Raw genomic sequence first — 144,179 nt, forward strand, 5'->3', positions numbered from 1 at the left:
TAATCTAGTGTTTGAATTTCTCACTGAAATTATTTACATACCCGCTTGTATAATCAAGACACAAATGATTGTAAAAGCTTTTCTGGGATCCCCTTTGTTCAGAATAGCAGACTATGGCTTTGCCATTGCTTTTTGGTAAATAGGAATGCCGCTAATGCAGCTGCGAACCACACATCTATTTTTACCGGCAGTGAAGGGGTTAGTCAGGTAGCTTGTATGGTTAATTTTAGCTGCAGTGTAGAGAGTTACCCTCCCACCTGACACCACCGACCTCCTGAACCCTCTCATATAGCTCCCTCACTGGGTCACCAACATCTTAGGTACTGGGCAGAACAGTCTGCAAGTATGCGTGTTTTTTGTTAAATTAATTAGTCAATGGTGGTTCGCACTCTCAGACACATAAAGCAGGTATATTTCTGCCAGGGGTGGCACTTAAAGGTACAATACAAACAATCCAAAATGAAAGGCACTCACCGGGTCTTTAAATGAAGGAAAAATTCTTTAATAAGGTGGCGTTTCGGGGTTTCCCCCATCCTCAAACCACATATACATAACAAACATGGCTTACCTAACTTAAATAGACCAATATCCCCCACCGCGTGCACCACCAGGGTTGTACTGAAAATCCCGGCAACCACAGTGGTAAACTCCACGTCATTGGTTGCCATGGTAACCGGGACGCAACTGGGCAATCCGCTGTGCAGAAAAATATTCAGTAACAAACATTAAAAAACAATGGTTTAGGCAGTAAATCCTGGTATGACCAATACTGGAAAGCAGGATCGCAAAGATGCAGGGCAGATGATATCAATATACATGTCTATATGCAAACAAATGAGAACAAGGGGCACGGTCTAATACAGCCAATCATAGCTTGTAGGAATATAAACATATCAGATATTATTGTTAAACAATCGCCTCCTAAGGTATATCATAATTGTTGCAAAAGGACAGATAAAGATACAAACTAGTACCTAATCCATCCGTCTATATAGCAACAAATACCTACATCACAGAATCCTGAGCAATGGCCAGCAGATCCATGAATACTATCCAAGGCATATACGGTACATTTTCATGATATGATCATTTTCGTGATACGAGTAAACATAAAGGAGCTTACAAGGCAACATAGAGATATATATATTTATCTAACTGAGTTTTAACTTTAACAGGAGAGGATTCTATCCTAAACATTAAATAATATAGGGCACAACCTATATGAGCAGATATGCAAAGCACAGATCATGGTCTCTCATCAAGAGAATCAAGGTCCTCTCATGAAAAACTCTCATAAAAACAGTGCCAGTCGAGGTGGAAATTTAGTCCCTTGTGGTGCCATGGTGCCCAATTCATATATCCATCTTGCCTCAAGCTGAAGTAACATCTTGGCACAATCACCTCCCCTGGATGGTGGCAGTATGTGGTCAATGATCATATATTTTAAGTCAGCGACCTTATGTTTTGCTTGTGCAAAATCCCTGGCCACAGGCTGATCGGAAAGTCCCCCTTTTCCAAGGAGGTTCTAATGGTGGAACTATTGTTCGCCATTCTGGTCCGTAGATCGTCCACAGTTTTCCCAAAATAAAACAGCCCACATACACAATGCAGAAGATAAACTATATAATTGGGTAGTGCATGTCACTCTGTGTTTAATGTGAACCTTCTGTTGGAGTAGGGATGTCTAAAGGTATTCCCAGTCAAAAGACCTCCACAGGTTGTGCAGTTTAAGCAACGAAAACACCCCGTTTAGCTCTTAGCCAAGTATCCTTGGTGTAGTATTTTCTGGGATCTGTTTGTATAATTGGTGCCTTAGAGACCTAGCCCTCCGATATCCAATTCTTGGAGGAAATGTTCCATGTAAAGGAAAGTCTTTGTCAGTAGGTTATCAGAGACCAGTTATGTTTCAAGCTGTCTACTATGATATGTTTGCCAATATCAAAGGTAGTGGTGAAGGTCAATCTGCTGTCATGTCCTTTCTCATTTTTCGATAGTAATAGGCTCTGTTGATTAGATTAAGTATAATCATCTTTATTTCTTTCAAGTGCCTATGGTTGTATCCCCTTGACAGAATTTCTGTTCCATCACATCAAGTTGTTGTTCATTTAAGAAATTGGTCAGAGTTGTTTATCTAACAGTGTGTTTAAATTGCGAAATTGGTAGAGCTCTTTTTAGTGCTGGAGGATGACAACTTTGTGCATCAAGGAGGGGAATTTTTGTCTGTCTCCTTGGTGAACAGGGTTGTCTGTAGGCATCCATTCTTCTTAAAGATCCTCAATTGAGGAAATCAACTGTATGTGCTGCATTAAGACTCTCAAGCCAGAGTTTTAGATATTCCTCAGTTCCCTGAGCAGAGCAGGAACAGGTCGCAATATACCTCTTGAATAGTGTTATTCGTTCATTGCAAATAGAAGATGCCCACTGTCTCAAATTCAGCCATGAATAGAGTGGCATAGGTGGGTGCCACGTTTGAGCCCATGGCCCGTTCCGGCTATTTGCAGAAAATATCTCTTTCGAATTGAAAGTAATTAATTTCCGGGCAGACTGAAAGTATTTCTTTTATAACCTCCATAGGTGGTCCGATGTACGGATATTGTGCAAGTTATCTGCTGATGAACTCTATTCCTTCAGCATGGGGTATAACCATGTAGAGGGCTGGTTACATCCAATTGTAACCAGCATGGCATCATCTTTAATACCAGATGTCTGGTTCAAGATGTTAATCATGAGATCCTTAAGCCAACAGGTAATGTATCCATATTCCCTCACCAGAAGTTGTAATAGCGAGGTCTAGGGAAGGTAGCAATAGGCTAGAGGATAGACCCAACAGCGGACACTATGGGTCTTCCCAGGGACGCTTGAAGGGTCTTGTGAATTTTTGACAGTATATATATTGACCGGTTTCCTTTGGAAATTCCCACAGTCATATATCTTTTAGTATCTTTATCAAGGCATTCCATTTCATACATATGTTGCAACATGGTGTCTACTTTCTTCTTAAAGGAACATGTGGGAGCACCCTGAGTCTTCTGTATGTGTCCTGGTCATTTAACTGTCGCAACACATTTCCGTGCGGTACTCTGTGTAATCCTGGACAACTAATTGCTCCTCCTTTATCTGCCTCCCTTAGTATAATCAAAGTGTTTCTTTCCTGGGAGGTTTTTTAAGGCAGTCCGTTCCCTTTGTTCATATTGTGGTCTAAATTGACCTCTTTATTCGTGAAGTTTGGGTCGAGTCTTGTAAGGACCAGCCGTGAGAATGTTGTTGATGGTGTGGGTTTATAGCTGATGGGGTTCAAAGGTGCTTTTTTTCTTTAGTATCCTTTTAGGTCTTTCTTCATAATTTTGGAAGTATTACCTTTAATCTCAGTGTTCCTGGTGAATTTCTGGACATCAATGAAGAGAGTCAAATTCATTACATTTGGTTGTAGGTATGAAGGGATTGTCCCTTTATTGAGGACACTTATTTCATCTATAGAAAGCAAACGTTGACTGAGGTTCACCACTAAGTTCTCATCATTCGTCCCCTCCCTTCGGGGAGCTGGGGGGGTCTGTTTAAACCCCCCCCCCTCCTGGTAGTGGTTCACCTTCCAGTCCCCGTTTTTTGACCTGTTGTCATGCCCCTTGTGTTTTCGCACTTGAAATGTTGAGGTGGACATAGTTGGGGGCATCTGAATCAGGACTATTCCCCGAACTGTCCACCGTCCCCATGGGTCTCATCTATTATATCGCTATCTCCATGGTCTGTTGTTGTGGTATTGGATCCTTTCTGTGGGTCCTCAGTTGCCAACAAATTATACTCTTGCTCTTATAGTCATTTGTCACATCAAAGATCTTACAAGTTTGATTTTTGCACTAGGTTGTTTGTCAGAGGAAGGGACTGTTTGTGTCCCGAAACATCACATTAAAGAATATTTTTTTGTCACAGTTGGCTGAAGTCCCAGTGGAGTGCTTATTTCAACGCAATATATCTATCTATCTATCTATCTATCTATAGATATATATATATAAGTTTCGGGGGATCCAAGCACTCACTATATACATGAATTGCCTGGGTGCTCTCTATGGTAGATAGTTAGAAACTTTAAGAGAAAGAAGAGGCACTCACAGGACTTAATAATTATTAATTTTATTGTATTTCATCAATAAAGGGTTCAGTCAGACTTTTTCTTAATCTGTGTGTGTGATATGACCGCTGAACATATCACACACACGGATTAAGAAAAAAGTTTTGATAAAGGTCCCTGTGAGGGACCAAAACGTTGACTGAACCTTTATTGATGAAATACAAATAAAATTAATAATTATTAAGTCCTGAGAGTGCCTCTTCTTTCTTTGAAGTTTATATATATATATATAAATATATATATATACACAGCACACACAATTGTTATTTACCCTCCCCCTCTGACTAAGTTGCGGCTATCTTTAGTAACTGGGCAGCTGTCTGCTAGTACCTTTAAACACAGTTTTTAAAAATGTATGTTTATTATTTTTACATTTTCTGTTGTGTAGTGGTCCCCCCCTGCCGACGATCATAGCTTGGACCCCCCACCCCGTTTTTTTTCTGTATACATTTTATATACAATGTTTAGGTTATGCATGATGACACAAATTGCAATATATGGTCTTTTTTTATTGTGCCCCATTTTTGTGTAATTTAGCCCTGAACCTTGAGCAAATTCTAATCTTATAACTTAAAATACACCTGCTGACTTCTTAAGGCTAACCCTGCTTATTGGCGTTAACAAATAACAATTACAGATGGTCTCCTCCAAGTAAGGCAAATGGTAGATGGGGTTTCAAAACTAATTGAAGTAAAAAAGGATGTTGTTTTTATTTTTTTAAATGTTAAGACTTGGCTGCTATGTTAGTTCTATAGTAACACAACATAAATGTCTTGTAATTACCAGGTGTTTACTGTCCCTTTAAGGGACATGTGGAATTCAGTATGCAGAAAAGCAGGCAAGCTCTGTCATGAGGGACAGTTTTCATAAGAGGCACTGTTTATGGCTCTCAAACTAAAATTAGTCTTCAGGATGTATTTTACAGGTGTTTTGGGTGCAACATGTTGTGGATATGTTTACATTTTCAATTTTCTGTTAGGAATGTTTTAAATCCAAAAATGTCTGGCTTTTGTATATAGATTATTCATAATTAAATATTAAATATATATATATATATATATATAATATAAATATATATATATATATATATATAAATATATATATATTATATATATTAACAAAAGAAAACAATAGGAAATATTATCATATTGGTCAAAAAAAGTAATTACTTTGTTTAAAGGGACAGGCAAGTTCAAAATTAAACTGTCATAATTCAGATAGGGCATGCAATTTAAACAACTTTCCAATTTACTTTTATCATCAAATTTGCTTTGTTCTCTTGGTATTATTTTTTTGAAAGCCAAATCTAGGTAGGCCTCAAACAGATTTCTAAACCGTTATCTCAGTGTAGTTTGATAGCTTTTCATACTTAGATAGTGCTAGTTAATGTGTGTCATACAGATAACATTGTGCTCACTACCGTGGATTTATTTATGAGTCAGCGCTGATTGGCTAAAATGCAAGTCTGCCAAAAGAACTTAGGCTTAGATACAAGGTAAATCACAGAGGTAAAAAGTGTATAATATAACTGTTAGTTATGTAAAACTGGGGAATGGATATAGAAGGGATTATCTTTTTAAACAATACAAAGTTTTGGGTGTAGACTGACTCTTAAATATGCTGTGCCATTCAAATATTTCTATAGAGCAAATGCTATTTTTGAATATAGAATGTAAATATAGCATTCAAATGTTCCAATGTAGTAAGAATTGTTTTTAATGTTTTTACCCCAAAATCAAGTTGCTTTTTATGCGTACTTAGTACTGAGAGATTTGAGGTAGTAAAGATCAATCTCTAATTTATAATTGTCCTTTAAACTGTGATTTAAAGCAACTCTGGTGCTCTATTAAGGTTTTGACGATGGTCTCAAAGTTACAAAAATGATAAAGGACCCTACCTACCAGCTTTTTTTTTAAATAATATTATGTGAGTTGATCTTTATAATTTATTCCATAATTTTTTTTTCATAATGTGCCTAATAGTCACAAATGCAAAAAATGCAGTCTGTTTTATAATGTCCAAACTGATTATTTTTTAGTTTGTTGGAAAATATCAGATTATAGCCCCACTGTAAGCAAGAAAGAACTATCAATATAAATGAACCAAAAAGCATTTATAATTAAAAAAAAGTGTAAAATAATGCTGCTTTTACATTTTTTGGGGTGTATTTGTGTCTTCTTAAATTACAAAGTCTAATGAAAAAAACAAACTAGAAGGCAAACAAGTGAAATAAATATATAAATTCATAGAACACACAAAAACAAACTTTATCAGAGGGGTAATAAATAGCAAGAGTAAAGAAGTTAAATGCTATTATACAAATTGATAATAAAATACTGTAGCTAATAAGTTCTACTACTTGTTAAGTCAGTTATATTACAGCTGAAAATAGTTCCTGCATACAAGACAACACTGGTAATGCTTGCTCAAAGAATTAAAAAGCAATAGGCAACTGAAATGTAGAATGTGGAGAAGATAATATCAGACTTGTTTAAATGTTGTAGGGAACACAGTTGCTATGGGAGATTTCCAGGCCTTATTTGTTTTGGTGTGAATCTCCCAGTGACATTCAGAGAACCCAATATCTTCTGGAGATTACAGGACATTAGAAGCAACATTATTTTCATGCCAAACTTACAGGTGATTGACAAGCTGGAGACTCAGAGAAAAGTGGTTTTGCTATATTATAAGTACATAGAATTGATTATTAGTTTGCAGACATCAAGGCATGCCCGGAAATAAGTTAAAAGCAGAACAGACATCTTAAGTTAACACTTGTAAACAATGGAGTTGTGCCTTGCCTACAGTTACTAAGAAACAAAAGTGTACAGAGAAAGTTCTGGAAAACAGCAGTGGTTGTAGTTTTTGTCTGTAAAGTAAAAGAAGACCTTTTCTGAAAAATGTCAAATATTTTATCAGCTATCGGTGGGACACTAGATCACATTTGGCATTATAAGTATCATTTCAGGAGTTTTTGCGTTTTTCCCAGTTTTTAACTACAATCCTTTGTTATTATTGGATGGAGTGTTCGAATAGCCTGTCCTATCTGGAATGGGGCTTCTGGTAAGAATACTAAAAAAAATACTTTGAGGAAAAATTGTCTAATATAAACATTTATATTAATGCAAATAATCTCCGAGGTTAATGTTGACTAGATGTGCAATGGCGAATTTAGGTTTGTGCTGCCCTAGGCACTCAAAATTCTTTTTAGCCATAATATTTTTTGGTCAGGTAGTAATGTGATTTTTTAATGGCAATGTCCAAAATAAATATACACACATAGTCACAGACAAATACAGACAAATATAGACGTGCACACACACGCACACACACAGTCACCAGCACACCACATACAGAGTTATACAATTAAACACAGACACAAACACATATATCTATTGCGGCAATATATATATATAATATATATATATTATATATATATATAAATATATATATATATTAGCAAACAGACACAGATTTCTTGAAACAATACTTCCCCAAACACAAGACTAAATGCTGAAAGCAACAGAACTGAAGGGCAATAGCTAGGCTGAATAAAAGGTTCAGGAGCTACCTCTAAACCGTAAGCTCCATGGACAGTCTGTTATTATACCCCCCTGATTGTAAGCTCTATGGGCACAATCTCCCATTCTATACCTTTATAATACTTCTAAAATAATTGTAAGCTTCTTAGCTAATATAGCCACAAAAAAGTGCTGCCCACTTCCAATCTGCCGCCCTAGGGCAAGTGCCTTGTTTGCCTAGGCCAAAATACGCCCCTAGTGTGAAATGTATCTATTCACCCTTTTTACCCTTTCTTTTTGGAGCTTACTATTACTACTCCATTTTAGAGAGCCCCTGAGGTTCTTCATAAGTACTTGCGTCTTACTTAAATGTGCAAGTTATTAGATGAACAGAACATTGTAGAATAAAACGTATTATTTGATCAAAATTATTTTTATGCATTATATATTATAAAATCCTTAATAATTATATTTAGGTATATGAGTTAAGCATACAATTTCTATTTATGTAGTAGGGAATATTTTGAAATATGGTATGTAGGAAACTTAAAACCTAAATCAAACCTTGACTCCATTTTCTGTGTTACTCTGGGCAATTTGGTCTACTACCACCTGACTGTCCTGGGTTCTTCTCCAGAAAGGGATTGTTGATTTGAGGCCATACATAATGCAAGCATTTCTTTAGACTCTGCTCCTCTTACCTATTGCTTCTCTGTCCTAGGTTGGCTTTTACCAACACTTCCACTGGCCTAGCCTCACTATGATGTTAAACCAGTTTCACTTGACTGCTTTACCAATAGAGAAAGATTTAAGCCACTTATAAATAGGGTAAAGTATTGTACACATTTCCGCTGTGCATGGGACCCACTTAGTAGTTTAATTTTTAAAGTAGACAAAAGTTGGAGTAGAAGAGGCTTCAATAAAGATTGAAGACTATTTGGGGGAAAAGCTGAGGAAGATTGGTTCAAATTATGATTGTGGATTATTGTGTTCATTAGAAAACAGTGGTCATTGTAGGCCACAAGATGAGTTTAGAGTACAGTCGGTAGGATGTCCCTTAGCTAATGGCTCTAAGCATTGTTTTTTACAATGAGTGGTCATGTGAGTGGTAGTATTTGCATTGAGAGAAGCAGTAGGAGGATTTCATGGGTGGGAGATTTTGTGTTTTTGCCAGTGTATATGTTGGAGGATCCTGTTTACGGAGGATTATTTGGGGGTATCTTATGTGGAAATGGTCTCTAGGCTTAGGGAGGTCTGGATGGGGGACAATTATGGAAGAGGTTTTGTAGTTGGCATGGTGTTTTATGCAATAAGTAGAATTCAAGGGTACTACTGGGTGATGGGTTCTGCTGGATGGCTTACATTGAGTGGGTGCGGCAGCCAATGATGCTGTGGCTTGGTAGGTGGGTTTTGCAGAGGCATAACAGTGACACAGGTTATTTGCAGTAGGAAGTTAATGGGGTGGTTGACAGCACGGGGAGGGGGGAGGGGGTAAATGCCTGTTGTAGATACCCACATGGAAATGTCAAGTCCCCCAATAGTATACCCATGGAAGAGATCATCAGGATTAGTTTATTTCAGAACTGTGTTGTTCCTATTCAAATAGAGGCTTTTGTTGTCATTAGCACTCTAAAATCCAGATTTATAAAATAAAACAAAAAACAAAACAAACTTAAGGTTGAATTAGAGCCAATAAAATGCAATTTGTCTCTTGAGGAATCTAAGTCACTGTGCATCTTATTTCCTAATGGTTATCTACAAATCTATATATTTAAATACATAGTTAGTGACAGAACTTCAGGCAGTGCCTTCGGTGTAGTGAGGCACATCTGCCACCAGCCCTACTTCAACAACTTTTTTATTTCTCTTCAATAAGGGGAACCAATCAATGGGTTGGTATACTCTTATTCCTTCTTCTGCTCTTGTGTGCAATGCCTTTCTCTCCTCTCCCTTTCCCTGCGAGTGTACTCCCGTTTGCCATGCAGTTAGAGTAACATCACATGGGAAAGGTAAAGAGCTACATGTCTAACTTCAGGTCTGATGTGGGTATATAGCTGGGCATAAGGTTTCTGCTTGGCACACATCTAATCTGACATCTCATTTTGGTAATATTGGGCATGAGTTGTTTTAAGAGTGTCAAGCATCTGATCTGAGATCTAATTTCAGCATAAGCCTGGCATAAAGTGGAATGCGTACATTGTGGATCTGATCTATTTTACTTGGGCATACAACTTGCAACTGATCTGAGGTTTTAATTGGGAATAAGCCTTACAAAAAGGGAGCTGCTTGTTCGACATATAACTGGTATGACATATAAATAGTATGGACATATAACTATTATGACATATAACTGGTATGACATATAACAATATGACATATAACTGGTATGACATAACTAGTATGACATAACTGGTGTATGACATATGACTAGTATGACATATAACTGGTATGACATAACTGGTATGACATATAACTGGTATGACATATAACTGGTATGATATATAACAGTATGACATATAACTAGTATGACCATATAACTGGTATGACATATAACTGGTATGACATATAACTGGTGTATGACATATGACTAGTATGACATATAACTGGTATGACATAACTGGTATGACATATAACTGGTATGACATATAACTAGTATAACATATAACTAGTATGACACATAACTGGTATGACATATAACTGGTATGACATATAACTGGTATGACATATAACTAGTATGACATATAACTAGTATGACATATAACTGGTATGACATATAACTGGTATGACATATAACTGGTATGGACATATAATAGTATGACATATAACTAGTATGACATATAACTGGTTGTATGACATATAACTGGTATGACATATAACTGGTATGACATATAACCGGTATGACATATAACCGGTATGACATATATCTAGTATGACATATAACTGGTATGACATATAACTGGTATGACATATAACTGGTATGACATATAACTAGTATGACATATAACTGGTGTATGACATATAACTAGATTGATATATAACTAGTATGACATATAACTAGTATGACATATAACTGGTATGACATATAACTGGTATGACATATAAATAGTATGACATATAACTAGTATGACATATAACTGGTGTATGACATATAACTGGTATGACATATAACTGGTATGACATATAACTGGTATGACATATAACCGGTATGACATATAACTGGTATGACATATAACTGGTATGACATATAACTGTGTATGACATATAACTAGTATGACATATATGTCATACTAGTTATATATCATACCAGTTATATGTCATACTAGTTATATGTCATACACCAGTTATAACTGGGTATGATATATAACTAGTATGACATATAACTGGTGTAATGACATATAACTAGTATGACATATAACTGGTATAGACACAATTCAAAAGGAAGAACCCGGCATCCAAAGTAGATAGATAAAAGTTCCAAAATTTATTTAGGAGTTTAAAAGGATAAACACAGCATATGGTCAAAGCAACATGGTAGCAGCACAAACAGGCATACGCGTTTCGGACGTATCCGTAGTCACAGCCTGAAGTGCTAGCCCGCACATTTGTTTAAAAGGCTTTAAACAATAGTGATTGGTTATACAAAAAACACACACCCAATGTATATCGACCAATAACAGCGTACCAAATTTAACACACCCTCCATTACCAGCTTAGTGTTCTAAACTTAACATGCTTAAATTCAATCTGACAATATAAATCAACGATATAGAAGATGCTTGAGTTTAATGTGAATGAAAGGTTACAAAGAATCCAAGAAATTTTGTATATTCACTACTTGAAAAGCACGTGAATATTATTATATGTTAACCTGAGAAGAATATTATTAATAAATTAATCTGAATATAGATATAACTGAATTAATCCAATATAGTTTAATTTAACTTAACTAGGGATAGATTTGTAAAGACCTTGTGTTAAAAAGCATAAATGTTCAATAAAGGGTAAACCTAATATAAGTACATAGGTAAAATACACCTATCTGATTGGAAATGTGGGATTATTCAAAACCCACTAAAGGTTACCCATTATATGATCATGTCCCATTACAGAAATGCATTACCCTATGCTTATTACTTAATAGTGCATAGTTGACAGAAAAAACTGAAACATTGCATTTAAGGTGTAACAACATTAGTTAGTCATTAGCATCATGAAATATTGCATTTAATATGTAACAACATTATTTAGGCATTAGCATCATGGAGCATAATACACAAAGTAGAAAAATAGCTAGATTTTAATACAGAAACCTAACAAATAAAGATAGAGAACGTGACAAACTGCCTGGTAAGATTTCTCAAATAAACTCATTCCCAGTGATTGATTATATCAAATCTGGAATTTAACCCCTTCGGCAAGCGTGTATCTAGGGTAAAGATCCAGTACACTTCTCTGTGTGCCAATACTAGATCTATATACCCCCCCCCCCTCCCCTAGGTGGTCTGGTTACTTTCTCAATTGCACACCAGGAGAAATAATTGTAAGCCATTATTGTGAAAAGAGCCAAAGTGTTGTACAATGGGCGTGGTGGCTTTATAATTTTAAATGAAGACAGATGTTCTCGAATTTAGACCTAGGCCAAGTACTCTGTATTGTGTATCACTTAGACTATGTGAGGATAGATTGACCACATTTTCAACTATTTGTACTTTGTTTGTGGTCTCGGTTTCTCTAGTTTGGTACCGATCTTGTACCAATTCTTCACAAGTTCCATAAAGAATCTTTAGATCTGGAAAAAAGACTAAAGAACAGGAAGTATCATAAAGCAGTTATCTCAAGAGCAAAAAATGCAGTGAAATCAATTGATAGAAAAGATCTTTCGAGTTTGTCGTCCTCTCAGAAGGATACGTTTAATGGTGTGACTTTTGTTACAAACCACAGTGTACAGTATCCACATATTGTAAGATTGTACGTAAACACTTTCTAATCCTTTCAGCGGATGACAAAACTGGTAGATACTGTAAAAAAATGGTTTTAGATGCTCTTACAGAAAGAGTCCCACACTGGGTAACATACTAGCACCAACCTTATTGAAACCTAAGATGAAACCAAGGGAGCCTGGCTCAGACATACCGGCATGTATAAATGCGGCCGGAAGAAAATGCAAACCTTGTGATTTTGCAAGGATAACTAAGACATTTTCCAGTCTGATAACGAATAAAACATATAATATTGATAGTTGTAGTAATTGTACAACCGAATATGCGGTCTATCTGATAGAGTGCATCCCAATGTAAAATACAGTATGTATGGGCTCACATCTAGTAGACCTTAACACAAGAATTGAGAACATCTGGTCTTCATTTAAAATTAATAAAGCCACCACGCCCATTGTACAACACTTTGGCTCTTTTCACAATAATGGTTTACAATATTTCTCCTGGTGTGCAATTGAGAAAGTAACCAGACCCCTAGGGGGAGGGATAATAGATCTAGTATTGGCACACAGAGAAGCGTACTGGATCTTTACCCTAGATACACGCTTGCCGAAGGGGTTTAAATTCCAGATTTGATATAAACAATCACTGGGAAGTAGTTTATTTGAGAAATCTTACCAGGCAGTTTGTCACGTTCTCCATCTTTATTTGTTAGGTTTCTGTATTAAAATCTAGCATATTTTTCTACTTTGTGTATTATGCTCCATGATGCTATGCCATTTCCTGCAATGGGACATGATCATATAATGGTAACCTTTAGTGGGTTTTGAATAATCCCACATTTCCAATCAGATAGGTGTATTTTAACTATGTACTTAATTAGGTTTACCCTTTATTGAACATTTAGGCTTTTAACACAAGGTCTTTACAATCTATCCTAGTTAAGTTAAATTAAACTATATTGGATTAATTCCTTTATATCTATATTCAGATTAATTTATTAATAATATTCTTCTCAGGTTAACATATAATAATATTCACGTGCTTTTCAAGTAGTTGAATATACAAAATTTCTCTTGGTTCTTTGTAACCTTTCATTCACGTTAAACTCAAGCATCTTCTATATCGTTGATTTATATGTCAGATTGAATTTAAGCATGTTTAAGTTTAGAACACTAAGCTGGTAATGGAGGGTGTGTTAAATTTGGTACGCTGTTATTGGTCGATATACATTGGGGTGTGTGTTTTTGTATAACCAATCACTATTGTTTTAAAGCCTTTTAAACAAATGTGCGGGCTAGCACTTCAGGCTGTGACTACGTATACGTCCGAAACGCGTATGCCTGTTTGTGCTGCGCCCATGTTGCTTTGACCATATGCTGTGTTTATCCTTTTTTTTATCTATCTACTTTGGATGCCGGCTCTTCCTTTTGAATTGTGTCTACTCCAGTTTTCACTGTGACATCCAATCTGTGCTTTCATCTTGGAGCGGTTCCTTTTGTGCACTAATATTCCGGAGCAGAGCTACCTTCCATTGACAAGAGGCGTGATGACGTCAACACTCTACCCGCGTACAAGCATCTTGGCGAGACTCTGTGAGCCGTACTAGTGGATGCGGGATGACCTGAAATCTCCTTCGCATAACGGCACAGAGGTGAGGATTTACCCGGGGGTGATCCTGGATTACAAGTAAGGAGTTCACTGCTGATGCTTGGTGGGCGATATCTGCACACACCTGGTTGTTCGTGCAGCGGTGTCGGTGAGTGTTCGCTACAATACACGCCTGCCTCTCTACTTGTCTCTACTTGTGTTTACACACACATTTTGACTCTTGCTATTAATCCGGACATACTGCTGGATCCTACTTTATTACACACCAGCTACTTAAAGCTTTGGGCTAAGTGTTTGGGTTTTTTTCGTGTTGTTTATTATATAACTGGTATGACATATAACTGGTATGACATATAACCGGTATGACATATAACTGGTGTATGACATATGACTAGTATGACATATAACTGGTATGACATATAACTAGTATGACATATAACTGGTACGACATATAACTGGTACGACATATAACTAGTATGACATATAACTGGTATGCCATATAACTGGTATGAAATATAACTGGTATAAAGGGTTGTTCATGTCACCACACCACTGCTCTGATATCTAATTTAGGTGCAGTATGTGTATATTCACCCAGTGGGCAACATTACAGTATTCCAAAGAGCAAAGCATAAAGAAAGATTCCCAAAAGTAAATCACGTCTATTTATTTTGCTTTTGTCCTTTAGAATGGCTTTTCTCTTGAAAAAGCTTTTGTTCTTATTAGGTTACCTTGCAAGGGCTAGGGATACAAATGTATCTTAACTATCTGGTATTCATTTGTTCCACTATGACATGTGTTTTTCTTTTTTAATATACAGTACTTTGTATTCGTATTGAATTTAAGTAGATTGGACACTGAGAGCCAAAATACAAATGGTTCCCTAATTTTTTTGTATCGCTCGCACGCACACACTGCTCAAAGTAAGCTTTAATGTGGGCAGGTTAGCATGTATTACAAGTTGAAAGAAAAATGTGTGCGAGCGAAACCCGATGCACGCTGACTTTAGGACATCGGATATCTGGACCGCATTAACTTCTTCCCATAGATTTCAATGGAATACACTGAAAAAAAAAAAGCTAACACTTATTGCTTCTGAGCTAACCCGACACCGCATTAGACCTACAGCACTAAACCTGAAGGTAGTTATAAATACTTTACATTCCAATGTTCTTTATATAAAAGAAAGTGTTCTTTAATAGCTTGCTGTAATTTAAACACTGCTCCACTTGTAATATGGAGTTGAGTGCAAAAAATACCTCGATCTCGTGATTGCGTTTGTGCTTTTTGCACAAACAATTGCGCTCCATCAGTAATCTAGCCTTAAAAGGGTTTCTCTGCAGTATTTCCTGTGTTTATTCTTTAGAACTAATTTATGTACTAAAGAGATTTAATGATTATTAAAGGGATATGCAAATCAAAATTAAACTTTTATGAATCAGATAAATCAAGTAATTTTAAGATACATTTAAATTCTCTTCTATTATAAAATTGACTTTTAATTAAATTAACTCTCTATTTCCTTATTTTTTAAGCATATGTACATATCCTCAACAGCAGCAATGCACTACTTGAAAGCTAGCTGGTGATTGATGTCTACACACATTTGTCTGTCATTGGCTCACCAGGTGCTGCTGGTCCGGAGCTGATTTTAACTTTGTGTTTAATCCTTTTGCAGTGGTTAAATGCATAGTTAGAGCATTTTATTACAGCACAATTGCTTGTATATAACACGTTTGCACTTTTATATTCCTTTAAACCTTCTTGAACAGTTACCATGCCTTTATTGTTTTAACATTATAGTTTAATGACATATAATGCTGGAAAAGCAACAAAAACAACAGATATAATATATATATATATTTTTTTTTTCAAATAAATGATCTAATAACAAGCAAAATAAATTTGAATGGAAGATATACTATGTTAAGTTATGCATTTTAACTGCAATGTAATCTAGCAGTGTTGGGTTAGTTTTTATCATAATAACACTGAGGTACCATTTATCAAACCTGGAATGAAATGTATTGGTAACATTTTTTGAGCTTAAAGCGACAGGCAAGTAAAAAATAAACTTTCATGATTCAGATAGGGCATGTCATTTGAAACAATTTTTAAATTTAATTTTAACATGAAATTTGCATTGTTCTCTTGGTATTCTTTGTTGAAAGCTAAACCTAGGTAAGGTCAAACTGTTTTTGAAACCGTTGAAGGACGCCTCTTATACATCTGCATTTTGACAGTTTTTCACAGTTAGACAGTGCTAGTTCTTGTGTGTCATATTGATAACAGTGATGAACACTCTTGTTGAGTTATTTATGAGTCAGCATCGATTGGCTAAAATGCAAGTCTGTCAAAAGACCTGATATAAGGGGGCAGTCTGCAGAGGCTTAGATACAAGGTATTAAAAAAGGTAAGTAAAGTGTATTAATGTAATAGTTTTGGTAGACTGTCCCTTTAAATATTTAATATTTTGATAGCTTTAGATAGTATACTTCTTAAAATATGTAAACAAAATAACTAAGTAATATGTTGTATGAACCTTTAACATATACAAAACAATCTTTTTTATTCAGCATAAAAATTGAAACTAAGATGTTTAATCTGAAGGCTCAGCATTCCTTCAGATCTGGAAGTTAAAGCCCACACAAATTCTTAGTAAACTGGTCATCAGGATGAGCATGGGATAGTTACTAGACGGATACTTTCTGGCTATTCATGGCTATTGTATGATCTTTTTTTAAACCATGGCATATTCAGTGGATATTTAAAGGGGCACTAAACCCATTTTTTTTTCTTTAATGATTCAGATAGAACGTGCAGTTTTAAGCAACTTTCTAATTTACTCATATTATAAATTTTTCTTCATTCTCTTGATATCTTTATTTAAAAAGGAGGAATGCAAAGCTTAAGAGCCGACCCATTTTTGGTTGAGAACCTGGGTTATGCTTGCTTATTGGTTTGCTAACTGTATCCACCAATACCAAGCGCTATCCATGGTGCTGAACCTAAAATGGGCTGGCTCCTAAGCTTTAAATTCCTACTTTTTAAATAAAGATAGCAAGAGAATGAATACAAATTGATAGTAGGCGTAAATTAGAAAATTGATTAACATTGCATACTCTATCTTAATCATTAAAGAAAAAATGTGGGTTTAGTGTCCCTTTAACTTCTTGGGTACCAGAGCGTGTTGTAAATACATTGCCACTAACTCTGGCAGCCAAAGAATATTTTGTATTGAGAGTTACTGAGCGATGTATCATTGGAAATGTAATAACATGTAAGAAGCATAGAGCATCTAAGAACTATATATCTTACAGTAAGGGCGTATGTACTATCAATAGCCTGTTCTTGCATAATGGTGCTGCATAGAAGGCTGAAAAATTCCTTTAATTGCTCATCTCATTAATTTATATTGTTGGTCAAGTGAAAAAAAAACAGTGTTTAAAAACAGTCCAGATCCGTATTGATTAAAACGTCACTGTCATGTTTCAATTTTGCATTGGCTACATATTTTGCTTCCTTGTAGGTGCAGAAACCCAGTGAAAAACTTACAATAGGGGACAATATGATCTTCTTGTTTGAAACCCAGTCAACTAATTTTTCAAGTAATGGTTTTTATGGTCCTGTAGTTTGTAGTTATGCCTAGTTATGATGGTCAACTGCTGGAAAATAAAAACTATTCATTTGGTTCTATATATATGTATATATATATATATATATATATATATATATGTGTGTGTGTGTGTGTGTGTGTGTGTGTGTGTGTGTGTGTTTGTGTGTGTATATATACTGTGTGTATATATATATATATATATATATATAAAACATGGAAGGGAACTGCACTCCAAGACGGATCAGGTACACATCCTGTGACTCAGTAACATCCAGCCCTGGGTGCTAAATAGCACTCCAAAAAAGCTGTGATGTCACCAGAGCCACAGGCAGTTAACCCCAGTTCCCGAAATGGGTGCAAGAACCAAGGGAGATTACAAATAAAAAGTAATACAACACATAGAAACACCCCAGCACTCACCAGCTAGCTCACAGCTAGAGATAAAATCACAACTGGGAAAGGTTAGTCACCGCATCTGGCCAAATGGGAAAGCTCATGCACCACGTCAAGGTCCTTTCCTTAGCCTGAGTCCCTAACACAGGCACACCATCATGCGGGCTCACAAAAGCTAAACAAACTGAGAACAAAGAAGGGGTGCACAGGTGGCTGTAATCACCCATAGAAAATACAAAACATGGAAGGAAACTGCACTCCAAGACCGATCAGGTACACATCCTGTGACTCAGTAACATCCAGCCCTGGGTGCTAAATAGCACTCCAAAAAGCTGTGATGTTCACCAGAGCCACAGGCAGTATAACCCCAGTCCGGAATGGGTGCAAGAACCAAGGGAGATTACAAATAAAAAGTAAATACAACACATAGAAACCCCCAGCACTCACCAGCTAGCTCACAGCTAAGATTAAATCACAACTGGAACTGTTAGTCACCGCATCTGGCCAAATGGGAAAGCTCAGGCACCACGTCAAGGTCCTTTTCCTTAGCCTGAGTCCCTAACACAGGCACACATCATGCTGGCGGCTCACAAAGCTAAACAAACTGAGAACAAAGAAGGGGTGCACAGGTGGCTGTAATCACCCATAGAAAAATACAAAAACATGGAAGGGAACTGCACTCCAAGACCGGATCAGGTACACATCCTGTGACTCAGTAACATCCAGCCCTGGGTGCTAAATTAGCACTCCAAAAAAGCTGTGATGTCACCAGAGCCACAGGCAGTTAACCCCAGGTCCGGAATGGGTGCAAGAACCAAGGGAGATTACAAATAAAAAGTAATACAACACATAGAAAACACCCAGCACGTCACCAGCTAGCTCACAGCTAAGAAAAATCACAACTGGAAAGGTTAGTCCACACGCATCTGGCCAAATGGGAAAGCTCAGGCACCACGTCAAGGTCCTTTCCTTAGCCTGAGTCCCTAACACAGGCACACCATCATGCGAGCTCACAAAGCTAAACAAACTGAGAACAAAGAAGGGGTGGACAGTGGCTGTAATCACCCATAGAAAATACAAAAACATGGAAGGGAACTGCACTCCAAGACCGATGAGGTACACATCCTGTGACTCAGTAACATCCAGCCCTGGGTGCTAAATAGCACTCCAAAAAAGCTGTGATGTCACCAGAGCCACATGGCAGTAAACCCAGTCCGGAATGGTTGCAAGAACCAAGGGAGATTACAAATAAAAAGTAATACAACACATAGAAACACCCAGCACTCACCAGCTAGCTCACAGCTAAGATAAAATCACTAACTGGAAAGGTAGTCACCGCATCTGGCCAAATGGGAAAGCTCAGGCACCACGTCAAGGTCCTTCTCCTTAGCCTGAGTCCTAACACAGGCACACCATCATGCGAGCTCACAAAGCTAAACAAACTGAGAACAAAGAAGGGGTGCACAGGTGCTGTAATCACCCTATAGAAAATACAAAACATGGAAGGGAACGGCACTCCTAAGACCGGATCAGGTACACATCCTGTGACTCAGTAACATCCAGCCCTGGGGTGCTAAATAGCACTCCAAAAAAGCTGTGATGTCACCAGAGCCACAGGCAGTTAACCCCAGTCCGGGAATGGGTGCAAGAACCAAGGGATATTACAAATAAAAAGTAATACAACACATAGAAAACAACCCAGCACTCACCAGCTAGCTCACAGCTAAGATAAAATCACAACTGGAAAGGTTAGTCACCGCATCTGGCCAAATGGGAAAGCTCAGGGCACCACGTCAAGGCCTTTCCTTAGCCTGAGTCCTAACACAGGCACACCACATACTGGCATGATGGTGTGCCTGTGTTAGGGACTCAGGCTAAGGAAAGGACCTTGACGTGGTGTATATATATACACTGTGCATATGAATAGACCAGTCCGGTTTGCCAATTCCGACCAGAATTCCTTGCCGGGTAAGTAACATTTTTAACTTGTAAATAATTAAATAATTAAATAAATGCATTAGTGGACGAATAAATAGATGCAAATAACCACTGGTGTTTAAAAAATAAAAAAATAAATATATTATGTTTGTAAAGAACTATGGGTAAGAACCTGATGAAAAAAAAGGTCTTACCCATTAGTTCTTTACAAACATAATATATATATTTTTTAATTTTTTAAACCACCGTGTGGTTATATTGCATCTATTTAGTTCGTCCATATGCATTTATTTTAATTGTTTTTATGTGTTTCCCCTGATTAAATGTAATTTACTAGTTTTTGCTTATATTCATTTTAATGCATTATTAACATTGCTACCTATATAACCACTCTTTATAGAAGCTTTTACTAGCGCTCCCTTATTTCACTTTGACTTATATTTAGCACTCTTGCCTCAAAACACTTCAATTAGAAACAATGGCTATATATAAAATATGTGAAAAGGTCCAAAACAGCAGCACTCCAAAGTATCAAAAAGACTTTATTTCAACAGAGCAACAGACAATAAAATCCACAACGTTTCAGTCAGCAGAACTTAACCACATGATTTAAGGTCTGCTGACTGAAACATTGTGGATTTTTTTGTCTGTTGCTCTGTTGAAATAAAGTATTTTTGATACTTTGGAGTGCTGCTGTTTTTGACTTTTCTGATATTGCTGGGATGAGTACAGTGCCCTTTAAGCTTGCACCCATTGGTAGGAGTTGCTGGGCTTTCCTTGTTTTTTTCTGCTCAGTATATATAAATGAATAGTTTAAATAGTGAGAGAGAAAAAGTTAATCCCCTGACCTGATTTCACTACCAGGTAATTGGTGTGCAAAAACCCTCAATAAAGGGAATGGTGCAGGCCCTGTGAACTGCACATGTTATAGCTGTTTTGCTATTTGACCGGGACACTTATTTACCTATTTATAACCACCCTGACATGAAGGATGTTTGTTTCATTTGATCTGTGTTGTTTTTAACAGTGCAAAATATATTGTTACAAACATGGTTACTTATTAGCGCATATATACGTATACTTTCTGTATATGGTATAATAGATTAGGGTTTGCAATGCTTTTTGTAGAATTTGTAGATTCTTTTGATGTTTTTTAATTATAAAATAAAGACTTGGTGTTTTGATATAAAAGAGTGCTGAATCCCTTTCTTTAAAATAAGGAGGTGAAATACTCTCCTGCAATACTTCTTTAAATTAAGTATATATATATATATATATATATATATATATATATATATATATATATATATATTATATATATATATATATAGATACATACATATATATATAAAACGAAAGATACAGGACAAATGGTTACTTTAAGCAAGTGGAAAAAACTAACTATACTATTAATGGTACAAGTACCAAAAGGTGGTGGCAGACCTATTTGATATTATCATTCTAAAGACTATAAGAAAAAGAAATGGGACATGTAAATAAATGAACCAATTGCAAAAAATAGGGAATCAGGCACTCTTTTATAAAGAATCAAGCAAAATTTAGCATACAAATGAAGAAGTTACATTCTGATCTGTGATATCTCACAAGGTTACCATTCAAAGCCATAGATAACCAACAAATGATAGATATTTGTTGGTTATCTATGGCTTTGAATGGTAACCTTGTGAGATATCACAGATCAGAAATGTAACTTCTCATTGTATGCTAAATTTTGCTTGAATATTTATTAAGAGTGCTTGATCCCTATCTTTTGCATGGTTCATTATTTACATGTCCCATTTCTTTTCTTATAGTCTTTAGGAAGGGATATTAATATATATATATATATATATATATATATATATATATATGAAGAAAACGGACAATCCAGGGCAAGTTAAAAACGATATATTTTATTCACCAACGATAAAAAGGTTCCAGGAGAGTCCATATACAGGTTAGCAGGGCAACACAGGCAAACTGAAAGCTAACATGTTTCGGCTATACAGCCGTAATCATAGCTAATCCAGTATACCTGTGATGCCCTTTTAAAAGCAAAACAAGAAAGGTAATTGGTCAATCAATACAACCCAATGCAGTGAAGCCTAGCCACCACCTTTGGATTAACCCTTAATGCAGAATCAGTCTCATTCAACAATTCTAAGTATTAAGATTGGATATAGAGAGAGTCCAAAAGAGATAGTATTAAAGTGTTATGTAACATAATACACTTAAATAACATATAAAAGAATAAAATACATACATGATAAAGGTGTAACAAATATATATATAAGCAAAATAGTACAAACAATTAATTGCTCATCATGTTTATCATAAAACTTTCCACAGTATGTTTTGCAAATACCCTAAGAAGGAGAGAAATATACACACTAATTTAAACGGTGCAAAATGTTTTGCATTTACCTTAAGAAGGGGAGAAATATACACACTAATGCAAACAATGTAAAAAATAAGGCAACCAAATGCCGGTACAAAAGTGTACAGCGTCAACAAAAATAGAGACCACCTGTTTGCTGTCTAATTCAAATACACATATATATATATTCCAAATGGCAGCAAACTTGCTGGCACTCAATTCAATATCAAGAAATGTTTCTCTATAATTTGTGATCAATACACACCATATTAAAGATGGCGTGAATCAATAGAGAATTACATACTTATCACTACATGCAACAAAACTTGTTAAAAATGTTGTGTCACAATATAGAGATCATTCATGGTTGACAGCAATAAGACCAAGTGGTCATATTAATGTAGACTATGGGCATCAGACCAAGTTCGCAATTGGAACAAGGTTCTCAGACCCACTGAACTGACCGCCCCATCTAGTAAATATCCCAGAGATGGTAAAGTTATATTACTTGACAGCCAATATGCCCTTAAGGTTCCTGTTTTATTTACTTGTATATAGTTCAAATATATATTTCAAGTTTATATTTTTCTCTCAAGTAGACAGCTCAACACAGAGTAGTCAAAAAACAACCACTAGAAACTGAGTACAATTGAATATGGATGTTATTCAAGTTTCCCATATAGAGAAACTTAGTTAAATTATTTCCAATAGTTAATTAAATCGTACTCTGAGTTTAGTCCCTTGGGTACCCTAGTTTTTAATTTAAAAACCCAAAACATTTCGTGTTTGCCCAGAATTTTATCCTGTCACTCCCTGGGGGGGGGGATTTTGATATATTCAATGGCTTGCCATCTGAAGTGTCATTTTCTATTATGAGTACATTCTTGAAATGTTTAACAAGGGGGGGTAGTAGCCTCACCCAATTTGATGGTTGACAAATGGTTCCGTATTCTGGTATTAACCTCAGTTGTCGTAAGACCTACATATTGTAGGCAAAACTCGACACATGTAATGAGGTAAATGACATAGGAGGACGTACAGTTGATGGCAGGACTGGATCTTAAACTCCTCTCCTGTGACTAATGACCGGAATGTATCTGAAAAGATACAAAACTCACATGGTCTGCACCTAGACCTGCCGCTTCTGTACATCCCTATGTGTAAGCCCACGCACTTGGGCGATCTCTAGTCACTGGTGGAATTTCAGAAGGGGCAACCACAATTGCCAATGTCTTACTGCTCCTATAGGAGCAACGCAAGCCTCTCTCTACACTGTTCTGTAGTTTGTCGTCAGCAGCCAACATGCAAAGTGCTTATTGACTATTTTACAAAATATCCTGGTATTCAATCACTATAATCCGTTACAAATGTAACTTTGGATGACACCTATGCAGATAATGTTCCTAACCCTCTCCGGTTCTCCTAACAGGTGTCTCCTATCAATCCTATCCACCTGCGATTGGGCCCTGTCAATAACAAGTTCTAGGTAACCTCTATGGTATAGACGGTCCCTCATTGCCCTGCTCTGTTCTGTATATGCAATTTCATCAGAGCAATTCCTCTTCACCCTGATAGCTGCCCCTTTGCATACTGCAATAAGGGACAGGCCTCGGGTGGCAACTTCTCGCATGTAGAAGAGTATTTTTAGTTATGGGTTTTCTGTACAGGTCAATGAAATATGTCCCATTGGCATTTCCCGTCAGTGTGATATCAAGAAAATTCACAGATCGCAACTGACTTTCAAATGTAAAACCTAAGACCAACATTGTTGGTATTAAGTTGCTGTACGAACCCTTCAACCTCACACTGAGACCCTTGCCAAATGAAAAGCAGGTCATCAATGTAGCGCCTGTATAGCACCACATTGATCCTTGTAGGTATTTTTATCTCCATAGATGTGGGACACCAGCCAGCTCCCACCAACCCATATACAGGTTGGCAAAGGACGGGGCAAATTTTGCCCCCATAGCGGTCCCACATCTCTGGAGAAAAAACCTGCCTTCAAACCGGAAATAGTTATGGGTCAACAGGAATCACGTGCTCTGAGTACAAAGAAGATAAATGTACTCGGAAAATCAGAATATTCTCCAGAAAAAATGCAATTGCACTTAAACCTTCTCATGGGGTATAGAGGAATAGAGAGCCACGACATCCACTGTTAACCAAGAGTAACTGTCATAATTACACTGAGTACCCTCCAAGATACCTATAACATCCTTAGTATCCCTAGTATAACTATGCAGGGACACAACGAAAGGGTGCAAAATAGCGTCCACCCACTCAGAGAGATGTTCAGAGAGTGACCCTATACCACTGAACATTCTTGAGGGATTTGTGGACTTTGGGGAGATGGTGGAAAATGGGCACCACAGGGCTGCAGACAAGAAGATAGTCATAAGTAGCTATACAGGCGCTATATTGATGACACTGCTTTTCATTTGGCAAGGGTCCTCAGTGTGAGGTTGAAGTGTTCGTAACAGCAACTTAATAACCAACAATGTTGGTCTTAGGTTTACATTTGAAAGTCAGTTGCGATCTGTGAATTTTCTTGATATCACACTGCACGGGAAATTGCCAAATGGACATATTTCCATTGACCTGTACAGAAAACCCATAACTAAAAATACTCTTCTACATGCGAGAAGTTGCCACCCGAGGCATGTCCCTTTTGCAGTTGCAAAGGGGCAGCTAATCAGGGTGAAGAGGAATTGCTCTGATGAAATTGCATATACAGAACAGAGCAGGGCAATGAGGGGCCGTCTATACCATAGAGGTTACCCTAGACATGTTATTGACAGGGCCCAATCGCAGGTGGATAGGATTGATAGGAGACACCTGTTAGGAGAACCGGAGAGGGTTAGGACATCATCTGCACAGGTGTCGTCCAAAGTTACATTTGTAACGGATTATAGTGATGAATACCAGGATATTTGTAAAATAGTCAATAAGCACTTTTGCATGTTGGCTGCTGACGACAAACTACAGAACAGTGTAGAGAGAGGCTTGCGCTGCTCCAATAGGCGCAGTAAGACAATTGTCAATTGTGTTGTCCCTTCTGAAATTCCACCAGTGACTAGAGATTGCCCAAGTGCGTGGCTTACACATAGGTGGATGTACAGATGCGGCAGGTATAGGTGCAGACCGTGTGAGTTTTGTATCTTTTCAGATACGTTCCGGTCATTAGTCACAGGAGAGGAGTTTAAGATCCAGTCCTGCCTCAACTGTACGTCCTCCTATGTCATTTACCTCATTACATGTGTTGAGTGTTGCCTACAATATGTAGGTCTTATGACAACTGAGGTTAATACCAGAATACGGAACCATTTGTCAACCATCAAATTGGGTGAGGCTACTACCCCCCTTGTTAAACATTTCAAGAATGTACATCATAAAAGAAATGACACCTTCAGATGGCAAGCCATTGAATATATCAAATCCCCCCCCCCAGGGGAGGTGACAGGGATAAAATTCTGGGCAAATGCGAAATGTTTTGAGTTTTTAAATTAAAAACTAGGGTACCCAAGGGGCTAAACTCAGAGTACGATTTAATTAACTATTGGAAATAATTTAACTAAGTTTCTCTATATGGGAAACTTGAATACATCCATATTCAATTGTACTCAGTTTCTAGTGGTTGTTTTTTGACTACTCTGTGTTGAGCTGTCTACTTGAGAGAAAAATATAAACTTGAAATATATATTTGAACTATATACAAGTAAATAAAACAGGAACCTTAAGGGCATATTGGCCGTCAAGTAATATAACTTTACCACCTCTGGGATATTTACTAGATGGGCGGTCAGTTCAGTGGGTCTTAGAACCTTGTTCCAATTGGGAACTTGGTCTGATGCACGTAGTCTACATTAATATGACCACTTGGTCTTATTGCTGTCAACCAAGAATGATCTCTATATTTGTGACACAACATTTTTAACAAGTTTTGTTGCATGTAGTGATAAGTATGTAATTCTCTATTGATTCACGCCATCTTTAATATGGTGTGTATTGTCACAAATTATAGAGAAACATTTCTTGATATTGAATTGAGTGCCAGCAAGTTTGCTGCCATTTGAGATATATATATATGTGTATTTGAATTAGACAGCAAACAGGTGGTCTCTATTTTTGTTGACGCTGTACACTTTTGTACCGGCATTTGGTTGCCTTATTTTTTACATTGTTTGCATTAGTGTGTATATTTCTCCCCTTCTTAGGGTAAGTGCAAAACATTTTGCACCGTTTAAATTAGTGTGTATATTTCTCTCCTTCTTAGGGTATTTGCAACACATACTGTGGAAAGTTTTATGATAAACATGATGAGCAATTAATTGTTTGTACTATTTTGCTTATATATATATTTGATACACTTTATCATGTATGTATTTATTACTTTTATATGTTTATTTAAGTGTATTATGTTACATAACACTTTAATACTATCTCTTTTGGACTCTCTCTATATCCAATCTTAATACTTAGAATTGTTGAATGAGACTGATTCTGCATTATGGGTTAATCCTAAAGGTGGTGGCTAGGCTTCACAGGCATTGGTTGTATTGATTGACCAATTACTTTCTTGTTTTGCTTTTAAAAGGGCATCACAGGTATACTGAATTAGCTATGATTACGGCTGTATAGCCGAAACATGTTAGCTTTCAGTTTGCCTGTGTTGCCTTGCTAACCTGTATATGGACTCTCCTGGAACCTTTTTATCGTTGGTGAATAAAAGATTTCGTTTTTAACTTGCCCTGGATTGTCCGTTTTCTTCATTTGTTCTACATTGCCTGAAAATCCAGGGGCAGAATGGGAGCATGGTGACTTTCTCACATATTCACATTCAAAAGCAGTAACAGGTTGGGCGCATATCACGGCTGTTTGTTGTCTGCGTCGGGGCTGCCTGGACACGCCCCCTTCTCTCCCTCCTCTCTCACTCCCACTTCAACCGGTGAGCGGAGCACATGACGTGTGCATACAGTGGATACCTGAGCAAGCTTTCAGAGGTATGAGGAAGTGACCCCGCGGCTTGGACACACTAAGGAGTGGTAAGGAATGCATGGCTGTTGTTGCTGGAGCACCGGGTTGCTCACATTTACTTGCAATTCCTACCGAGTGTGTGCACTTTAATGCTTTAAGCTGTATGTCACAGGAATCGTTATATTTGATGCTATTCGATTGTTTGGGAGAGACTGCCATTCTATAAATCCTTTTGGGATACTGCTATCTGTGGATATCATTGGGTAGATTTGTTTGTTTATTTCTACCACTACACAAGTGAGAACTTTATACAACAGTTCCGTACCTTTTGGCTCAGTAAAAAACTCTCTTACACTGGACTATATATATATATATATATATATATATATATATATATATATATATATATATATATTGAAAGAGATAGAACAGAAGCTAGAATAGCTTCCATGCCTGTTCAATTTTATTTTAACTCCTCAGGGTGCACATTCTTTTTGCACACTATGGCCTCTAGTTATCAAGCCGTCAACCTCAAATACGCTGGAATTCCGCAGCGTATTTGTGGCGAGGCTGATTCGCTTAAGTTATCAAGCCCTACAGACCGGCAAAAGTAGAATATAGTGACGTAAGCTTCGATCCGCTGGACTCAGTCCGAAACAGATCGATTCTTACGTCACTCCAGATGTTCCGAATGCAAGTACGGCACAATCTGACTACTTTTGGGAGTTATCAAAAAACTAGCAGGTGCGCTCGGCACTTTTCCGGCCCAGCGTACCTGGTTTTCAATCCGCCGCCCTGGAGGTGGCGGATCCCATAGGAATCAATGGGAGTCTGACCATAGCGAAAGTTCATGTTCGCTGCTGCCCAACATCCCATTGATTCCTATGGGAATTGTGTACACCTAACAACCTAACATGTACCCCGAGTCTAAACACCCCTAATCTGCCCCCCTACACTGCCGCCACCTATATTAAACATGCTAACCCCTAAACCGCCGCTCCCGGACCCCGCCGCAACTATAATAAATGTATTAACCCCTTAACCGCCGCTCCCGGACCCCGCCGCCACCTACATAATACCTATTAACCCCTATCCTGCCCCCTCCTATACCGCCGCCACCTATAAAAAATTTATTAACCCCTATCCTGCGGATCCCAAACCCCGCCGCAACTAAATAAATTGTTTAACCCCTAAACCGCCGCTTCCGGACCCCGCCACCACCTATATTAAACTTATTAACCCCTAATCCCCCCCCCTACACCGTCGCCACCTATAATAAATTTATCAACCCCTATCCTGCCCCCTCTACACCACTGCAACCTATAATAAAATTATTAACCCCTAAACCTAAGTCTAACACTAACCCTAACACCCCCTATCTTAAATATTAATTAAATAAATCTAAATAAATATAACTCTTATTAAATTAATTATTCCTATTTAAAACTAAATACTTACCTATAAAATAAACCCTAATATAGCTACAATATTACTAATAATTATATTGTAGCTATTTTCGGATTTATTTTTATTTTACAGGCAAATTTGTATTTATTTTAACTAGGTACAATAGCTATTAAATAGTTATTAACTATTTAATAGCTAAGTAGATAAAATAAAGACAAATTTACCTGTAAAAAATAAAACTAACCTAAGTTTCAATTACCACCTAACACTACACTATCAATACATAAATTATTCCTATTTAAAAATAAATACTTACCTGTAAAATAAAACTTAAGATAGCTACAATGTAATTAATAATTACATTGTAGCTATTTTAGGATTTCATATTTATTTTACAGGTAACTTTGTATTTATTTTAACTAGGTAGAATAGTTATTAAATTAGTTATTAACTATATAAAACTCTACCTAGCTAAAAGAAATACAAATTACCTGTAAAATAAATCCTAACCTGAGTTACAATTAAACCTAACACTACACTTATCATTAAATAAATTAAATTAATTAACTACAAGTAGCTACAATTAAATACAATTAAATAAACTAACTAAAGTACAAAAAAATAAAAAAATATTACAAGATTTTCAGCTAATTACACCTAATCTAAGCCCCCCTAATAAAATAACAAAGCCCCCCAAAATAAAAAAATGCCCTACCCTATTCTAAATTACAAAAGTTTAACAGCTCTATTACCTTACAGCCCTTAAAAGGGCCTTTTGCGGGGCCGTGCCCCAAAGTATTCAGCTCTTTTTGCATGTAAAAAAAAATTCACCCCCCAACATTAAAAACACACCACCCACATACCCCTACTCTAACCCACCCAAACCCCCTTAAAAAAACCTAACACTAACCCCCTAAAGATCATCCTACCTTTAGCCGTCTTCAGCCAGCCACACCGATGGAAACAGAAGAGGACATCCGCAGCTGCCGAAGTCATCATCCAAGGGGCGCTGAAGAGGTCTTCCATCCGATAGAAGTTTTCATCCATGCTGACGTCTTCAATCTTCATCCATCTGGAGCGGAGCCTTCTTCAAACGAGCCAACGCGGAGACATCCTCTTCCAATGACGCCCTACCCGACGAATGGTTATTCCTTTAAGTGACGTCCATCCCAAGATGGTGTCCCTCGAATTCCTGTTGGCTGATAGGATTCTATCAGCCATTCGGAATTAAGGTAGGAAAAATCTGATTGGCTGATGCAATCAGCCAATCAGATTAAAGTTCAATCCGATTGGCTGATCCAATCAGCCAATCAGATTGAGCTTGCATTCTATTGGCTGTTCCGATCAGCCAATAGAATGCAAGCTCAATCTGATTGGCTGATTGCATCAGCCAATCAGATTTTTCCTACCTTAATTCCGATTGGCTGATCCTATCAGCCAATCGGAATTCGAGGGACGCCATCTTGGATGACGTCACTTAAAGGAATATCCATTTGTCGGGTAGGCATCATTGGAAGAGGATGGCTCCGCGTCGGCTCGTTTGAAGAAGGCTCCGCTCAACTCCGGATGGATGAAGATTGAAGACGCCGCATGGATGAAGACTTCTATCGGATGGAAGACCTCTTCAGCGCCCCTTGGATGATGACTTCGGCCGCTGTGGATGTCCTCTTCTGTTCCATCGGTGGTCGGCTGGCTGAAGGCGGCTAAAGGTAGGATGATCTTCAGGGGGTTAGTGTTAGTTTTTTTTAAGGGGGGTTTGGGTGGGTTAGAGTAGGGGTATGTGGGTTGGTGGGTTTTAATGTTGGGGGGGTTGTATTTTTTTTACATGCAAAAGAGCTGAATACTTTGGGGCATGCCCCGCAAAGGCCCTTTTAAGGGCTGGTAAGGTATAGGAGCTGTTAACTTTTGTAATTTAGAATAGGGTAGGGCATTTTTTTTATTTTGGGGGGCTTTGTTATTTTATTTAGGGGGTGCTTAGATTAGGTGTAATTAGCTTAAAAATCTTGTAATAGTTTTTATTTTGTGTAACTTAGTTTTTTTTTATTTTTTGTACTTTAGGTTTGTTTATTTAATTGTATTTAATTCGTAAGCTACTTGTAGTTAAATAATTTATTTATTTAATGATAGTGTTAGTGTTAGGTTTAATTGTAACTTAGGTTTAGGATTTATTTTACATGTAATTTTGTATTTCTTTTAGCTAGGTAATTATTATATAGTTATAACTATTTAATAACTATTCTACCTAGTTAAAATAAATACAAAGTTACCTGTAAAATAAATATAATCCTAAGGATAGCCTTACAATGTAATTTTTAATTACATTGTAGCTATCTTAGGGGTTTATTTTACAGGTAAGTATTTATTTTTAAATAGGAATAATTTATTTATGATAGTGTAGTGTTAGGTGTAATTGAAACTTAGGTTAATTTTTATTTTACAGGTAAATTTGTCTTTATTTTATCTAGGTAGCTATTAAATAGTTAATAACTATTTATAGCTATTGTACCTAGTTAAAATAAATTTAAATTTGCCTGTAAAATAAAAAATACAATTCTAAATAGCTACAATCTGATTATTTAGTAATATTGTAGCTATGTTAGGGTTTATTTTATAGGTAAGTATTTAGTTTTAATTAGGAATAATTAATTTAATAAGAGTTATAATTTATTTAGATTTATTTAATTTAATATTTAAGATAGGTGGAATGTTAGGGTTAGTCCTTAGACATTAGGTTTAAGGGTTAATAATTTTACTTATAGGTGGGCAGCTGGTGTTAGGGGGGGCAGGATAGGGTGTGATAAATTTATTATATGGTGGCGACAGTGTAGGGGGGCAGGATAGGGGTTGATACAATTTACTTATAGGTTGCGGCGGTGTAGGGGGGGCAGATTAGGGGTTAATAAGTTTAATATTGGTGGTGGGCGGGGGTCCAGGAGCGGCGTTTAGGGGTCAAACAATTTATTTAGTTGCTGTGGGGTCTGGGTTCCGCAGATAGGGGTTAATAAATGTATTATAGGTGGCAGTGGTTATAGGGGGGGGCAGGATAGGGGTTAATAGGTATATATGTAGGTGGCGGCGGGGTCCGGGAGCGGCGGTTTAGGGGTTAATACATTTATTATAGTTGCGGCGGGGTCTCTGGGAGCGGCGGTTTTAGGGGTTAATAATTTATTATAGTTGCCGGCGGGGTCCGGGAGCAGCGGTTTAGGGGTTAACATGTTTAATATCGTTGCTGGCGGGGTCTAGGAGTGGCGGTTTAGGGGGTTAATAACTTTATTTAGTGCGGGGGGGGCTTCGGGGGGTGCCGGTATAGGGGGGTAGAAGAGTGTTGTTTTAGTGTTGGTGCTATACTGACAGCTTATCAATAAAGCTGGGGAAAAAGCCGAAGAGCAGCGAGATCGGTATGAGTGATAACTATCACAGTCGCTGCTCATCACCCCGTACTTGGTTGCGCCGCTTTTGACAGCTTTTTTGATAACTTTGGCGGAGTGTATTCAGGTCAGCCGGACCGTGATGTGAGGCGGAGCTCAGACGAAGGACATTAAGTAGACCACGTTGATAACTGAAGGCCTATGCCCCTTCCACAGAGAAAAAATATTCTGTAGCATATCAGTCTGACCCTGTCCAAAGGACAGCCCAGCACCGAAATACCAGGCAATTCTTCTCTGAACAGGGAAGCAACAACCCCAGACAATCGTTTCGGCCTCCTATGGGCCTCGTCAGGTAAGGTGCAGTTGTATCTCTCTAAGGCAAGTGTGCAGCGAGTCTCCGTCTGGTTTCCCCATTACTCTTAGGGTGACCCAAGAGCAATTTGCATAAAATCAAAAGACGTGGACTCCCTTGCTCTCAGTGTGCTTAGAGGAATATGCGCTACACCTCACTGACGAGGCCCAATGAAGGCGTGAAACGATTGTCTGGGGTTGCTGTGTTCCTTGTTCAGAGAGAAATTGCCTGGTATTTCGGTGCTGGATTGACTGTACTAGGCGGGATCAGACTGATATACTACAGGAAAGTTCTACTCTGTGAAAAGCATTTACTGGGCCTAAAAAGCTGCACCCAGGTGGTAAATAGCCATAGAACAGGCTAACAATTGGTATTGAGACCAGTGGTCATTCTGTGAGTGCACTTCTCTCTATATGTATTTTAGCCTCCCTATGGGAAAAAGGGGGGCAACCAGACGTGGACCTCCTTGCTCAGTGTGCTTAGAGGAATATGGCTACACCTTACTGATGAGGTCCAATGAAGGACAAAAACGATCGTCTCTCTCTCTCATCCTAGGATTACCTGGTAAAAATTGGACATTGCTCAAGCAGCTGTGGGTAAAAGCCTGATGTAAATCTAATTCCCCATCCTGCACTATTTTTTTGCCTCTGCCTAGGGGGTTCATGGTTCCGCCAATCCTCTGGCATCCACCCCAAGCTGAACCTTGGGGAATGAGGTTTTACCCCCCCTTGAACCCCGCAGGCGGAGGCAAAAATATAGTGAAGATGGGGGAATTACAGTGCATCGAATATATGCTTTGATACAGTGGACTCAATGAAGCACATGCACTCTGAGGGGATTTATGTATATATATATATTTATATATATATTCAGGTATTAGTTGGGTAGTAATACTAGCCTCATTAAAGTAGGTAGAAGTGTTCAAAAAAACTTCAGGGTTACATCCCCTTCCAACAAGCGTTACTTCTATATCTTTTTATTTGTGTGATGAACATGGGCCATAGCAGAGCTAAAGATATTTTTGGACTTGTTTTTTAAGATTCTACCTACTGGCAATGAGAGCTATTAATCTTTTTTTACTTTAAGATGGTTTATGAAGATTTTTCTCCTGAAGCTAATGCTAACTTTACTTGTATTAAGGTTTAAGTGTGTTTGCCTTTGCATGTAGCTTTTGGTAGGAAGGTCTTTATGAGGCATAGGTGTCTTTTTGCTCCACCCATGGGAGTTATTTTGGTAGCTGAAGCCACTATACCTGGGTATATCTAAACTAGTGGAGTGTGATAAAAACAAGATTTGTTCATATAATCTTACTATAAAAACATTTCTTCATGCTCATTGTAGTATATTATGAACATTCAGTGTGGCTCAGATTTAGTTATATCCTATTCCTGTTTATTGTTTCCCCTTTACTATGCCATAATCCTTTTCAATGGCCTTTTTCTCAAATAGTTTCTGGCTTGGCTGTATGTGAGCAGAATGTAGAAGATATAGACTGGGGAATGGAAAGGTGCAATGAAGAGTTCTGTAGTTTCTGCTTACTCTTTAAAGATGTTACTAGTTACTAATAGTTTTATTAGAACTATGTTATATATATATAAGAAATGAAAGTGTAAATTTTTTTATTTATTAGCCAGTATACATTCTAATGCATTTAACCTCTATAAGTGATTGCCTCTCTATGCTCCAGTTCATATCATGTCCTTGACCCAAGCTGGGAGCATTTCCTGCCTCTTCTCTTATCCAGATGATTCTTATTTGGTTCTCTTTTTCTCCACAAAGTCTGTTCATGCCTCTCATCCTCAGCAAACACTAAGATTAAACCATTTCACACTTAATAAAGTAATCACTATCTATTTATAAAATGGATTCATTTATTTGAAGAATATGTACATGTTTAAAACCTCAAAATAACTATGAGGTTTATTATAATCATTTAAGGGTAAAATCTGTATAAACATCACTAGAAAATACTTTGTTTTAGATGACTAGCATATATGTGTATGTACAGTTGTGCTCATAAGTTTACATACCCTGGCAGAATTTATGATTTCTTGGCCATTTTTCAGAGAATATGAATGATAACAGAAAACTTTTCTTTCGCTCATGGTTAGTATTTGGCTGAAACCATTTATTATCAATCAACTGTGTCTTACTCTTTTAAAATCATAATGACAACAGAAACTACCCAAATGACATGATCAAAGTTTCAATACCCTGGTGATTTTGGCCTGATAACATTCACCAAGTGACACAAAGGGGTTTGAATAGCTATTAAAGGTACCATCCTCTATCTGTGATCTGTTTGCTTGTAATTAGTGTGTGTGTATAAAAGGTCAATGAGTTCTGGACTCCTGACATGATCCCTGCATCTTTCAATCCAGTGGCAGGGCACTGACGTTTCTGGATTCTGAAGTCATGGGGAAAGCAAAATAACTGTCAAAGGATCTGGCGGGAAAAGGTAGTTTAACTGTATAAAAACAGGAAAGGGATATAAAAAGATTGAGAATGACCAACTAAAATTTCAGCCCACAACTGCAAGGAAAATAGTCTTGGATGCAAAGAAAAACCCACAAATAACTTCAGGTGAAATACAGGACTCTCTGAAAACATGTGATGTGGCTGTTTCTAGATGCACAATAACGAGGCACTTGAAGAAAGAAAGTCGCCAGCAGAAAGCCATTACTACGCAAATGCCACAAAGTGTCCCGCTTACAATACGCCAAACAGCACAGAGACAAGCCTCAAACCTTCTGGCACAAAGTCATTTGGAGTGATGAGACCAAAATTTAGCTTTTTGACCACAACAAGGCTTATGATGAAATGTACACCATTCCTACTGTGAAACACGGAGGTGGATCGCTGATGTTTGGGGATGTGTGAGCTACAAAGGCACAGGAAATTTGGTCAGAATTGATGGCAAGATGAATGCAAGTATGTTATCAAAACATACTGGAGGAAAATTTGCATTTATCAGCCCGGAAGCTGCGCATGGGACATACTTGGACATTCCAAAATGACAATGATCCTAAACACAAGGCCAAGTCGACCTGTCATTGGCTACAGCAGAATAAAGTGAAGGTTCTGGAGTGGCCATCTTAGTCTCCTGAATAATAGCATTGAGCCACTCTGGAGAGATCTCCAAACGTGCAGTTATTCAAGACAGCCCAAGAATTTACAGGAACTGGAGGCTTTTGCCGAGGAAGAATAGGCAGCTTTACCATCTTGAGAAGATAAAGAGCCTCATCTACAAATACCACAAAGACTTCAAGCTGTAATTGATGTTAAAGGGGGCAATAAACGGTATTAAGAACTGGGGTATGTAAACTTTGATCAGGGTCATTTGGGTAGTTTCTGTTGCCATTATGATTAAAAAGAGTAAAACACAGTTGATTGATAATTAATGGCTTCAGCCAAACACTAACAATGAGTGAAAGAAACATTTTTGTGCTATCATTCATATTCTCCATGAAAAATGGCAAGAAATCATAAATTCTGCCAGGGTATGTAAAACTTATTGAGCACAACTGTAAATCATTTTACATTGTGCTGTGTAACATTAAAATACTTCATAACTAAAATAACATTTTACTAAGATGATCTTTTTAAACTGTCCTTCATCAACCTTGATTGGCTACTCTAATGTCCTCCCCTAGACTCCACATTCTCTTAGTGTTGATTTTAAAGGGACAGTCTAGTCCAAAACAAACTTTATTATTCAGATAAGGCAATGTAATTTTAAAACAATTTTAAAATTTGCATCTATCACCAATTTTGCTTTATTCTCTTGGTATTCTTCAGTTGAAAGCTAAACATAGGAGGTTTGCATATGCTAATGTCTAAGCCCTTGAAGGCCACCTCTCATCTCTAGGGCATTTTTACAGTTTTTCACCACTAGAGCGTGTTAGTTCATGTGTTTCATATAGATAACACTGAGCTCACGCACGTGGAGTTCCTAGGAGCCAGCATTGATTGGCTATAATGCAAAGTTCTGTAAAAAGCACTGAGATAAGGGGGGAAGTGTGCAGAGGATTAGATACGAAGGTAATCACAGAGGTAAAAAAGTATATTAATATAACTGTGTTGGTTATGCAAAATTAGGGAATGGGTAATAAAGGGATTATCTATCTTTTAAAACTATAAATCATTCTGGTGTGTAGACTGTCCCCTTTAAAGTCCTTCCTTTCCTTTTCCATCCCTGCTTTCCCTGTCACTTTGGCAGAATAAGGTGAGTGGAATGAAATCAATGATCCTACAGAAGTGGTTCTTAGTCATAGTATTGGATACACTAATATGCCATAAGACATCCTTTAAGGGTGCCAGAGATTTTAGCCTTACAACTTGTTTTGTGCAAAAATACCATTACAAATGAACTTTTTCAAATGAAGCTACATCTGATGTGTTACGGTACCAACTGTGTACCAAGGGTTAACCCCAGATGAACAATGTCCCTGCATAGACAATCAAGCAATACACAACCCAGCCAGTTCAGGTTTAAAACAGAATGACAACTTTATTTGAAGGCAGCACACCAGATTTATACCCCAGGTTTTTGACCCCCCCTCAGATGGGGGTTGAAAGAAGGTTGTACATTATATAAAAGGGAGAAGCGCCCTTTGACATGATACAATAGAAATTATATTACTTAAATACTTTACTTAGGCAGATAACAACTTAAACACATTTGGCTTGTCTTATCACCTAGCGTCTGTTCTCTGAGGGTGATTAAACAATGGCCTGTTTATTACTTAAATGTAATTATAGCACACATAGCTGAGGCCAGAAAACATGTCTTTAGAAATTAGATTCTTAAAGCTAACCACAGTTAACTCTTTCAGACCTGACAGGAAGGTCTGTCACATAGCTCCCCCTTGTGGAACACCTACGGCAGACCCGGCTTGACCCTTTTGCGGGTCAACCTGGGGATGACCGGACTAGGAGGTGGTAGGCATGTCAGTTTGCTGGGACAATCCATCTGTATTCCCGTTATGAGAGAGAATCCCTGTCTGTATAAATACAGGGTTCAACCTCATCAGTGCCTCCGACTAGGGCTAAACAGTCCTTCAAAATATCATCGGCTTCTTTACGTGGTTTTTGTACCTGCTCTTTATAGGTATCCACAATCCCTTCATACTGACATAGGGTGCCCCTTGAGTTGCCTGCACCTCCCTATGGACCCAGTGTCAGCTTCTCCTCCAGTGTCACTAAGTTTGTCCTTAATGTTTCATGTTCCACTCCTCCAAGCTAGTGTTTTCTGCAGTCTGTCGGGTGCAGCTTGTCTAGCAGAGATTCCTGTTCTAAACGTGCTTTTTCCTCTGCACTCCTCTTCTCTCCCGCTAGCACTGTTACATGATTATTTAACGTGACCATTTTATCCTCTACGTGACTCCTTCCTCCTTCATCAGCGCATTGTAACGTGACTCCCACATATCAATAGCGGATAGAGATTTACCTGAGCTCAGCGTCCTGGGGCTTAGCAGCAGGGGGTCCGTCTCTGCTGCACGATCTGAGCACGGGTAGTCACACAGGGTTAACATCAGCGGGGACCCATGGGAGCATAGGCAGAAACAAGGGGGACCAAGGTATTTCCAAGGAGAACATCAGCTGGTAAATCCTTCATGACCCCCACATTCACAGGTCTAGCGCCCCCTCCCCAATCCAAATGCACCCTGGCAACAGGTAGGCGGAACACAGTGCCCCCTGCTACCCTCACAGCCACAGTGTCTCCTGTGTGCTGTTTCTCAGACACCAAGTTCTTTCGAAGCAAGGTCATGGTAGCACCAGTATCCCGTAGACCACTGACCTCCTTCCCATTCACTTTAACCAGTTGCCGGTTATTCCGGTGGGCAGCTTGCACAAGGTCTGCCTCATGTAGGATGCCCCAGCATTCTTGCGCCTCTACATAGCGGGCCGCAGGCTGAGGATTACGTGGGATTCCGCTAGCGGGTCTTCTCCAGGACTGTGCTTGGTTCGCTGCGTTTAGGGGACACTCTGGTCTTTTGTGCCCTAGTTGCTTACATCCAAAGCACCGAATAGGTTGTGAGTAGCCCCGCGAATTGAACCAGGCTCTCTGAGGGTAGTTCGTGGCCCGAGACCGTGTGGTATAGCGGTGTGCTGGGGGTTGGTAACTGGCAGGTGCTGGGGTGACTGGGGGTCTGTACTCCACTCTGGCAGGGGGCTTAGTGGTAGCAGTGTCCAGTTTGCGGGCATCCGTATACTCATCTGCCAAGCGAGCCGCTTCATGCAGGGTGGAGGGTTTACGGTCCCGAACCCACTCTCGAACTCCTGCGGGTAACTTGTCGAAGCAATGTTCCAACAGGAATAGCTGCAGCACCTCTTCCCCAGATACGGCTTGGCACCCCGCTATCCAGTGAGCTGCTGTGCGGTGCACCTTACATGCCCACTCAAGGTAGGAATCACCAGCCAATTTAACAGTGTCTCTGAACCGCCTCCGGTATGCCTCCGGTGTAACCGCATACCTGGAGAGCAGAGCCTCTTTTACAGTATTATAATCCCCGACTTCCTCATCTGGAATGGCCCGAAAAGCCTCACTGGCCCGGCCGGATAATTTTCCGGATAATATCGTGACCCAGTCCTCTGCGGGTACCTTGTGTAGTGCACATTGCCTCTCAAAATCTGCAAGGTACCCATCAATCTCTCCTTCTGTTTCCAGGAAGTTTTTAAAGCTGCAAATTTACTTTTCCTTTTTCACTGGGGTTGCTGTGACTTGGGCTGCTGCAGCGCCGTTTTGGCGAAGTAGGTTGGCCTCCACAGCTGCTATGACCCGGTCGATAATTTCGGCAGATGGGTTGGGGCCATAATATGCCAGTCTTATTTTAACTGCCCGATCAAAGCTTGCTTCTTCAGGGGTTCTGTCTGATATGCTGGGCCCGATTGGTTCCTTCTGTCCCTGGTACTCTTTCCATCTTAGTCAGTATTGTAATAATCCCCCTCTTCCTGAGGTTACTGGCTTGTGTAGTTGCTCTTCTGGGCGATAAGGATTCTCCCGTCGCCTTGCTCACCAATGTTACGGTACCAACTGTGTACCAGGGTTAACCCCAGATGAACAATGTCCTGCATAGACACATCAGCCAATTCACAACCCAGCCAGTTTCAGGATTTAAAACAGAATGAACAAACTTTATTTGAAGGCAGCACACCAGATTTATACAGGTTTTTGACCCCCCCTCAGATGGGGGTTGAAAGAATGTTGTACATTTAGATAAACAGGGAGAAGCGCCCTTGACATGATACAATAGAATTATATTACTTAAATACTTTACTTAGGCAGATAACAACTTAAACACATTTGGCTTGTCTTATCACCTAGCGTCTGTTCTCTGAGCGGTGATAAACAATGGCCTGTTTATTACTTAAATGTAATTATAGCACACAATAGCTGAGGCCAGAAAAACCTGTCTTTAGAAATTAGATTCTTAAAGCTAAACACAGTTAACTCTTTCAGTCCTGACAGAAAGGGTCTGTCACATGATGAGAACAAGGCAAGGTGTTTACCCCTAGTTGAAGTAAATTTGTTTTAACCCAAAAAAAAAAAGATTCTAATGAAATCAAGCAAATTATTTTTACATTTAGAATATCTCTTTAAAACCTTTGTCAGCGTAGTGAAATGGTGGTGGAGAAAAGGTTGCTGTATTACGAAGCAGTGAGTCAGTAGAGTTTGGCTGAATTGATGTTTATAATGTGACTCTCATCACATACTTGAAGCATTATACTGACAGGCATAACTATGCTCTGTCACTCCTCAGTAAATATGCAAATTCCTTAAGTCTACATTCAATTATACTCTTAGATTTAGTAACAAGCAAGAGTTTAGAATATGCAGTCAGTTTGCAAAACAACTTCTGCCGTATTAAAGATGAGCACTTACAATAAATATCTATGTATTTACTTAAAACAAAATATACATTACTTGAGGGGGCTGGTGAGTAACCCAAAGTTGAAACCTACACAAATACGCACACACGTTGTGTGTATATATATATATATATATATACATATATACACATTTATAGTATCTAATTATATGCCGTACTTACACTTTAACAATATTAACAATACCCGCCTATGCGATATTTAGGTATTTTTAGAGCAAAAATTTTTCTGTCTCCTTTACTCTGCATCCCTAACAGAACATGATCACTGCTTAAAGTGTAATATCTCTCTAAGATGAAAGCTGTGAACTATTCAGCCCTGTTTCTGACACATTGAATTTGCAGGAATTGAAGAGCTACACTGCACTCACCTGTCTTAGGGCAAAAGGATTCTCTGTCCGTAAAGCATCCCTTTCTTCTAAAGACAGCATGTAACACACAAAATGCATATGAAATTGGTGATTACCATCTTTCAAATAAATTATCACATCCCTTAAGGCAGCAGGTGATTGCTATGTAACCCCTTCCTTTCCCATCTTTGGTGAGAATGATACAGGTTGGACGGTCACCTTTGACTGAGTGTTCACAGCATGCAGGGTCCTGGATGCTTTCTTCCCACTTAAGTGCTGACTAGGGTTGCCACCTTTTGTCCAGCCGATTCTTGCACACTTTTTAAATGGGTGTGGTGGGGGTGGAGTTTGGGGGGGGGGCATGGTTTGGGGTGTGGCTTTGCACGACCTGAATAAAATATTATATATTATATTTTAACATTTTTGGTGTGCCATTAAAGAATTGAGTGTTATAGTGATTTGGTGATATGATTTAATACCCATAGGTAGCAGCATATTTTTCAGCACAGTGCTCAGCACCTCTCCCCCCAGTGTCTAGTAACTAGCTAGTAATGGAGACAGTCACAGACTCCAGGAGAAGTCCAGAGCAGTCAGGTGTATACATACTGCCTCACATATACAGGCCCATTTATCAAAGGGCTTGCGGACCTGATCCGACACTGCGGATCAGGTCCGCAAGACCTCGCTAAATGCGGAGAGCAATACGCTCTCCGCATTTAACATTGCACCAGCAGCTCACAAGAGCTGCTGGTGCAACGCCGCCCCCTGCTGACTCGCGGCCAATCGGCCGCCAGCAGGGAGCTGTCAATCAACCCGATCGTATTCGATCGGGTTGATGTCCGGCGATTCCTGTCTGCCTGTTCAGAGCAGGCGGACAGGGTTATGGAGCAGCGGTCTTTAGACCGCTGCTTCATAAGTTGTGTTTCTGGCGAGTCTGAAGACTCGCCAGAAACACGGCCCTTCAAGCTCCGTACGGAGCTTGATAAATGGGCCTGATAGTGTCACGCATACAGTCACACAAATACACACAAACACTGTCGCACACACAGTTACACACACACAAACACTGTCACACACACACACAGTTACACACACACAAACACTGTCACACACAGTCACACTGTCAAACACAGTCACACACAAAGTTACACACACACACACACACACACTGTCACACACAGTTACACACCCACAAACACTGTCACACAAACACTGTCCCACATACAGTTAAACACAAACACTGTCACACAGTTACACACCCACAAACACTGTCACACACAAACACGGTTGCACACACAGTCACACACAGTTACACAAACACTGTTACACACACAGTTACACACACAAACACACAGTTACACACCCACAAACACTGTCACACACAGACACACACACACACACACACAGTTAAACACACAGTTACACACACACACTGTCACACACAGTTACACACCCACAAACACTGTCACACAAACACTGTCCCACACACAGTTACACACAAACACTGCCACACACAGTTACACACCCACAAACACTGTCACACAAACACTGTCCCACACACAGTTACACACAAACACTGTCACAGTTACACACCCACAAACACTGTCACACACAAACTCTGTTATACACACAGTCACACACACAAACACTGTCACACACACAGTTACACACACCCACACACAGTTACACACAAACACTGTCACACACACAGTCACATGCAAACACATCAGCTTGAGCTTACACCACTTTCACAAAACTTCCAGTGCATTATAAGAAAGCCATAGAAAAAGGGAGTAGGCATAGAAAGATGTCAGATTAAACAGCCAATGAGAAGCAGTATTTAATAATGTAAACAGGAAAGATTACAACTTAAAACAGTAGGTATTGGAGGGAACTTGCACAAGTAAGTTTACATAAATTCAGAACAGCAACACAAAGGACCTATACTAGTCTCTGCAAAGGACCTTTATTATTTTCTGCAATCAAAAAATAAAATCTGAAAAACAACAAAACTCTCAAACATATCTCTATAAAATTAAAATAAGCAAATCACTTAATTTGTTTTTAATTAATGTAGAAAGCCTATTCTTTCAGTAAGAAGTTTTAAGCATAAAACAAACCTCCCTTAGTGCAGCAGTTCCCTATCCTTGTTTATTGCCTTCTGGGGACTGAGCAGTCTGCAAGTGTCAGCTCCGCACTGGGGCAGTGCGAAGGGGAGGTGACTGCAAATGTGCAGTCCCTAAGAAGCTGAAAAACAGTCGGCTAGATTACGAATTTTGCGTTATGAGTAAAAAAGCAGCGTTAAGCCTCATAATGCTGCTTTTTTACTACCGCTGGTATTACGAGTCTTGTAGGTACAGCTGTCTCGCACACTTTTTTGGCCTTACCACAAATCAACTTATGCAATTTGCGTAGTCTTTTTGAATGGGACTTCCATAGCGCCGGTGTTACAAGCTTTTTTTTTAGGCCAAAAAGTGAGCGGTACAGCCTATCCCGCAAGATTCATAACGCATTCTAAAGTCAGTAGTTAAGAGTTTTACACTACAAAGCTGTAGCATAAAACTCATAACTAAAGTGCTAAAAAGTACACTAACACTCATAAACTACCTATTAACCCCTAAACCGAGGCCCTCCCGCATCGCAAACACTAAAATATAAATATTAACCCCTAAACTGCTGCTCCCAACATCGCCGCCACTATAATAAATATATTAACCCCTAAATATTATTAACCCCTAATCTGCTGTCCCTAACATTGCCGCCACCTACCTACATTTATTAACCCCTAATCTGCCGTCCCCAATGTCGCCGCCACTATACTATATTTATTAACCCCTAAACCTATGTCTAACCCTAACCCTAACACCCCATAACTTAAATATAATTAAAATAAATCTAAATAAGGGGGACGGAGCCTGACCATGCAGGAACATGGACATGTAGATCAGTAGCTCCGTAAAGACTACTCTCCACTGCAGACTGAGAGATGCCCTAAACTTGAAACTCTTTGACCAAAGCTCTCATACAAGTAAAGAAAAAAAGGAAAATCTAACCTGACCACTACTATGCCCTAACCTTTAGATGCCTGCATCCAGCATAAGCGGACAATCAGCCTTCAGCACCCGATCCGCATAGCACTGAATGACACTTTAAGCCTAAAGCTCCCATACCCTTCGTCAGCACACATAAAAAAACAGGCAGCAATGAAAAAAAACACGAGACTAGGGCGTCACTAAAAAAGTACCAGCATCGCGGACCGCCTCCATCTTGTCACTTTCACATAACACAACTTCAACAGGCCTCCTAGACAGCAAAGGAACTCCGGACCATCAGAGAGGCTTGCAGTAACACCCGCAGTGAACCGTGAGTACCTCTACATATTAGCAGCACCACTAAAGCGATCAGATATCGCTGTACGCAAGCCACTTGAAACAGTGACACTAACTTGGACACTTTCCTATACGGCTACACTTTGTCACATGGCCCGGTCCTAAGAGACCTAATTTATGCATCATTACACATTAAAATACAGAGGCTTGAGGTATATAATACACAGTATTACAAAGCCCTATAAGTACAGAACACAACCCTCACCTAATAGAGAAAGCAAAAGTCTAATAACAAGCTAACACATTGAAGGTGATGGGAGGAAAGCAGTAACGTGAGAGATCACACACTCAACATATAACACTGCAAAGTGCACATTGCCCCAATCGAAACTGCATAATTGATAGAGGTGTACATCCATCTTTACACTAATATGGCGTCTAAAAGACTTCCCAAAGGGGAATAAAATACTAAAACTCCCATCCAAACAGGCAATTTAAATTCCTTTTTTGCCGCACAAGATCATACAGCTGGCGAGAATAGAAATTCACCGACGTCTAAAACAGAAGCAACGCCAGAGCTACAAATGATTTAAAAAACCACAACATTCCCACAAGATCAATTATTGCATATTCAAGCCACAATGCAAAACTTGTCGTCTAAGACTGATGTAGCAGACTTGAAAACATTTATAAGGTTAGAACTTTCAGCAGTCAGAAGAGACATTAACGACCTAGGCTCCAGACTAGACGACCTAGAAGCAGAGCAAGACACCCTCGGCACCCTGGTTTCCTCAGCTGAAACATGCTTATCACAGCATGCTGCGTCCCTACAGTCCCTGCAGGAGAAAGTAGAGGACCTTGAGAACCGAGGCACAACAATTTGAGAATAAGAGGTATCTCAGAGGAAGTGGACTCAAATAGCTTATTAACTTATCTAATAGAGTTCTTCAATACCCTAACTCACACCACTCAAATTTCAGAGATATCCATTGAAAGAGCTCATAGAGCCCTACCCCCTAGACCTGCTGCGGCCGCTTCTCCAAGGGATGTCATTGTGAAGCTCTTACATTATAGAGACAGAGAATTAATATGGACTTCGGTCAGAACATCCCGCACGATTACATTTCGAGAACAAGAACTTCAAATATATCAAGATCTGTGCTCCACAACCATTGAAAAAAGGAAAGCAGCAAGATTCATTACAACAGCCCTACAAGAAAATAAAATCAAATATCGATGGGTTTTCCATTTTAGTATTATCATACCACATGCTGGGAAACATTTAATTTATAAGGACATTTCCGATCTGGAACCGTTATCCAGGGCACTCAATGTAAGATTTCAATACCCACAGAATGAGAATGTTGACGACGCAACTCTACAACCTTTGCCAAAACACAACCAACCCAAGGAAAGAAGACAACAATGGGCCACAGCCCAAAGAAGGAAACTTCCAATTCAACAGGACAACGACCAACACCCCCCAACATGAAAATTTGTACAAGACTTTGTTCTCCTCCTTCATCTCCAGAGGCAGATAAGTATCTTGAGATTGTGATTGTCTTGCTTATTTTCTGAAAACTAATATTGAAAGGAACTGACTTTCAAAGGAAAAATTGCATAAAAGTTATATATTAAAAAACATGCTCATATGCTATTTACTATTGTGGACGTTAACCCATCAATGTGGTGGATTACCAGGACAAATTGAGAGTACACCACAGTTTTGATTATTGTTTGGCTTTTTCTTTCTAGATTATTGCTATTATTATAAACACTAAGGTCTAAGAGATTAGTGTTTAACTCACCACCAAGCAAATAACAGAGCAATAAAAATGCCAGGTTTGCAGGTTGTAGTGGAGAGAGTCAAATCTCTCCCTTCCTTTGTGTATGCGTGGGATGAAGACGCTGATCCCGTCCACGCATTGGCAAACCCAATATAGTTATGTGCTAATGTTCATGCTGTTAATGTTTTTAATGTTTTTGTTAAAGTTTATGTTACAGTTAATGTTATTTACCTTTTTGGACACAATACTTAGTAACTGGAGCGCCAGGATAGATTTAAACAGACTACATGTGACTCCTCACATTTTAAATTTGAGATACCCTGTAGACCAAAACTTGCGCATAAACAACCAACATGATGTTGAATAACATAGATAATTCCATGTACATCTTATCTGTAAACGCCAAAGATCTAAACTCGACCAAAAAACAAAATATTGCTCTCTCTGAGTTTAAAAGATTGAAAGGAGATATAATAATCTTACAAGAGACCCACTTCTTAAAAGGTAGAGAACCTAAAACTTTTCATTATAAATGTGGTACCTGTTACTATGCTTCTAACTCTCAACGCAAGATTCAAGGGGTGGGAATTCTCCTCAAAGTAGGTACACCTTTTCAGGAAACCAGAGTCCTTAGAGATAAAGAGGGTCGATATATAATGGTTAATGAAAAAAGGAAAAAAGGTCCCAAACATATGTAACTTTAAAAAATTGTGTTACACTTTATTATCCATTAAAACAGCATACAAAAATGATAAATATAAAAGGAAGGATAAAAATTATTCTAACATGTTTCGCCTTAGCTTGTCGCCGTATTCATAGACCATATCTTATGACACCTTACCCTGCTTAATATATAGGTCTCTAATTACAGATCAATTAATTACACCTGTTTTGTTTTCATTTTAACCCATTAGCTTATGGAATGGAAATGGATGTTACTTTATTTTTGTTTTTAATTTTTTTTGTTGTTTAAAGAGGCTGACTGTCTTGTACTAAACTTAACTTTTGTTTGGGAATAAAACAATTATGACATATACACTTTACACAAAAACTTATAAGATAAAGTCTCTAATCCAAGAATTACATGGTGCAGAGATTTCTTACATATCATAACATCATGTTTATCAACTCCTAATAGGAATTAAATTATATTAGATATTTATCATATATTTATATTCATTTAAATTTCTAAATACATGTATCATCTATCTAAAAAGCACACAATACAAAATATGTATCACTGCTATGAATTTATATAGTCATACTTATTAATTGTATATGTTTATTCCCAAAAATTTACAATATCAAATTCGGAGTTATAGCCCTGAGGAACTTGTGTTTTAAGTCTGAATATCCAGTAGACTTCTTGTCTACCTAAAATTTGGGATTTATCGCCTCCTCTAATAGGGGTTTTGATCGCCTCTATTATATTCCATTTAAAGGAGTCAACTACCTGGTTGTGTTCATAAATAAAATGTCTACTCAAGGCTGAGCAAGGGACATTATTCTTAATATCTCCTAGGTGTTCTCTTATACGTGTTCTTGCCTCACGAGTAGTGAGACCTACGTATTGACCCTTACATAGAATGCATTCAACCAGATATATGACAAAACTAGAGCTACAATTCACACACCCCTGTATATCAAAGGTTTCCCCTGTCGTATGAGATCTAAAGGTCTTAGTTACATTGTGGTGCTTACATGCTTTACAGTGATTACTGCCACATCTATAGCTACCCATGTTGATTGTTTTTTTGGTTTTTAGCATGCTAGATGATAATATATTAGTAAGCGTATTATTCTTAGAATAGACAAATTTACATCCATTACTTATTATGACTTTCAAAGTTTCATCCCCATACAATATTGGGAGATACTTTTTCACAGTGCTACAGATGTCATTATATTGGTTTGAATATATATAATGGTTAATGGCCTCTTGTATGGACGACCGTTGACAATCATAACCCTTTATGCCCCACCTACACAACAATACCAGTTCTTTAAAAAACTAACTAATGAGATATTGGAATTCTCTACTGGCACCATAATGATGGGAGGGGACCTAAATATTGCACTACGACGACAGATAGACTGCTCTTCTACACATTCGTCGACACCAACATCCGTGAAACGGAAAATAAACGGGCTCTTAAAACAACTTACATTGAAAGACATCTGGAGAACTTTACATCCAGAGAAACAAGATTATTCGTTCTTTTCCTACCCTCATAAGCTCTATACCCGCATTGATTATATTTTTACAGACGTAACAGGACTGACTATTTTTAGAACTGCAAAAATGTCCCCAGTAACATGGACTGACCATAACATAATACACTGCTCACTCATCTGGCCCTCCAAGCCCATTAAAAATTATGTATGGAAATTAGATGAACACATGCTAAATGACCTGGAAATACAACTTAAAATTGCAGAAAACATTACAGAGTATTTTCACTTAAATAATACACCTGACATTTCCCCACAGAACTTATGGGAGGCATAATAATAAGAGGGATACTGATAGCCCAGAAAGCCCGAATGAATACATCTAAAAGAGAATCTATAAATAATCTGATAAAGACCATAGAAGAAACAGAGATACAACATAAAAAAAATCCATCTGCCTTCCAAATTCTAGAACACCTAACTAACAAGAAAAGGGAGCTAGCCACATTATTAAACAAAGAAGTCCACAAACAGCAGTTTATCCTAAAACGACAAGCATATGAATCTTACAATAAATAAGGTAGAGCACTAGCCAGACTTGTAAAGAGAAAATCTAGAGCTAGATATATTTTACAGATTAAAGACAAAAAGGGACAGTCCCACCACTCCTCCCACTCCATAGCTGCAACATATAAGGAGTATTTCAGAGACCTATATAACCTATCCCCTAAAGCCTTAAGCGATAACAACCAACGTCGAGATAGCATTTAATCCTTCCTCTCACAGCTACACTTAACAAAACTCACAATAGAACAAAAAGCAAAGCTGGAAGAGCCAATAACTATAGAAGAAATAAATGACTCTATCAAAGATCTTCCAATGGGCAAAGCACCTGGCCCTGATGGCTTCTCATATTCCTACTACACTAAATTTAAAGAACTGTTAGATCCCCACCTCTTGTCATACTATACCTCCATAGATGATACACACTCATTTTCCAAAGCAGCGTTAGAAGCCCATATTATAATGATCCCTAAACCAGGGAAGACAACAGACAACCCATCCAACTACCGCCCTATATCTTTACTAAATACAGATATAAAAATTTATTCCAGAATCCTAGCGACAAGAATTAACAGGTATATTGCGGATCTTATTAACCCAGATAAGGTGGGATTCATTCCCGGTAGAGAGGCGAAAGATGGCATGGTCAGGGCCTTAAACCTTATTCACTATGCACAAGAAACTAAAACCCTGTTGGTCATACTGTCTACAGAAGCGGATAAGGCTTTTGACCGTGTTGCCTGGGATTTCCTAAAACTTACATTACAACACTTGGGCTTCGGAGATAATATGCTATACCGGGTATTTGCTTTATATACACAGCCAAGCGCTAGAACATGCCTGAATGGAATACTATCAGAACCCTTTAATATAACGAATGGTACAAGGCAAGGCTGCCCATTATCCCCATTATTGTTTGCATGCATGATTGAGACTATCGCCACCAAGATCCGCAATAATATCGACATAGAAGGTATCAAAATTAAGGAAGTACACAATTTCCCTATATGCTGACGATATCCTACTTACCCTGACAAACCCTGAGAGAGCAATTCCTATCTTAGTTGAGGAACTACAGATTTTCCATGCCCTGTCCAATTTCTTAATAAACTTACCCAAATCTGAGATTCTAAATATAACATTACCTGATGGCCCACTAACTAAAGTAAAAAAAATAAATCCCTTCAAATGGTGCTCTCATTCCCTTAAAATTAGCTCATTATTCGAACTCAACTTTGTGCCATTGAAAGATAGAATAATAAACGACCTATCCAGATGGAGAAACAAACACATCTCATGGCTAGGTCGAATCAAGGTTGAATCAATTTAATTAAGATGAATATATTCCCACACATCCTATACCTATTACAAACACTACCTATCCCCATACCTAAAACTTACATAATATCCTTGCAGACTGCCTTCAGCAAATTCACCTGGAATAGGAAACATCCGAGGATCAATAAAAACGTTATGATGAAACAAAATGGACAGGGCGCACTAGGTATGCCTACAGAACTACCATCTTTTTGCAGAGAGTCTTAGACCTATACACACACTCAACTAATAAATGATGGGTAACTATTGAACTAGAAAATCTTCATATTCGCCGTATTAGCGAGATGTGCTGGTCACTTAACAATATCAAGACCACCACAGTTACTATGAACCCAATTCTAACCAAAACGTTTAATGTATGGCATGAGACACTTATACAGTACCCCCACATTTCTTCCAAACCGTCACCCCTAACCTCACTGTTAACTAACGGAGAATTCAATATGGACCTAACCACAATACAGAATACACCATATGAAAAGCTAAACGACCTACCTATATACTCCGTCATAGATAATGAGAAGGTTATAAGACAGGAGACTCTGGTGTCTCAGGGATTTACTTGCTTTACAAACTGGTACACTTACTATAGAACTCACCATTTCCTCACCCAAAACCCACACTCTAAGAACATGATTAGACCTCTTACTAATTTTGAACTTCTATTCACTCAAAACCCAACCCAGAGACACACTATCTGAAAAATATACAAAATACTGACTCACACACAACCTGGACAGGTACTGGGAGAGGGATCTAGGTAAGATAATTCTTCCTCAGACTTGCTCACAAATATTAAAACATACTATGAAGACATCGATATCCTCTAGCATTGTAGAATTAAACCTCAAAATACTACATAGATGGTATTATACACCTTGTAGACTCCACAAACTGTTCCACAAGACAGATAACAAATGCTGGAGATGTGGACATGTGGGAAGTGATATCACACATATGTGGTGGTGGTGCTCAGCAATCCAAACCATTTAGAGACAAGTTATCGCGGAAATTGAACAAATTTTAGACTCCCAATTCCCGTTAGACCCCTTAATTTGGCTCTTGAATAAACCACCCCCCTGTAAAATACAAACCAAACTTAAAATTATTCACCATAATGTCAAATAGTGTTAAATTTCTAATAGCAAAGAACTGGAGACGTAAAGAAGTCCCCCACAAATATATGTGGATACAAAAGACTTCAGAATTTATATAAATGGAGGAAAGTAATTACTTAAAACAAAATACAATGAACAAATTTGCAGAAATAACCTCACTATGGGAACATTACACTAACATGTTGAAAAAAGAGAAGAGAGATACCAGAACGAGCCCAAATAATTGACCTGAACGAAAAAGCAATGTACTGGCGCTCCAGCCATATTTTTAAGGAAAGACCATCTATGATTTGTGTCAGTTAGAGTTATGTTTAGTTGTTATTATTGTTTGTTGATTGTTTAATTTCTTAAACCAAATGAATAACCCACAACCGCACCAAAAAGAAAGACTTATGGACCTTTTATAGCCAGACGTGTGGTGTGAATAATATATTACAGTTATTTTAAAAATAAATCAGCCAGTGTATGTACAAGAGGAGCTGCGTCTCCATGCCTTGTAATCGAAACCTTTATAGAAATAAAGCTGATTTGAAAAAAAAAAAATCTAAATAAAACCTACAATTAATAACGAAATACTTCCTATTTAAAACAAAATACTTACCTGTAAAATAAACCCTAAACTAGCTACAATAAAACTAATAGTTACATTGTATCTATCCTAGGGCTTTTATTTTGTTTGTATTTATTTTAACTAGGTAGAATAGTTACTAAATAGTTATTAACTATTTAATAACTACCTAGCTAAAATAAATACAAATGTACCTGTAACCTAAAACCTAACCTAAGTTACACTAACACCTAACCTTACACTACAATTAAATAAATTAAATAAATTAAATACAATTAACTAAATTAAATACAATTACCTAAATTACAAAAACAAACAAACACCAAATTACACAAAATAAAAAAACAAATTACAAGATATTTAAACTAATTACACCAAATCTAATAGCCCTATCAGGGCCTTTTGTGGAGTATTGCCCCAAAGAAATCAGCTCTTTTACCTGAAAAAAAATAAAAACACCCCCCCCAACAGTAAAACCCACCACCCACACAACCAACTCCCAAAATAAAACCCTAACTAAAAAAAACTAAGCTCCCCATTGCCCTAAAAAGGGCATTTGGATGGGCATTGTCCTTAAAAGGGCATTTAGCTCTATTGTGGCCCAACCTAAAACTAAAAAAACTAAGCTCCCCATTGCCCTAAAAAGGGCATTTGGATGGGCATTGTCCTTAAAAGGGCATTTAGCTCTATTGCGGCCCAACCTAAAACTAAAAAAAACTAAGCTCCCCATTGCCCTAAAAAGGGGCATTTGGATGGGCATTGTCCTTAAAAGGGCATTTAGCTCTATTGCGACCCTAACCTAAAAATAAAACCCACCCAATAAACCCTTAAAAAAACCTAACACTAACCCCTGAAGATCCACTTACAGTTTTGAAGAGCCGACATCCATCCTCAACAAAGCCGGGAGAAGTCCTCAACGAAGCGGCAAGAAGTCCTCAACGAAGCTGGGAGAAATCTTCATCCAAGCCGGGAGAAGTGGTCCTCCAGACAGGCAGAAGTCTTCATCCAGACGGCATCTTCTATCTTCATCCATCCGGCGCGGAACGGCTCCATCTTCAACACATCCGGCAAGCATCCACTTCCAACGAAGTCTTCTTCCCAAATGAATGTTTCTTTAAGTGACGTCATCCAAGATGGTGTCCCTTAGATTCCGATTGGCTGATAGAATATAGTTAAGGAACTATAGGATTGAGCTGGCATTCTCTTGGCTGATTGGAACAGTTTTGGAACTTGTTTTGTTTTGTGTATTAATGCATGTCGTGTCTTGGTTAGCCCACAACAACTGTTTAGTTTTTATTTTGGGCACTTATATAATCTATCTCGCGTTGGCCTTTTATTTGGTTTTGGCTCATGTGTGTTAGCGTTCGTCAGCTTTTCAGTTCCAGGACCTTCTGGTTGTTAGTGCTCATCAGCTTCTTTTTTGTGTTTGGGAAATGTTTATTTGCACGTGTAGGCTTTTTGGAGCTTTTTTTGTTTAGCCTACTTATGTGGGTTAGCGCGTGTTAGTGCAGGAGTTTTTATTTCCCGCCAATCTTGTTGTCACATTATCTTGCTTCTTAGCACGCCTTTGTGTTTGGTCGGCCGCTTCATTTTTTTGTGGATGGGTAAGATTTGCCTAACTTCAATAGCCAGTGTATTGATTTTGTATTGATTTTTTGTATTTTATATGCTAGAGGATCTCTACTATACGCCTAGATTTAGAGTTCTGCGTTAGGGTTAAAAAGCAGCGTTAAGGGGTCCTAACGCTGCTTTTTAACGCCCGTCTGGTATTTAGAGTCAGACAGGAAAGGGTCTACCGCTCACTTTCTTTCCGCGACTCGAGGCTACCGCAGATCCCCTTACGTCAATTGCATATCCTATCTTTTCTATGGGATTTGCCTAACACTGGTATTACGAGTCTTGGAAGATGTGAGCAGTAGAGCCTCTACCGACAAGACTCAAACTGCAAAAAAAAGTCAGCAGTTAAGAGCTTTATGGGCTAACGCGGGAACATAAAGCTCTTAACTACTGTGCTATAAAGTACACTAACACCCATAAACTACCTATGAACCCCTAAACCGAGGCCCCCCACATCGCAAACCCTATAATAATTTTTTGAACCCCTAATCTGCCGCTCCAGACACCGCCGCAACCTACATTATACCTATGAACCCCTAATCTGCTGCCCCTAACATCGCCGACACCTATATTATATTTATTACCCCCTAATCTGCCCCCCCCAATGTCGCCGCCACCTACCTACACTTATTAACCCCTAATCTGTCACTACAATAAATGTATTAACCCCTAAACCGCCGCACTCCCGCCTCGCAAACACTATAATAAATTTTATTAACCCCTAATCTGCCCTCCCTAACATCGCCGCCACCTACATACAATTATTAACCCCTAATCTGCCGCCCCCAACGTCGCCGCTACTATAATAAAGTTATTAACCCCTAAACCTAAGTATAACCCTATTTATTTTACAGGCAACTTTGTATTTATTTTAACTAGGTACAAGAGTTATTAAATAGTTAATAACTATTTAATAGCTACCTAGTTAAAATAATTACAAAATTACCTGTTAAATAAATGATCGGAACAGCCAATAGAATGCGAGGTCAATCTGATTTGCTGATCCAATCAGCCAATCGGATTGAACTTCAATCTGATTGGCTGATTGCATCAGCCAATCAGATTTTTCCTACCTTAATTCCGATTGGCTAATAGAATCCTATCAGCCATCGGAATTCAAGGGACGCCATCTTGGATGACGTCATTTAAAGGAACCTTCATTCGGCCTTAGGACATCGTACGAAGAGGATGGCTCTGCGTTGGATGGATTCAAGATGGCTGAAGACATCTACCGCTTGGAGGACCTTTTCTGCCCCAATCAGATGAAGACTTTTGCCGCTCCGGATGTCCACTTCTGGCCCATCGGTGCCTGGCTGGGTGAACACGGCTCCAGGTAGGGTGATCTACGGGGGGGTAGTGTTAGGTTTTTTTAAGGGGGGGGATCGGGTGGGTTTTAGAGTAGAGGTATGTGGGTGGTGGGTTGTAATGTTAGGGGGTATTGTATTTTTATTTACAGGTAAAAGAGCTGATTACTTTGGGGCAATGCCCCGCAAAAAGCCCTTTTAAGGGCTGGTAAAAGAGCTGATTACTTTTTAATTTAGGATAGGGTAGGGCATTTTATTATTTTGGGGGGCTTTTTTATTTTATTAAGGGGCTTAGATTAGGTGTAATTAGTTTAAACTTCTTGTATTTTTTTTTATTTTTTGTAATTTAGTGTTTGGTTTTTTTTTGTACTATAGTTTATTTTATTTAATTTTTTTTTTTTTTTTTTTTTAAATTTTCAAACAAGCTTTATTGAAGAAAAAAAATAAGGTAACATACAGACAACGTGGAAGCTTCACGTTTGAGTAACAAATGAAATTGTGCAATCATGGTATACAATATAACAAAAACATTGAGATCAAAACTTCATAAGAAGAAGTAAAAATGAGCATAATAAAGCTTTGGGCTCCTTTTAACACGTATGGAGCACGAAAAGCAAGGGAGCCAGAGGAGTTAGTAATATAGAAGAGGGAAGAGAGAAGCGGGGAAGGGGGCAGAGGAGGGGAGGAAAGAGGATAAGAAAGAGAGAGGGAGGAGAAAGAGAGAAAAAAAAAATATATATATAATTTTGGGGAGGGGAAGGGGGATAGGAATGCATATTGGGAAATTAAATAGATCTATTCCAGATAGCCAGGATCATCTCGTGGGTGGCTAGGTTATGTGTTTGGAGATAATGAAATTTCTCAAGGGCGATGAGGTCTGAAATTTGGGCTTTCCAATCCAAGAAGGTGGGGATGTTTTGTGTTTTCCAATGTCTGGGGATTAATTTTTTAGCTGCATTTATCATTATTAGCTAGAGGGCCTTATGAGCCGTAGTGCTGGTTTTAGGAACTGATCTAAAGAGAAGAGACTCGACATCTATTTGGATATGTGTGTTTAGCAATGCGGAGGCTTCACGCGAGATCTCCTTCCAGAAATCTTTTAGTTTCGGGCAAGTACACCATATGTGGTGTAGGGAGCCTTCATCACCGCAACCTCTCCAGCAAAGGTTTTTGAGTTTGGGGTAAATTCTGTGAAGCCTAACTGGAGTTAAATTCCATCGGCAAAGAAATTTTAAGTGCATTTCTTGGATTTGAGCGGAGACCGATGAGTTTTTGGTAATAGCGGAGGCCTTTAGCCATGACTGTGTGTCGGTGTCTACATCTATATCTCTGTGCCAAGCTGCAATGTAGGAGAGAAGGATGTCTGTGTCTGGGACTCCTAAGATTTTATAAAGTAAGGAAATGAGCCGTCTGGGGGCGGTGGCAGAGGAACAGATTTTCCCGAATTGTGTCAACTCCCTAATGAAATGTTTTTTGTGTTTGTGGTGGGAGATGAAATGAAGGAGTTGGGAGTAATGGAGCCAAGAAGAGAAAATTTCACCGTGTGTATCCTGTAAATTTGGTAGGGATTTAAGCTTTCCTTTGTCTATGAGGGAGTGAATTGAGTTTGATAGGAGGCTGTGAGGATTTTTAATTTTGGAACCTGTCCTGTGGTATGGAATATCAGGGTTTTCCACGAAAGAAGTAAGAGGGCTGTGCCTTGAGGAGATATGGGTGCTAGTGGCTATTATTTTGTCCCATTCTGAGAGTGTAGCAGCGGCAATTGGAAAATTGTGTAGATTTTTGGGTCTGTGATTTGGGGGGAACCAAGCCAGTGACCCCACATTGTTAAGTTTAAGTATCTGTCTGTCTAGGTCAATCCAGGCCTTGTCACTAGAGTTGTGGGACCATTCAACAATATGTTGGAGCAAAATAGCTCTTCTGTAATTAACCAAGTTGGGGACTCCCAGGCCGCCCCTGTCTCTTGGGAGATACATAGTTTTTCTAGGGATTCTCGGCCTAACCCTCGCCCAAATGAATTGCTCGATCAACCCTTGGAGTTGTTCTAGATAACCTCTTTGGAGGGGGATAGGGAGCGTTTGGAGGATATACAAAATCCTGGGTAGGACATTCATTTTGACCACCCCTATTCTCCCTAACCAAGTGAGTGGTTTATTTTTCCAGGTAGATAAATCATTCGCGATTGTTTGTTTTAGGGTGAGGTAATTGAGTTTAAATAAGTCTTGTGGGGAGGCTGAGAGGAAGACACCTATTTGATTTTCTGATGTGCTATTGTAATATTAAAATTGTTTTTGAGGAATTGAATGTGGTGATGTGGGGTATTTATATTAAGGAGTTCGGATTTGTTGAGGTTGAGACTGAAATTGGATACATAGCCGTAATCTTTAAGTTCTTTAAGCAAGGCGGGCACGGAACTCTCTGCCTCAGTCAGGGTGAAGAGGATATCATCAGCAAAAAGGGCCTGTTTGTGATGATTATTGCCTATCTGAAGCCCTTTGATGGCGTGATTTTCTCTAACTTTTTGTGCCAGGATCTCTATCAAAATATCGAACAGGAGAGGGGAGAGCGGGCAGCCCTGTCTTGTGCCGTTTTTGATGTCAAACGAGTCTGACAAGGTGTTATTGACCCTTATTCTGGCGTTGGGGTTTGAATAGAGGGAGAGCGTCATATTTATAAAGGCCTCGGGAATATTCATCTCCTGCATTGCTCTCTTAAGGAAGGACCACCTGACCCTATCAAAGGCCTTTTCTGCGTCTGTTGCAAACAAGACCATCGGGGACCCCTCAGTTCTGGCATAAGAGATCAGATTTAATACTTTGGTGGTGTTATCTCTTGCCTCCCTCCCTGGGACGAACCCGACCTGGTCGTTGGATATTAAGTAAGGGAGTACTTTGTTGAGCCTGTTGGCTAGGACCTAAGCTAGAATTTTCATATCGGTATTGATTAAAGAAATGGGCCTAAAGTGTTCGGGGCTTGTGTGGGGTTTGCCCGGTTTGGGAATAACGGTAACATGAGCTTCTAGGAGGGTTCTAGTTAGGTGGGGGGATTCTCTTAATGCATTAAAGATATGGAGCATATGGGGGATCAATATGTCTTTAAGGGTTTTATAGTATCTGGGGGTGAAGCCATCGGGACCCGGGCTTTTACCCGAAGGAGAGTCTTTAATGGCCTGGGTTAGTTCTTCTATGGAAATGGGGGATTCTAAGCTATGGGCTTGTTCTGAGGTTAGTGAGGGTGAATTTAGTCCCTCAAAGTATCGGTTGGTTGCTTCCAGAAGGGAGGGATCTGGGTTGTCGGGTTGTGGATCTTTGCTTTGGGGGGCGTCTATGTTGTATAGATTAGAATAGAATGAGTGGAAAGCTGCCGCAATCTGGTCGCTGCTCCTAAGGACAGTATTATCTTTTGTTAAGATAGAGTGGATGTGTGAGTTGAGTTGCTTTCTACGTAAACAACGGGCTAGAATTTTTCCGGGTTTATTACCTCCATCAAAATAGTATTGCTTTAGGTAGAGAGCTTTTCTTTGGTGGGCTTCTGTGAGGTGTTTTTTGAGGGAGGATCTAGCTTCGAGTAAGCGAGTTTTGAGGGGAACGTTGGAAGGGTCTTTTTTGTGTTCAGCTTCCAGGGAGCTGATTTGGGTTAGTAAAGAGGAATATTTTTCTCTGTTCAATCTGTTGATTTTGGCTTTATGTTTGATGAAGCTACCGCGAATGACAGATTTGTGGGCTTCCCATTCTACCAGGTTCGAGCTAGAAGAGTTAGAATTGAGACGGAAATATTCTATCAACTCAGTCTGGATGTCTTTTAAGATTAAAGGATCGTCAAGAAGAAAGTCGTCTAGTCTCCAGGTCTTAGAGGTGATTGGGAGGTCGGGCCAAAGTACTGTGCATGAAATCGGGGCATGGTCCGACCAAGTGATTGAGCCGATATCACTTTGAGTAGTTATAGAAAGGCCGTTGGTGTCAGTATAAATGTGGTCAATACGGGTGTAGCAGTTGTGGGGAGCTGAGAAAAAGGTGTAGTTTTTTTGAGTGGGGTGTAGAGTTCTCCATATGTCATGGAGGGTGAGGCTAGCTAGAATGGATTTGATTGTTTTCAAAGTTTTAGGGGGGGTACAGGAAGCACCTTTCGATGAGTCAAGAAGGGGGTCGAAGGAGAGATTGAAGTCGCCTGCTAAGTATGTCACCCCTTTTGCATGTTCTAAAAGTTTGGAGGTAACCTTTCTGAAGAAGGGGATTTGTGTATGATTGGGCGCATAAATATTGGCGATAGTGATTTGGTGGTTGTAAAGAGTTCCAATAAGGATCAGGTATCTGCCATCAGTGTCTCTTTCTAAGTGGGAGATCTGTAGGGGTAGGGATTTGTGGATGAGAATTCCAACGCCGTTTTTCTTGCGTGGGCCAGACGCAAAGAAGGCAGTGGGGTAGTGAGGATTGTGCCACCTAGGCTCCTTTCCTCTTTGGAAGTGTGTCTCTTGGATTAGGAGGATTTGACTGTTTAATTTATGTAGATCTTTCAGGGCAATAGATCTTTTGCCGGGGCTATTAAGTCCCTTGGCGTTGATGGATGTTAATTTGAGAGTGTGATCCTGGAATCTGCTGTGTTTAGCCATTTAAGGGGGGGGGGAGATAAGGAGAAAAAAAAAAAAAAAATTTAACCGAGAAGGATGTTAGAAAGAAGGGAGCAGAAGGGATATATTAACAGAAAGGAGGCAAGGAGGGGAGAGAAAAGGGATGAATAAAAACTAGGGAGGTTAAGTAGGAAGGAATGAGGCAGTCAAGGTTAGTTACAAGTTAAGAAGAGGAAAATAGAATTGGGGGAAGTAATCCCAAGATCAGTTATACATATCTTAATGACTAAATAAGGTAATGGTCTACCTGACAAGTTAGAGGACAGGAGAGGATGAATATGGAAGGGAGGGGTGTATGTTGAGGGCTAAGGGAGTGGATGAAGGGGGAGGGGTGAGGATTGGGGGGAGGGAGGAAGGGAGGAGGGGAAAGGATGGATGGAGAGAGAAAAGAAGGGAAGGGTTAACTATATAAGATTAATGCTTATGTAGGTGTTAGGGAAGGGAAGGGAAAAATAAAGAAGAACTAGAGCTGGGGTGAACAAGATGATAGGGTATTTAATACGTTCAATAAGTGAAATGGCCTGTTCTGCGACCCAGCAAGACTGGGGGTGACAGGTTGTGGTACGGAAGGAGTTAAACACATGTGAAGGACTGTGGGCAGGGTAGTGGGTTTTCTTCCGTGCCTTTGGACTTAAGGGGGTAATAGGAGGGAGAATATGAAGGGGAAGGTTTTAGGGAAAAAAGGGGGGTCTATGGGAGGAGGAGGGGGGTCTATGGGAGGGGGAGAAAAGTCAACACTCAAGCATCACAATAAACAATATATACAACAAATATGTACTAAATGCAAAAATATAAACATTTGAACATTTGAAGAGGAAGGAGGCAACTGTGACAATGAACACATCAACAATGGCCTAGACTCAGTAAAGAGCTAACGGGAGGCCCAAGATCGGGGCCAAGCTATGATCTAAGTAATAGAGCGTAGCCTATACATTAAAGTGTAAACTGGAAATATTTGTATATATAGAAAAATAAAGAAAATAATAAATGATGAAGGCAATAGACGTGGGCTAGGCTTGATGATCTAAAGTCTACATGGGTGTGAGCTAGGTCTAGTTTTCCAATATGGGGCGTAAGGTGCATAAAGAAAAGGGGAATTTATGATCTAGTAGTACATACAATCTTAATTAAACCAGGATTAAACATTGTGACATTGTAGAGGTCAAACCTAGTGTTAGTGACAAAATTAGCATGACAATAAGAAAAGAGAATGCAAAAAACAGCACAACATTAATGATAACTTTATACTGCACCAATATCAGAGTTGCAATCGTCCTCAGATATTATAAGGGAAGGTATTGACAGTTCTCTGAAGAAAAAAGATGGGTCAGTTCCAGGTCTATATGTGAAAATTTTGTTGTTGTAGTTCACAATTATAGAGACCGGGAAACCCCATCTGTAAGGGATCTTGTGTTCTCTGAGCTTTGAGGTAATGGGGGAAAGTTCTATCCTCTTCTGTAACGTAGATTGGGCTAGATCAGAGTAGATGTGTATCTCTTCTCCGACATGAAAAATATTCTTCTTGTTTCTTGCAGAGCGGAGGATGTCTTCTTTGTCTTTGAAGCTTGAGAACCTGACAATTATGTCCCGAGGGGGGGCTTTTGGTGGAGGTTTCGCCCTTAGGGATCTGTGGGCTCTGTCTAGAGGTATTTCTGGGGCCATAGGGTTGTCCTTAATAATTTTGAAGAGGGCTTGCATATACCCCTCCAAGGCTGTAGGTGAAACCGTCTCAGAGACCCCTCTGAATCTTAAGTTGTTTCTGCGGTATCTATTTTCTAGATCCTCTAGTTTATCATTGAGGATAGAGAGCTTGTCGTCATGATCACTGATGATAGCAGCATTGTTTTGTATCCTAAGGTTGGTGGGATTTTGCTTTTCTTCCAGGGCCTGTACTCTGCGGTCCAGTGCGCCCAGGTCCTTTCTTAGGCCACCAAAGAGTGATCTCATCTCTTGGAGTACCACATTGATGTCCTCCTTGGAGGAGAGATGTTTGATGTCATGTTTGGTGACATAGGAGGAGCAGTCTTCTGAAAGATTAGTGTCCTGATCATCTTTCTGTGTATTGGACATAGTATCGTTGGTTGACCCAGAGGGGATGTCTCTTGGGGTGAGGTACTGCTTCAGAGTTTTGCCTGTGCTTTGTACGTTAGGCTTGTTGTGCTTCTTGCACGGCATTACCCAGATGGTGGGGGTGATTGTGTGGTCAAGTGAGAGAGAGTTCAAGGGGCCTGCAATAATTATCTAGCTTGAAGGTTAGATGCTGGTATGCTCCGGCCTGATGCTGTAATCACAGCAGGGGTCTCCGGCCTGGAGTTGCCCAGGTGAAGGCTGGTTGTTGTGAGCCGAGGAGGGGGTCCCAGGTCAAGGGCAGGGATGAACAGGTGCAGCAGATAAAATTATGACCTAATGGTTATATGGGACCCAGTAGGTTGTGAGGCTTCGGGAGCACAGGAAATAAAGTGGAAAAGGGAACCAACATACCGTATCTGGCTGACCGGTGTTTGATTTCAGTTCATGGGTGCAAATCGTACTGATCGCCTCCCTGCTAAAGGCTAGTTGTATTAGAGAGAGTCTTGAAATAGAGCTTAGGCCTAAGATAAGGTGGTGCAGGGGCCCAGCTAATAGCTGTGTTCTCAGGTCAAGTCGGAGACTGCCGTTAGGGTCTGGAGTTGAAGGAGTCTTGGACCGTTATGAACATACCGGGGTTCGATGCAGTTGTTGCGTATTTAGTACTCTGGTTCCTGGCGCTGATGTCTGGAAACGCTTCGCGGCGGGCCCACGTGGCCCGGTGATGGCCGCTAGACAGTGAGTTTTATGTGGCTTAAATGTCGGTCACCGGGGGCTCCGGTTGGATCGGGTAAGCAAGGCGCCTTTAAGGTGGTGAGTAGATGTCTGATAGCTTCTGTTTGAGCGGGTACCGCTATCGTGGTGCTGAGGCGTCAGAGGCCTTAGTGGAGCTCGAGGTTCGTCTGAGATGTTGTGCGGCAGTTAGTCAGGCTTTCCTCCCCTGCCCGAGCTGTCGGGTTATATCGGATACATAGGGGTGAGAAGTAGGAAGGGATTGAAGGTAAAAAGGTCAGGTAGAAGGGATAAAACTGACTTGGGATTTGGGAGCCCTCTTAGAATGCGGCCATCTGCAAGCGTGGCCAGACTCCGCTCCCTATTTTATTTAATTTTATTTTAGTTTAGATAATTGTAGGTAATTTATTTAATTAATTTATTGATAGTGTAGTGTTAGGTGTATTTGTAACTTAGGTTAGGATTTATTTTACAGGTAATTTTGTAATTATTTTAACTAGGTAGCTATTAAATAGTTATTAACTATTTAATAACAATTGTACCTAGTTAAAATAAATACAAAGTTACCTGTAAAATAAATATAAATCCTAAAATAGCTACAATGTAATTATTAGTTATATTGTAGCTATATTAGGGTTTATTGTACAGGTAAGTATTTAGTTTTAAATAGGATTAATTTATTTAATGATAGTAAATTTAGATTGTTTAATTTAAATTATATTTAAGTTAGGGGGGTGTTAGGGTTAGGGTTAGACTTAGGTTTAGGGGTTAATAACTTTATTATAGTAGCGGCGACGTTGGGGGCAGCAGATTAGGGGTTAATAATTGTAGGTAGGTGGCGGCGATGTTAGGGAGGGCAGATTATGGGTTAAAAAAATGTATTATTGTGTTTGCGAGGTGGGAGTGCGGCAGTTTAGGGGTTAATACATTTATTATAGTGGCGGCGATGTCCGGTCGGCAGATTAGGGGTTAATAAGAGTAGGTAGGTGGCGGCGACGTTGGGGGGGCAGATTAGGGGGTAATAAATATAATATAGGTGTCGGGGATGTTAGAGACAGCAGATTAGGGGTTCATAGGGATAATGTAGGTTGCAGCGGTGTCCGGAGTGGCAGATTAGGGGTTAATAATAAAATGAAGGTGTCAGCGTTAGCGGGGGCGGCAGATTAGGGGCTAATAATTGTAGGTAGGCAGCGGAGATGTTAGGGAGGGCAGATTATGGGTTAATAAAATTTATTATAGTGTTTGCGAGGCGGGAGTGCGGCGGTTTAGGGGTTAATACATTTATTATAGTGGCGGCGATGTCCGGTCGGCAGATTAGGGGTTAATAAGTGTAGGTAGGTGGCGGCAACGTTGGGGGGGCAGATTAGGGGGTAATAAATATAATATAGGTGTCAGCGATGTTAGAGACAGCAGATTAGGGGTTCATAGGGATAATGTAGGTGGCGGCGGTATCCGGAGCGGCAGATTAGGGGTTAATAGTATAATGCAGGTGTCAGCGAAAGCGGGGGCGGCAGATTAGGGGTTAATAAGTGTAAGGTCAGGGGTGTTTAGACTCGGGGTTCATGTTAGGGTGTTAGGTGTAGACTTAGAGAGTGTTTCCCCATAGGAAACAATGGGGCTGCGTTAGGAGCTGAACGTTGCTTTTATGCAGGTGTTAGTTTTTTTTTCAGCCAGCTCAGCCCCATTGTTTCCTATGGGGATATCGTGCACGAGCATGTTTTTCCAGCTTACCGCTACCATAAGCAACGCTGGTATTGAGGGTTGAAGTGGAGCTAAATTATGCTCAAAGCTCCCTTTTCTGAGGCTAACGCAGCCATTCAGACAACTCGTAATACCAGCGTTGGCTTAAGGGTGTGCTGGAAAAAAAAGCCTTGTTAGCACCGCGGGTCTTTACCGACAAAACTCTAAATCTAGGCGATAGTTTGTACTTTGCTCATTTATTCAGTATCTTAGATTTTTTGTTTAAATCTGTGTATACTGTGTTTCTCACATTTTTTATTTATTGAGGTATTATTTTGTCTGTATTTTCCTGCATAATGGAGCATACTGGAACTGTCCAACTTCATTAAACTTAGAGGGGGTAGATCTAGTAACCACTTAGTAACTAATTTTAAATTTGTTTTTGCAAGCTAATTCCTATAACTCTCCTAGCCCAGTTCTGCAGTTCTTGTTTGGATCATCTTATATATTCTAGTCAGACCAATGCTGCTCTTGTCTCTAAAGGAATCTGTCCTCCCCCTGTTTGTTTTATACATGGAAGTTCTTTATATTTTTCTCCAGGATTTAAAGGGACATGAAACCCAAATGTTTTCTTTCCTGATTTAGAAAGAGCATGTCATTTTAAACAACTTTCTAATTTACTTCTATTATCTAATTTGCTTCATTCTCTTGATATCACTTGCTGAAAAGCATATCTAGATATGCTCAGTAGCTGCTGATTGGTTTCTGCACATAGAGGCCTTGTGTGATTGGCTCACACATGTGGATTTCTATTTCTTCAACAAAGGATATCTAAAGAACTGAGCAAATTAGATAATATAAGTAAATTGGAAAGTTGTTTAAAATTACATGCCCTATCTGAATCATGAAAGTTTAATTTTGACTAGACTGCCCCTTTAAGGATTATGTGCGCTCAACTATTTCTGAGATGTTGGCAGCTATGCCTCCTCCAAGTAAGTGCAAGAGGTATGTTTCTGACAACCTACCCTTTAGCATTTCTGGTTCAAATAAGATCAGATCTACTAAGCAGTCACTTAGGGCTAGATTAGAAGTGGAGTGCTAAATTATTGTGTGCCCGCAAACTGACAAATTTGCCAGTTTGCTAGCGTGCGATAATAAATCAGCCATTACAAGATCAGATCTATGGTTAATTTTCAAAATGTTCCCTAATTGCCCCCAAAATACATTGTAGTGTAGTTATTAATAAAAATAAATGTAGCTTTTTTAAAAAAAAATTATTAAATAACTGCAAGAAGGAGTTATGAGGGGTTAAAGTGAGCGGGTGTGGGGTGGTATAAATAAAACGTCACTGAAAAGTGCCTTTACATTGTGGTCTTTGGGGACTGTGTGTTCCCTGTAAATATATATATATATATGCTTATATACATATATATTTATACTTTGTTGCCCATCGCAGCACTACTTACCCCTTCACTGTGCAAGGTTTTAATGCCCTATCTCATAGCATGAGAACAAGGCTCCCATTGGAGCCTATGGAAGCACGCTCTCATGTACCTTAAATAAACATAGAAACATATAGGGCTAGATTACAAGTGGCGTGCAATTTATCGCTTTCACTCGAGCGTTAACACCGCTAGAAATAATTGTTTTGCATGTGCGAGTTAGCATACTTATTACAAGTTGAATGTAAACCTTTTACGCACAAGCAAAACCAGACACTCGCTAACTTCAGGACTTCGGATATTGTGCTAACTTCTTCCTCCCATAGACTTCAATGGAGAGCATAGAGAAAAAACAAAAAACACACACATATATATATATATACTGTACTGTATATATATATATATATATATATTTAATATACAGTGGATATAAAAAGTCTACACACCCCTGTTAAAATGTGTGATGTAAAAAAATTAGACAAAGATAAATCATTTCAGATCTTTTTCCACCTTTAATGTGACCTATAAACTGTGCAACACAATTGAAAAACAAACTGAAATGTTTTAGGTACAGACCGTAGAGGGAAGAAAAAATATAAAAATAAAATAATATGGTTGCATAAGTGTGCACATTCTTAAACTAATACTTTGTTGAAGCACCTTTTGATTTTATTACAGCACTCAGTCTTTTTGGGTATGAATCTACCAGCATGCACATTTTGACTTGACAAGATTTGCCCACTCTTCTTTGCAAAAACACTCCAAATCTGTCAGATTGTGAGGGCATCTCCTGTGCACGGCCCTCTTCAGATCACCCTACAGATTTTCATTCGGATTCAGGTCTGGGCTCTGGCTGGGCCATTCCAAAACTTTAATCTTCTTCTGGTGAGGCCATTCCTTTGTTGATTTGGATGTATGCTTTGGGTCGTTGTCATGCTGAAAGATGAAGTTCCTCTTCATGTTCAGCTTTCTAGCAGAAGCTTGAAGGTTTTGTGCCAATATTGACTGGTATTTGGACCTGTTCATAATTCCCTCTAGCTTAACTAAGGCCCCAGTTCCAGCTGAAGAAATTGGTATTGCAACCATAAATGTAATATAAGTCCTCTGTATAGTCCAGAAATAAGAAACAGTAATCAAATTATTTGTATCCAAGGTAAATTATAAATTTGCGATATTATGTCAAGCAACATTCTCCTCTGTATGTTTCCCCATATGAAATACCCGGTTCTCCTCTGGAAGATCAGTAGACTTAACAGCAGTCCATATAACTTTAATGTAGAAATGTATGTGCAAACCGGTCACACTCCGGGATAACATAAAATTATTAACACTGACACCTCTAGGACTGAGGATATAAACATACACTGACACCTCTAGGACTGAGGATACACACACTGACACCTCTAGGACTGAAGATACACACTTACACTGACACCTCTAGGACTAAGGATACACACATACACTGACACCTCTAGGACTGAGGATACACACATACACTAACTCCTCTAGGACTGAAGATACACACATACACTGATACCTCTAGGACTGAAGATACACACTTACACTGACACCTCTGGGACTGAAGATACACACTTACACTGACACCTCTAGGACTGAGGATACACACTTACACTGACACCTCTAGGACTGAGGATACACACTTACACTGACACCTCTAGGACTGAAGATAAACACTTACACTGACACCTCTAGGACTGAAGATACACACTTACACTGACAGCTCTAAGACTGAGGATACACAGACACTTACATCTCTAGGACTGAGGATACACACATACACTGACACCTCTAGGACTGAGGATACACACATACACTAACTCCTCTAGGACTGAAGATACACACATACACTGATACCTCTAGGACTGAAGATACACACTTACACTGACACCTCTGGGACTGAAGATACACACTTACACTAACACCTCTAGGACTGAGGATACACACTTACACTGACACCTCTAGGACTGAAGATAAACACTTACACTGACACCTCTAGGACTGAAGATACACACTTACACTGACAGCTCTAAGACTGAGGATACACATACACTGACACCTCTAGGACTGAGGTTACACACATACACCGACACCTTTAGGACTGAGGATACACACATACACTGACACCTCTAGTACTGAGGATATAAACTTACACTGACACCTCTAGGACTGATGATATAAACTTACACTGACACCTCTAGGACTGATGATATAAACTTACACTGACACCTCTAGGACTGAGGATACACATACACTGACACACATACACTGACACCACTAGAACTGTGGATACACACATACACTGACACCTCTAGGACTGAGGATGTAAACTTACACTGACACCTCTAGGACTGAGGATACACATACACTGACACACATACACTGACACCACTAGAACTGAGGATACACACATACACTGGCACCTCTAGGACTGAGGATGTAAACTTACACTGACACATCTAGGACCGAGGATACACACATACACTGACACCTCTAAGACTGAGGACACACACTTACACTGACACCTCTAGGACTGAGGATACACACATACACTGACACCTCTAGGACTGAGGATGTAAACTTACACTGACACATCTAGGACCGAGGACACACACATACACTGACACCTCTAGGACTGAGGATGTAAACTTACACTGACACATCTAGGACCGAGGATACACACATACACTGACACCTCTAAGACTGAGGACACACACTTACACTGACACCTCTAGGACTGAGGATACACATACACTGACACCTCTAGGACTGAGGATACACATACACTGCAACTCAACTGGCATGGCAATATGTGCTGCACTGCTGCAGGAGAGAGCTTCTAATTGTACACAAGGAACTGTACTGTATGTTTACTCACAATATACACTAAGCCCTTTGAAACTATCATGTCGCATTATTTTTGTTTTTGTAATGCACTGAAATATAGATTTTATGCTAAGTATTGTAAATAAATACATTATAAAAAGCTAAAACAAGGAAAAAGGTTGGTAAAGTCTGTCAAACTTGGCCGCTTCAACACTCCATATTTTAACATGAAAAGCAAGTTTGTCAGAGTCAGTTTACAACGTCTGAGTTTTGTTTTACTGGTTTGTAAATTGAGTTTTCAAAACTTAAATTTAAATGGCTACAACATTTTGAAGATCACTCTTTCTTTATTTGGCAATTGCATACCTCCCAACATTTCAAAATTCAAAAGAGGGACCGTCCCGTCCCCATTCCCCCCCCCCCCCCCCCGCGGCAAAAAATTGAAATGTGGTGGGCGGGGCTTAAAAAAACATAAGACCAAAGTAATATAAATAAAATTCTAAATAAAGTCATATACCACTGGTATGGCTATGTGAGCTATGTATTTAATAAGCCTTTGCAAAGACATTGCTAAATATTTTTATCTTAATTGGACATTTAATAATAAATTCTTTAAAACTGCTCTCTGCATTCCCCATTAATATTCTAGATTCTGGCCTTAAAAGTCAGCAAAAATGCACAGTAGCACACTACATAGCATACACTTACACATGCAGATACACACACATTACATAGCATATACTTACACATGCAGATACACACACACTACATAGCATACACTTATACATGCAGATACACACACACTACATAGCATACACTTATACATGCAGATACACACACTACATAGTATACACTTATACATGCAGATACACACACACTACATAGCATACACTTATACATGCAGATACACACACACACTACATAGCATACACTTACACATGCAGATACACACACACACACTACATAGCATACACTTATACATGCAGATACACACACACTACATAGCATACACATGAAGATACACACACACTACATAGCATACACTTATACATGCAGATGCACACACACTACATAGCATACACTTACACATGAAGATACACACACACACTACATAGCATACACTTACACATGAGGATACACACACACTACATAGTATACACTTACACACAAAGATACACACACACACTACATAGCAAACACTTATACAGGCAGATACACACATTACATAGCATACACTTATATATGCAGCATACACTTATACATACAGATACACAGACACTACATAGTATACACTTATACATGCAGACACACACACACACTACATAGCATACACATATACATGCAGATACACACTTATACATGCAGATACACATACACACACTGCATAGCTTACATTTATACATGCAGACACACACTACATAGCATAAACTTATACATACAGATACACACACACACAGTTATTGATACAGATAGACACATACACTACATCATATATGGGTACCTGTAATTCATTGTATGGGGTCCTGAGGTTGGCAAGCACATTAGCTGGCAGTCTGTGGCTGCCACTGTTCGTTACCCTGGTATTAGCACTGCTCATTGTATAAAACTGAAGGCATGCTAGTATTATCACAGGGGTTAGACATCATCACTACCAGAGGTAGGTTAGAGAGGTCACCATTACCCGTGGTCAGAGTGTATACAGCCTTCTTACTCCCGCTTAACCCATACACCATTAATTTTCCACAGGGAATCTAACAGGTATCTAACCCTGTCAGAGCAAAGCCAGCTGCTTCTGAGTATGGGCCCAACAGAATTTAAATTTTTTTTAATTTTTTTTTTAATGCCTGGGACAAATCGGGACAGATGGCTAGCAACCCGGGACAGTGGGACAGACCCCTAAAATCGGGACTGTCCTGCGAAAATCGGGACAGTTGGGGTGTATGCAATTGCCATCTGCACTTGTAAGCAACCGTGGCATGAAGGACTCTTTTCTCCAAACCTAGCTTTCTCATTAATTAATTTCTCAGAGCAGAGGATATCTAAAGTAAACAATGAGTGGGCTCTTAAAGCTCCAACCTTCTCTCCCTAGGTTTCATGACATGATCTTTTAGAGAGCTAGCAGCACATTATTTTATATTTCTCCTTGACTCATAAACATAAATAAACTTCCATGTAACTATGTTATTAAATAAAGCTGGGCAGGCATGGCTTGATGATTTATGCATTGCCATACAATGAGCTCCAGAATAAGATACTGTGACAGTCAACTTACCTGTGTGACTCGTGTAGTGAGGCGTCCTCCTGTGTCCTCAGGCAGTCAGTCAGTCAAAGTGGCAACAGTGGAACTGGGACGGTCGTGTGGTCTGGCTGCCGCTGCTGGCCTGGCACTTCTAACAGTCACACTGTCTGACTCCATGGTTGGCTGCCTTGGGCAGGCTCAGGCTGAGAAGCTCCTCTTGTTCAGTCAATCCTCCTGGCTGGGCACTGGGTAGCACGCAGCAGCTCTGCTTCGCAACTGGCACGCTCTCTCCTGCATCCCCCGGCGGCATCAGGTGACTGCAGCTCCCTCCTTCACGTTAGTTCCCGCCAGTATGTCCGACTCACGTGACGTGACATCACATTGTCCACGCCCGGGATACGCCTCACAGTCCCCAGACAACAGAGAGAGAGACCATCCATCACCACATGATCGATGACGGTCTTACTCCCGGCAGTGCTGATTGGCTGCCTGTTTGCTCTATCATAGAGGCGGTTTGGAGAGCCGCCTCTATTGGAGCGTAGTTGGGCCGCAAGAGTCTCCACTGGGTGGCGCTAGCTAGCTCATAGTGAGTGACTAAGCCTATGCATACATGATGCGCAATCAATGGAGGGCAGCAGAACGACTCACTGCCTCTCCTTAATTGTGATTGCGCAACATGTATGAGAGATTCAGCAGGTCAGATCGCATTGCATGGTGATGCTGGGGGGCATGGTCAGACTCAAGTTTATGCACAACACCACACAATTTTTTTCTCCCCTGCCTCCTATAACTGCACATCACTGCTAAGAGGGTTCAAAGGTATAACAAAGGAGGAGAGGAACTGGTGTTAGGAAAGGAAGAGGAGAGGAGAAGGGCGTGAACAGAGTGAAGGGGATGGGAAGGAGAGTATATGGAGACAAGGTCAGAGATAGGGTGGGAGCAGTGCAGTTGAGGGCCTTGTATGTCAGAGTCAGAATTTTGTGTTTTATTCTGGAGGCTAGAGGAACCCATTAAAGGGATTGGCAAAGAGGTGCAGCTGATGAAGAGCGATGTGTAAGGACGATGAGCCTGGCAGAGGCTTTGATTATGGATTGTAAAGGAGATAGACAGCAGCTAGGGAGACCAGAGAGGACAGAGTTGCAGTAATCAAGGCGGGAAAGGATGAGAGAGTGGATTAAAATATTAGTTGTGTCTTGTGTAAGGAAATGTCAAATTTAAGAGCTGTTTTTAAGGTGGAAGCAGCAGGATTTGGCCAAGGACTGAGTGTGAGGAGTGAAAGAAAGATCTGAGTCAATTGTGACCACAAGACATCGGGCATGCAGGGTAGGGGTAATGATGGCGTTACTGACAGTTTTAGAGAAATGGGGGTGGAGATTTTGGAAGAAGGGGAAAAACAAGGAGCTCAGTTTTGGAGAGATTTAGCTTAATATAGTGAGAGGACATCCAGGATGAGATATGAAAAAGGCAGTTAGTGACACGCGTTAACAAAGAAGGAGATAGGTCTGGTGCAGAAAGTTAGATTTGGGTGTCATCAGCATACAAATGATATTGAAACCCGTGCGCCTTTATTAAGGAACCTAATGATGACGTGTAGATTGAGAAGAGAAGGGGACCAAGGACAGAGCCTCCCAGTACCCCAACAGAAAGTGGTAACAGGGCACCAGAGAAGGCTACACTAAAGGTACAGTTAGACAGGTAGGAAGAGAACCACAAGAGGGCTGTGTCACAAATGCCAAAGGATGTGAGGTTTTGGAGCAAAAGAAGGTGGTCAACAGAATCAAAGGCTGCAGACAGATCTAGGATGATTAGCAGAGAGAAGCAGTCTTTTCGAGGGTTATTAGTGTTACACATTTTTTACATTTTAATGTTCTTCAAATAGAAAATAATGTAAATGTTATAATAAAAAAATATTTGTATGTTTTTAATCTGATAATGTTAATGTAAAATGTATATCTATACCTAAATATCTATACGAATAGATATATAGGGATATAGAAATATATAAAGAAATGTATTTAAAATAAAAATAATATTTCTCTGTATGTGAAGAACATTGGAAAGTGAACTATTTACAGTAAATAAATACGCAGTAAAACACATTTTGAAATATTATTACACATGTATATATTATAGCCATTTGCAGTCAAATACCTGTTATATACCATATACAGTACCTTTTGAACCCTTCTAAAAAAAATATGAACATTTATGTGACTACTTATTACCAGATAGTGTATATATGAGTATAACAGTTTATTGTTACTGTGCATAGATCTTTAACTATCTAAGCAAATACATATTTGTTGTCTATGTTACTGTGCATAGATCTTTAACTAAGCAAATACACATTTGAAGGTATCTAATACATTAGAAAATGGGTGCGTATCTATATATTTATTGGTGCAAGTATTGTATGTTTTTTTAGGGTATACGTAAGTAGGAGTGTACAATGCCAATTTTCATGTTAAACAATACAAATACATAAAACAGACCAGGGGCGGAACTACCATTGGTGCAGCAGGTACAGTGCACCAGGGCCCAAGTGCTGGAAGGGGCCCATAACAGCCAGTCTATACAATAGGTATGCGCAGAATGTGTACAATACTAATGGAGGGGAGCCTTTTATTAGTGCAGTTTGCAGGTCTATCAATCTATCATTAAAATCATTATACAGAACTGCATGGATATTATTGCTATTACTTACAACTGAGTTACTTATGGGGGGCCCAAAAATACTTTGCCCCAGGGCCCTCTAATGATTAGGTCCGCTACTGAAACAGACTAAACAAAATAAAGTTAATACAAAATGTGGAGAACCCTGCTCCGAAGAGCTTGAAAAACAATAATATAATAATAATCTCACATGATGTTGTTCACATGTGTGCTATACAAATAAATCTTCTGGGTGGTTGGTCTTTGCCATTTTTGGGGGTATTTGCAGGGGTCAAGTCGAGCGGGAATGCATGGGAATGGAGTTCCTGCACTATTTTTGCAGGAGAAACTAAGTTCCCTCTGGACAGAGAACAGAAACACTTTACTAAACACTGCTGCTGGTGGGATGAGATGGAGCACAGCCTGGTTAGAGGGACAGTGAGATCATCTAGTTATGGGCAGTAACACTTCCTACAATACACTAAATGTAAGACTGTCAGTTGTCCTGCTGTGGTATCACCCTGCAATGTGTGTAACACATGGCGCTTACTTTTTCATGTTGCTTGCTCTGGGGTTATTTAGCCCCCTCAGCAGAAATATGTCTATTGCTCCTTAAGTGGGTGTGACAGAGGAGGATTTTTAGTCCAAAATGCTTTCATTAACCAAAGTGTATATATTATATACATATAGATATAGTGTGTGTGTATATATATACAGGTAGCCCTCAGTTTACGCCGGGGTTAGGTTCCAGAAGGAATGGTTGTAAATCGAAACCGTTGTAAATTGAAACCCAGTTTATAATGTAAGTCAATGGGAAGTGAGGGAGTTTGGTTCCAGGCCCCTCTCAAAATTGACATAAGTAACACCTAATATATTATTTTTAACGCTTTGAAATGAAGACTTTAAATGCGAAACAGCATTATTAACCTAATAAAATAGATTGTATCATCATCAAACTAAGTTTAATAAACAAAAAGATTTACTAAACCGCACCTTATAAAATTATCACACAAATACAGACACAGACTATATCATCATCAATCTAAGTTTAATGAACAAAAACAAAATAATCGCACAACAGACTGTATCATCATCATCAAACTAAGTTTAATGAAGAAAAACTATTTTTACTTGCATTTTTCTGCAGCTAAGGGAAGTGGCTGCTAGATCTTGTTCCTTTAAAAATGGCTCCATTGCTCAGGTCTGGTTATACACTGATTAATTTCAGCCTGCCTGTGTTTAATTACACAACAGACTGTATCATCATCAAACTAAGTTTAATGAACAAAAACGTTTTTTACTTGCCTTTTTCTGCAAACAGTTCTCTGCATTGAGTCTGCATCTAAGGGAAGTGGCTGCTAGATCTTGTTCCTTTGAAAGCTGATCCATTGATCACGTCTGGCTTGCTTTTCTTTGCATGTGTTTGCTGCAACACAAGCGGACAGCTCTACCTACAGTCAAATGACTGAAAAAAGGGCATTATTCTGAAACGGCGTAAATTGAACTGTCGTAAACCGAGGGCCACCTGTATATATATATATATATATATATATATACCAATATTAATTGTGAGGGGGGGTGGAAGTTTCCACACTTATTGTTGTAGGACTTGACCCCTGGGTATTTGAAAATTGTAGTTATACTGAAAGTCCATGATCTGCTGACTGAACAATATATATATATACCAAGTCCAGTGGTGAAGCACTCTCAAATATAGTCCGGGGTGCACAGCAAACAGCTACAAACAATCCCAGAAAGAAGCAGGCACTCTCCGTTTAAACTTCAAATTATTTACTAAGTGACGTTTCTGGGTTTCACCCCCGTCCTCAGACTTACAACAACAGTGAAAATGAACAGTGACATACTTATACCCCACCCCACACCAATTATGAATTCATTTAAACAATAATACAATAATCACAATCTGATACAATCACCTAGACTTCAACATCGTGACACGGCTCACAGCGGTGCATACCCAGCGCTTCAATCACGTCATCTGAAGGGAGACACCGCACTCTACTGGGTCACACCCCCGGTACCTGCTGTGGTTGGCACTGGTAGGTGATTGGCGGCTTCCGGGGGTGTGACCCAGTAGAGTGCGGTGTCTCCCTTCAGATGACGTGATTGAAGCTCTGGGTATGCACCGCTGTGATCTGTGTCAAGATGTTGAAGTCTAGGTGATTGTATCAGATTGTGATTATTGTATTATTGTTTAAATGAAGGTATAATTGGTGTAGGGTGGGGTATAAGTATGTCACTGTTCATTTTCACTGTTGTTGTAAGTCTGAGGACGGGGTGAAACCCCGAAATGTCACTTAGTAAATAATTTGAAGTTTAAACGAAGAGTGCCTGCTTCTTTCTGGGATTATATATATATATATATATATATATATATATACACACACAAATTATTTGTTTGGATAGCAACAGCACTCAATTTACTGTTAAATTAATTAAAGGGGCAGTCAAGTCAAAATTAAACTTTCATGATTCAAACAACTTTCCTATTCACTTCCATTATCTAAATCTGCACAATCTTTTTATATGCACACTTTCTGAGGCAATAGCTCATACTGAACATGTGTAAGGTTCACAGGATATATGTATATGCATTTTGTGATTGGCTGATGGCTGTCACGTGATGCATTAGGAAGGAAAATGTAGCTAACATTCTACTAATTATTTGAAATTCAAATAAGTGCTTTGGCATTGTCTATGTATTATGCATTTATTGATTATGCTACACTACTGTGTTTAGTGGTCCTTTAAGGGCAAAAGACTAAAATGGCTTTTGCAGAGGGGTGTGAAATGGCCCTTGACAATTATGTCCTCAATTTTTTAGTAATATGCATTGTTAATGGATGTATTTTTACAGTATCACCTGTAGGGCACTTTTTTATCATTCAGTCTTTTCATTTGACCTCATATGTAATGTGTGATGTCATCAGTGATCTTATATACTTGGCAATACCATAGATGATTAAAACAGAAATTGAAAGTAATACAGAGCTTATTAACTTACGCAAAGGTTCTGTGTTGCTGGTCTGGAAACACTTGACTTTATGCTTGTATCAGTTCCCACATTGGCTGCACGTTTTGTAAATTTAAGTGAAAACCTAAGCTTTGCAACTTAAAGGGACATTATACACTCATTTTTTTCTTTGCATATATGTTTTGTAGATGATCTATTTATATAGCCCATAAAGTTTATTTTTAAAAAAAATTATAGTTTTGCTTATTTTTAAATAACATTGCTCTGTTTTTCAGACTCCTAACTAAGCCTCAAAGTTTGATGTGAATACCGTCAGCTACCTTCTCCAGCTTGCTCCTGCTTGTGCAAAGGGTCTTTTCATATGCAAAATAAGGGGGAGGGGGGAGTGTCTTATTTCCCACTTGCAATGGGCTTTCCAGCTAACTTTTCCACATAGCTAAACTGAGAGTTTCTAAGTAAGTCTTTAAACCGTTTTATCATGGATTTTTATATCAGTATCTGGGCATCTTGTTCTTTATAGTAGCGTCTGCTACATGCAGTTATATGAAAATGAGTGTTTACTGTCCCTTTAATAATAGTAATCTTAATACATGTACTAAATATTTTTGATTTCTCAGTATAGTATTGTTGAAGCTGTGTTCAAAGCAGGTAGATCCAAATGTTCTTATTGGTCAAAGTCTCTAAAAATGTAACTAGACACAATGGGATAATTCGTAATTAGTAAATGCAGATATGATTAGCACAAGGTAAAGTTATATTAGAATGTCATTGTACTCTATAGTTGTACCTTTGGTTACTGTAACATGTCCAAATTTGGTATTGTCCCCTAACTAGTCTTTCTCATCTCCCTAGGCTTTTTCAGTTGGTGTTCTCACAATTTTGGCCTATAGAGAATGGACAAAAAGATCTCTGGTAAGTTTACCTAACACTGTAGTTATGAAGCCATTCAGACTATAGCCTAGATTACAAGTGGAGCGCAAAAATATTAGCACTATTTAGGGCTAATACCACACAACTGAAATCAATAGTGTGTGTATTCTTGCACTCACACAAGTTGAAATTAAAATGGTAGCGATTGAGCAAAATGCATCAATCTATCTATCTCTATAAAGTACATATATACTGTATATATATATATATATATATATATATATATATATATATATATATGTAGAAATAGCTGCAGCACTCCAAATTGCTTTTTATAATTTTATTTCAAGTAGTGAAATACAGGCGACGTTTCGGGCTTCTGCCCTTTCTCAAGCCAAGACAAGCTATTTCTACTTCTATATTATTTTCTGTCGAGGTGAGACAGAGGCAGCTTGCACCCATCAACAATACGGTAAATTGGTGCTGGACTTTCCTATTACTATATATATATATATATATATATATATATATATATTATATATATATATTATATATATATATATATATATATATATATATATATCCAAAACAAAACCCATGTAAACGTTGTAATATGGGCGGCACTCACTGGATTTAAACTTGAAACAAACAACTTATTATTTGTATGGCACTAATTTTCCATTTATATATATATATATATATATATATATATATATATATATATATATATATATATATGCATTCATGGTCAAAAATATTGGCACCCCTGCATTTCTGTCAGATAATGCACTACTTCGCCCAGAAAATTGTTGCAATTACAAATGTTTAGGCATTCTCATATTTATTTCTTTTGTTTGTATTGGTATGAAAAAAAAAAGTGGAGAAAAACACACATTCCATGCAAAACTTAAAAAATGGACTGGACAAAATTATTGGCACCTTTTTAAAAAAATGTAAGAAATAGTTGCATTCCAAGCTTGTGATGCTCCTGTATTTTGTAATTAAACTCACCTGTATCAATTAACAGTATAGAAATCACACTGGCAACCAGTTAAACTGGTGAAAAATTGATTCAACCTTTTTGTTGTGTGTCTCTGTGTGCCACACTGAGCATGGAGAAGAGCAAAGAATTGTCTGGAGATTTGAGAACAAAAATTGTGGAAAAGCATGGACAATCTCAAGGTTACAAGTCCATTTCCAGAGATCTTAATGTTCCTAGGTCCCCTGTGCGCTACATTGTCAAGAAGTTTACAGCCCATGGCACTGTAGCTAATCTCCCTTACGTGGATGAAAGAGAAAAATTGATCAAAGATTGCAATGAAGGATTGTTCGAATGGTGGATAAAGAACCTCGATCAAATTCAAGCTGACCTTCAGGCACAAGGTACAAATGTGTCAGCTCTCAATATACGTCACCTTCTGAATGGAAAGGGACTCTATGGTAGGAGACCCAGGAGGACCCAACTGCTGACACAGAAACATAAAAAATCCAGATTGTAGTTTGCCAAAACTTACCTGAGGTAGCCAAAATCCTTTTGGGAGAATGTGCTGTGGACAGATGAAACAAAATTAGAGCTTTTTGGTAAAGCCCATCATTTTATTGTTTTTAAAAAAATAAATGAGGCTTTTAAAGAAAAGAATACAGTACCTACAATCAAACATGGTGTAGGTTCACTGATGTTTTGGGGTTGCTTTGCTACTTCAGGCACTGGATGTCTTAACTGTGTGCATGGCATTATGAAATTAGAAGACTACCAAAGACTTATGTGGTTCAATGTAGGGCCCAGTGTCAGAAAGTTGGGTCTCCGTCAGAGGTCATGGGTCTTACAGCAGGACAATGACCCAAAGTACATATAAAAAAAGCACCCAAAAAGGTTTTAGGACAAAGCGCTGAAGAGTCCGGATCTTAATCCCATATAGCACCTGTGGAGAGATCTCAAAACAGCAGTTGGGAAAAGGAACCCTTCCAATCTGAGAGCTGGAGCAGTTGGCAAAAGAAGTGTGGTCCAAAATTCCAGTAAAGAGGTGTAATAAATTCATTGATGGTTACAGAAAGGGATTGATTTCAGTTATTTTTTCCAAGGGGTGTGCTACCAAATATTAAATTGAGGGTGCCAAAAATTTTGTCCAGTCCAGTTTTGGAGTTTTGCGTGGAATCTGTCAGACAACAATTTTCTGGGTGAAGTGGTACATTATCTGACAGAAATGTGGGGGTGCCAATATTTTTGCCCATGACTGTATGTATGTATATATATATATATATATATATATATATGTAGAGAAAATAACTCATTGTGTAAACTATTTACAAATCTTGCTTTTACCAAAGAAACACTCTGATTACACTGTTTCCAATGCAGCAAAGGATTCTGGGTGAGATATGCAAATGAGGTTCACAATGACTCACTTTTTTACTTCTAGCCTGCTTTTTAAGGCAGACTTCCCTTTACGCCATAGCATTGCCGCATTACACAGCTTTTAAGCTTAGCTAGGGGTAGTACAGTGATTCAGACCAATCCCAGGACAGCTGTTTTGTGGTTATTGCCACTCATCAGCTGGGAGTAGGTTGAATCACTGCTTGGCAAAGTTGTTTTCTGGGGGAAATACAACAGCAATATAAATTATGGGGAGGCGAAAAGTGAGTTTAAAATCCAACTTTACCAAGACAACTTTACCAAGCAGTGATTTAACCTACTCCCAGCTGATGAGTGGCAATAACCATGAAACAGCTGTCCTGGGATTGGTCTGAATCACTGTACTACCCCTAGCTAAGCTTAAAAGCTGTGTAATGCGGCGATGCTATGGCGTAAAGGGAAGTCTGCCTTAAAAAGCAGGCTAGAAGTAAAAAAGTGAGTCATTGTGAACCTCATTTGCATATCTCACCCAGAATCCTTTGCTGAAATGGAAACAGTGTAATCAGAGAGTATCAGTGGTAAAAGCAAGTCTTCTGACTTGTCTAGATTTGTGAATAGTTTACACAACAAGTTATTTTCTCTACATTTTGTATTTAGTGGAGGATTTTAAACTCACTTTTCGCCTCCCCATAATTTATATTGCTGTTGTATTTCCCCCAGAAAACAACTTTACCAAGCAGTGATTCAACCTACTCCCAGCTGATGAGTGGCAATAACCACGAAACAGCTGTCCTGGGATTGGTCTGAATCACTGTACTACCCCTAGCTAAGCTTAAAAGCTGTGTAATGCGGCGATGCTATGGCGTAAAGGGAAGTCTGCCTTAAAAAGCAGGCTAGAAGTAAAAAAGTGAGTCATTGTGAACCTCATTTGCATATCTCACCCAGAATCCTTTGCTGCATTGGAAACAGTGTAATCAGAGAGTTTCTATGGTAAAAGCAAGTCTTCTGACTTGTCTAGATTTGTAAATAGTTTACACAACAAATTATTTTCTCTACATTTTGTCTTTAGTGGAGGATTTTAAACTCACTTTTCGCCTCCCCATAATTTATATTGTTGTTGTATTTCCCCCAGAAAACAACTTTACCAAGCAGTGATTCAACCTACTCCCAGCTGATGAGTGGCAATAACCACGAAACAGCTGTCCTGGGATTGGTCTGAATCACTGTACTACCCCTAGCTAAGCTTAAAAGCTGTGTAATGCTGCGATGCTATGGCGTAAAGGGAAGTCTGCCTTAAAAAGCAGGCTAGAAGTAAAAAAGTGAGTCATTGTGAACCTCATTTGCATATCTCACCCAGAATCCTTTGCTGCATTGGAAACAGTGTAATCAGAGAGTTTCTATGGTAAAAGCAAGTCTTCTGACTTGTCTAGATTTGTAAATAGTTTACACAATGAGTTATTTTCTCTACATTTTGTATTTAGTGGAGGATTTTAAACTCACTTTTTGCCTCCCCATAATTTATATTGCTGTTGTATTTCCCCCAGAAATCAACTTTACCAAGCAGTGATTCAACCTACTCCCAGCTGATGAGTGGCAATAACCACGAAACAGCTGTCCTGGGATTGGTCTGAATCACTGTACTACCCTTAGCTAAGCTTAAAAGCTGTGTAATGCGGCGATGCTATGGCGTAAAGGGAAGTCTGCCTTAAAAAGCAGGCTAGAAGTAAAAAAGTGAGTCATTGTGAACCTCATTTGCATATCTCACCCAGAATCCTTTGCTGCATTGGAAACAGTGTAATCAGAGAGTTTCTATGGTAAAAGCAAGTCTTCTGACTTGTCTAGATTTGTAAATAGTTTACACAATTAGTTATTTTCTCTACATTTTGTATTTAGTGGAGGATTTTAAACTCACTTTTTGCCTCCCCATAATTTATATTGCTGTTGTATTTCCCCCAGAAATCAACTTTACCAAGCAGTGATTCAACCTACTCCCAGCTGATGAGTGGCAATAACCACGAAACAGCTGTCCTGGGATTGGTCTGAATCACTGTACTACCCCTAACTAAGCCTAAAAGCTGTGTAATGCGGCGATGCTATGGCGTAAAGGGAAGTCTGCCTTAAAAAGCAGGCTAGAAGTAAAAAAGTGAGTCATTGTGAACCTCATTTGCATATCTCACCCAGAATCCTTTGCTGCATTGGAAACAGTGTAATCAGAGAGTTTCTATGGTAAAAGCAAGTCTTCTGACTTGTCTAGATTTGTAAATAGTGATTTTAAACTCACTTTTCCCCTCCCCATAATATATATATATATATATATATATATATATATATATATATATATATATATATATATATATATATATTGATATAAATATATATACAGTGGGGCAAAAAAGTATTTAGTCAGCCACCAATTGTGCAAGTTCTCCCACTTAAGAAGATGAGAGAGGCCTGTAATTTTCATCATAGGTATACCTCAACTATGAGAGACAAAATGTGGAAGTCAATCACATTGTCTGATTTGGAAAGAATTTATTTGCATATTATGGTGGAAAATAAGTATTTGGTCACCTACAAACAAGCAAGATTTCTGGCTCTCACAGTCCTGTATCTTCTTCTTTAAGAGGCTCCTCTGTCCTCCATTCATTACCTGTATTAATGGCACCTGTTTGAACTTGTTATCAGTATAAAAAACATCTGTCCACAACCTCAAACAGTCACACTCCAAACTCCACTATGGTGAAGACCAAAGAGCTGTCGAAGGACACCAGAAACAAAATTGTAGACCTGCACCAGGCTGGGAAGACTGAATCTGCAATAGGCAAGCAGCTTGGTGTGAAGGAATCAACTGTGGGAGCAATAATTAGAAAATGGAAGACATACAAGACCACTGATAATCTCCCTCAATCTGGGGCTCCACGCAAGATCTCACCCCGTGGGGTCAAAATGATCACAAGAACTGTGAGAAAACATCCCAGAACCACAAGGGGGGACCTAGTGAATGACCTGCAGAGAGCTGGGAGCAATGTAACAAAGGCTACCATCAGCAACACTTTACGCCGCCAGGGACTCAGATCCTGCAGTGCCAGACGTGTCCCCCTGCTTAAGCCAGTACATGTCTGGGCCCATCTGAAGTATGCTAGAGAGCATTTGGATGATCCAGAAGCAGAATGAGAGAATGTCATATGGTCAGATGAAACCAAAGTAGAACTGTTTGGTAGAAACACAACTCATCGTGTTTAGAGGAGAGAGAATGCTGAGTGGCAACCAAAGAACACCATATCTACTGTGAAGCATGGGGGTGGCAACATCATGCTTTGGGGCTGTTTCTCTGCAAAGGGAATAGGACGACTGATCCGTGTACATGAAAGAATGAATGGGGCCATGTATCGTGAGATTTGGAGTGCAAACCTCCTTCCATCAGCAAGGGCATTGAAGATGAAACGTGGCTGGGTCTTTCAGCATAACAATGATCCAAAACACACCGCCCGGGCAACGAAGGAGTGGCTTCGTAAGAAGCATTTCAAGGTCCTGGAGTGGCCTAGCCAGTCTCCAGATCTCAACCCCATAGAAAACCTTTGGAGGGAGTTGAAAGTCCATGTTGCCCAGCGACAGCCCCAAAACATCACTGCTCTAGAGGAGATCTGCATGCTAGAATGGGCCAACATACCAGCAACAGTGTGTGACACCCTTGTGAAGACTTACAGAAAACGTTTGACCTCTGTCATTGCCAACAAAGGATATATAACAAAGTATTGAGATGAACTTTTGATATTGACCAAATACTTATTTTCTACCATAATTTGCAAATAGATTCTTTCCAAATCAGACAATGTGATTGTCTGGATTTGTTTCCACATTTTGTCTCTCATAGTTTAGGTATACCTATGATGAAAATTACAGGCCTCTCTCATCTTCTTAAGTGGGAGAACTTGCACAATTGGTGGCTAACTAAATACTTTTTTGCCCCACTGTATATACATACATACACACACTTCTCTTTCTGTATGTATTTGTATTATGTCCCCCTATGGGTGATAGGGAAAACCAGACGTGGACTCCTTGCCCAATGTGCTTAGAGTAATATGGCTGCACCCCACTGACAAGTCCTAACAAAATCCAAAACGATGGTCTGGGGTTGCCTTGTTACTTGTTCATAGGATGATTGCCTGGTATTTCGGGGCTTAACTGACCTTGCTAATCTGGATCAGACTGATACACTTCAGGAATGTTCTCCTGAAGTGTATCAGTCTGATCCAGAGCTGTTGTTCATTCCTAGTAGAGTTCTTCTCATTCTGTATGCAAGAAAATATTTTTTTCAAGAATACATTGTTTAACAATGAGACAAATCATTTTTTTTATCTTGTTACATTTTTATGTGATATTGCTATTTATATAAATATTCACACGTCATTCACATATACGTATTCAATTTATAACAAGTTCAAAGGGTAACATCCTAGTACATATGCAAGTTGTATTTTTCTTTTAACGATTAATATCAGATAGTAATTATCTTAGTATGGTCCTCGTAGTGCTTCTACAAGTTCCCCTGTTAGGGCTTTCAAAGAAGTTATTCTCCTGAGTGATAAAAAAATGTTTCTAGCGCAAAACTGTAGCTTGCAAGTTGAATGTTTCTAAGGGTCAGTACAGCACACAATAAAGAGATTTTCTGAAACCAATTAATTTTCTTCCAAAGCAAGACCAGGCAGACCTAAAAGGGACAGTCTACTTGAAAAATGTTATTGTTTAAAAATATAGATGATCCCTTTATTACCCATTCCCTAGTTTTGCATATATGTTATTTTAATACACTTTTTACCTCTGTGATTAGCTTGTATCTAAGCCTCTGTAGACTGGCCCCTTATCTCAGTACTTATGACAGACTTGCATCAGTGCTTATTCTAAAATAACTCTACGGGGGTGAGCACAATATTATCTATATGACACACATGAACTATCCGTGTCTAACTGTAAAAAACTGTCAAAAGGCACTGAGACAAGAGGCAGTTCAACAGCTTAGAAATCAGTTTAAGAGTATATCTAGGTTTAGCTTTCAACAAAGAATACCAAGAGAACAAAGCAAATTCAATGATAAAAGTAAATTGGAAAGTTGCATGCCCTATCTGAATCATGAACATTTTATTTTGACTAGACTGTCCCTTTAAATGCCCACACCACCAGAAGACCTGCACATCCATCTATTAAGCTATCATCATTATCACAAGCAGAAATTCATTTAAAACTGAGCCAGGATTTTTCTATCCTAGTAAATAATAGTGTACTCAGACTTTTGGGCCCTACTATACATACTGTATATGTACAGTATATATAATCCACTTTTGGCTTCCACTAGTTGAATATTTAAAGGTATATGATCAAAATTGTAAATTAATAAGGTGCAGTAATATTTTTAAGATAAAATGAAAATGTATACAACTTAGTTAAAATTAATTTAAAAATAAATGCAGTGTTCCCTTATGTTTTCTTTTGTTTATCACTACTGATTAGATTGCATAGATTTCTAATAACAAAGCTATTTCTCTCTTTGCCTAACAGTGGGAAGCTTCATATACTTTGGGTCTATTAAGTGTTGTTGGAGCACCTGTTCAATTCACACTAGCTATTGCATCTATTCTAATTGGTCCATACTGTTATTACTCTTTTGCTGGAGTTGCATCTACCAACTACATTGGCTATGCAATTAAATTCCCTTTCCCCTATGCCAAATTCATGAATGTGTGCAAAGACCCTGTGTCCTATGAGTGGTACCATCTGAGTCTTCAAGTCATCGATCTTGTGTCCAGTGTCGCCATCCTGTGCTCATCTCTATCACTAGTGATCAGACTGTCAGCAAGAATAATAACATCTGGTCAACTTAATGTAAGTAATGATTAACATTTTAAATACATAAAAACAAATATGGGACCTTCCTCATAATCCTTAGTAATAGTAGAAAGGATAAATGATAAAGCTCTATCTGATATTTGGGTCTGTTCCTATTTATTATTTCATGAATTTTGCAGGGGTTTCAATTTCAAGGAAATTACAGTCCCTATAGAAATCCAGTTTTCACATTGTTACCTAAAGTTTGTTTTTGCTTTGCTCTACAAAAACTAAATAGATATTTCGAATTTAAAGCAATCACTGACACCTTCTGATATGGTACTCAGCACATTAAGAATTGCTTTTTGTTTGTTTAATAGGATTTTTTTCTAATACAGCCATGACCAGTTAAAATACAATTTGGACTGTTTTTAGCTGTTCAAATTATTTTATTTTTTTACTGTTTACGTTTATTATGAGTTCAAAGCAGCATAGTTTTATCAGAAATAGATCATGTTAAATTAATCTAAATAGATTCGACAAATAAGAACGAATATAGATAAAGTGAAATCAGTTGATGTGATACTTGATTTTTGCAAAAGCTTTTAACACAGTACCACATGAGAGATTATTGTACAAAATGAAGGGACTGGGAATACATAAAAATGTTAGGCCGAGGATAAATAATTAGAAAAAAGACAAGGACCAAAGAATAGCAATGAATGGACCATACTTAGATTGAACTGGTTGGACCATACTTAGATTGAACTGGTTGGGCATGTGCTTTTAAATATTTTTATTAAAGGGATAGTAAATTCAAAATTAAACTTTCATGATTCAATAAGGCATGTAGGGCGCAATCCGATATACGGCGCAGGTTTTGGCGCAAGCGTGGAAACCTGCGCTGCCCGTAGTTTCAACTCGCACAGCGACCTTCACATATAAGGCGCCAGCAGTTGCTAAAGTTCCGTAAGTCGGACAAACTAGCGATGTCCAGAAATCAGCGTAAATACAAATTTCTGGAGTCGCCAGTGACTTACGGCACTTTAGAAACTGCCGCCGCATAAAAAAACTGACTAAACTATAAAATCTCCCGTTACTGTCTAACACGCCTCCCAAACACCATCCCGACACGTATACCCCTCTATCCGCAATCCCCCCTCTCACTCCTAATAATAAATATATTAACCCCTAAACAGCTGTTCCCGGACCCCGCCGCCAGCTACATTAAATGTATTACCCCCTAATCTGATCCCCCTACACCGCCGCCAGCTATATTAAATGTATTACCCCCTAATCTGATCCCCCTACACCGCCGCCAGCTACATTAAATATAGTAACCCCTAATATGATCTCCCTACAACGCCGCCACCTATATTAAATATAGTAACCCCTAATATGATCCCCCTACACCGCCGCCACCTATATTACATTTATTAACCCCTAATCTGACCCCCCTACACCGCCGCCAGCTACATTAAATATAGTAACCCCTAATATAATCTCCCTACACCGCCGCCACCTATATTAAATATAGTAACCCCTAATATGATCCCCCTACACCACCGCCACCTATATTAAATTTATTAACCCGTAATCTGACCCCCTACACTGCCGCCACCTATATTAACTATATTAACCCCTAATCTAATACCCCTACACCGCCGCCACCTATATTAACCCCTAATCTAATCCCCCTACACCGCCGCCACCTATATTAACTATATTAAACCCTATTCTAATCCTCCTACACCGCTGCCACCTATATAATATGTACTACCCCCTAATCTGACCCCCTTACACCGTCTCCACCTATATTAAATTTATTAACCCCTAATCTGACCCCCCTACACCGCCGCCACCTATATTTACTATATTAACCCCTAATCTAATCCCCCTACACCGCCGCCACCTATATTAACTATATTAACCCCTAATCTAATCCCCCTACACCGCCGCCACCTATATTAACTATATTAACCCCTAATCTAATCCCCCTACACCGCCGCCACCTATATTATATGTACTACCCCCTAATCTGACCCCCTTACACCGCCGCCACCTATATTAAATTTATTAACCCCTAATGTGAGCCCCCTACACCGCCGCCACCTATATTAAATTTATTAACCCTTAATCTAATCCCCCTACACCACCGCCACCTATTTTAAACATATTAACCCCTAAACCTAAGTCTAACCCTAACACCCCCTAACTTTATTATTATTGAAATAAATCTAAATAATGCTAATATTATTAACTAAATTATTCCTATTTAAAACTAAACACTTACCTATAAAATAAACCCCAATATAGCTACAATATAACTAATAGTTACATTGTAACTATTTTAGGGTTTATATTTATTTTACAGGTAACTTTGTATTTATTTTAACTAGGTACAATAGCTATTAAATAGTTAATAACTATTTAATAGCTACCTAGTTAAAATAATTACAAAATTACCTGTAAAATAAATCCTAACCTAAGTTACCATTACATCTAACACTACCCTATCAATAAATTAATTAAATAAACTACAAATAGCTAAACTAAAATACAATTAAATACACTAAACTATATTACAAAAACCCCCCCACTAAATTACAAAAAAGATTACAAGAATTTTAAGCTAATTACACCTAATCTAAGCCCCCTAATAAAATAAAAAAGCCCCCCAAAATAATAAAATTTCCCTACCCTAAACTAAATTAAAAAAGTAATCAGCTCTATTACCAGCCCTTAAAAGGGCCTTTTGCGGGGCATTGCCCCAAAGTAATCAGCTCTTTTACCTGTAAAAAAAAGAACAACCCCTCCAATTACAACCCACCACCCACACACCCCTACTATAAAACCCACCCGATCCCCCCTTAAAAAAACCTAAGTCTAACCCCCAAGTGGTCCTTACCTGTCCTGAAGACTGGCGGAGAAAAGTCCTGTTCCAGGCGGAGAAGTCTTCTTCCAGGCGGCGACCTCTTCTTCCAGGAACCAGCCGGCGTGTAGCGGAGGAGTTGAAGACCGATGACCGAGGAGCTGAAGACCGTCCACTCTGGAACTGAAGACCGGCGATGCTGGAACTGAAGATCGGCGACGCTGAAACTGAAGACCGGAGCTATAAAGCATGGAGGATCCTCTTCATAGATCTCCACCGTACACTGAATAGGAATTCAAGGTACGCGATTAAAAATGGCATCCCTTGAGTTCCTATTGGCTGATTTGAGCCTTCAAATTCAAATCAGCCAATCGGATGAGAGCTACTTTAATTCTATTGGCTGATTTGAATAGCCAATAGAATAAGAGCTACTGTAATTCTATTGGCTATTCTAATCAGCCAATAGAATTACAGTAGCTCTTATTCTATTGGCTATTCAAATCAGCCAATAGAATTAAAGTAGCTCTCATCCGATTGGCTGATTTGAATTTAAAGGCTCAAATCAGCCAATAGGAATTCAAGGGACGGCATTTTTAATTGCGTACCTTGAATTCCTATTCAGTGTACGGTGGAGATCGTATGAAGAGGATCCTCCACGCTTTATGGCTCCAGTCTTCAGTTCCAGCGTCGCCGATCTTCAGTTCCAGCATCGCCGGTCTTCAGTTCCAGAGTGGACGGTCTTCAGCTCCGCGGTCATCGGTCTTCAACTCCTCCGCTCCGTGCCAGCTGGTTCCTGGAAGAAGAAGAGGTCGCCGCCTGGAAGAAGACTTCTCCGCCTGGAACAGGACCTTCTCCGCCGGTCTTCAGGACAGGTAAGGACCACTTGGGGTTAGACTTAGGTTGTTTTAAGGGGGGATCGGGTGGGTTTTAGAGTAGGGGTGTGTGGGTGGTGGGTTGTAATGGGGGGGTTGTTCTTTTTTTTTACAGGTAAAAGAGGTGATTACTTTGGGGCAATACCCCGCAAAAGGCCCTTTTAAGGGCTGGTAATAGAGCTGATTACTTTTTTAATTTAGTTTAGGGTAGGGAAATTTTATTATTTTGGGGGGCTTTTTATTTTATTAGGGGGCTTAGATTAGGTGTAATTATCTTAAAATTCTTGTAATCTTTTTTTATTTTTTGTAATATAGTGTTTGGGTTTTTTGTAATATAGTTTAGTGCATTTAATTGTATTTTAGTTTAGATATTTGTAGTTTATTTAATTAATTTATTGATAGGGTAGTGTTAGATTTAATGGTAACTTAGGTTAGGATTTATTTTACAGGCAATTTTGTAATTATTTTAATTAGGTAGCTATTAAATAGTTATTAACTATTTAATAGCTATTGTACCTAGTTAAAATAAATACAAAGTTACCTGTAAAATAAATATAAACCCTAAAATAGCTACAATGTAATTATTAATTATATTGTAGCTATCTTAGGGTTTATTTTATAGGTAAGTATTTAGTTTTAAATAGGAATAATTTAGTTAATAATATTAATATTATTTAGATTTATTTCAATAATAATTAAGTTAGGGGGTGTTAGGGTTAGACTTAGGTTTAGGGGTTAATATATTTAATATAGGTGGCGGTGGTGTAGGGGGATTAGATAAGGGGTTAATAAATTTAATATAGGTGGCGGCGGGTTTAGGGGGATCATATTAGGGGGTAATATATTTAAAATAGGTGGCGGCGTTGTAGGGGGCTCAGATTAGGGGTTAATATAGTTAATGTAGGTGGCGGCGGGGTAGGGGGCTCAGATTAGGGATTAATATAGTTAATGTAGGCGGCGGCGGGGTAGGGGGCTCAGATTAGGGGTTAATATAGTTAATATAGGTGGCAGCAGGGTAGGGGGCTCAGATTAGGGGTTAATATAGTTAATGTAGGTGGTGGCGGGGTAGGGGGCTCAGATTAAGGGTTAATATAGTTAATGTAGGTGGCGGCGGGGTAGGGGGCTCAGATTAGGGGTTAATATAGTTAATATAGGTGGCAGCAGGGTAGGGGGCTCAGATTAGGGGTTAATAAAGTTAATGTAGGTGGTGGCGGGGTATGGGGCTCACATTAGGGGTTAATATAGTTAATGTAGGTGGCGGCAGGGTAGGGGGCTCACATTAGGGGGTAATATAGTTAATGTAGGTGGCGGCGGTGTAGGGGGCTCAGATTAGGGGGTAATAAATTTAATATAGGTGGCGGCGGTGTAGGGGGATCAGATTAGGGGGTAATACTTTTTTATGTAGGTGGCGGCGGGATCCGGGAGCAGCGATTTAGGAGTTAAACACTTTATTATGTATTGCGGCGGGGGATTGCGGTTGACAGATAGATAGACATTGCGCATGCCCGATCCCCCCTTAAAAAAACCTAAGTCTAACCCCCAAGTGGTACTTACCTGTCCTGAAGACCGGCGGAGAAGGTCCTGTTCCAGGCAGAGAAGTCTTCTTCCAGGCGGCGACCTCTTCTTCTTAACTATTTAATAGCTATTGTACCTAGTTAAAATAAATACAAAATTACCTGTAAAATAAATATAAACCCTAAAATAGCTACAATGTAACTATTAGTTATATTGTAGCTATATTAGGGTTTATTTTATAGGTAAGTATTTAGTTTTAAATAGGAATAATTTAGTTAATAATATTAATATTATTTAGATTTATTTCAATAATAATTAAGTTAGGGGGTGTTAGGGTTGGACTTAGGTTTAGGGGTTAATATATTTAAAATAGGTGGCGGCGGTGTAGGGGGATTAGATTAGGGGTTAATAAATTTAATATAGGTGGCGGCGGTGTAGGGGGCTCACATTAGGGGTTAATAAATTTAACGATTAACCAACATTCATACACAGTACTCCATCTTGCACCAACATGAGCTTAAGTGGCTTTAAGTATAACTAATATTCTGATTTTCTAAATTTCAAACACCGTGTGCATATGTCAATATCTGTGTATTAATCATCCAGTGGTGCATAAATGGAAAAGGTGTGTAATCAATATTTATAATGACACTGTAGAAATATCCAGCACCCTGTACCAAAATTCAATGTTGCAAAAACACAGATATAATATTTGTTTAGCTGTTACAGGAAACTTCTAACATCCATTTCACACCATAAAGCTGTATATTTCTGTAACGGTATCCCACACCGGTAAAGTTACGAATGTATTCACCACTCTGATATACCGGTCCTACTCACCGCAGGAAGGGTGGATGTTTGTTCAGACTAGTGTCTCTCGTTCCCTGTTGTCCGACGCTGTGCACACCGGCTTGTCAGCTCATTGATTGCACGCTGCACAAGCAGCTGTTTACTCAGAAAAAAAGTTCATAGGATTGCAGATACTTCCAAGCAGCGTTTCCCATACGCTGGTAAATAGCAAAATCATTCAGGAGGGGTAGGAAGAAATGCAGGCTGCACTGACTTGACTTTTCGTAAAAAACTAAATTTTATTTCTTCTCTTTAAAATATATACAAGCACATTCCATGGTAGTTACCCACACACATAGGGAGAAAGGCTGCCTTCCTGTGTGTGTGGGTAACTACCTGTGATATTTTTGTAAATATATTAATTTCAATAAATTTATTTATCACTTTATTACTGAGTGTATGCTTTCATTATCTCTCAATAATCACTTCTAGGTTATAGGGAACCTGTATGAGAGCAAGTTATTACAGGATATGTGTTTCAATAGACACAGAGCTGATTGACTTTCAGCTTGTGTAACTCTCAAGTGATAAAATGAAGTCAAGGTGAATTAAGATGTAATATTCTAAATTATAATACATTTGTCTCAAAAGTGTTATATTAAAAGATTCAGACAAAGAGTAAACCTTTCATTCATGAAACAAGATAACCGAAATTGCAGTATAACATATTAGAACATATATTTGTAAGTAGAGCAGTGGAGGTTTATTTCAGGTAAAGGTTTTGATATGTTGTTAAGATTGAATTTGCTTAGGATAATGAGAAGAAGCTGAGTAATAGATTCCTTTTGCTAAACTCCTTTAGAAATAATGCTCAGTAGGTGAAGCGGAATAAACATCAGAGAGCTTTGTTCTGGAGCTCGGTAACAGTAAAGTCTTTGATTCCTAAGCATGCTGAGTATTAAGTTATTTGTGCACATACCTTGAAAGTTTTCCTGAACTCTGCAGCGATAGATTGTTTGGCGAAGAAAGTTCCTGCTAAGATCTTAGCGTCTCACTTTGGTTTGGCCTGCTGCGCTCTGAGGTTAAGGGAAGAGCGGGTGACGTCACCAAGTTCAGCGTGAGTTGTCAGATGCCGTGGCAGCGCTGAGTTTGCATTGAGCTGTTGGGAGACAGGATAGTCCGGTTCCGTAGTAGAAGGTAATTTAGTTCAAAGAACAGACTGGTGAGTTGCTAGGTGAAAATATATGACAAATGAAGTTTGTTAATCTCAAATAAAAGGCTTAATATTAGTGAAGAGAATTAGAGAGATTCAAGTATACTTCCCTCAGTAGGTTCAATAATCAAGCAAAGAATTTTGGGATAGGGACATCTTAAATAGGGAGTTTAAGAGAGGCGGAGATCTAGACTTAAAGGTACAGGACCTTTAATCAAGTCCTGACAGATCCCCCCTGTCAAGAGTCCCTCCCAGAAACCCGAAGACCAGGCTTCAAGGGATTGGTAGCATGAAAAGCGTTCAATAAGTCAGGAGCATTCAAATCACGAATAGGAACCCATGAATTTTCATCCTCATCATAACCCTTCCAGTGTACCAGGTATTCAAGTGTCCTCCGACGTATTCTAGAGTCCAAAATCTCATCCACCTCATAATCCTGAGGGTCATCAAGAGATAAGGGAGAGGTTCCGGTCTGGGGATTGTCTTTTCCCTGATAAGGTTTTAAAAGCGAAACGTGGAATGATGGATGTATATGCATATTAGAAGGTAATTTTAAGGTAACTGCGTTTTCGTTGATGACTTTTACTATCGGGAATGGACCAATGAACTGATCAGCTAACTTTTTACATGGAACAGGTAATCTTATGTTTTTCGTGGACAAACATACTAAATCATTAAGCTTATATACTGGTGCGGGTTTTCTCTTTTTGTCATAGAACTTCTTCTGAGAAGTTTTAGCTTCTTTTAGGTGGTTTTGTAGCGTCTTCATGACTTCTTTTAAATTTTCAGTGTATGTAGAGACTGCAGGTGATTGAGAACAGGTTAAGGTGTTAGGATAAGTTCGTGGATGGTATCCATATGTGGCATAGAACAGAGAAAGCCTAGTAGAGCTGTTAATTGAATTGTTATAAGCGAATTCAGTGCTAGGTAGTAAATCATCTTGTTGGGTGGAGATGAAGCATCTAATGTATTGCTCGAGGGTTTGGTTTAAATGATCAGTGAGACTGTTAGATTGGGGGTGAAAGGCTGTAGTGAATTTAAGTGATATTCGTAGGTTTTTGCATAAGTATTTCCAAAACTTTGAGGTAAATTGAGTACCTCGATCCGACACAATAGATGACGGTAACCCATGTAGCTTTACTATATGATTATTGAAAACAGTTGCAGTAGTAGAAGCTGTGGGTGTTCTTTGCAAAGGGATAAAATGCGCCAATTTGGTAAGATGGTCCACAACTACCATTATGGTATTGTGTGCTTTTGATATTGGCAAATCTACAATGAAATCTAAAGATATCATATCCCAAGGTCTTTGGGGTATGGGTAGTGGTGTAAGAAGACCATAGGGTTTGTGATGTTCCTTCTTTATTGTTGCGCAGGACCGGCAATTTGAGATATATTGTTGAATAGTTGTTTTCATTTGAGGCCACCAATAACCCCTACTGATAAGCTCATTCGTCTTTTCTATGCCGGGATGTCTGGCTAACGGGGTGTCGTGGTGCTGTTGAATGATCTGTTCTCTTAAACAAATTGGAACATATATCAAACCTTTATACATGTAAAGGCCAGAGTCTGAATCAGGATCACAGATCGGTGGAATGTCAATATCAGACTGTTGTGCTTGGTATAAATCGGACGTTATTAAGGTTGTGACACCAATGATTTTAGAAGGAGGTATAACGTGAGCCTTGCTTTCGGAGTCTTCCGATGTTTCAAATGATCTGGAAAGGGCGTCAGCTTTTACATTCTTTGTTCCAGGTATATGTGTGAGTGTAAAATTAAAACGATCTAGAAATAATGCCCATCGTACTTGTCTAGAAGATAATGTTTTATTTTTCTTAAGGTATTGAAGATTCTTGTGATCTGTAAATACCTGAAAGGGTTGTGAGTTACCTTCTAAAAGGTGTCGCTAATGTTCCATTGCAGATTTCATAGCGAGCAACTCTTTATCTCCCACTGAGTAGTTTCTTTCTGCCGCAGTTAATCTTCGGGAGTAGTAAGCAATTGGGTGTTGAAGTAAGTCCCCTTGTCCAGGTTGTGAGAGTATGGTTCCAATTCCTACATTAGAGGCGTCCACCTCTAAAGTATAAGGAAGTTCAGGTTCAGGTAAACGCAATATGGGAGCTGTTGTAAATTCCTTTTTTAGATATTGGAAAGCTTGGTCTGCCTTTGAATCCCAAACATATTTTTGTTTGCCAGTCAAACGGGTTAAAGGCTGAACTATGGTGGAGAAATGGTTAATGAATTTCCTGTAGAAATTCTTGAATCCTAAGAATCTCTGTAATGATTTTAAAGTTGTGGGGGTTGGCCAATTTGCTATAGCTGTAAGTTTTTCTTGATCCATTTGAATTCCTTTGGGAGAGATTATGTATCCCACGAACTTGATGGTGTCTTTGTGAAATTGACATTTTTCCATCTTTGCATATAATTGGTGGTCTCTCAAAGTTGCTAAAACCCATCGGACATGTTTTCTGTGATCAGCTAAACTTTTTGAATATATGAGAATATCGTCCAGGTATACAATGACGCAAACATCCATTAGTTCTTTGAAGATCTCATTAATAAAGAACTGGAATGTTGCTGGAGCATTCGTCAGACCAAAGGGCATAACATTGCATTGGAATAAGCCATATCTTGTTTTAAAAGCTGTCTTCCACTCATCCCCAGATTTCATATGTATTAAATTGTATGCACCTTTTAGATCTAACTTTGTGAAGATGGTCGCCCCATTGAGGCGTTCAATTAATTCTGGGATGAGTGGTAATGGATACCTATTCTTAATCGTGACAGCATTCAAAGCTCGATAATCTATAATTGGTCTGAGTGTACCATCTTTGTTCGTAAAAAAGAAAATTGCTGAAGCTATTGGAGAAGATGAAGGTGTTATGAATCCTTTTCTGAGATTTTCATCCAAGTATTCTCTTAGATGTTTTAACTCCTTCTGAGTGAGGGGGAAAATCCTTCCGGATGGTATTTCAACCCCTGGTTTAGTGTCTATAGGGCAATCAAAATGCCTATGTGGTGGTAGAGTTTCAGCATTCTTTAAATTGAATACATCACTGAAATCCTGATATTCATCAGGTAGTATTGATGCTATGTGTCTTATAGTTAAATATGGATAACAAGTATCTAAACAGTATTGTGAATTAAATGTAATGTTGTTGTGTAACCAATCTACAGAAGGGTTGTGTTTTTGTAACCAAGGATACCCTAGAATTATAGGATGAATAGAACTAGGAATTACATCATACGATAGAAATTCTTTATGACCATCTGGGGTAATTGTTAATATAGGTATGGTATGGTGAGTGATTGGTCCTTTCAAAATTTGTGTACCATCTATTACTCTTACAAAAACAGGAGAAAGTTTCTGCACAATAGGTATTTTATTTAATTTTACAACTGATTCATCTATGAAGATACCATCTGCTCCTGAATCAATGATAGCTTCGTTCTGAACCTGTAGATGATCCCACTGTAAAGACAATGTTATTGCAAAATGAGATTGTTTTCTTGGTAAAACATTTGAATAGTTAAGTGATAACTTACCCTTCTTTTGACGTGAGAGGATAGGACATGTGGCTACATCATGCTCCTTATTGGCACAATAAAGGCATAAATTAGCAAGGCGTCTTCTTTGTTTTTCTTCCTGGCTAAGAGGACCCCGAATGGTTCCTATTTCCATAGGTACTGGAGTTGAAGGAGATTTCTCTTGAAAAGGATGGTACGGTTTTTTAGGAGCGGATTCAAAATGATGTCTTTCATTCTTCCTCTCACGATATCTCCTATCCATAGCTATGCTTAACTTAATAAGAGCTTCCGAGGTTTCCGGAAATTCAACTCTAGAAAGTTCATCTTTTAAGTGTTCAGATAAGCCCAAACGAAATTGATTTTTCAGGCTAACTGAATTCCACTGGGAGTCAGTGGCCCATAGCTGGAAATCGGCTATGTAATCCTCCACTGCTCTTTTTCCCTGCTTAAGGGATCTTAATCTTTGTTCAGCAGTCTGTTGTTTATTGACATCGTCATAAAGAACAGCCATGGTGAGGAAAAACTTTTCTAGGGAGTTTAAGATAGGATCTTCTGTTTCAAGAAACCTATCTGCCCATGCTCTGGGCTCTCCTGAGAGATAGGAGATAGCGGTAAAAACTTTAATTTTGTCAGTGCGATAGGTTCTCGGTTTCAGTGTGAACAGTAGCATTCACGAAATTTTGTGCGATCACCACTGAAGGGTATGGGGGGGATTAACTTGTGGTTCTGGCATTTCATTAGACTTTTGTGTGACATAATCATTGAGAATACGTTTCAGAGTGTTATTCTCATTTTTTATCTCTGTTAATCCTTGTGCTAGAATTTCCACCTTCTGATTCAAAGAAGTAATTTGGTTGGTCATTTCTATAGGATCATTGATCAACCTAAAAATATGTGTATAATATTAATTATTGTGATATTTTTATAAATATATTAATTTCAATAAATTTATTTATCACTTTATTACTGAGTGTATGCTTTCATTATCTCCCAATAATCACTTCTAGGTTATAGGGAACCTGTATGAGAGCAAGTTATTACAGGATATGTGTTTCAATAGACACAGAGCTGATTGACTTTCAGCTTGTGTAACTCTCAAGTGATAAAATGAAGTCAAGGTGAATTAAGATGTAAGATTCTAAATTATAATACATTTGTCTCAAAAGTGTTATATTAAAAGATTCAGACAAAGAGTAAACCTTTCATTCATGAAACAAGATAACCGAAATTGCAGTATAACATATTAGAACATATATTTGTAAGTAGAGCAGTGGAGGTTTATTTCAGGTAAAGATTTTGATATGTTGTTAAGATTGAATTTGCTTAGGATAATGAGAAGAAGCTGAGTAATAGATTCCTTTTGCTAAACTCCTTTAGAAATAATGCTCAGTAGGTGAAGCGGAATAAACATCAGAGAGCTTTGTTCTGGAGCTCGGTAACAGTAAAGTCTTTGATTCCTAAGCATGCTGAATATTAAGTTATTTGTGCACATACCTTGAAAGTTTTCCTGAACTCTGCAGAGATAGATTGTTAGCGAAGAAAGTTCCTGCTAAGATCTTAGCGTCTCACTTCGGTTTCGCGTGCTGCGCTCTGAGGTTAAGGGAAGAGCGGGTGACGTCACCAAGTTCAGCGTGAGTTGTCAGATGCCGTGGCAGCGCTGAGTTTGCATTGAACTGTTGGGAGACAGGATAGTCCGGTTCCGTAGTAGAAGGTAATTTAGTTCAAAGAACAGACTGGTGAGTTGCTAGGTGAAAATATATGACAAATGAAGTTTGTTAATCTCAAAAAAAAGGCTTAATATTAGTGAAGAGAATTAGAGAGATTCAAGTATACTTCCCTCAGTAGGTTCAATAATCAAGCAAAGAATTCTGGAATAGGGACAACTTAAATAGGGAGTTTAAGAGAGGCGGAGATCTAGACTTAAAGGTACAGTCCTGACACTACCATGGAATGTGCTTGTATATATTTTAAAGAGAAGAAATAAAATTTAGTTTTTTACGAAAAGTCAAGTCAGTGCAGCCTGCATTTCTTCCTACCCCTCCTGAATGATTTTAATAAATGTAATATAGGTGGCGGCGGTGTAGGGGGTCAGATTAGCGGGTAGTACATATAATATAGGTGGCGGCGGTGTATGGGGATTAGATTAGGGGTTAATATAGTTAATATAGGTGGTGGTGGTGTAGGGGTATTAGATTAGGGGTTAATATAGTTAATATAGGTGGCGGCGGTATAGGGGGATTAGATTAGGGGTTAATATAGTTAATATAGATGGCGGCGGTGTAGGGGGGTCAGATTAGGGGTTAATAAATTTAATATAGGTGGTGGCGGTGTAAGGGGGTCAGATTAGGGGGTAGTACATATAATATAGGTGGCGGCGGTGTAGGGGGATTAGATTAGGGGTTAATATAGTTAATATAGGTGGTGGTGGTGTAGGGGGATTCGATTAGAAATTTGTATTTACGCTGATTTCTGGACATCGCTAGTTTGTCCGACTTACGGCACTTTAGCAACTGCCGGCGCCGTATATGTGATAGGTCGCTGTGCGAGGTGAAACTACGGGCAGCGCAGGTTTACCTGCTCCGTATATCGGATCGCGCCCCAAACTAGCGCTTTTGCGGGCGGCACTGCATATTGGATTGGGCTCGTAATTTCAAACAACTTTCTAATTTACTTTTATCATCAAATTTGCATTCTCTCTTGTAATTCTTAGTTTAAAGGGACAGTCTACACCAGAATTTTTATTTTTTTAAAAGATAGATAATCCCTTTATTACCCATGTCCCAGTTTTGCATAACCAACACAGTTATAATAATATACTTTTAACCTCTGTGATTATCTTGTATCCAAGCCTCTGCAAACTGCCCCTTTATTTCAGTTCTTTTGACAGACTTGCAGTCTAGCCAATCAGTGCCTGCTCCCAGATATCTTCACGTGCACAAGCACAGTGTTATCTATATGAAATACGTGAACTAACACCCTCTAGTAGTGAAAAACTGTTAAAATGCATTCTGAAAAGAGGTGGCCTTCAAGGTCTAAGAAATTAGCATATGAACCTCTTAGGTTAAGCTTTTAACTAAGAATACCCAGAGAAAAAAGCAAAATTGGTGATAAAAGTAAATTGGAAAATTGTTTAAAATTACATGCTCTATCTGAATCATGAAAGTTTATTTTGGCCTAGACTGTCCCTTTAAAGCTAAACATAGGTAGGCTCATATGCTAATTTCTAAGCCCTTGAAGACTGCCTCTTATCTAAATGCATTTGACAGTTTTTCACAGCTAGAGGGTGTTAGTTCATGTGTTTCATATAGATAACTTTGTGCTCATGCACATTAATTTTTTTCGAGTCAGCACTAATTGCCTGAAATGCAAGTCTGTCAAAAGATCTGAGATAAGGAGGCAGTCAGCAGAAGCTTAGATACAGTATTATGTAATAGTAGGTAATTACAGAAGTAAAAAAGTATATTTTTATAACAGTGTTGGTTATGCAAATCTGAGGAATGGTAAATAAAGGGAATATTTATCTTTTTAAGCAATAACATTTTTGGTGTTTACTATCACTTCAATGACTTGGTGCAAGGATTAAATAGCAACATCTTTATTTTTGTAGATGATTCAAAGTTGTGTAAAGTGATTAGGTCAGAGCAGGATAAACTTTCTTTGTAAAGGGATTTAAAAAAATGCCAAGAATGGGCTGGAAACTGGCAAATGAGATTTAATACTGGTAAATGTAGGGTTCTACATTTTGAAAGTAAATATGAAGTCTATTTAAATGAATCTATGATTAGCAAACAGAGAAGGAAAGCAATTTAGGCATACTTATAGATAATGAATGCTTAATGCAAGACGGCAGCTTCTATGGCTAATCAGATACTAGCATGTATTAAAAGAGACATAGGGACCAATTTATCAAGCTCCGTTTTGAGCTTGATGCCCCTGTTTCCGCGCAAAGTTATGAAGACCGCTGCTCCATAACTTGTCCGCCTGCTCTGAGGCCGTGGACAGAAATCAACCTGATCGAATACGATCGGGTTGATTGACACCCCCTGCTAGTGAGCGATTGGTCACAAATCTGCAGGGGGCGGCATTGCACCAGCAGTTCACAAGAACTGCTGGTGCAATGATAAATGCCGACAGCGTATGTTGTCTGCATTTATCGATGTGCAGCGGACATGATACGCTACATCGTATCATGTCCGCTCGCACTATGATAAATCTACCCCATACTGTAGATACAAGGAAATAAAGCATTATTCTGTCTCTATGGAAATCCTTGTTAAAAGGAAAGTCAAATTTAAACTTGCATGATTCAGATAGAGTATGTAATTTTAAGACACTTTAAATTGTATTTGTTTTCTTGGTACTTATTGTTGAAAAATAATATGTACATATCCTACACTAGTGGGAGCTAGCTGGTGATTGGTGTCTGCACATATTTAGTTAGCTCTTGGTAGTGCATTGCTGCTCCTTCAGCAAAGGACATAAAAGGAATGAAGCAAATTTGATACTAGAAGTAAATTGCAAAGTTGTTTAAATTTGTATGATCTATCTGAATCCAGAAATAACAAAATTGGGTTCCATGCCCCTTTAAGACCTTACATTGAGTATGGAGTGTAGTTCTGGGGGCAAATTTCAAAAATGGACATTACAGAATTAGAAAAAGTTAAGAGAAGGGCCACAAAACTAATAAGGGGAATGGAGGATTTAGACTATGAAATGAATGTAAGCTCAATTGGCAGTGTCTTTATAGTAAATCAAGTTAGATCTGTATGGGTTGAGCTCAGTAGACTCCTGTCTTCTGTCAAACTAATCTACTATGTAAATAAGGTTAAAATAATTGCTGAAATTGCACTTAAACAATGAAAAGTACACACCTGAAATATGATCAACAAAATGCCCATTTATGTTTGAAATCAAGTTTTAGGATGTTCACAAATTTGAAATATAAAATTAAGAAAGAATATTTAAAAACATAAAATAATTTTATGCATTAATGATAGAGACAAAATTGTGTATTTATATTTGTGTCTGTGAAGCTCTGGATATCTTGGGCCTCCCTTCAAGTCATAATGTAAAAAAATAAACTCTTGTAAAAGTTCTGATAAAAATCCAATTAGATTATATCTTTTTGGTGAACAATCTTTGTTGTCCTTGCTGATTGGTGGATAAATTCATCCACCAATAAAAACGTGCTGTCCAGAGGTCTGAACCAAAAAAAAGCTTAGATGCCTTCTTTTTCAAATAAAGATAGCAAGAGAACAAAGATAATTTGATAAGAGGAGTAAATCAGAAAGTTGCTTAAAATTGCATGCTCTATCTGAATCATGAAATAAAAATTTGTGTTTAGTGTCCCGTACGGAGCTTGATAAATTGACCTCTACGTGTCCCTTTAAAGTAAAATTCAAATACTCCTTGTATTTATATTGCTTCTGCTGGCTGGAACTAACTACATTAAAAAGAAAATTTACGTAATTCTCTTAGCTCCTTTCTATGTGTGTATTCGCAGGTAGGCTTAGGAGTGTACACGTGTATTGAGCACTATATATAACACATATATAACAGTACTAACAAAGTTCTCAAGACAGCTCCATTTGAATCATTAAGGTTTAATTTTGACTTGTAGTTGTATGTTCCATTAAAGTGAAGGTCAATTTTTGGGTTTCATAATACATTATTTTGAAGCTTATAGTATAAACACTTTAGTCGCTCACTTTATATCTCTAAATAACGCATCCTTTGCAAATAAACAGTTATTATAATGTACCTCCGTTATCGCTCTAATCTCCGCCCATACAGCACTTCCTTATTCAGTTGCATTCTTTCTTTCAAGCGGACTACGCTCGTGCACCCGTGTGTTGTTTCTAAATGCGCATGCGTAGCCACATCTAAACAGGGCATGCGTTTCATTTACGGCCGTAACTTTGTATGCAATACAACAAATACAACAAATTTGTGGGTTAGATGAGATCGCTGCTAGTTTGTTAGGATGCGGGAGACAGATGCTGCCGATTCAATGTATCAAAAAATATGACAGTGGAGAACGCATGCGCGTAACATGATGACACGCTGTTTAATTACATGCATGCGCATTGTTTCAATGACGAAACAGAAAAGGGGCTGGACGCCACGGGGGTAAACCAAACATTGGAGAGAAAAACTGTCAATCAATAAAGGCACTGTGATGGGCGGATTGTAATGCTGAAACGGAGCGCATTCAGATCGTAAAAAATAAAAACTTTTTATTGCATTTTTCTATGATTTGATGAATGAACCTCATATTAATTATAGCTAACTTATTAAAAAATGATAACCACAACCCCGGACTTGACCTTCACTTTAAAGTTGCTTACTGCTCCATTCTTGGACAAATTCTGATTTTTTTATTGTTGTATGTGCAGCTAGAGAATCAATGGGCTATCTCAGCACAGGTGAAAGAAAATAGCACACATGAGGGCGGCCTTTACATGACTATTGTACTGAGATCAAAGTGATAGTTTGTTTTCAAGGTTCCAAATAGCTGTGATCCTGAAAAAGGAAGTCGTCCAATTACTTTAACAAACAATTCCCACAGCATTTGCACCATGTGAGGGCTGAAGAGTTTAGATCAAATATGTAGTGAAGAATATGAGCTACATCTTTTCTTAGTTATAAATGAGACAACTTAATGGAAATGTTTGTTGTCATTGTCAATTTACAACTGGAATATTATTTAGCCAATTGTTTTTGGTATGCAGCACTGTATAACAAACATAAAGTTATATATATATAAAAGAACACATTTATAATTATTAAATTAATATGGGGAAAAAAGCATATAATTATAAATTGCAAACAATAATTTACTAATAAAAGTGTATATCTGATTGAAAAACTTTTTTGTGTGAAATAAATTAAAACTTTATTGAATAACATAATAAAATGCACTTGCTTGGTGTAGGATATTGAAAGTAAGATAGACATGTTTCAATGAGCCACTTTATATATGGTGCTAGGGGATAAATATAAAAGCAACTAAAATAAAAAATATATAATTTAATATAAATAAAAGACTTATCTATCTATCTATCTATCTATCTATCTGTCTGTTTGTCTGTATATAATCTCAAACAGAGCAGATGTTGATTCTTTAACCATTTGCAAATGTGTTTAACACCTTAAGGACCACCTTGTATGTCACCAATCCAAGCCAATTATGTTTTTATTAGCTTGTAATAGCATAGGTCTCACTGCTACCAGCAAGACTACAATATTACTACCTCCCTCCCTCCTGCAAGACTCCTGTTATAGTGTGTTCTCACCGCTGGTTGTGAGATCAGCGCTATCAAAAACAGAAGCCCCATTAAAAGACTACATTGCTGGTCGTTAAAGGGTTAAGTTACGGTAAGGTAAAATATTAATCTACTTATAAAAATGTTATAATCAGAAAATATAATACATTATAGTAAATTGGTTAATGTTAGCCATATTGAAGATGAACTTTAAGTTACTCCAAAGGGCTACAAAAAAAAAAACTGTACGGCTAGAGCGCTGATTGTCAGAACCGTTCGAATCGTTAGCTCACCAAAAAAAAAGTACTTTTGAAGTGGGTGGCCAGAACACAGTAAGCTATAGCGCATTTTTAATGATCAACTGATGATTCCAGGTTTGTTTAGACAAAGGGGAAAGTTTATCCATAACTTTAAGTAGTACAGAATGTAATAATATATATTATCCAGATATTTGAGAACAAAATCTAAATAAGCAAGGTGGCTTTGTTTTTGTATCTATACCTTATATATATAATCATCTATATATGTATTGTAGGTATAGTCTATATATTTTACCAAAAAAAAAGATATATTTAGAATATGTATTTATAAGTAAATAGAACATATTCTTCTATGTGAACATTGGAATGTGAAATAATTATTTTTCATGTTGGGTTAGCGCATTTGAAAAAATGCGAATCAGGGTTTGTGAGCAAGTAGGGTGTTAGATTTTTATCCAGTTTTCGGCTCCAAGGTCTATGGGGCCGATTTACTCATTTACTAATGTCTGCAGCGTATCATGTCCGACCAGACATCGCTAAATGCTGACAGCATACGCTAGCAGGGGGGTGTCAATCAACCTGATCGTAAAGTTGCGGGTTGAGTTTGCTGTACGCCCGCTCAGAGACGCAGTTACAGTTAAGGAGCAGCGGGTCTTAAGACGCTGCTTTTTAACTGTGATTTCTGGTCGAGCATGAAGACACGTGAAACAGGACGATATGGCCCTATTCGGGCCATCATAAATCGGCCCCTAGGGGTGAATATGTTATGCGGTGCTGATTTTCTAAGTTCCGCTTTGTGCGAGCATCCGGATAGCGGTGTAAGCGAAAACTTTTCAACTGGTAATAGCTCTACTCTTAATCGATCCCTGAGTGTGCAATCAAAAAAAAAAAATCTAATTGCTTCTCCCATCAAATATTATTTCTCTAGGTATCCTTTCATGACAGCATACATGAGCATTATATTGTACCAGTACAATGTTTGTAATAATATTATGCATATAGTACTCAAAACATAGACACAACCCAGAATAATAGGAAATGAGGGTAGAAGGTACAAAATTGTCTCCTCATGGGGGGGGGGGTTGGGTGGAGGGGGGGGGGTGGAGCAGCTTTTGTAAGTCAGGCTCACAATTGTAAGGCATTTCAGAGTAATTGTCTCTTTTTCTTCTCTTGTAGGCACTCAGACACATTTGGTGAAAAGAATGATATGGCAACTGGATCACTAGCTATCAGAATATCTTCAATCTCACTTCTTATTAGTTTACTAATCCCAATCTTTATCCACATGGATTCCTTACATTCCAAGACCTAGAGAACAAACAGAGCACTAGCCAACCCAACTAGCCCTCTCCATGACTCACCTGCCAGAAATAATTTTTGTTTGTTTTTTAGTATATATATATATACATCAAATCACCCATTAGTCAGTTTCTGACCCTTTCCAGCTGGTTTATCCTTTAACTGAAAGAAACATGAAACACCTTTAATTACAGGACTAAGTGAAGAAATATCAATCAATTAATTAATTAACTAGCATATTATTAATTAACATACTGGTTGAGGTATGAAAACTGTGTTTGGCTTCAATTGTTTTTTAATTGCCAATTTCCCCTGCCACTTGCTTTTTTTGAAGGAGCCAATCATAACTTGTTGCTGGAATAGACACTGACTTTCCACTGTAATTTAGGTTTACATTGTTTTGCAGTATCTTTTTAAAAGCCTCTCATCACTTATGTTGAGGACAAATTAGGGACATATATATGTTCATTTTAGAGCTAAATGACTGGAAGATGGGGGCAAAATAAATAATAGAAGTATATTGATTTATTTTTAAACTATGCATAATTAAACCATTTATATTAATATCTCAAAGTGTTTTATATCCATTTAAGGACTCCCTGCCGATGAACCATTAGCCCGTTTACTTAAAAGTCCTGCTGTCTTGCTGAGCAGAGAATAAATACTTGGTGCATTCTTGCAGGGGTCAAGTCCTACAAAAAAAGTGTGGGAACTCACCAAGACTTCAAACCCCTCAATTAATATTGTTTATACACACACACTTACTTACCCACACACGCTCTGTATTTATATATATATATATATATATATATATATATATATATATAGTCATGGCCAAAAATATTGGCACCCCCTGCATTCTGTCAGATAATGCCCAACTTTCGCCCAGAAAATTATTGCAATTACAAATGTTTAGGCATTCTCATGTTTATTTCTTTAGTTTGTATTGATATGGCACAAAAAAGTAGAGAGAAAAAGGCCAAATCTGACACATTACATGCAAAACTCCAAAAATGGACTAAGCAAAATCATTGGTACCTTCTCAAAATTAATAAATCCCCAAACACCTAAGAAAGCGCCAAAGATATGTTAGAAAGAAATAATTTTTCATTACAAATGTCATGCAAAACGATTAATAAATATGACAATAATAATACATTACACAAAATTAAAAATACATTTAAAAATCGATCTGTTAATCAAACTCTATAGAATATTCCTACTTTTTTGCAGGTAAGGTCTCTTAACAATCAGCGTATCTCAATTGTCCAAAGTGCAATGAAACAGTTTCTCCCTTTTGTGCAGCTCCCTTTTAATCACTGGTGTGATGTCGATGAAGAGATATAGCTTTAGAACTAAAGAAGAACGAACATGGAGCGCAAAGGAAAAAACAGAAAAAATATCATAGTGCAGTATGTCTAAATAAAATGAAAAAATGTATTACAAGTACAAAACAAACTCACAAGTATGACCTCAAACAGTTTGAGGTATGTATACAGCGTTGGTATAGTGACTCTTAAACCTGCAACGGAGCACTTTCCTGCCTGTAACGGTAAAAATCCGATAACAGCTACAAGGAGCGAGTGATGATACCCCAAAACAAGTCCCTCATCCAGAAAGGCAAACCCGTGTTGCCGGCAACGGTTCCTCCAAACCGGAAGGGGTATAGCGTCACAATACGTGTACGTGTGGGCGTGGCCTTACGTGTTTCGCAGGACTCCTCCCACTTCGTCAGAGGCTATGATAGCCTCTGACGATGAATACATTTTGTCATTTTATTTAGACATACTGCACTATGATATTTTTTCTGTTTTTTCCTTTGCGCTCCATGTTCGTTCTTCTTTAGTTCTAAAGCTATATACCTTCTCAAAATTGTAAGAAATAATTGCATTCCAAGTTTGTGATGCTCCTGTAATTTTAAATTAAACTCACATGTATCAATTAACAGATGCTCACAATATAGAAATCAGCCCATGGCACTGTAGCTAATCTAAGATTGCAACAAAGATTGCAACAAAGAATTGTTCGAATGGTGGATAAAGAACCTCAATCAACTTCCAGACAAATTCAAACGGACCTGCAGGCACAGGGTACAAATGTGTCAGTTTGCACTATACATCGCCATCTAGTGAAAAGAGACTCTATGGTAGGAGACCCATGAGGGCACAGAAACATAAAAAGCCAGATTGGAGTTTACCAAAACTTACCTGAGGAAGCCAAAATCCTTTTTGGAAGAATGTGCTGTGGACAGATGAAACAAAATTACAGCTTTTTGGTAAAGCCCATCATTCTACCTTTTTTCCAAAAAAGAAATTAGGCTTTTTAAAGAAAAGAATACAGTCCCTACAGTCAAACGTGGTGGAGGTTCACTGATGTTTTGGGGTTGCTTTGCTGCTTCAGGCACTGGATGTCTTGTGCATGGCATTATGAAATATAAAGACTACCAAAGGAATACTGTGTTGCAAAATATGGGCCACAGTGTCAGAAAGTTGGGTCCCTGTCAGAGGTCATGGGTCATACAGCAGAACAATGACCCAAAGCACATTGTTGTACTGAACTGGCCAGCAATGAGTCCAGGGGGCCTATCTATCAAGCTCCGAATGGACCGCTGCTCCATAACCCTGTCTGCCTGCTCTGAGCAGGCGGACAGACATCACCAGTATTCAACCCTATTGAGTATGATCAGGTTGATTGACACCCCCTGCTGGCGACCGATTGGCCGCGAGTCTGCAGGGGGTGGCATTGCACCATCAGCTCACAAGAGCTGCTGGTGCAATGCTGAATACAGAGAGCGTATTGCTCTCCGCATTCAGCGATGTCTGTCGGACCTGATCCACACTGTCGGATCAGGTCCGACAGACATATGATAAATAGCCTCTTGATCTCAATCCATAGAGCACCTGTGGAGAGATCTCAAAACAGTCAGTTGGGAAAATTAACCCTTACAATCCAGTAGAGAGGTGTAAGAAACTCATTGATGGTTACAGAAAGTGATTGATTTCAGGTTTTTTTTCCAAGGGGTGTGCTACTTAATATTAAATTGAGGGTGCCAATAATTTTTTCCAGTCCATTTTTTGGAGTTTATCATGGAATGTGACAGATTTGGCTTTTTTTCTCCACTTTTTTTCTGTCATACCAATACAAACAAAAGAAATAAACATGATAATGCCTAAACATTTGTAATTTCAACAATTTTCTAGGCGATGTTTAATGAAAGAAAATTAAAACCAATAAAGAGCTGAATGGTTGCCTTTGGACCAGAGGATGGACATCCATTGTTAAATCTTTACATGGCAGGGGGAGTGGGGGAATATTATTTGTACTTTAGGATTCAACTGATACTGAATACTGAGAAGCCAGACAGACCGTTTTTAGAACACATGAGGGGGCATTTGTATATAGATAATGTTGAATAAAAATCTAAGAGCCTTAGTTAAATGTTAAAAATAAATAAATGACCTAGGTCACCAGAGGGCGCTCACTATGCACAACATATAAAATAGAATGAACAATTAACAACATGAACTTGTGACAATAATGTTCGTATAAATGCTGCTAGAAAACCAAAACCAATTATGCAATAACAATAAATGATAATGGAAAGGGGAACCTCATTAAATGGCGTAAGATTCAATGTCCATATGTGGTTGGTAAGATGTTGAATGTAGATTCCTAGGGGTCCTATAGATCCAAATCGGTCCAAGGCTAGGGAAACTTTCCCACGGCTGCACTCTCCACAACGATCCCAGGAAGGAAAACGTGTTAGCTGGAAAGATGAGATAAAAGAAGAGAGGCGCACAAATGGTGTGTATCAATCGTAAAACTCGGCATACACTCCAAGTATTGTGTGCACAGGGTACTCACAATTTAGCACAGCACACCAGTGTGCTTGTGGAAGCGGGCTGGTACTCAGAGCTGACCAGCTGGCTCTCTCCGGCTCATTTCCTAGAGATGGCGGCTTTCCTGTATGATAGACTGTCTGGTAGTGGTGTGCTTGTGTTCAAAACTCCAGGCTCAAGTTAGGTTAAAACAAATTTAAAAACTCTTACTGTCATGCTATTTTCAGGGTGTTTCTTCCTTCTCTTGAATTTTCTATTCAATTCAAGAGAAGGAAGAAACACCCTGAAAATAGCATGACAGTAAAGAGTTGTTAAATTTGTTTTAACCTAACTTGAGCCTGGAGTTTGATCACAAGCACACCACTACCAGACAGTCTATCATACAGGAAAGCCGCCATCTCTAGGAAAGAGCCGGAGAGAGCCAGCCTGGTCAGCTCTGAGTACCAGCCCGCTTCCACAAGACACACTGGTGTGCTGTGCTAAATTTTTGAGTACCCTGTGCACACAATACTTGGAGTGTATGCCGAGTTTACCGATTGATACACACATTTGTGAGCCTCTCTTCTTTTATCTCATCTTTTAGTTAAATGTTAGGAGCTGCCTACTCCCTAGCTCTCAGGATGTGTAAGGGCTCTGTAATGTAAACATTTGATATCATGATCTTGCTCACTTTGCTCAGTAGTAGCTGGTGCCTGCATATAAAAAGACTGTGCACATTTGCAATAATGAAGTAAATTGGAAAAGTCTCTTAAAACTGCTGCTCTGTCTGAAATATGAAAGTTTAATTTTGACTTTAATGGATAGAACTGAGTAGTATTATTAGACGCATTACACTCATATTACAAGTGGTGAGATTTAGAGCTTTTTGAGAGCTGAAGTAAACAATTATTACTTGAAAGTTTTGCCATCAAGAAGACATGAAAATAAAGGATTTAGGTTATATTTAGGTTTAAAAAATAAAAAGAAGGTTTTGTGACAGAATTAAAGGGATATAGTACATGACAGGACATGACTGGGAAGGGGTTAAAGGGACACTCAGGTTAAATTAAATTTTCATGATTCAGATACAGGCATGTCATTTTAAACAACTTTCCAATTTACTCACATTAAAAAAAATGTGCACATTCTTTTATATTTATACTTTTTGACTCACCATTCTACTGAGCATGTGTAGAATTCACAGACTATACGTATATGCATTTGTGATTGGCTGATTGCTATCACATGGTACAAGGGGAGTGGAAATATACATAACTTTGAAATTTGTTATAAAAAAACTACTAGTTATTTGAAGTTCAGGCTAAGTGCTATTGCATTGTCTTGTTATCTTGCATTTGTTGATTATGCAAATCTAATGTGTTGACTGGTCCTTTAAATGCGTGGTGTATATGTACATTATATATATATATATATATATATACACAAATGTATGTAAATATATAACTACACATATAATTATGTAAATATATATGCTTATATGATGTTTGTCAATTGTTGTCGATAAAAACCTCAACATTCTTTCGATTACTGTGCGTCTGAAGGTGACTAATTAGTCTGATTTGGGCATGGAAAGTCCTGCCACAAGTCAGGTAGACATGTGATGGCACCATCAATAATGTACAAGTAGCTCTGGACATGTACAGCTCATGCTTTACTTCAGCCTCAGCAATTCATTCTGCCTGTATGAATGAGGCTGTTCCATGCTAGATGGTTCAGTGCGATGGATTCTCATGTAACAATGTTGATCTGGAGGGACCTTAAAGAAACCTTCAGCATGCCCTTGAACCGATTATTTTGTCCTCCATGGGAATGCTTTCCCTAGATGAGTTCTCCATAGAAGAGGTGTTTAGGAATGCTTTGTCTGACATTCTCACAACATGTCCAGTTCATCTGGTCTGGGGCTCTCATCAGCGCTGTTTATTTGACCAATCTGGTAATGACTTCAGTATTGTGCCACCCCTGTCCTGTCATCTGATTTTTAGAAGCATTCACAGACAGAACATGTGAAAGTGATTGAGCCAACGTGCATAAATTGGTAGACGGTCCATGTCTTGCAGGCGTACAGCAGAGTTTAGAAGAATCACTGCTCGGTAGACCCTTCAACTTCCTTGGCAAGTTGATCCCTCAACGTTCCCAGATGTTGGAGTTAAAGTTTACTTCAGCATCAATTGCCCACTATCAGGAAAGGGTACTGCCCAAGGTATGTGAAGTGGTCCACCTGCCTGAAGTGTCTGTCCATTTACAGTGATGGATGGTTCTCTGAGTATGGAGTGTGGGGAGCTGGCTGGGGCATGACCTCAGTCTTCTTGATGTTAATGGTAAGATCGAAGTTGTTGCATGCAGATGAAAACTTGTTTATACAGGCTTGCATTTTCTGGCAAACACAAGGAAAATCTTGCACTCAATTTACCATTATAGTGGAGGCCAGTCCACTCTACCTGAGGAATTCCTGTAATCCTTGCATGCAGAGAAGGCCTTCAACAGAGTGGAATGGCCATTCATGATTAAAGTATTGGGTACATTTGGTTTTGAAGGTAGATTTGTGGATCTAATCGCAAATATTTACTCTGATGTGAGAGCCTCTTTACAGATCAATAATGGCATTTCAGATTAATTTACCTTGACAAGTGTCACTTCTTGTATTTGACTTAACATTGGAGCCAATGGCTATTAAAGGGACATTATACACTAATTTTTTCTTTGCTAAATGTTTTGTAGATGATCTATTTATATAGCCCATAAAGTTTTTTTGTTTTTTTTTAAATGTATAGTTTTGCTTATGTTTAAATAACATTACTCTGATTTTCAGACTCCTAACCAAGCCCCAAAGTTTTATGAGAAACACCGTCAGCTACCTACTCCAGCTTGCTGCTGTTTGTGTAAAGGGTCTTTTCATATGCAAAAGAAGGGGGAGGGGGGGAGTGTCTTATTTCCCACTTGCAGTGGGCTTTCCAGCTACCTTTTCAATAGAGCTAACTGAGAGCTTCTAAGTAAGTTTTAAAACAGTTTATACTGGATTTTTATATGTGAATCTGTGCATCTTATTCTTTATAGTAGTGTCTATTACATGCAGTTTAAATGAAAATGAGTGTATACTGTCCCTTTAAGCTGAGGGAGATTCTTCCAAGAATTAGCATAGGTAAAATGGTACTTAAAACTTTGCTATTTGCGGACGATCTCCTTTTATTTGTATCTAACCTGAAGAAACTATATTGAAGATATTCTTAGCCTTTTGGATCAATATAGTTTTAGTCTCAGGCTATAAACCAATATTGCAAAATCTAATATACTATGGTTGAAAAAGACAGACGATTCTCAATTTCAACAATTCACAGAAGCTAAATCATTGGAGTATCTAGGCCTTAAGATCTCAGCTAAACCTGCAAGCTGATATGGAGACAATATATCGGCCATCTTGCAAGAGAATAATGAAAAATTTAAGAGTTGGGCAGCTCTGTCAGTCTCCTTGTCAGGAAAAGTCAACCTTTATAAAATGTTTATTATTCCACAAAATTCTCTATACACTTAGGATGTTCCCTATGTTAATTAAGAATACTGACTTATGGCGGTGTAATCAATCCCTGAGATACTTTCTTTGGATGGGGAGGAAAGCAAAATAAAAACTTGCTAACCTATATCAACCGTACTGCAAAGGCGGTCTTGATTTGCCTAGTCTGGAATGGTATAATCATGCAACTTTTCTGTGCTTCCCTATTGATTGGTCGCTGCAATCTTTTAGATATTCAAATACATTTCTAGAGGAGCAGATATGTTACCCGTACTCTTTGAATTTTGTGATACACTCGTCAAATAAAGATCTAGGGAAAACTATCTCTGCCCATCCTTTATACAGAGATATCTTATGGGTATAGAGGAAATCAACAAGGCTACTGGGTACAGAATTAAGTATTTAAAAAAAAAAGTTGCCAATACAGGGTAAGGGTCATTTTCCTTTAGAAAATATGGTTGGCATATTTAATAAATGGTCAACTACTAAACGTCTAACTATTGAAGATTTTTATAACAAAGATTCAAATAAACTTTATAGTTTTGATCAATTTCAAAAAATCATTTTGGAAATTCAAAGAAAACATATGTTTTATTTTCTTCAATTAAAAAGCTATATCTATAGACTGACAAAGATTTTTCCTCAACTATGGACAGATCATCCATTATTGGATACTAGAACACTGAAAAAATGGTCTCTCTCTTCATTTTATAAAATTCTCAAAGCAGTGGAGGCAGGAAGACTGATGTCAGAACTAAGGAATTACTGGATAAAATTAGTAGGTCTGCCTGATCTGGACAGGATAATCTTGAAAAGTGGTTAAGAAAACTCAGGCTCCTCTGCCTTTTAACATATCTAAGAGAAACTCAGTTTAGACTATTGCATAGGGACTATTTAAACCCACGTAGAGTGGCTAAGTGGAATAAAGATGTTATTAATGTGTGTCTTAAATGTCGCTACGAAGATTCGGATCTAGGACACTTATTGTGGGACTGCCCCAAATTGAAACAATTCTGGTTAAAAGTTGGCCATTTTCTTTCTCAAATAATAAAAATGAAATACAATTGGCAAAGGAATCTATTCAGTTATTGACAATTCATGATCCATGGAGTAAAAAATCTGATTTCATTCTGACAGTAATAATAATCCTTAGAAAACTAATTTTTAATAATGGATTAGTTTTAGTGTACCCTCGATTGGCAAGATTAAGAAACTATTCCTAAACTCTATAATAATAATAGCAGCCTATGACTCTAGATTAGAAATGAGGAGGAGTTACTCCTTTGGCAAGATCTGGAGTGATTTTGCCTACTAACAATGAAGATATTTCATATTGCGTTTAGCACAAATTGTTAATACCCAAATAAAGTAAGGGCGGAAAGGGGGAGGGGTGTGTTAGGGTTGTTGTTTTTTTCTCCTTTTTTTTTTTTTTTGAAAGGGGTAGGAAAGAGGAAGCGAAGTTGGAAGGGAGAAGCAATGTAATGTTAACCTTATACTTTGTGATAATGTTGTTGGCCTTTTGTTAGCACCTAATCCCTATCTAAACTGTCTCAGACCCCGCTTGGGACTTAATAAGAGTAATTTTTAAGATTAATTTGCTTTTCAACATAGAGTTAAAAGACAAACAGCTTTATATACATCTGATTTGTAAGCTCTGTTCCCAGAAGAATCTCAACGTTAACACCTAGGCAAAAAAACTATAGCTGCTTGCATATAATCATTTTCTTTTTGGAGTAGCAACTCCACTGTTTGTATCGCTCTTTTTCTTATATATATATTTCTTGTCTTTTGTGTAATTTTTTATAATAAAATAAAAAAAGAAAAAAATTCTAAACCTGACCTTTTCACACTTACTTGAAGTGATTCATGTATATAAAAATAGATGTCCAGCAACTCTGATTCTAGCTTGGTGCACGCTGTTGGGTTTTTTGCACTCCCCCATTCACAACAGTCCAACAAAGTAGCAGCACCACCACTGGACTTATGTTCTGTAATTCTATCATGGACCCTACAGTTCGATTCTCCTATATAAACTTTATGGGGCACTTAATTAAAATATATCACCAAATCTGTATTACACGAAGGAGGCATGGCCACCAACATTTCAGACACAAAAGACTGTATAAAAACCTTGATTCCAGGATTCAGTAGGATTCTCCTATAAAAATCAATCAGAAAGAGCAGTAATAATCTAGAAGCAAGAGCAGTGTTATATAGGCCAGAATGCTAAAATCTTAGCTTATAAACAATATAAACACTTAAGAAGAGAGTTCAAATAGCCCAGCTTCTAAGGCAGATTTAGGGAGTCAGAAGGTTCTATAACAGCAAGGAACTTATACAGATGTTAAGTGCAGAAAAAACAAGCATACAGCTAACACTTATCCCTTCTGAAAAAAATCATAAAAATTTTAAAAGCAGAGATGCGGGTAACATAGTTTACCTGTTATCTAAATAGCATACATAAGAAAGGAGGCGTGCATCAAACTGACATCATATAAAGTAAAACAGCGTGCCAAAAATGGTACACCAGGGCAGCCACTGAGAAATTTTGGGGCCCCTTACTTAACAATTGATCAAGCCCCCCCTTTGACGTGCAATTTTTGACCAAGTGACTAAAAACGTATATGCACTTTATTCTTAAGTGTAGTCAAACTTGGAAATGTTGTGAAGGTATTAACATACAAACGCACAGACACACTCATACACTGAAACACACACACTCACACATAAGGATTCACATATAGACACTCTAGCAAACATGCAAATAAACACACAAACACACTCAGACACCCACACAGACACTCAGCACTTGTTTACATTGAATGGACAAGTAATGAGGTAGACTACAGGTTTTGTCAAACTTTTTTTTTTTGTCAAAAAAGAATTCCAAGACAAAATATGGAGTTCTGATTATATGGAGTTCTGATTATCTTTTTGTCAAGGAAGATGACAACTAAATGATGACAACAGCATGCAGTGGCTGAAAGAAAGGACCCTGAACTGCCTAAACAATAATTTAAAGGTTAAGTGGTGAATTGGTGACTTCCGGAGAGGTCTCATTAGTCTCAAAGTCTTAGAAAGATGTGAATAATCAGTAGTAAGGTCAAATGTCCTAAAAAGCAACAGACAATGGACACACACAGCACAGACAAATTCAAACACAAACTTGCACATACACCCAAGGAAGGAAACACCCACAAAGACAGCCTCAGAAACACACAAAGACATACACACTCACAGAAAACACACAAAGACATATATACACATATCCTCATTGAAACATCCACAGAAAACACACAAAGGCATACACACACACTGAGAGAACACCCACCGAAAAAACAACACAAAGACATTCACAGAGAGACCACCACAGAAAACACACAAAGACATACACACATACACCCTCACAGAGACACCCAGAGAAAATACACAGACATATGCACACACCGTCACAGAGACACCCACAGAAAATCCACAGACATATGCACACACCCTCACAGAGTCACCCACAGAAAACACACAGACTATGCACACACCCCTCACAAAGACATTTCAAACACTGAGCAATCTTAGCCTGAGAGTATAACATTTTATGCAAATGTAAAAAAATCTTAAATAAAATGCCTCCTGGCATTCTGGAAAGTCCTTGCATAAAGGACAGTAAACTGGAATGTAAGTAAAGGGACACTAAATCCAATTTTTTTCTTTCATGATTCAGATAGAGCATACAAATTTAAGCAACTTTCTAATTACTCCTATTATCAAATTTTCTTCACTCTCTGGCTATCTTAATTTGAAAAAGAAGGCATCTAAGCTAAGGAGCCAGTCAATTTTGGTTCAGACCTGGACAGCACTTGTTTATATGGTGCTGTCCAATCAGCAAGGACAACCCAGGTTGTGAACCAAAAATTGACTGGCTCCTTAGCTTAGATGCCTTCTTTTTCAATAAAGATAGCTTTTAAATCTTACATCTTTGCTTTTCAAATAAAGATGGAAAGAATGAAGAGAATGAAGAAAAATGTATAATAGGAGTAAACATAGAATTGCTCTATCTGAATCATGAAGAATAAATTGGGTTCAGCGCCCCTTTAATATATATATATATATATATATATAAATATATATATAATAGTATATATATTATATATATATATATATATATATATATATATATATATATATAATATATATATATATATTATATAAATAATATATACATCATATCTTCCAAAAAGGCACCTACTATTTGTGTATTGAGGAGGAAACATTTCTGCATGGTTTTAAATATACAATTATACAATTTCTACAGCATTGTCAAATAGTCATAAATACACTGCTGCATATTGCTAAAACAAATGTGTTTTTATGGACCCTCTGGCTCCACCATACACATACCACACTGAAGTTACAATCCAAAATTGCACAAAGAAATAGAAAAACATTTACTAAGTAAGTCCTACCTCTGCAAATAAAAGTGATCTGCCGTGGGACTCATGCACAACACTGTACAAACTGAAGTGCCAAGTCTGTCTCACACTGTGCATAGTGGTTTAGTGCACACTCAGAAATCCTCTTAAATGCTTTACTCATTGCAATGACATTCCTGTGCTCAATAGCACTCTGCTGTAGCGCCCTCTGGTGGCTGCCAAATATATATATATATTTATCTTGTAAGGTGTATCCAGTCCACAGATTCATCCATTACCTTGTGGGATATTCTCCTTCCCAACAGGGTGCTGCAAGAGGATCACCCACAGCAGAGCTGTCTATATAGCTCCTCCCCTAACTGCCACTACCATCATTCTCTTGCAGCTCTCGACAAGAAAGGAGTATCAAGAGAGATTTGGTGAATTAGTGTAGTTTATCTTCATCAAAAGTTTGTCATTTTTAAACTGGTACCGGCATTGTACTGTATTTTACCTCTGGCAGAAATTAGAAGAAGAGTTTTGCCTGAGGTTTTTGATGATCTTAGCAGGTTGTAACTAAGGTCCACTGCTGTTCTCACACATAACTGAAGAGTATGGGAAAACTTCAGCTGGGGGAACGGCCTGCAGAATTAACTGCTCTGAGGTATGTTCAGTATATTTTTTTCTAGAGAGATGATAAGGTCTAGAAAATGCTGACAGTGCCTGATATATTAAGATAAGCCTGATTGCAGTGATTTAACAAACGACTGGCATCATGCTTGCAGTAAAGTGTAATATTCATGGTTACTTGCTCTTATGGCCTAGTATGTAAAATGTTTGCATGATATATAAAGAACGTTTTTTACTAAGGGTGATAAATCTTTATTTGGGGCCTAGTTTTTCCACATGGCTGACTAGATTTCTCCTAGGAGTAGTTATTTATGGCCCTTTTACTTTGGACGTGCTTGGTGGGAGGAGGGCCTATTTTCTCGCTCTTAATTGCGCAGTAGTTTTACATTATGAGACATCCAGCTTCCCTGAAGGAGTCCCCTGACATATTGGACCTCTGTAAAGGGTTTTTGTGCCTACAAAAGTCGTTGTATGGGATCTAGGAGCCACAGTAGAGCTGTGGCAGTTTGCTTGTGAATGTTATAAACGGTTTTACCGCTTTTCTGCTTCGTTTTTGATCCTGAGGGTTAATCATCCATTTGCAAGTGGCTGCAATGCTATTTTAGTCTATTATACAACACTGTAAAAATGTCCTTAGAGTTAACAGCTTTTTTTCACTGTTTTGCAGTTTTTGTGTTTGTTTTTTTCCCTTAAAGGCACAGTACCGTTTTATATATTCTGCTTTTTCACATTATTAAAGTGTTTTCCAAGGCTTGCTGGTCTCATTACTAGGTCTGTTAAACATGTCTGACATAGAGGAAACTCCTTGTTCATTATGTTTAGAAGCCATTGTGGAACCCCCTCTTAGAATGTGTACCAAATGCACTGATCTTACTATAAGTTATTAAAGACCATATTCTGGCTTTAAAAGATTTATCACCAGAGGAAATTGACAAGGGGGAAGTTATGCCAACTAACTCTCCCCATGTGTCAGAACCTATAACTCCCGCTCAAGGAAGCCAAGTACATCTAGCGCGCCATTGCGTATACTTTACAAGACATGGGCGGCAGTTATGAATCATACCCTTACAGAGGTATTGTCCAAACTTGCCAGGGGTTACAAGGAAAGCGAGACAGCTCTGGCGCTAGAACAAATACAGAGCTCTCTGAAACTTTAGTAGCTATGTCTGAATATACCTCACAATGTGCAGAAGCCGAAGCAGGAGAGCTTCTATCTGTGGGTGATTTTTCTGACTCAGGGAAGACACTTCAACCTGATTCTGATATGTCTACATTTAATCTAAGCTTGAACACCTCCGCGTGTTGCTCAGGGAGGTTTTAGCAACTCTGGATTGACTGTGACGCCATTGTAGACCCCAGAGAAATTGTGTAAATTGGATAAATACTATGCAGTGCCTGTTTACAACTGATGTTTTTCCAATTACCTAAGAGGTTTCAGAAATTATTACTAAGGAATGGGATAGACCAGGTGTACCGTTCTCTCCCCCCTCCTGTTTTTAAAAAGATGTTTCCTATAGATGCCGCTACACCGGGACTTGTGGCAAAAACGGTCCCTAAGGTGGAGGGAGCAGGTCTCTACCCTAGCGAAGCGTACAACTATTGTTGAGGACAGTTGTGCTTTTTCTAGATCCAATGGACAAAAAATTAGAGGGTTACCTTAAGAAAATTTTTATTCAACAAGGTTTTATTCTCCAGCCCCTTGCATGCATTGCCCCTGTCACTGCTGCTGCGGCCTTCTGGTTGAGTCTGTAGAAGAGGCTCTACAGGTAGAAACCCCATTGGATGATATCCTTGACAAGCTTAAAGCTTTTAAGCTAGCCAATTCATTTGTTTCTGACGCCGTTGTTCATTAACAAGCTAACGGCTAAGAACTCAGGTTTTGCTATTCAGGCGCGTAGAGCGCTATGGCTTAAATCCTGGTCGCTGACGTTTACTTCAAAGTCTAAGCTTCTCAACATTCCCTTCAAGGGTCAGACCCTATTCGGGCCTGGACTGAAGGAGATCATTTCTGATATTACTGAGAAAAGGTCACGCCTTCCTCAGGATAGTCCAACAATTAAGGGACCAAACAGACTAATTTTCGTTCCTTTCGAACTTCAAGAGTGGCGCAGCTTCAACTTCCTCTAATACAAAACAAGAGGGAAATTTTGCCAGTCCAAAGCCGGTCTGGAGACCTAACCAGGCTTGGAAACCAAAGGAAAGCAGGCCAAAAAACTGCTGCCTGCCTCTAAGACAGCATGAAAGAACAGCCCCCGATCCGGAAACGGATCTATTAGGGGGGCAATGACTTCTCTCTTCGCCTAGGCTTGGGCAAGAGATGTCAGGATCCCTGGGCGTTGGAAATTGTGTCCCAGGGATATCTTCTGGACTTCAAAGCTTCTTCCCAAAAGGGAGATTTCATCTTTCAACAATTATCTGCAAACCAGATAAAGAGAGAGGCATACTTACATTGTGATAAAGACCTCCTAGTTATGGGAGTGATCCACCCAGTTCCAAAGGAGGAACAGGGGAAAAGGCTTCTATTCAAATCTGTTTGTAGTTCCCAAGAAAGAGGGAACCCTTCAGACCAATCTTAGATCTCAAGAAACAAATTTCTCAGGGTCCCATCCTTCAAGATGGAGACTATTCGAACCATCCTACCTATGATCCAGGAGGGTCAATATATGACTACCGTGGACTTAAAGGATGCTTATCTCACATTCCGATACACAGAGATCATCATCATTTCTCAGGTTCGCCTTCCTAGACAGGTATTACCAGTTGTGGCTCTTCCCTTTGGGTTAGATACGGCACCAAGAATCCTTACGAAGGTTCTAGGGTCATTCCTAGCGGTCCTAAGGCCGCGGGGTATAGCAGTAGCCCCTTACCTAGACGACATTCTGATACAGGGCGTCGAATTTCCAAATCGCCAGGTCCCATATGGACATTGTTCTGGCTATTCCTGAGGTCTCATGGATGGAAAGTGAACGAAGAAAAAGAGTTCTCTATCCCCTCTCACAAGAGTTTCCTTCCTAGGAACTCTGATAGATTCTGTAGAAATAAAGATTTACCTGACAGAGGCCAGGTTGTCAAAACTTCTAAATTCCTGCCGTGTTCTTTATTCTACATCTCGCCCTTCAGTGGCTCAGTGTATGGAAGTAATCGGCTTAATGGTAGCGGCAATGGACATAGTGCCGTTTGCCCGCCTACATCTCAGACCGCTGCAACTCTGCATGCTCAGTCCAGTGGAATGGGGATTACACAGATTTGTCCCCTCTACTAAATCTGATCAAGAGACCAGGGATTCTCTTCTCTGGTGGCTATCTCGGGCCATCTGTCCAAGGTATGACCTTCCGCAGCCAGATTGGACAATAGTAACGACAGATGCCAGCCTTTTGGGCTGGGGTGCAGTCTGGAACTCCCTGAGAGGCTCAGGGCTCATGGACTCAGGAGGAGGCACTCCTTCCGATAAACATTCTGGAACTAAGAGCGATATTCAATGCTCTTTCAGGCTTGGCCTCAGCTTGCTGCGGTCAGGTTCATCAGATTTCCAGTCGGACAATATCACGACTGTAACCCTACATCAACCATCAAGGGGGAACAAGGAGTTCCCTAGCAATGTTGGAGGTTTCAAAATAATTCTATGGGCAGAGGTTCACTCTTGCCATCTATCAGCTATCCATATCCCAGGAGTAGAGAACTGGGAGGCGGATTTTCTAAGTCGACAGACTTTTCATCCGGGGGTGTGGGAACTCCATCCGGAGGTGTTTGCACAGTTGATTCAACTTTGGGGCAAACCAGAACTGGATCTCATGGCGTCTCATCCGAATGCCAAGCTTCCTTGTTATGGATCCAGGTCCAGGTATCCCAAGGCAGCGCTGATAGATGCTCTAGCAGCGCCTTGGTCCTTCAACCTGGCTTATGTGTTTCAAACCGTTTCCTCTGCTCCCTCGTCTGATTGCAAAGATCAAGCAGGAGAGAGCTTCGGTGATTTTGATAGCACCTGCATGGCCCACGCAGGACTTGGTATGCAGATCTGGTGGACATGTCATCCCTTCCACCATGGACTCTGCCGCTGAGGCAGGACCTTCTACTTCAGGGTCCTTTCAACCATCCCAAATCTAATTTCTCTGCGTCTGACTGCTTGGAGATTGAACGCTTGATTTTATCAAAACGTGTTTCTCCGAGTCGGTCATTGATACCTTAATTCAGGCTCGAAGCCTGTCACCAGGAAAATCTATCATAAGATATGGTGTAAATTATCTTCATTGGTGTGAATCCAAGGGTTTACTCATGGAGTAAAGTCAGGATTCCTAGGATATTATCTTTTCTCCAAGAAGGATTGGAGAAGGGATTGTCAGCTAGTTTCTTAAAGGGACAGATTTATGCTCTGTCTATTCTTTTTGCACAAAGCGTCCTGGCGGATGTTCCAGACGTTCAGGCATTTTGTCAGGCTTTAGTTAGAATTAAGCCTGTGTTTAAAACCTGTTGCTCTGCCATGGAGTTTAAATTTAGTTCTTAAAGTTCTTCAAGGGTTCCGTTTGAACCTCTGCATTCCATAGATATCAAGCTTTTATCTTGGAAAGTTCTGTTTTGGTAGCTATCTCTTCGGCTCGAAGAGTTTCAGAGTTATCTGCCTTACAGTGTGATTCCCCTTATCTGATCTTCCATGCAGATAAGGTAGTTTGCGTACCAAACCTGGGTTTCTTCCTAAGGTGGTATCTAATAAGAATATCAATCAGGAGATTGTTGTTCCGTCACTGTGTCCTAATCCTTCTTCAAAGAAGGAAGGTCTATTACACAATCTTGATGTGGTTCGTGCTTTAAAGTTTTATTTACAAGCTACTAAGGATTTTCGTCAAACATCTGCATTGTTTTGTTGTCTACTCTGGACAGAGGAGAGGCCAAAAGGCTTCAGCAACTTCTCTTTCTTTTTGGTTAAGAAGTATAATCCGCTTAGCTTATGAGACTGCTGGCCACCAGCCTCCTGAAAGAATTACAGCTCATTCCACTAGAGCGGTGGCTTCCACATGGGCTTTTAAAAATGAGGCTTCTGTTGAACAGATTTGTAAGGCGGCGACTTGGTCTTTCGCTTCATACTTTTTCTAAATTCTACAAATTTGATACTTTTGCTTCTTCGGAGGCTATTTTTGGGAGAAAGGTCTTACAGGCAGTGGTGCCTTCCGTTTAAGCACCTGCCTTGTCCCTCCCTTCATCCGTGTCCTATAGCTTTGGTATTGGTATCCCACAAGTAATGGATGAATCCGTGGGACTGGATACACCTTACAAGAGAAAACAAATTTTATGCTTACCTCATAAATTTATTTCTCTTGTGGTGTATCCATGTCCACGGCCCGTCCTGTCATTTTAAGGCAGGTGTTTTTTATTTTTAAATTACAGTCACCACTGCACCCTATAGTTTCTCCTTTCTCTTGCTTGTCTTCTGGTCAGAATGACTGGTAGTGGCAGTTAGGGGGAGGAGCTATATAGACAGCTCTGCTGTGGGTGATCCTTTTTGCAGCTTCTTGTTGAGAAGGAGAATATCCCACAAGTAATGGATGAATCCGTGGACTGGATACTCCACAAGAGAAATAAATTTATCAGGTAAGCATAAATTTTGTTTTTTTTTTAAATAATAGTTGTGCTTGCCTCATGGGGCCCCCTGGCCCACTGGGTCCCTGACAGGAGTCACCCCTCTTACCCCCTGATGGCGGCCCTGATGTACACCTTTACTCCGATGTATGCAGGCCTGAATGTTGATGTGCATTAAAAAAGGTATTTGCGCAACAAAAACAGTGTGCATTTAAAAATATAGGTGCAACAAAAAGCCTTCAAGTATACAAGAATGTATGTGGCCAAAAACATGACGCAAAATGATAAATACTTAATAATGAAGGGGAATTACCTACAAAATATATTAACTTTCACAATGATATATACATAAATAATAAAAAGATATAACAATAACCTAACAGGCTTATAGAGTGCCAAATATAAATAAATAAAAAAATAACTTACCAATAGGCACTCCGCTTCTCGTAGAAAACCAGTAGGAAGTAAAAATCAGTGCTAAAACATAACAGCAGAGGATATGGATGAGGAGTATATCGACAAAATAACAGAAAGAGGCATTTTTGATGGTAGATGGAAGAGTAAATATATGTAAATGTATATTATTTTTTTATTTGTTTTTTTTAATTATGTTTAATTAAATCAAATATGGGGGTAAGTGTGTGGGGGGTTGCGATTAGCTCGAAAGCACCCCCTTTTGATGGCATTATCTGATCATCATTGGACATCCACCATAAAGGGATTAAACAACTTTTAAAAAAATTGCTTAGTTCTCCTGGTATCCATTGTTGAAGAGCATACCTAGGTAGGATCAGGAGGAGCAATGCACTACTGGAAACTTTGTGATTGGGGGATGCACATATATGTCTCTTGTCAATGGTTCACCCAATGTGTTCAGCTAGCATACCGGCTAGATTACTAGTTTTGCAGTATGAGTGAAAAAGGCAGCGTTAAAGGGACAGTCTACACCAAAATTTTTCTTATTTAAAAAGATAGATAATCCCTTTATTACCCATTCCACATTTTTGCATAACCAACACAGTTATAATTAATATACTTTTTACCTCTGTGATTACCTTGTATCTAAGCCTTTGCAGACAGCCTCCTTATCTAAGTGGCCTTTGACAGACATGCAGTGTAGTCAATCTGTGAAGACTCCTAAATAACTTCACGGAGTGAGCACAATGTTATCTATATGACACATGTGAAACTAGCGCAGTCTAACTGTGAAAAACTTTCAAAATGCCTCTGAGCTAGGAGGCGGTTTTCAACGGTTTTAGAAATCTGTTTGAGTCTAGCTAGGTTTAGCTTTTCAAAAATAAAACCAAGGGAACAAAGCAATTTGATGATAAAAGTAAATTAGAAAGTTGTTTAAAATTGCATGCCCTATCTGAATCATGAAAGTTTAGTTTTGACTTTATTGTCCCTTTAAGGCTCTTTTTTTACTTCCGCTGGTATTATGAGTCTTGCATGTTTAGCTGCACCGCACACTTTTTTGGCCGTAACGCACCGTAATTACCACAGCTTTCAAAAAGTCATTTTTCAATGGGACTTCCATATCGCCAGTATTACGAGTCTGCCTAGGAGGCCAAAAAGTGAGCGGTACACCCTATATCGCCAAGATCCATACCGTAAACTGAAAGTCAGTAGTTATGAGTTTTACGCTACAAAGCCTGTAGCATAAAACTCATAACTAAAGTGCTAAAAAGTACACTAACACCCATAAACTACCTATTAACCCCTAAACCGAGGCCCTACCCGCATCGCAAACACTAAAATAAAATTATTAACCCCTAATATGCCGCTCTGGACATCGCCGCCACTATACTAGATTTATTAACCCCTAAACCTAACCCTAAGTCTAACCCTAACCCTAACACCCCCCTAACTTAAATATAATTAAAATAAATCTAAATAAAACCTACTATCATTACCTAAATAATTCCTATTTAAAACTAAATACTTACCTGTAAAATAAACCTAAGCTAGCTACAAATAACTAATATTTACATTGTAGCCTAACTTAGGGTTTATTTTTATTTCACAGGCAAGTTTGTAATTATTTTAACTAGGTAGAATAGTTAGTAAATAGTTATTAACTATTTACTAACTACCTAGCTAAAATAAATACAAATTTACCTGTAAAATAAAACCTAACCTGTCTTACACTAACACCTAACCTTACACTACAATTAAATCAATTACATTTATTAAATACAATTAACTAAATTACAAAAAAAAGCAAACACTAAATTACACAAAATAAAAAAGAAATTATCAGATATTTAAACTAATTACACCTAATCTAATAGCCCTATCAAATAAAAAAAGTCCCCCCCAAAATAAAATAACCCCCTAGCCTAAACTAAACTACCAATAGCCCTTAAAAGGGCCTTTTGCGGGGCATTGCCCCAAAGAAATCAGCTCTTTTACCTGTAAAAAAAAAAATACAAACAACCCCCAACAGTAAAACCAACCCCCCAAATAAAATCCTAACTAAAAAAAACTTAAACTCCCCATTGCCCTGAAAAGGGTATTTGGATGGGCATTGCCCTAATCTAAAAATAAAACCCACCCAATAAACCCTTAATAAAAACCTAACACTAACCCCCGAAGATCCACTTACAGTTTTTGAAGACCCGACATTCATCCTTAACGAAGCGGCAGAAGTCCTCAATGAAGCGGCAGATGTCTTCATCCAACCGGGCAGAAGTCTTCATCCAGACGGCATCTTCTATCTTCATCCATCCGATGCGGAGCGGGTCTATCTTCAAGACATCCGGCGCCGAGCGCGGAGCATCCTCTTCTCTTGACGTCTAACGAAGAATGAAGGTTCCTTTAAGTGACATCATCCAAGATGGCGTCCCTTGAATTCCGATTGGTTGATAGAATTCTAAAGGTTAAGGTGAAAAAATCCTATTGGCTGATGCAATCAGCCAATAGGATTGAGCTTGCCTTCTATTGGCTGTTCCAATCTGCCAATAGAATGCAAGCTCATATTTATTATAGTGTCTGCGATATCCGGAGCGACAGATTAGGGGTTAATAAGTGTAAGATTAGGGGTGTTTAGACTCGGGGTTCATGTTAGGGTGTTAAATGTAAGCATAAATTTTCTTTCCCCATAGGAATCAAGGGGGCTGCATTACGGAGCTTTATGCAGCTTTTTTGCAGGTGTTAGACTTTTTTTCAGCCGGCTCTCCCCATTGATGTCTATGGGGAAATCATGCACAAGCACGTACAACCAGCTCACCGCAGCTTTCAGCAGAGCTGGTATTGGAGTGCGGTATGGAGCTCAATTTTGCTTTACGCTCACTTCTTGGGGGGTAGTTATCAAGCCGTCTACTTTTCTGGCTTCGCCGGCCCAATACGTCCGCCTAAGCTCGCCTACCTTCGCCGCCGCGGACCTTAAAAAATACGCCTAAGTTATCAAATAAAGCTGTCAAAAAGCCGCGGGGCGATGAGCAGCGGACTGTGAGAGTTATCACTCATCCGATCCTCGCTGCCCTTCGGCTTTTTCCCAGCTTTATTGCTAGCCTGTCACTAAGCACTCACACTAAACTGCACTGTTCTACCCCCTATACCGGCGCCCCGGAGCCTCCCGCAACTAAATAAAGTTACTAACCCCTAAACCGCCGCTCCTAGACCCTGCCGCAACTCTTATAAATGTATTAACCCCTAAACCGCCGCTCCTAGACCCTGCCGCAAGTCTTATAAATGTATTAACCCCTAAAACCGCCGCTCCTAGACCCTGCCGCAAGTCTTATAATGTATTAACCCCCAAACCCGCCGCTCCCGGACACCGCTGCCACCTACATTATACCTAGTAACCCCTATCCTGCCCCCCCTATACCGTCGCCCTCTATTATAAAATTATTAACCCCTATCCTGCTGATCCCGCACCTCTCCGCAACTAAATAAATAGTTTAAACCCCTAAACCGCCGCTCCATGAACCCGCCGCAACCTATATTAAACCTATTAACCCCTATCCTGCCCCCCCTACACCGTCGCCACCTATAATAAATTTATTAACCCTAATCTGCCCCCCTACAACCGTCACCACCTATAATAAATTTATTAACCCCTATCCTGCCCCCCACTACGCCGCCGCCACTGTAATAAAATGATTAACCCCTAAACCTAAGTCTAACCCTAACCCTAACGCCCCCCCTAACTTAAATATTAATTAAATAAATCTAAATAAATTAACTCTTATTAACTAAATGAATCCTATTTAAAACTAAATACTTACCTTTAAAATAAACCCTAAGATAGCTACAATATAATTAATAATTATATTATAGCTATCTTAGGATTTATATTTATTTTACAGGTAACTTTCAATTTATTTTAACCATGTACAATAACTATTAAATAGTTATTAACTATTTAATAGCTTACCTAGCTAAAATAAAGAGAAATGTACCTGTGAAATAAATCCTAACCTAAGTTACAATTACACCTAACACTACACTATACTTTAATAAATTATTCCTATTTAAAAATAAATACTTACCTGTAAAATAAACCCTAAGATAGCTACAATATAATTAATAATTATATTATAGCTATCTTAGGATTTATATTTATTTTACAGGTAACTTTGTATTTATTTTAGCTAGTTAGAATAGTTATTAAATAGTTATTAACTATTTAATAACTACCTAGCTAAAAGAAATACAAAATTACCTGTAAAATAAATCCTAACCTAAGTTACAATTAAACCTAATACTACACTATCATTAAATTAACTAAATAAACTACCTACAAATAACTACAATTAAATACAATTACATAAACTAACTAAAGTACAAAAAATAAAAAAAGCTAAGTTACAAAAAATAAAAAAGTAAGTTACAAACATGTTAAAAATATTACAACAATTTTAAGCTACTTACACCTAATCTAAGCCCCCTAATAAAATAACAAACCCCCCCAAAATAAAAAAAATCCCTACCCTATTCTAAATTAAATAAATTTCAAAGCTCTTTTACCTTACCAGCCCTTAAAAGGGCCATTTGTGGGGGCATGCCCCCACAAAGTTCAGCTCTTTTGCCTGTAAAAGAAAAATACAACCCCCCCAACATTAAAACCCACCACCCACATACCCCTAATCTAACCCAAACCCCCCGTACAAAAACCTAACACTAATCCCCTGAAGATCATCCTACCTTGAGTCGTCTTCACTCAGCCGAGCCACCGATGGAACTGAAGAGGACATCCGGAGCGGAAGAAGTTAATCCTCCAAGCGGCGCTGAAGAAATCTTCCATCCGATGAAGTCATCATCCAGGCGGCGCTGAAGAAGTCTTCGATCCGGCCGATGTCATCTTCAAAGAGGCGCTGAAGAGGTCTTCTATCCGGGCAAAGTCATGTTCCAAGCCGGGTCTTGAATCTTCCTTCCGCCGACGCGAACCACCTTCTTCACCGACGGACTACGACGAATGACGGCTCCTTTAAGGGACGTCATCCAAGATGGCATCCCCTCAATTCCGATTGGCTGATAGGATTCTATCAGCCAATCGGAATTAAGGTAGGAAAATCTGATTGGCTGATGGAATCAGCCAATCAGATTCAAGTTCAATCCGATTGGCTGATCCAATCAGTCCAATCAGATTGAGCTCGCATTCTATTGGCTGATCGGAACAGCCAATAGAATGCGAGCTCAATCTGATTGGCTGATTCCATCAGCCAATCAGATTTTTCCTACCTTAATTCCGATTGGCTGATAGAATCCTATCAGCCAATCGGAATTGAGGGGACGCCATCTTGGATGACGTCCCTTAAAGGAGCCGTCATTCGTCGTAGTCCGTCGGTGAAGAAGGTGGTTCCGCGTCGGCGGAAGGAAGATTCAAGACCCGGCTTGGAAGTTGACTTCGCCCGGATAGAAGACCTCTTCAGCGCCTCTTTGAAGATGACATCGGCCGGATCGAAGACTTCTTCAGCGCCGCCTGGATGATGACTTCATCGGATGGAAGATTTCTTCAGCGCCGCTTGGAGGATTAACTTCTTCCGCTCCGGATGTCCTCTTCAGTTCCATCGGTGGCTCGGCTGAGTGAAGACGACTCAAGGTAGGATGATCTTCAGGGGATTAGTGTTAGGTTTTTGTAAAGGGGGGTTTGGGTTAGATTAGGGGTATGTGGGTGGTGGGTTTTAATGTTGGGGGGGGGTTGATTTTTCTTTTACAGGCAAAAGAGCTGAACTTTTTGGGGCATGCCCCACAAATGGCCCTTTTAAGGGCTGGTAAGGTAAAAGAGCTTTGAAATTTATTTAATTTAGAATAGGGTAGGGATTTTTTTTATTTTGGGGGGGTTTGTTATTTTATTTGGGGGCTTAGATTAGGTGTAAGTAGCTTAAAATTGTTGTAATATTTTTAACATGTTTGTAACTTACTTTTTTATTTTTTGTAACTTAGCTTTTTTTATTTTTTTGTACTTTAGTTAGTTTATGTAATTGTATTTAATTGTAGTTATTTGTAGGTAATTAATTTAATTAATTTAATGATAGTGTAGCGTTAGGTTTAATTGTAATTTAGGTTAGGATTTATTTTACAGGTAATTTGTATTTCTTTTAGCTAGGTAGTTATTAAATAGTTAATAACTATTTAATAACTATTCTAACTAGCTAAAATAAATACAAAGTTACCTGTAAAATAAATATAAATCCTAAGATAGCTATAATATAATTATTAATTATATTGTAGCTATCTTAGGGTTTATTTTACAGGTAAGTATTTATTTTTAAATAGGAATAATTTATTAAAGTATAGTGTAGTGTTAGGTGTAATTGTAACTTAGGTTAGGATTTTATTTCACAGGTACATTTCTCTTTATTTTAGCTAGGTAAGCTATTAAATAGTTAATAACTATTTAATAGTTATTGTACATGGTTAAAATAAATTGAAAGTTACCTGTAAAATAAATATAAATCCTAAGATAGCTAGAATATAATTATTATTTATATTGTAGCTATATTAGGGTTTATTTTAAAGGTAAGTATTTAGTTTTAAATAGGATTCATTTAGTTAATAAGAGTTAATTTATTTAGATTTATTTAATTAATATTTAAGTTAGGGGGGCGTTAGGGTTAGACTTAGGTTTAGGGGTTAATATTTTTATTACAGTGGCGGCGGCGTAGTGGGGGGGCAGGATAGGGGTTAATAAATTTATTAAAGGAGGCGACGGTGTAGGGGGGGCAGATTAGGGGTTAATAAATTTATTATAGGTGGCGACAGTGTAGGGGGGGCAGGATAGGGGTTAATTCATTTAATATAGGTTGTGGCGGGTTCAGGGAGCGGCGGTTTAGGGGTTAATACATTTATTATAGTTGCGGTGGGCTCCGGGAGCGGCGGTTTAGGGGTTAATACATTTATTATAGTTGCGGTGGGCTCCAGGAGCGGCGGTTTAGGGGTTAATATGTATAGAGTAGCTTGCGGTGGGCTCCGGGAGCGGCGGTTTAGGGGTTAATATGTATAGAGTAGCTTGCGGTGGGCTCCGGGAGCAGCGGTTTAGGGGGTAATAACTTTATTTAGTTGCGGCGGTGTAGGGGGGGTCAGATTAGCGGTGTTTAGACTCGGGGTACATGTTAGGGTGTTAGGTGTAGACAGCTCTCATAGGAATCAATGGGATGTCTGTCAGCAGCGAACTTGTACTTTCGCTATGGTCAGACTCCCATTGATTCCTATGGGATCCGCCACCTTCAGGGGTGGCGGTTTGAAAACCAGGTACGCTGGGCCGTAAAAGTGCCGAGCGTACCTGCTAGTTTTTTGATAACTAGCAAAAGTAGTGAGATTGTGCCGCACTTGTGTGCGGAACATCTGGAGTGACGTAAGAATCGATGTGTGTCGGACTGAGTCCGGCGGATCGAAGTTTACGTCACAAAATTCTACTTTTGCCGGTCTCAAGCCTTTGATAACTAAGGCGAATCAGCCTCGCCACAAATATGCAGCGTATTTGAGGTTGACGGCTTGATAACTAGGCCCCCTTGCCTGTTAACGCCGGGTTTTTGTAAACCTGTAATACCAGCGCTGTAGGTAAGTGAGCGGTGACAATAACTTGCAAGTTAGTACCGCATCCCTCATAACGCAAAACTCGTAATCCAGCCGATAGTAAATTGTTGCTCTTTCAAGAAAGGATACCAAGAGAATTAAGCATATTGGTAATAGAAGTAAATTGAAAAGTTGATTAAAACTGTATACTCGAGAGAGGAGGTTCCGGGGGAGGAGCATGTGTGGAAGCTCAGGTGAACACCTGCTCTGTGATTCCCAGTGAGCTGGTGGCGGTGGAATTTCGCGCCTGAAAAACCCAGAGCTTGGGCGGCTTGCTTAGCTCAGTAAATCATCACTACCAGAGCCTCAATAGTGCTAAACCAACGCACTAAATTGAATGGTATAGGGGTGGGAAAGGACTGATTGCTAACTACTGACTTTCTTTTGCACGGGTCTTCCCTGGTCTTGCTTAGCTATTGCAAGGAAATGGCAAAAAAAATGATAAACTGACTACTAATAACACAACTGGAACAGGAGCGTTCCTTTCTCTCCCTAGCAGATAACCTGTCTGGAGGGGAAGGGGGACGCCTGAAAAACAACTGATACGATAGGACCAGGAATGACCAGATAGAACAAATCACAGGTACCTGGCGACAGGACGCAACTCTGTGGGAAATCGAGTGTCAAGAGCTGGAGGTGAATCTCCCCATACTCATCCTGCTGTGGTGACATCCAGCGGAGAAGCGCAGTCTCGACTAAGCCCTGTGCAGAGTCGCCTTCCCCCTCCCACCGGTGTTGCGTGAGGGGGCCTGGTCCGGAGGTGCGGCTGTCAGGTGACTGAGACGCAGATGGTGGAGATCGAGCGAGAGACGGAAACCCAGAAGGGAGCCTGCAGGCATTTCGCATGCTGTAACCGGGCTCTGGATGTTTAGATCTGCCAGGGGCTGTGGAGGCTGGTTGTGACCGGCATCTGGTGGAGACCTGTCTCTTTTGTTTTCTCCTGTGTCCTTTGGCTGCCTCTCCGTGAAAATGAGGGTTTGGCGGTTAATCAGCTGTGAGTGTAAGTTCCTGGAAGTAGCAGACCCGGACCCTATTCCTCTCACCGATGTTGCATGAGGAAGCTGCTGCCGGTCCCTAAGGGAGAGATACACCCACAGGTCCACCACGCTCTTAGGACTGGGTCAGGTACTTTTTATCTTTCTCTGTTTTCTTCCCTGTGTTAGTCTGGATAAGGGAAATAACCCCGAAATATCTACCGGTCAAATTGGGGCAAGTTGGCCCTGAGTGAAGAGATTGCCTGTGCATTTGACTATAGAGAGATAGAGGGGAGTAAGAAGGGGGAGACTCCCCTACTAACCTTGGAAGTGGGAACTTTACTGCACTCAAATTCTTTCTTGTGTTTAGGAGATTGGGATAACATAATAATCCTGATCCTTGACGTATAAGTAAAGTTAAAGTATTACTGTTAACTATTACAAAACTTTATTTTTTTCAATATTAATATGTCTAAAACTCCTCAAACTTGAAAGAAGTTATATTGTGTAAGGGTTATATTGATACATTGGTTGTATATTATGCATTTATAATTAATGTGAAAAATGTGAACTAAATTAGTTATATGCCCTTCACATGCGATAACTGTGGTATACACCGTGATGATTGTGGCATAATTGTGGTATATACGATAATTGTGGTATAACTGGGGCACCGTGATAATTGTGATACTGGGGTGCTTATATCAGTTGGGTTACTGTTTAAATATGATATTAGTCTGAAACGAAACACGATGTAAGCAAAAATAGTTGTGTTTGATCCACCAAATTTATTTTTGATCAATTTTGTGAAATTGATACAGGAGGAGCAACACGTTTAGTTTTGAAGCTCCCCACTATTTTGGTAGAGGTTATAGAGAACTGTCACGATTACATATTGATTAATAACAACCTGTTACTTTTACTGAGAATATCCCTTTAATTGTCTGATCAATTCACCTGCTATGCTATTTAAGCCTCCTCCCCCCCTCTCCACTTTGCTTGTTATTGTTTTCCACTAACCATAGTGTGACTCAAACTGAGCTCTTATTTACCTCTTTGGATTTCATCCTAAAATCTATCATTCCGGATTCACCAAACTTATCTTGCTGAAACCAGCCTACATCTCTTGTTACCGGATTGACACTTTTCCCAGCCGTTGCTGTCAGCTTACTCCATTCAGCCGAATCTTCCGCCCTGCATCGTGGAGCTGTGACGTCACACGCCAACTTCTTCGGCATCAGCGCTGTAACCGCTTCCCCGATTCAAGCTGTGAGATTTCTCTTCAACTTTCTAAAAACTTTGTTTTACCCTCCAGGTACAGTCTGTAACCGCTTACATATTTTTCAAGCTACTAACTTTGATACAATATCTGCTACGCATATTTACTCATAATTCCTGATATATTGTGGCAGAGCTTTATTTTGACATAGTAGCTATTTTTTCGTGTTAACACTGTTTCATTTTTTCTCTGGTTATAGACACGGTTTTTCTGTTGTTCCTCCAGTATTCATTTACTCGATACAGCTATAGAAATATCTAATGCTATTTATCCATATAACAAATTGCAAAGTTTACACTCGGATTCTGACATTACTTCTTTTAGTAATCCATGTTATTATCTAGTTTAAACCTTGCTACAAATCCTATAATCTCAGCAGTTGTGATTCATTTAAATTATTGCATACTACAACATAGTATCTTTGACATTACAGAATAACAAGCCTTAAAACATGGATCCAGCTGAGATGTCTAATCAGATACAAACTCTCTCTCAAAAAGTGGATGCATTAACTGATGGCCTCAATACCCTCAAACAAGAAAACCAGGGACTGAAAACTTATATTAAAGACTTTGTAGATAGTAGAACTCGTTTCCAGGAACCACAAGTTAGTCTCCCAGATGTATTGTCAGGGGATAGAAAACAATTTAGAGATTTTAAAAACTCTTGTCTTCTGTTGTTTGCACTAAAACCATACACATATCCCACTGACAGAGTTAAGGTGATGACTACCATTTCCTATTTAAGAGCAGAACCCAGAAGCTGGGCTAATTCCTTCCTGGAGACAAACGATGATATACTTAACTCTCTAGATTCCTTCTTTTCTACCCTTGGTCAGCTTTATGACGACCCTTGCAAACAATTAACCGCTGAAACTGCAATGCGCTCTCTTAAACAGAAAAGAAGAGATGTAGAAGATTATATTGCAGTATTTAAGAGGCTAGCTACTGACACCCAATGGAATAATTTGTCTCTAAAAAACCAGTTTAGATTGGGTTTGTCAGAATCCATTAAAGACGAACTCTCTCGCATTGAAATTCCTCACACTTTGGAGGAACTAATTAATCTCAGTATCAGTATTGACAGAAGGCTTAGGGAGAGACAAAATGAGAAAGGTTATCATGAGTCAACACATAAAAAACAAAACCCTTCTTTACCTACACATTCTCATGTTAAAAACACCACTGAACCTATGGAAATTGGTTTTCTTAAAGGCCCATTAAGCAATCAAGAAAAGTTAAGAAGGCGCTCCCAGAATTTATGCATGTACTGTGCATCAGAAGAGCATACTGTCAAAGCCTGTCCCATTCTCCAGAAACAGAATAAGGGTAAGAACTCCCATCCTTTTTATTCCTTAAATGCCGTGTCACACTCTGCAAGCTACTGTAACCTATGCCTTCTCTTGCAGTGGGATCAACTTCGAGTGAACGTTTCAGGGATAATTGACTCTGGTGCTTCTGCCTCTTACATTGATGTGTCTTTTGCCACAAAAAATAAAATTCCACTTATAAAAAAAAAGGCTCCTGTACCTTTAAGGGGAATTGATGGGGAGGTTCTGTCCTCTGGACCGGTAATTTATGAAACAATACCATTGCTCCTATCCACACCAGACCACCATAGGGAGTACATTTCCTTTGATGTCATTACATCCCCCGTCTTCCCTCTCATTTTAGGCCTACAATGGTTAAAATTACATAACCCTTTGATATCATGGTCAAATCTCACTGTAAAGCTTAATTCTGATTACTGCTTATCCACTTGCTACCCTACTCTGCTTTTACAACCACCTCAAATCTCCACTGATATAGAGATACCTAATGTTTATGCCGACTTTATTGATGTTTTCAGTAAAAAAGAATCCCAAAACCTACCGCCGCATCGTATCTATGACTGCCCTATTGATTTACTACCAGGTGCAGTCATACCTTGCGGTCATGTGTTCCCGTTGTCCAAACCTGAACTGGAACACTTAAAATCATATATTGAGGAAAATCTACAGAAGGGATTCATCAGACCATCTACCTCCCCCGCTGCGGCCGGTATGTTTTTTGTAAAAAATAAAGATGGCAGTTTAAGACCCATAGTGGACTACCGGCAGCTGAACAAGGTTACTGTTAAAAACCGGTATCCTTTGCCCCTTATCCCAGAGCTAATTGAGCGTTTGGAAGGTGCCAAGGTCTTCACTAAACTTGACCTCCGAGGTGCGTATAATCTCGTTCGTATGAGGGCTTTGCAAATTTTTACCGAAAATTTATAAAGAATTTCGCAGCAATTGCCAAACCACTTACCAACCTCACAAAATCAAATATTAAGTTCATCTGGACTGTTGAATCCCAAAAGGCTTTTGATCTCCTAAAACAAAAATTTACCTCTGCACCTATATTACGCTACCCTAATAACCAACTCCAATATGTATTGGAGGTCGATGCCTCCGATTATGCTATTGGAGCTGTTCTTTCACAAAGAGAACACCTAAAGAAACCTCTACATCCCGTAGCTTTTTATTCAAGATGTTTGACGGCTCCTGAGTTGCATTACCCTGTGGGTGATAAAGAGTTACTGGCTATCAAGGTTGCTTTTGAACAGTGGGGTCATCTCCTTGAAGGTGTGACATACCCAACCATAGTGTATACTGATCATAGGAATTTACAGTACCTTAAAAGTACGAAAACCCTCACTGCACGACATGTTCGTTGGAATCTGTATTTCTCCAGATTTGATTTCCTTATCACTTACAGACCGGCTAGTAAGAACAAGAAGGCAGACGTTCTCCCACGGCTGCCTACTCCCTCGGATCTCTGTCTTCCAAAAGAATCTGTAATCCCAGAGAATAAATACCTGTTGTTTCTCATTGATTCTATTCCATTCCTAAGAGAAGAACAACATAAAGATCAAACTAAGCCTCTTCAACAGTTACAAATGAAACAGGATTCCCTTTATTACTTTGATGAGAAGTTATATGTACCCCCTTCTATCAGAGATTTGATTTTACATTCAGCTCATGAATCCTTATTTGCTGGACACACCGGAATCCACAAGACACAAGAGCTTATTAAAAGGAGTTATTGGTGGCCTGATATGAATACCGACATAATGAAGTACATTAACACCTGTTCAGTATGTGCTACCACTAAAAGATCAAAACATAGGCCCTATGGGTTACTCATGCCTTTACCTAATCCAACACGACCTTGGGCCGACATAGCCTTGGATTATGTCGTTGATCTCCCCAGATCCTCCAATAATACTACTATCCTTGTCGTGGTGGACTTATTCAGTAAGATGATACATCTCATACCGTACCACAAGCTACCTACCACTGCCGAAACTATACATTTGCTCTTACTACACGTCTTCAGACTTCACGGTCTCCCTCGACGGATCTTAACAGACCGTGGCTCGCAGTTTACTAGTTCTCTCTGGACTGAATTTTGCAAGATTTTCAGTATTGACAAAAGACTTTCAACCTCTTATCACCCTCAGACCATTGGTCAGACTGAAAGGTCTAACCAAAGCATTGAACAATTCCTAAGGTCTTATTGTCATTTCGACCAACACTCTTGGTCTCAACACCTGCCCTATGCTGAATTTACCTTCAACAACACAGTACATTCCACAACCAACCAGACTCCATTCTTCATTAACTATGGATTCCATCCAACATTTCAACTACTACCCAAATCAGTTCACTACCATATATCGCTGATTTAACAAGTTCCATCACTTCTAATTTTGCAAAAGTCAGGACCGCTATTGAACAAGCTAAAACCAAACAGAAACATTATTACGACTTAAGAAGGATGGCTCCACCACAGTACTCCCTTGGAGATCTAGTTTGGCTGTCAACCAAAAACTTACATCTTAATACTCCTAGCAAGAAACTTTCACCATTATTCATTGGTCCTTTTCAGATAATCAAAATCATAAATGAGAATGCAGTTCGTTTACAGTTACCTAGCACTCTGAAAATACACCCTACCTTCCATGTTTCCCTACTGAAACCCTACCGTTCTGTACGAGATGCCACTTCACGCCAAAATATACCTCCTATCTCCATTGATCCCAACATTGAATATGAGGTTAAATCCATACTTGACTCTAGAATGTATAGGGGTAACTTACAGTATCTGATAAGTTGGAAAGGCTACACTTCAGAACATGACTCTTGGGAGCCAGCTGTTAATATTTCTGCCCCCAGACTCATCTCGCACTTCCATTAGCAGAATCCGGATCGTCCTCATCCCTGATCCACGGAGTGGATCATTTAGGGGAGCATCCTGTCACGATTACATATTGATTAATAACAACCTGTTACTTTTACTGAGAATATCCCTTTAATTGTCTGATCAATTCACCTGCTATGCTATTTAAGCCTCCTCCCCCCTCTCCACTTTGCTTGTTATTGTTTTCCACTAACCATAGTGTGACTCAAACTGAGCTCTTATTTACCTCTTTGGATTTCATCCTAAAATCTATCATTCCGGATTCACCAAACTTATCTTGCTGAAACCAGCCTACATCTCTTGTTACCGGATTGACACTTTTCCCAGCCGTTGCTGTCAGCTTACTCCATTCAGCCGAATCTTCCGCCCTGCATCGTGGAGCTGTGACGTCACACGCCAACTTCTTCGGCATCAGCGCTGTAACCGCTTCCCCGATTCAAGCTGTGAGATTTCTCTTCAACTTTCTAAAAACTTTGTTTTACCCTCCAGGTACAGTCTGTAACCGCTTACATATTTTTCAAGATACTAACTTTGATACAATATCTGCTACGCATATTTACTCATAATTCCTGATATATTGTGGCAGAGCTTTATTTTGACATAGTAGCTATTTTTTCGTGTTAACACTGTTTCATTTTTTCTCTGGTTATAGACACGGTTTTTCTGTTGTTCCTCCAGTATTCATTTACTCGATACAGCTATAGAAATATCTAATGCTATTTATCCATATAACAAATTGCAAAGTTTACACTCGGATTCTGACATTACTTCTTTTAGTAATCCATGTTATTATCTAGTTTAAACCTTGCTACAAATCCTATAATCTCAGCAGTTGTGATTCATTTAAATTATTGCATACTACAACATAGTATCTTTGACATTACAAGAACAGATCAGAAAGCGCAGCAAAACTAGCTGCCCAGGCTCAAAATAAGATTAAATAAGTCATTAATATAAGTCAGTAAGCTGCCTGCAAAAGTGAGCAACAGTGAAGCAGCTTGGGAGGGGAGGAAGAAGGTGAAGGTAAAGGGGAAAATGCTGTAAACTTCACGAATTAGTTAAACATCTTTCGCTGTCTGTATTAACTTAACTAAATCACTGGTTTAAGGGTTAATTTAGCTGAGGGAAGCAACAGACCCTAGAGCAGCAAAACCAATTTAAGGATATAAAATTTCAAGGGTTAAAATTTTTTAGCCTGGGAGAAACTGTAGCTTTCCACGTATAGTGAGAGGACTCTTGCTCTTCCTAGACCTTTTTTTTTAAAAAGGGAAAAAACAATAATAAATCTGTCTTGACAACAAATGTAAGGCAGAAGGGCTACCTGTAAAAGTGAAAACCCCACCGTATGTGGCTAAACAGTTTGTTTTTCTTTTTTTTTCCTCTTAAAATTGGCTGACTGTGTACGGTTAACCATTAATTAAGTAAAGCAGGGGCTAGGGATATCATAAGCGGAAGAAGCTTTTAGAGCAAATTGTGAATACAGAGAGCCAGGAGAAGAGAAGGGGTTAAACTCAGAGTCACTTTTGTTGTAGTTTCACAACTAATCACTTATTGGATTCTGTTCACTAACAATAACACACAAAAAAAAAAATTCACATTTTTTTCTTTCATTCCCTCAACTACCCATCACTATCACTACCACACATAATTCCTCACATCCTTTTTTCCATCACTCCCCTGTGGGGTTGTTTTTTTTTTTCTCTTCCCCCCCTCACTTTAAATTACCACCTTGGTAAGCCTAAAATTAAGAGCACAGTCCCAAATCACAGGTGGGTCCACCGCACATGGATAAATTCCTAAATATTCACGGCAAAACCCCCTCTCCAACCATGGCGAACAAAAACAGAGATAGAAAAATAAAAAGCTCAATAAACACCTCAGTGGATACTAATCTAGCTCCCAGCAATCCTTCATACTCTAGCGAACCCTCAAACACCCAAGCCTTGGTGGATAGTATCTTAGAAGCACTTGCCCCTAAGTTTGACACTCTGAGGTCAGAGATCAAGCAAGATATGAGATCACTTTCACAAGAGCTTAGGCAGTTCTCCAATAGAGTACAAGAGCTTGAGCAAAGGGTCTCAGATCTTGAAGATCTAACGGTCACATATACCACAAAATCCAAAACTAATGAAGCAACAATTGAAAAACTTTAATTTAAAATTGAGGATTTAGAAAACCGTTCTAGACGGAATAATTTCAGAATTATAGGAGTGCCAGAGGAGAAGCAGTACGAAAATTTAAAAAACTTCATTACTGAAATATTAGTTCAACTCCTCAAAATTCCAATTGCATATCCTAAAATTATTATTGAAAGAGTTCATAGATTAGGGAGATCTGCCCCAGATAACACAGGGAAAGCTAGGCCAAGACCAATTATAGTCAAACTATTGAACTTTCAGGATAAAATCACTCTTTTTCAATATTACCGTAAAAACCAGCCCATTACTTTAGGGAATTCCAGTATCTTTTTGTTTCAGGACTTCTCGGTTGAAACGGCAACCAAGAGAAGGGTGCTATCCCCAACATGCACTAAACTCATTAACCTGGGCATACGGGCCACCCTGATCTATCCAGCAAGGCTTAAAGTTTGGGTTAAGGATGAAATTCACTATGCTGACACGGCTAAAGAGGCAAGCGAACTCTCAGCTAAATTAAATATTTCTGAATAATTAATAGATTCAAATTAAAAGTGCGACAGTTGATACCCGTCAAGAAATGGTTCAAGACTTTGGTTTTGTCCCCTTGGCGTCTTGCGCCCCGCCCCCCCCCCCCCCCCCCCCCTCCGCCATCCTTTTTTTTTTTTTTTCCTCTACCTCTTTTTTATCCCCCCTTATGTTAAACTAAGAATATGGCAAGGTTAGAAAATATTACATTTGTTTCGTGGAACATTGGAGGTCTCACATCCCCCATAAAAAGGACAGCAATTTTAAATCAATTGAGGAAAATAAAGTCTGATATAGTATTCCTCCAGGAAACGCATTTAAAAATTGAGGAAATTAGGAAACTAAAGAAATCCTGGGTAAAGGAGGTACTGGCCACTCCAAGTTTAAATAGGAAAAGAGGCGTATCCATACTCTTGGGGAAAAAGATAATGGCCAATGGCTTAGAGATTCTTAGTACAAGAGTAGACCCAGAAGGGAGATTTATACTGTTAAAAATTAAGGTGGCGAAAACCATATACACACTATGTAATTTATACGCACCTAATGTGATAGACTCATTTTTTTGGGACTCCGTGTTAACTAAAATTATGTTATTCCAGGAAGGTTTTTTGATATGTGGGGGTGATTTTAATATGGCCCACAATATCCGCTAGATAGACTAAGATCAGTTGTTAACCAACTCAAAAATAAAAGAGACAACTTGGAAACCAAGATTTTCAAAAAAATACAGAACTTGGCGGTAAAAGATATTTGGAGACTGCAAAATCCAGAGACAAGAAATTTTACATGCCTATCTAGGGCTCATAAATCATTTTCCAGAATTGACCTATTTTTGCTGGACATTAAGCTCCTAGAGCAAAAAGTAAAGACAGAGATCTTACCTATCTCCCTTTCGGACCATGCCCCCATTGTTCTTCAGCTCCAGGAACCTGATAAGAGACTTAAACAAGCAAATTTTTTTTTCCTAGTTATCTATCAAAAGATTTAAAATTCAAAAATTGGCTCAATCTGAAATTTAAAGAATATGCGGAGCACAATGCTGAAAATTGCAGGCATCCTATGATATTCTGGGAGGCTGCAAAAGCTGTTTTAAGGGGTGAAATAATATCTTATATAGCCAATATTCAGAAAAAAAATTAAAACCAGAAAGAAAGAAGTGATTAGTTCATTAATCAACTCTTATAATCACTATCTCTTAGATAAATCAAGGGTCAATTGGCTTAAATATATAAAGGCTAAAAATGAGGGAGATACGTATTTAACCTACCAGGCTTCGGAAAAGGAACTAAAACTCCAAGCCAAACTCTATAGATTTGGAAATAAAACAGGCAAGCTCCTGGCCAATCTATTAAAAGGATTAAAAGGATCAGCCGTGATTGATTCACTTCAACAGGAAGGCAAAACAATAACTAGGTCAGAGGAGATAGCAGACCTCTTTTTGACTTATTATCAGGAGATATATTCGTCCAAAAAATCAGACAAGACTCAATCTGCTCAATTCTGGAGACAGTTGACACCCCCATCTCTAGGGAGGGAAGAATTAGAGATCCTAAATGCTCCTATCACTGAGTCGGAAACAAAGAAAGTAATTAATAAACTCGCATTTGATAAGGCGCCCGGCCCAGACTCATTACCAAATGAATTTTATAAAATTCTCTCGCCATTGATAGTTCCAAATCTTTGTAATCTATATAATGCAATATTTATAGACGGGCTCCCAATTCCCTCCTCTTTCTCTGCTTCAAACACAATATTAATACCTAAACAAGGTAAAGATCCTACCCTGAAAGAGTCATACAGACCCATAGCTCTACTGAGCATAGACTATAAGATCTTAACCTCTATCTTAGCAAACAGACTACAATCATTACCTACCTACCTACCTACCTATCATTATACTCAAAGATCAAGCAGGTTTTCTTTACAAACGCAACTCATCAGCAAAGATAAGAGAAGTTCTGTTGACGGTAGACTATTTTAATACAGGGGTGAGCATTGAGGGGGGGGAGGACATCCCTGACCAGGCAGTCATTTCTATAAATTCGGAAAAAGCATTTGATTCGGTTCACTATGATCATATAACAGAGACCTTAATTAAATTTGGGTTTAAGGGTAAATTTTGTCAATTGATTAAAAATCTATACAACAAACCATCTACGAGACTGCTGGTTAATGGTGCCCTTACCCCAGAGATTAAACTGGAGAGGGGAACTCGGCAGGGGTGTCCTCTCTCCCCCCTGCTTTTCGACATTTCAATAGAGCCCTTAGCTATGATGGTAAGACATCAATTAGAAGGCATAAAAATACGCAATAAGGAGCTCAAAATTGCATTATATGCAGATGACATCCTTCTCTACATAGCAAACATCAAGGACAATTTGCCAAAGTTAATACGGATTATTAAACAATTTGGGTCTTTTTCAGGCTATAAAGTCAATACTTCAAAATCAGAAATGCTATGGTTGAGAAAAAATAAAGAATCACCGTCAAACATACCCTTTAAAATAGTGTCAGAGGCCTTTAAATATCTAGGTGTCCTAATTCCATCTAACATAGACAAGCTCTATGAATTAAACATCCCCCCAATACTTCAGGATATTAAACAGAGTTTAACGAACTGGCAAAGTCTCCCCCTGTCCATATCTGGTAGGATAGCTTTGTTCAAAATGGTATTACTGCCAAAATTGTTATATATCCTCCAAAATGTTCCAATAACTCTTAAAGGGAAAGACATTCGGCAGCTGAATGCGGTATGGAGAAGATACATATGGCAGAACAAAAAACCAAGAATCGCTTTCTTTAAATTACAACTACCAAGAAACCAAGGGGGTTTTGCACTGCCGGATGTACGTCTGTACAATATGGCTTATTTAGCACGCATTGTGGCAGATTGGATTTTTTCCAAAGACTATATAACAAACAACGATTTAGAGAATAACATTTGCTACCCATTTCTACCAGTAGCCTTAATACACTGTAAATCCAAATCAATACCGCAGGAGCTGAAATCATTTAAAACAATCTACAACCCTATACAAAGTTGGTTGAAATTGGGCAAGCTCCTATCGTTAGATTGTAATGCATCTAAGTTTGTTCCATTTCGGGGCAACCCGAAATTCCCGGCTGGCTTAGACTCAGCAACATTTCAAAGATGGCATACGGTAGGATTGGATAGGGCTATTCAGTTGATAGACAGAGAGAATCAAGCGGTTAAAACTTATGAATCACTCAGGCAGGAATTTGATATCCATAACAGAGAATTCTTTGCCTACTTGCAGACCAGACACTTTGTAACAGAGCTCAGGAGGGAGGTAAATGGAGGATGGACGTGGGGGAGATTGGAGGGGTGGTTAGAAATGGGAAAAATGGCCAGTTCTCCATCTCTCCATGCTATTATATGCTTGTTTCCCTTAAGGGCACAGCAAATCTTGAAAAACTCTCGGCTAAATGGAACAACTTAATACCAGAGAGCAATGTTGATGTCCAGCTGGTACAGGGTTCTATCTCAAGAATAGCTCAGACTACATTATCCTCAACCTGGAGGGAATCACAAGTTAAACTGCTATATAGGGCGTATTTCACCCCAGAGAAAGGCCTGAAATGCGGGAATAATAAATTTAATAATTGTCCAAAATGTTCAAAACCCGCGGCGGACCTGGTTCATATGATATGGAGCTGCCCTAAAGTGGGTCAATTCTGGAAAAAAAGTAGAATACTGGTTAAAAAATATAGTGAAGATCCCTCCGTTTGAATTAACCTTGAGCTATAGTGTCTTTCTGAGAAAAGACAAGGAAAAATTACACCCTCAATATAAATTAATCAACATGACAGTGGTTGCAGCCAGATATCTGATTCTTAAAAAATGGAAATCGACTGCAATCCCAACGGTTATGGAGATCAAAAACTGTCTAAAAAAACAATGCATACTAGAACAGTTAGACACCAATATGAATGATGAAGGGGACATCAGAAAGTTTTTTGCAAAATGGTCTCTGTTTATTAAGATTTTTTTTCGGCAGTGGAAATAGATTATCTGATCTTCCCATTTAGAAATTCGGAACTTGTACTATTGGGGGTTTGGTAGACTCTAGCGGGGGGCTCACCTTCTTTTTTTTTTTTCTTTTTTTCTTTTCTCCCCTGGCGGGGGGGGGGGGGGGAGCGATGCTAAGGATCAAGTGACAAATATGACTTGTCTCAAAAACTGGTCCAGGTGAGATAAAGCAATCAGAAACTGTGGGTAATATAGGTAAAATCAGTAGAGTAAATGAGTTAATTTAGTTCATAGACTATAAGTACCGATCCCAGGGCTTGGGTTAGACTTTGTCAATATAATTATTGTGTTTGTAACTGTTAATTCTGCTATGGATAAGTTAAGTGGTAATGTTAATACAGTTGGGTTCGGGTTGAATTTAATTGTATATTGACATTAGATATGGACCCTGCATGGTGTAAACAAAAATGTTGAAAT

At 38.8% G+C, this 144,179-nt stretch overlaps 1 protein-coding gene across 1 annotated transcript; it reads left to right on the top strand.

The window, feature by feature from the left end:
* The first annotated feature begins 2,632 nt into the window (after positions 1–2,632).
* On the top strand, positions 2,633–104,871 carry TMEM212 (transmembrane protein 212). Its single transcript, XM_053711821.1, is given in 7 exon segments — positions 2,633–2,746; positions 7,064–7,135; positions 7,138–7,189; positions 27,364–27,372; positions 76,797–76,846; positions 84,717–85,040; positions 104,474–104,871. Coding segments are annotated over 7 exon segments (642 nt in total). The 3' UTR covers positions 104,495–104,871.
* The last annotated feature ends 39,308 nt before the right edge of the window (positions 104,872–144,179 follow it).

Source organism: Bombina bombina, chromosome 4, assembly GCF_027579735.1.
Source record: "Bombina bombina isolate aBomBom1 chromosome 4, aBomBom1.pri, whole genome shotgun sequence".
In the NCBI taxonomy this organism is placed as follows: Eukaryota; Metazoa; Chordata; class Amphibia; order Anura; family Bombinatoridae; genus Bombina; species Bombina bombina.